The sequence below is a fragment of the Sapajus apella genome, unplaced genomic scaffold, assembly GCF_009761245.1.
Source record: "Sapajus apella isolate SASKATOON/1434 unplaced genomic scaffold, GSC_monkey_1.0 scaffold35, whole genome shotgun sequence".
Taxonomy (NCBI): domain Eukaryota; kingdom Metazoa; phylum Chordata; class Mammalia; order Primates; family Cebidae; genus Sapajus; species Sapajus apella.
The window spans coordinates 17332079-17467389 of record NW_022436975.1 but is presented as its reverse complement, the minus strand read 5'-3'; the positions used below and the strand labels follow the sequence as shown (position 1 = coordinate 17467389).

At 40.5% G+C, this 135311-nt stretch overlaps 3 protein-coding genes across 6 annotated transcripts in view; 2 read left to right on the top strand and 1 right to left on the bottom strand.

The window, feature by feature from the left end:
- The window catches only part of VCPIP1 (valosin containing protein interacting protein 1), a 35238-nt gene extending 29227 nt beyond the window's left edge, over window positions 1-6011 (top strand). The window contains exon 3 of the mRNA XM_032296244.1: window positions 730-6011. Coding sequence (XP_032152135.1) covers window positions 730-1592 — 863 coding nt within the window. The 3' untranslated portion in view covers window positions 1593-6011. The remainder of the gene's footprint in view (window positions 1-729) is intronic.
- A 17684-nt stretch (window positions 6012-23695) lies between these two features.
- On the top strand, window positions 23696-73528 carry MYBL1 (MYB proto-oncogene like 1). Of its 4 annotated transcripts, none has more exons than XM_032296241.1 (16): window positions 23696-24213; window positions 35618-35723; window positions 36361-36432; window positions 38598-38690; window positions 40234-40454; window positions 42023-42197; window positions 45081-45155; window positions 45748-45852; window positions 57994-58224; window positions 59581-59943; window positions 62516-62658; window positions 63418-63532; window positions 68701-68817; window positions 68905-69009; window positions 69506-69685; window positions 70909-73528. In XM_032296241.1, the coding sequence occupies exons 1-16, from the start codon at window positions 24194-24196 to the stop codon at window positions 71035-71037; spliced, it is 2250 nt and encodes a 749-aa protein (XP_032152132.1). In that variant the 5' UTR covers window positions 23696-24193; the 3' UTR covers window positions 71038-73528. The 4 variants fall into 4 exon arrangements, with proteins under 4 accessions (XP_032152132.1, XP_032152130.1, XP_032152134.1 ...); XM_032296239.1 differs by having other exon boundaries at window positions 23697-24213; window positions 57991-58224; window positions 70909-71063; XM_032296243.1 differs by lacking the exon at window positions 69506-69685 and having other exon boundaries at window positions 23816-24213; window positions 70909-71063.
- A 49005-nt stretch (window positions 73529-122533) lies between these two features.
- The window catches only part of VXN (vexin), a 28134-nt gene continuing 15356 nt past the window's right edge, over window positions 122534-135311 (bottom strand). Inside the window, exons 4-6 of the mRNA XM_032296238.1 lie at window positions 131043-131104; window positions 127412-127509; window positions 122534-125180 (exon numbers count right to left, since the gene is read on the bottom strand). Of these exons, the coding sequence (XP_032152129.1) occupies window positions 124997-125180; window positions 127412-127509; window positions 131043-131104 (344 nt within the window). The 3' untranslated portion in view covers window positions 122534-124996. The remainder of the gene's footprint in view (window positions 125181-127411; window positions 127510-131042; window positions 131105-135311) is intronic.

Here is a 135311-nt window from a genome sequence, read left to right as displayed (position 1 = left end):
TAGCTGGGACTACAGGCGCATGCCACCATGCCTGGCTATTTTTTTTTTTTTTTTTGGTATTATTAGTAGAGATGGGGTATGTTGGCCAGGCTGGTCTTGAACTCCTGACCTCAGGTGATCCACCGGTCTCTGCCTCCCAGAGTGCTGGGATTACATGCATGAGCCACTGCACCTGGGCCTCAAGCCCCATTCTTTGTTTTGTTTTTTGTTTTGTTTTTGAGATGGAGTTTCGCTCTTGTTGCCCAGGCTGGAGTGCAATGACACAGTCACGGCTCACTGCAACCTCTGCCTCCCCGGTTCAAGTGATTCTCCTGCCTCAGCCTCCCAAGTAGCTGGGATTACAGGCACCCTCCACCACGCCTAGGTAATGTTTTGTATTTTCAGTTGAGATGGGAATTAACCATGTTAGCCAGTCTAGCTCCTGACACCACAGGCCTCTGCCTCCCAAAATGCTGGGATTACAGGCATGAGCCCTGCCTGAAGCCCCATTCTTAACTTTGCTAATAGCATGATTTTTTTAAAAAAAGATCTCTGGGGAGAACTACTTTAGGGTCTATGGTAATAATTCTTTTTTGTAATACAGTAAATTCTTTTCTAATGATTTTGTTTTGAAGCTGTTATCTGTAAATTGTTATTTAAAATTCACTATTTTAACTGTAATTGTCTTTACTACACTTTTGCTAATACCTTAAGATTTTAATACGTTAAATATCTTTTCCCCCTTTTTAGGTATGGCTGATGGCAAGCATTGTACCTTTCCACATCTGCCTGGCAAAACCTTTGTCTATAATGCTTCTGAAGATAGACTGGAATTGTGTGTGGATGCTGCAGGACATTTCCCCATTGGTCCTGATGTTGAAGATTTAGTTAAAGAGGCTGTAAGTCAGGTTCGAGCAGAGGCTACTACAAGAAGTAGGGAATCAAGTCCTTCACATGGGGTATTAAAACTAGGTAGTGGTGGCGTAGTAAAAAAGAAATCTGAGCAACTTCATAATGTAACTGCCTTTCAGGGAAAAGGGCATTCTTTAGGAACTGCATCTGGTAATCCACACCTTGATCCGAGAGCTAGGGAAACTTCAGTTGTAAGAAAGCATAATACAGGGACAGACTTTAGTAGTAGTTCCTCTAAAACAGAGCCTTCTGTATTTACAGCTTCTTCTAGTAATAGTGAGCTTATTCGAATAGCTCCTGGAGTAGTAACAATGAGAGACGGCAGGCAGCTTGATCCTGATTTGGTTGAGGCCCAGCGAAAAAAATTGCAGGAAATGGTTTCTTCTATTCAGGCTTCAATGGACAGGCACTTGCGGGATCAAAGTACAGAGCAGTCACCATCTGATGTTCCTCAAAGGAAAATAGAAGTAGTGAGTTCTTCTGCAAAGTCTGGGACTGGCTTGCCTGAATCTTTTCCTTTAACCGGTGGTACTGAAAATTTGAATATAGAAACAACTGATGGCTGTGTAGCAGATGCACTGGGAGCAGCATTTGCCACAAGGTCAAAAGCACAAAAGGGAAATTCCATGGAGGAGCTTGAAGAGATGGATAGTCAAGATGCTGAGATGACTAACACAACTGAGCCAATGGATCACTCTTGATTTAATTAGAGGCTAATAAAGGCAGAATGTTTATTGTGAATATGTAATATTTGTTGGCTGGGCCACGTAACTTGATTAGTCATTAAAAATCTTGTACGTATATAATTCAAAAATTATATCTTGTTATTCAGTGCATGATAGCAAGTGTGTGATTGGCAATAGCTTTTAATATACTGCTGCCCAGGCTGGCTCTGAATTTCTATAAATTAGCTATTAGATCTGCTGAGATGACTTTCTTCCATATATGTGGTTCATTGGCAGTTCTTTGTAATTTTAGTTCCATGAAAGTCTTAATATTTCCAACATGAAAATTCTCTTACTAAATATGTTTGATTTCTGAAAAGGCTAGAAATGGAGGGGAAATGAGACTTTGCTAATGTTGATGTCATCAAGGTAACCATCTCACATATTAGTGTCAAAAGGTTTATGTAAACTTGAAGTTTATCTGAACTAAATTGTGTCTTAAAATTCATATAATTATTTGACAGTGGGATGCAGATGTTTCCGTGAACATAAACACATTCATAGAGATATGTATTCTTGGCAAAATATCTTAATAGAATGTAATGATTAACATTTTGCTGATTTGTGCAAGGTTGGGGAAAAATCTCTTCTGGATTGATAAGGTCAGTGTGATTCAGTTGTGTTGCTGCCTGAGTCAACACAGCCAATTGTGTGTGCTCTGTTATTAATATGTTACCATTATTTTTGATTCCTGGCTTGGGCAAGAACCACCTGATTTTTTTTTTTTTTAATCTTGCAGAAAAGTTGATTGCAAAGTGTGGTAGAAAAAGAAATAATGGTAGCAGTAGTTAATCTCTGATTTTCAGCGTTTGTCAGATTCACAGAGAATTATAAATAAGAGTTTATCTTTATGAATGAGTTAATTGTTCTACAATTTTGATCAGTGGTATTTAAGCCTGTATATGCTAAGTATATTTGTGCCCCTCTGAGCCAAAAATGTTTTCTTTTTTTTTCTTAGAGTCCGTAAGAGTTGGCCAGGCGCGGTGGCTCACGTCTGTAATCCAAGCACTTTGGAGGCCAAGTGGGGCGGATCACCTGAGGTCGGGAGCTCAAGACCAGCCTGACCAACATGGTGAAACCCCGTCTTTCTTAAAAAAAAAAAAAAAAAAAAGAATCCGTAACAGTTTATTTGTTGGCTTCACTTGGGTTTAGATGCAAATTTTACTGCATCATACCCTGATCAGCTGGGCATTTGCTTAGTGTATTCATCAAATCCTTAGTGCCAGTTTCCTTGAGAAGCAGCTTTCATGTTTATTTCTTAAAGACATCAAAAGAGTGTTTATCCTGAGATTGGTATTGCACTATTTTATTTTATTCTGCAAATCTGTATTCTGAAATGTACATTTCAACCCCTATTCTTCCTCTGTTCACTGTAATTAAGTTGAATTTGAATGGCTGAAAAACAAAATGTATGTTAATACAATCTCTTACCTAGAGCATTCAAAGCCTGGCTGTCTCTGTTTGCACATGTAACAGATGCAGAACTGTGTGTGTAATTCTAAGAAAATGTACGTAAGAAAGTATTTTATCAGATGTTTAAAAATCTCTGCCTGTTAATTCATAAGGGATATAGATAGTACTTTAACTTGTGTTTCCAGATAAGGCAGATTTTCGTCATCTTTCTGTGAAAGTATCTCTAACTGAATCTACTTGTTAAACGAACTACTCTATTTAAGGAAAGAATGGAGAATCTAGACATTTTACAGGTGTATTGAGCAAAATATATATTTGGGTTAGTTTTAGCACATTATCACGTTTGTCTTTATAATTTTATCTTCATCCTAAATTTACTTTCAAGTATTTTCTCCCTATCAAAACAGCAGGAAATTTTTAAAATTTTATGTTGTGCACTAGTTTTACATAAAGTAAGAGCTGTAGCTACCAAATACTGTTTACTGCTTAGTAAAGGTGGCTTCTGTGTATTAAACTACAAATTACAAATATCACTTCACTAACCACTATAATTATTTTTGGCGTTTTCAGCCACTGGAACTTTTTTGGGGGTGATTTAAATACAGGAAAACTGTTTAATCAAAAAATGCACTGCTTTCATGTAAAATGATATAATCATCTTTTCTTTAACAAATATTTTCTTCATTGATAACTGACAAATATCTCATAGCATTAACATAAAATATCAGAAACTTTATCTCCCTATTCTTACATTTAGTGTAAATTAGAATGCATATGTAAATATTAGAAGATGGGCTTAATCTCTGACAACTTTGTTAATTTCTCTAGCTACAGCAATGTATTTAAAAGTCAGTTAGGTATGAATAGTACAATAACAGTTTGGGTTCTCCCTTGATAAAAGAATAAAAGGCTCAGTTCTGATAGGTTTAGATTAAATTTCTTGAAATTATTTCAAATAAGCTGAAAATTTGGTTGGGGTGATTGATGATTTTTGAGAAGTAAGCCAGGTATCCTCACAAAGAAGTTTTAGAATAAGGTTTAAGTTTTTAAATATCATCCTTTGTCCTTCCATATGGTTTTCATAACAAATATATAACTATAGAATGGTTATTTTTCTAGTACTATAATTTGTGATATAGCCACATCTTGGAGTGCAAGCTAGACATCTTAAGTAAAATATTTTTTTTAGCCTTAGATGTAACATTATAACTAAAATGCAGTCCTACAATTCTGTTTGCAGTTCTTCACTAAACATTTAAAGAAAGTTGTAAATTTTTTCTTCAATGATCCATTATATAGGTAATCATACCAAATTTGAGTTGATGGCCCAAAGTCCAAATAGTGTTGAGGATAGTATATATCTAGAATACCAGTAATGAGAAATTGGTGTAAATCGAAGAAAATAAGACGCTGCCATATATTAAGATAGAATTATAATTAACTCCATGAGAATGGTTACTCAGGAACTAGTTAAAGAGCAAGCCCATTTCTCCCCCTTCACTCTGTTTCAGATATTTTATTGGAAAATGTTAGGGCAGAGGGCTGACAAAGTTAGCAAATGCTATTGACTGATACTGACTCTATGTCTTCCAATGATTTTTAGTTTGGTTTTTTAGTCAAGCCTACTGCTTGCAATTAAGATATCAATCTGAAATGCATCCATAATTTCTAGCCACAGGTCCTTATTGCCATTATTTTTAAGTGTCTTAACTTCATTGGAGATGAACACTGACTTTTGCATATGGTCTCTTACCTCAGGGAAGATCACTTGCTAGCAACTCATACTGCTCATTGACAGGTTTTTGAGAATTGTACTGACATCACATGTTAGCTACTAAATGCAAAATTTACAAAAGTATTGTTTTATGTAGTTACCTACCAATACTGTCTGCTACTGAATAACTCTAAATATGTAGACCTCACTAATAACTAACCTTTAGGTATAAAATGTACTTCTGTCATTAATTACACTTCAACTTGTCAATACAGTGAAACATCATAAAGTGTTTATTTCAGAATATCAATACAGTTTTGTTTTCATTTTTCAACAGTAATTTCAATTGGCCCACACTTAATATACTGCAGCACAGATTTTGAGTTTTATGGTTCTCAAAGAAAGGTTTCCCTCTTAAGATTTTTCTAAAACAAAGCCTTTGCAAAATTGGATTAAATTCCACTTACCTTAATGTGAATTAAAAATGACCATTTATAATAATAGCTCCCTGTTCTGAGTAAATGTGTCCTACCATTCAAGGTTATCATATAACAAAGTTGTACAACCTTAAGGCTCTTCACAATATAAGAAATTAATTTTTCAAACCAGAGCTATTCACATGAAAATATTCCTTAGTAGAATGTATATTTAATAAATAAAGGGGAACTATATCACCAATATAAGTTATAGAGTTAATTGCAAGTTCTACCATTCTTGATAATTCTTTGAGATGCTAAGTGTTTCAGTTCATATTTACTGATACTTAAATCGTGGAATTTTAATGTTTGTTCCAAAATAGCAGAAATTGTAAAAATTGTGAATTATTGGAAAAAATGCCATTACTTGTATATCTGACATTTAAATTTTTTAATTATGGAGACTACATGCTTTTGTAGTATATTAATGATTATTTTCTTGTAAAAGAAAAGGAAAATTAGTAAAGAAAAAAGTCTAGTTGATGTTATCTGCTTGTGAGTATCAATTACTTAGTTTTAAAATTTTTAAGCTATTGCATACTTTTCTTTAGGATGCAGAAATCTCATCCTGAGCCCTTATACCTGTGGTAGAGCAATAAAAGACTGAAAAGGTTATCAGGATTTTCAGGCTTATTTGACTAAGAATTAGTGCCAAGAACTGGAAAGTCTACTTTTTGGAGAGAAACGATATTTAGAATTTGTAAAAATAAGCAGTAATAGTGTAAATATTTAGAAAAATAGCAAGTGCTTTAACTGTTCAATAAAATAGTATAGATGTTATGTCACCCTTAAGGCACTGGCTGTTGCCTATTATTTTCTGATTTCCTGATTGCTGTATATATTACATTTGAGTAATGAATAATTAGTAATGATGTATTATAGTGTTCTACAGCACACCTTACTGTACAGTATTTGAAGTTTTCTTTTATATCAATAATAAAACTATAAGTTAATACAATTTTTCCCTGAAATGCTCCACATTAGCTTATCAGGGTAATTTTATATTCTTTAGTTTCCTGGAATTAACAATGCATGAACATACAGTTGCGTTTATAAAGGAATTCTTAATAGTTTTCTTTTTGAACTTAAGTGGGTTTTCATACAGGAACAGTAATTTCTCCACTTAATGTTGATTTCATTGCTAGATGAAATGGACCCAGTGAAAAAAGAATGCACAATTTTTTTTTTTTTCAAACAGGGTCTCACTCTGCTGCCTGGGCTGGATTGCCTTGGCACGATCAGGGCTCACTGCAGCCTCAACCTCCTGGGCTCAAGAGATCCTCCCACCTCAGCCTCCTGAGTAGCTGGGACTACAGGCATGTGCCACCACACCTGGCTGATTTTTGTATATTTTGTAGAGACAGGATTTTGCCATGTTGCCCAGGCCAGTCTTGAACTCCTGAGCTCAAGTGATCTGCCCTCCTCTGCTTCCCAAAGTGCTGGGATTACAGGCATGAGCCACTACACCCAGCCAGCAAAATTTCCTTAGACATATTATATAATTGGACCACAATGCTTACTGAACATTTAAAGCAAAACAAAGGCAAATTCTAACAAAGAGAGAACTTGATTTTGTGGTGATTTAAAAAAATAACTGGTGATGAGGAAATGAAATACAGATAATAGTACTAATATTTGTGTAGCTTAGCAGTCAACACATATTTACTTTTAAGCTTTACTGTATATGCTTAATATACATTTTATTAGAGTAGATCATTTAACTCAATAATTTGGAGTATAGCCTCAGATACCAGACTTCCTAGGTCTTAGTCCTGGTACGCTGCTTTCTGTGACCTCTCTGTGCTTCATTTTCCTCTCTGAGAGGATGATGATCACATCTACTCTTAGGGTGGTTATATCAAATGAGTTAATATCTGATGATGAGAAGCGTGCCTGACACATAGTAAACACTCAAATATTTGCTATTATTATTGTTATATGTTAATGTAATGTGGTAGAGTTCAGTTGCCATTAAGTGGGATAAATCCTCATAGGGCACACATTATTTAAATAATTTGTTACATTAAAACTTATTTTACTTGTACATAATTGACTAAAAAGTGGATGGTTGTACATTCAAATTATTTATGCAAGTATGACCATGTGCAGCACCGAGATCTCATGAACCGGCAGTGTGCTTTGTGACCCAAGGCAAGTCTTGGAGCCTTTCAAGGCCTCCATTTCTTCTGTAACCTCGTGGTTTCACAGTTGTTACCCTTTTGTTCTGCTGACCATTGTAATCTTAGTCTCACTTGCAGAAAGCATAGTGCTGATGGGATAAGTGACATGGGTATGAGCCCCATGTACACTAAACATAATTACCTTTGCTTTAGGCTTTGGCTACAGTTATCCCAAACTTGGACTTGAGGTCTTGTATATGCATGCCATTGGTCACATACCATCAGAATAGAATTCTCAAACTCTTTAGTAAATAAGATAAACATCCTACTTATAACAAACAGCTCATTATGGATTTTATTTTTATTGTCTGGCTCTTTCAGACCCCAATAACTGCAATTCTGACAATAATCGATTGTTTCTAATCATTAAAAATGTATATAGAAAAACAGAAGTAAGTCTTTAATTGATTTTCTGAACTGTATCTGACACACTGAGGTGAAAAACATATGGGCTCTTCAAATTTGCACACTCATCCTTAGAAGTAAACCTGTCTTTGGCCTATTTGTCATACCACATAAATTATCTGAAAAACAGATAAATTGTATAGGAATTGGGGGGATTATTCCTGTTTGTTCTATTTATAGAAACATGTATGAAGTCTACCTATAAAATGATGACATTTTTATATTTGACTTATGGAATCAGTATTTTTTTTTTTTATTTTTTTGAGACCAAGTCTGGCTTTATTGTCTAGGCTGGAGTGCAGTGGCACTATCTTGGCTCACCACAACCTCCGCCTCCCTGGTTCAAGCAATTCTCCTGCCTCAGCCTCCTAAATAGCTGGGATTACAGGTGCCTACCACCACACCTGGCTAATTTTTGTATTTTTAGTAGAGACGGGATTTTGCCACATTGACCAGGCTGGTCTCAAACACCTGACCTCAGGCGATCTGCCTGCCTCAGCCTCCCAAAGTGTGGGGATTACAGGCATGAGCCACCGTGTCCAGCCTTATTTTATTTTGGAATCAACATATTATCTAGTCATACTTCAGTCACTCATTTATTTTAAACAAGTACTCATCAAATGCCTCTTTTAAAAACCTGAGAAACAGTTCCAAATGAGACAAATTCTTGGTGCCCTTGGAGCTTATATCCTAATGATGGAGACAAGCACAAAACAGTAATAGCTATCATTTAGTGACTCCTTTCCTTACATCTGGGCAATAGGCTAAATACTACATGCAATATTTAGCCATCAAAATAACCCTTTGTGATTTGGTGCTATCATTATTTTTTAGGAAACAAGCTGATCTAGATTAGTTGGCTTACCCAAAGTCCTGGAGTTAGGTGGCAGAGCTGAGATTTAAATCCAGATGTTTAAGACTCCGTAAGAGACAGGGTCTCCCTATGTTGCTCAGGCTAGTCTCAACTCCAAGAAGTGCTGGGATTACAGGCATGAGCAATAGCTTTAATTTCACTTCCTGCTAGTTCCCTTCCTGAACCCTAGTCCTCTACTCCAAGTTCTTCCTCCTTTGGATTTGTTTTCTTGCCTCCTCTAAATTTGGAGGTACTTTAAGGAAGAGTTTCAGAACTTCTTAGTTGACTAACCTGGGTACATCTGAGAATCACTGGTTAAAGTCCAGTTTTTCAAGGACCTCAAATAATTCTTGTTTACTAAGTGGGTCTGCTGCTTTAGAGGGGAGGTTTCCCAAAGGTGATGTTTCTCAAAGAATAGTTAATGGGCTATATGTATCTCACCTAGAAAATTTATTTTTTAGGAATAAATTTATTTTTATGGAATCTATCATGTGCCAGGTACTTTGCTAAACGTAAAGAATAATACTTTATGAGAAAGACACTTCCTGCCGTCATTGCACTTATATTTTTAGTGAGAGAGAAATACATTTAAGCAAGTAACTGTACATATTGGGGAAGCACTGGGTGGTGTGGGATTATGCTGCAAGAGGAACTAACCTGACCTCCTAAATGGTAACGGAATGCTTCCTGAGAGGTGATGTACCATCTGAGATCTAAAGAATTAATAGGATACTTAAAAATCAATTGGGTGGCTGGGTGTGGTGGCTCATGCCTGTAATCCCAGCACTTTGGGAGCCCGAGGTGGGAGGATCACGAGGTCAGGAGTTGGAGACCAGCCTGGCCAACATGGTGAAACCTGTCTCTACTGAAAATACGAAAATTAGCAGGGCATGGTGGCATGCACCTGGAGTCCCAGCTACTTGGGAGGCTGAGACAGTAGAATGGCTTGAACCTGGGAGGCTGAGGTTGTGGGGAGCCAAGATCATGCCACTGCATTCCAGCCTGGGCAACAGAGCAAGACTCCGTCTCAAAAAAAAAGTGAAATTGGCCAGGGATGGTGGCTCATGCCCAGTGCTTGGGGAAGCAGAGATTGGAGGATCACTTGAGGCCAATAATTCAAGACAGCCTGGGCAACATAGCAGGACCCCAATGCTATTGAAAAAAAATTAGCTGGTGTGATGGTGCATGCCTCCTGCCTCAGGAGGCTGGGGCAGTTTATAGTGAGCTATGACTGTGTCGCAGCACTCAGCCTGGGCAACAGAGTGAGTCCCTATCGCTTAAAAAATCAAATTGGCAAGATTCAGTATCTCCAAAAATATTTTACTAACTAGGTCAGTCTATCAAGCAAAATTAAATAGGATGCTTATGTTTCCCATACTTTAGACTCTAGATCCTTCCTAAAAGGGGGCAGTGAGCCAACTGAATAGAGACGAATGAGGAACTTTGAGAAAATTGTTGAAAATAGGGCTGCTAGAGAAAAAGAAAAAACTGCAGCAAGGAATGAGATTCTGCACTGAGTGTATTAAACTAACCAGAAACATAAGCTTCTCCTTTGAAATTAAAAGGTGTCTTTGCTATTGAATATGACCAATGTAAATTAGATATAAAGATGAATAAGCCCTCAGTTATTCTGATTCCTTTCGACATTACCAGAAAGAATAACTCTTTTCTTTTTTTTTTTGTTTTTTGAGACTGAGTCTTGCTCTATCACCCAGGTTGGTGTGCAGTGGTGCAATTTTGGCTCACTGCAACCCCTGGCTCACCACAACCTCTGTCTCCAGGGTTTAAGCGATTCTTATGCCTCAGCCTCCTGAGTAGCTGGGACTACAGGCACGGGCCACCACGCCTGGCTAATTTTTGTATTTTCAGTAGAGACAGGGTTTCACCATGTTGGCCAGGCTGGTCTCGAACTCCTGACCTCAAGTAATCCACCCACCTCAGCCTCCCAAAGTGCTGGGATTACAGGCATGAGCCACTGCACCTAGCCTGCTTTTTTTTTAAAAGACAGAGTCTTGTTCTGTTGCCCAGGCTGGAGTGCAGCAGCATGATATTTGTTCATGGGTTCAAACAATTCCTGTGCCTCAGCCTCTCAAGTAGCTAGTACTACAGTCGTATGCCACCACTCTCAGGTAATTTTTGTATTTTTTGTAGAGATGGCTGGTCTCGATCTCCTGAAATCAAGCGATTCACCCACTTTGGCTCCCAAAGTACTGTGATTACAGGCATAAGCCACTGTGCCTGGCCTATAAAGATTAGTTTTATTTCTTCCTATAGCATCTGACAGCCTATAACAGTATCTGTCACCTGTTTCCACTAAGTAGTGGTACTGCCCAAGTGGCTAGTAATCAAATGCCTATCTTAAATTGTGCTTATAGTATTCCATTTTAACTTATCATTATGTCATCTTTCTTATGGCAGGTGACTTGGCTTTTTCTTTTGTAAACGTTACAATGTTATTAAGTTTATTTTTGGTACATAAGATAATTAGAAAAATTAGTATCTGAAAAAGTTCTCATTGAAATAGGCCTTAATTTTTTCCCACTTAAAACTTATTCTCAAAGCAATACATGTACATGGCTAAAATAATTCAAAACTATAGAAGCCACCCAGTTCTCTCATCCCCATCACTAAATTAACCATTTATGTTTGGTTGTTACCTTCACAACTGAAATAAGATGTCATAGGTATAATCTCTTGATTTATCTACTTTATACAGTATTTTATTCCCCCATTATAAAAAAACATTAGTTCCCTCGCTTTTTTAAGGTTATCTTTATAACTTTAAATTATATAGTTAGGGCTCTATTAATCCATCAATTTCAAAGATTATCTCTTGACTCACCCTATTAAAAATGAGGAAATTAGCATTTTTACACTTTCTGAAATTCCTTATCTTCCCATTCTACTTCCTAATTTTTATCAGCTATCCTACTTATTACCTTTACATTGTTGAGGTTGATGGTATTCAAGTTATGTTCTTCTAGCCATAAATGCCTTTTTAAAAATCTACAGTTTAAGCTAATACACCGCCAAGGTGGTCCAAAATATTAAAATGAAAAGTGTTTCCCTTTCCCTAGAATTATTAAAAATAAAATAAAAAGGACTTTTTTTTTTTTTTTTTTTTCTGGGACACGAGTTAGAAGTTGGAGTTTTTTCAAGGCAGACGTTAGAATTGTTTTTTCACCTATTCTTCACTCAGGGAAATCAAGGCAGACATTGTATTTGGAGAACAAGCCTCTTTTTTTTTGCCCAAGTATAAATTCAATAGCAGTTATTCCACAAGAAGAAGGTAGGAATAGACTGTGGGCTAGATTAACAGACATTTCAACTATCTTGTTTTATATCCCACTATTCTTTTTTTTTTTTTTTGAGACAGAGTCTCACTCTGTCACCTAGGCTGGAGTGCACTGGCATGATCTCAGCTCACTGCAACTTCCACCTCCTGGATTCAAGCAATTCTCCCTGCCTCAGCCTCCAAGTGGCTGGGATTACAGGTGCCCACCACCATGCTTGGATAATTTTTTGTGCTTTTAGTAGACACAGGGTTTTGTCATGTTGGCCAGGCTGGTCTCAAACTCCTGACCTCAAACTCCTGCCTGCCTGGGCCTCCCAAAGTGCTGGGATTATAGGTGTGAGCCACCACACCTGGCCCCACTATTCACTCTTGCTTGCCATACATTCATATCCGAATTTGGAGCCTTCAGATCTCATGGGGAAAATTCAGCTCCCACTTCTGCTGCAGTCTTCTCCTGTGTACAGTTTCTGAGGTGTGATTGTCATCAATATGTTTTATATATTAATATGTTTTTGTTTCTTGTTTTCCAGAAATACATTAAACCTGAGGTCCACAGATGTTCCTCCTGCTACTCTTTTCCTTAGCTGTTTTTGGATTGTTACTTTTTTTTTTTTTTTCTTTTTTGAGACATAGTTTCCCTCTGTTGCCCAGACTGGAGTGCAGTGTCCCATCTAGGATCACTGCAACCTCTGCCTCCCAGGTTAAAGTGATTCTTCTGCCTCCGCCTCCTGAGTAGCTGGGAATATAGACGCATGCCACCACGACCGGCTAATTTTTGTATTTTTAGTAGAGATGGGGTTTCACCATGTTGGCCAGGATGTTCTTGAATTTCTGACCTTGTGAACTGCCTACCTTGGCCTCCCAAAGTGCTGGGATTACAGGCGTGAGCCACGGTGCCTGGCAGTTTGTTACCTTTTGTACTTTACTGTAATAACAACATGAGTTTGAGATGGAGAAACTTAATCATACATCTTTAATTCATCATCTTGACCTAAAAAGGCCAGGTCTTAAATTTGTAAATAAACTGCACAAGACAATTTCAGGTTTTTTTTGTTTTTGTTGTTTTGCTTTGGTCTCCTTTAGGTGACTCCTGCATTTTGTAAGGCAAAGACATTTTTATTTCAAAGGGAGGGTGTTATTGGTTTGTTAAGGAAGCAATGCTAAAAATACAAATAAAACTACTCTTTTATCTTTCACTCATTCTTTTAATATGTAAAAACAAAAGGCAAAAAAAAATTTTTTTTTAAATAGATATTCAAAGAGTATTACAGGGCTATTGTTTTAAGTTTTTATTTTTGAGACAGAGTCCCACCCTGTCACCCAGCCTGGAGTGCAGTGGCGAAATCTCAGCTTACTACAATCTCTGCCTCCCAGGTTCAAATGATTATCGTGCCTCAGCCTCCTGAGTAGCTGGGATTACAGGCGCATGTCACTACACCTAGCTAATTTTTGGCATTTTCTTTGAAAACGTTCTATCTCTACAAATTCAGTTTGTAAATATGATATATTCCTATTTATATTATGTAAACAATACAAAACGACTTAATCATTCATTTTCTACTCTAAATCTTTAAATTGCTTCCTTAGGAATATGCACTGTACATATAACTGTACCTACTGCTTCCCATTCTCCTGTAATGAAAGGGCAGTACTCTCAAGATTTGCTTATGCTGGCTTGAAAAGCCCTGGTTAATATAGTTCCTAGAAGACTATACTTTTTTTTTTTTTTTTTTTGGAAAGAAATGAGGTCTTACTCTGTTACCCAAGGTGGAGTGCAGGGGTGTGATTATAGCTCACTGCAGCCTCGAACTCCTAGGTCCAAGGGATACTTCCGCCTTGGCCTCCCCAGTAGCTAGGACTAGAGGGGTGCCACCATACCCAGCTGATTTTTAAAAAAAATTCTAGAAGGGGCAGGCACAGTGGCTCACACCTGTAATCCTAGCACTTTGGTGGGCCCAAGGTGGCAGACTGCCTGAGCTCAAGAACTACTGGGCAATATGGTGAAACCCCATCTCCACTAAAAATACCTAAACAAAACAAAAAATTAGTCAGGCATGGTGGTGCAGACCTATAACCCCAGCTACTCCGGAGGCTGAGGCAGGAGAATCGCTTGAATCTGGGAGGCAGAGGTTTCAGTGAGCTGAGATCGCATCACTGCACTCAGGCCTGGGTGACAGAGTGAGACTCTGTCTCCAAAAAATCATTAAATCCTAGAAGGAAATAAATCAATAAATCCTATAATGAAATAGCTCCAAAGAGTAAAAGTGCTTTGGCAGAAATGATGAAACCAGGTATTCAATCTGAAAACAAAACTCAGGTTTAGAACTATATCTTGGATAGAGAAATGTTTGCTTCATTCTCTGTCCCCTCACCACCGATATTTTTGCTAATCTTCAGTGTACATTTAGGGTGCTATTTTAAATTTGATGGAAATTATAAATAGAAATCACACTGTCTAACATAAGCAGTTATAGATTCTTAGTTTGGCTTTTAAAGTTAAAAATAAGAGCACTTGTACTGCATGGGAAGAAAACTGTAAAGTGAAAGAAATGTTTTAAAGTGTCCCTATTTAAACCCAATACTCCTTGCTCTACACTTTGTGGTAGAGAGAATAATGATTTCTCAAGTGTCCATGTTCTAATACCCAGAACCTGTGACTATATTACTTTACATGGCAAAAGGGACTTTACAGATGTGATTAAATTAAGGATCCTGATATGGAGGGATTAACCTGGATTATCCAGGTGGGCCCAGTTGTTCACAACAACACTTAAGAATGGAAAAGGGACCAGGTGCAGTGTCTCATGCCTGTAATCCCAGCACTTTGGGAGGCTGAGGCGGGCGGATCATGAGGTCAGGAGATCGAGACCATCCTGACCAACATGGTGAAACCCCGTCTCTACTAAAAATACAAAAATGAGCTGGGCGTGGTTGCGCGTGACTGTAATACCAGCTACTCGGGAGACTGAGGCCGAAGAAGCACTTGAAACAGGGAGTCAGAGGTTGCGTTGAGCCGAAAATGCGCCACTGCACTCCAGCCTGGATGACAGAGTGATACTCCATCTCAAAAAAAAAAAAAAAAAAAAAAAAAAAGAATGGAAGAGGGAGACAAGAGAGTCAGAGAAAGATCTGAAGGTGCTACTTCACTGGCTTTGAAAATAGAGGAGTGGGCTGTGAGCCAAGGAGTGCACACTGCCTTTAGGAGCTGGCAAAAACAAGGAAACAAATTCTCCTCTAGAGCTTCCAGAAAATGAACACAGCCCTCCAGACACCTTGATTTTAGCCCAATAAAATCCTGTTTGCACTTCTGGCCTCCAGAACCTTAGGGTAATGTTTGTATTTTAAGCCACTACATCTGTGGTAATTTGTTACAGCAGCAGTAGGAAACTGATGTACTGTTGCTGAAATTTTCAACATTTTTGGCCTGTAATAATAAAAGCAATGTTTCTCTTCAAAAAGTAATTTTCGATAGTGTTCAAATTCTAGCCCTCATTTACAAAAAAAAAAAAAGCCTACTGAGGGTTCGAAATAAAGGATAGGAACTCCACATTAGGGAAGACGGTATTCAGGGCATTAAAATGACTTGCTTACCAGCAGGCCACAGAATCCTCAAAGCAGGGTTATCACTCATTGGTGGGAAGCATGACATCCACCAAGATATAAATATGTGTGCTTCTCTTAAATTCGGATCTTTCTACCTCCACTCTAAATGTTATCACCTTCTTTCTACTTCAACAGAATTAATAATCTATCTTGTCTTTTTCCAGCCTCCCCTTCTCTACTGGCTCGGCATGTCCAGGCATTACTAATGGGCACAGTGAATTGTGGAATGTTTAAGGGTAATCTGTGCTGCTTGATGGTGGTTATGGCATTTAGTGTGCTGGGACTGGGAACACATTACTCTATCAATGTGTGAGACAGTCCTGCACAAGGAAGAAATATTCTGCACTCCATTTACCTTTCAACCAGTCATGTAAGTGAAAAACTTGATTATAATTATGTAAGCTAAAACCAGACTTCCTTTTACATATAAACAAAAGTGCAGAAGTGTTTTTGCACTATAAAATAATTGAATATCTTCCAGAAATGCAACTACCTCATAAATCAAAGAAAGATTGTATTTTATTTTGTTCAGGCTGAACCAATAGTTGTTTCCCCATTTTAGAAAATCACATTACTGAAGGCACCCCAGCTCCAAGTTTTAAGACACTAATACCGCCCATGAATGGATGTCTGTATTTGTAAATAATGTGTTCATGGTGACTCTACCTATATATCAGCTGGAGTAGTTATGCCCAAGAGAGATTTTACTATAAATTTCTTTTGTTTTCTATATTGTAGGTAGGGCAGTAAAATAATTTTTAAAAAGTTAATGTGTAAGTTACCTATGAGTTTCATTTTAGTATGGTACAGGCAATAGAAAATATTATTATAAAAAGGGGATATTGGCTCCAGTAAGGTTGAAATCATTGCTCTAAATATACCCATCCATCCATCCACCCACCCACCCACGCACCCACACCCCCCTCCTTCCCGTAACCATGTATCACCACTGCCTTCCCTTCCCTTTTCTCTCTAGAATCTTCAAAGAGTGCCTTGACTTCATTACCTAATCAGTCATCAGTCCTCTTGAAATCGGACTTTTACCACCAACATGCCATTGAAATTGTGGCCAAAAAGTCACCAAACCCTGTTAAATCCAATATATACTTGCAGAAAGAAGTCAGTTCTCATTTTACTTTCTATAGCATTTGAGTTCATTTCTCCCCGTTATTTGAAACTTTCATTCTTGATTTCTATTATATCACCTTCATGATGTCTGTCCCTTAAACTCCTTTGCAAGCCTTGCTCTTCTATCTGTTCCTTGTTGGCATTTCCCGTTACTTCACTTTTAGCCCGGTTTCTTGCTCTATACTCTTTTACTAGGTAATCTCATCTACTCCTGTGACTTTAGTCACATCCTGTGATTCACAAATCTTTATTTTCAATCCCAACCTCACTCTTGAACTACATTTCTCTCCATCTGGGAGCACCAAAACCCCAAAATTCAACATGTACCAAAATGGAACTCACTTTCTACCCACCAATCTATAATTACTCCTGTATCCTATTCCTAATTAGTAGCACCACCAGCCAGCCAGTCTTTCAAATAAGAACCTGAGAGTTTGGATTCACCTTTTTCTCTCTCCATTATTCTGTCTTCTCCATCCCCACTGCCAGTACATCAGTTTAAGTTCCTGTCCCTCACCCAGTTACACCCAGTTCTTTTAACTCATCTCCCAGCTTCTAGTCATGTCCAATCCAATATATCCTCTACATGGTCACCTGGGGTATCTTTTGAAATATAAATCTATTTAGCTCTACCCTGTTTAAAAAGCAAACAAAGAGACAGAAAGTAGAGTAGTTGTTGCCTAGGGCTGAGGGCCTTGGGAGAAAATGGGGAATGACTGCTAATGGGTACAGATTTTGGGGGGAGGTGATGAAGAAGATGGGATAAAATTGATTGTGGTGATGGCTGCACAACTCTTTGAAGATACTAAAAATGAAATTGTACACTTTAAATGGATGGATCATATTACTAGAGTATGAGAGAGTAATAGACTATGAGATCACTAATAGATCTGAATTCAAAATAATTGAGTCAGACTGGGTGGCTCACACCTGTAATCCCAACACTTTGGAAGACCAAGGTGGGAGGGTCACTTGAGCCCAGGAGTTTGAGGCTGCAGTGAACTATGTTTGTGTGAGTCACTGCACTCCATGTATTACTACTCCAGCCTGGGCAGCAGAGCAAGACCTTGTCTCTAAAAAAAAAAGATAATTGGGAGAAGACTTGTAGATTTATATAGTAGAGGAAAAGACTATTCATTTTAATACCGAGAATTGATTTATCAAGTTATAGCCAATCTAAAACATACTTTACAGATATTATTAAAATAATATCAGCATATCCTTTATTTGTATGTACATGATTTTAAAGTACATTTTCATATATTGAAAATTTTTTAAGTTGGTTCTCTCAATTTAGAGATTTAAGTTCAAATTTGACTTTACTATTACTTTAAGTTACTTTCTTTTAGCTAGTTCTACCTATAAAAATTAACTAAATTGAAAAAATAAGAGTAATTTAGAAGATAGAATGTTTGACTTTCCTGGTAACAGGTTGAGGTGCTAAACTTGAGACTGCTTTTGAGAGCAAAATGTATCTTCTATAGTACCAATGTGTAGCATGAGTAGGTGTTCAAGAACTGTTAAAAATTGAATAAGATTAATAAGAAATAAATAGGATTAATAAGCATTTCTTCTCTAAGAATAGGGATTCTCAATCTTTATTATAGCACCAGGTGCTATGTGCTCTGTGCAGAAATTTTTTTTTTTTTTTTTGAGATGGAGCCTCACTCTGTTGCCCAGGCTGGAGTGCAGTGGTGTGATCTCAGTTCACAACCTCCGACTACCTGGTTCAAGTGATTCTCCTGCCTCAGCCTTTTTAGTAGCTGGGATAACAAGCCCCTGCCACCATGCAGCTAAGTTTTGTATTTTTAGTAGAGATGGGGTTTCACCACGTTGGTCAGGATGGTCTCAATTTCCTGACCTTGTGATCCACCTGCCTTGATTGGCCTCCAAAGTGCTAGGATTACGGGCGTGAAACACGGGCCGGCCCAGAAATTTTATATTATACCACTACCTCTCTATTACTGTGATTGACATGAATATGTACAAACAAACCAACTTTGTACTAATTTGTTTACTATATTTATCCATAATTCACTAAAGAGGAACAGCAGAGTATCACTAGCTTTTCAGCATTTGAGTCTAGTATTGCATGCTCTTAAGTTTTTCCTAAAACTAAAAATCAGAATGTTCAGATTATCATTTTCAAATATTTTATCCTTTTACCAAATAAGCAAAAGTTAGCCATTCATGTGAAAGGGGTCACCATTATCTATGAATGCTTTCTATGCCTCTGGAGCTCCATATCCAACAAAACTATAGCTATGAGAGAAGGGTGCTGATGGTTTCCCACTCCTCCCCTCCCCTTCCTCTCCTCTCTTCTTTTCTTTCTCTCTTTCCTTTCCTTTCTCCTTTTTCTTGTTATATCTGATGATGATTTTTTTTTTTTTTTTTTGAGATAGAGTCTCGCTCTGTCACCAGGCTGGAGTGCAGGGGTGCGATCTTGGCTCACTGTAACCTACGCCTCCTGGGTTCAAGTGATTCTGCTGCCTCAGCCTTCTGAGTAGCTGGGACTACAGGCGCCAGCTACCTCACCTAATTTTTGTATTTCTAGTAGAGATGGGGTTTCACCATGTTAGCCAGGCTGGTCTTGAGCTCCTGACTTCAGGTCATCCACCCGCCTTGGCCTCCCGAAGTGCTGGGATTACAGGCCTAAACTACTGCGCCTGGCCAATGGTTACTTTCAATCAGAAGACATACACTTTATCCAATAAAAATTGGGCTGAAGAATTTAGGAATTCTAAATAAAATTTTGAATTGGAAAAATAAAAATCTACTTCATGGAAATGTAAATATAATAAGGAGAGTGACAGGGGTTGTGAGTGCCCCTTCATTCACGATACTCTAGCTGTCAGGGCTGGGATTTGATTTTACCCTTCTTAACAAGCTAAGTTAAACTGTTAGTGGCTCATGGATCCTTTTCCCAGAAGACACCAGACTCTTAGGTCAAGGACAAGGTATTGGTATTACTTACAACACAGCAAACACCTTGAGCGTCAATGCATTTGTGCCAGTTACTCTTGTTTTCAGGTCCCATGGGGCAATGCAATGGGCCCAGATGGATGTCATGCATACAGTGGACTTGTGCTACAGTTGAGAAACACTGAACTTGGGAATCCACTGCTTTTATAGTAAGCAGTAAGTAAACCTGGTTTTTGTCTTGGATTGAGATGTTACCTCATCTCTCAAGGCAACTAGCTGCAAGCAACCCTTAGAAATGGCCTGTGTAAAAGAGTACTCAGAGCCTTGCATCTTGGCACACCCACCAAGATGTATATAGGAGTGCAAGAAGACCAAGGAAGACTGTTTCTCTTAGTAACCACACCAGCATCTCTAAAGAATGGCCCTGGTTGGGCACAGATGGCTCATGCCTATAATCTCAGCACTTTAGGAGAGTGAGGTAGGAGGATTGCTAGAGCTCAGGAGTTCAAGGTTACAGTGAGCTATAATCACACCACTGCACTCCAGCCTGGGCAACACAGCTAGACCCCATCTCTAAAAACTTGAAAACTATGCCAGGCTCCAAGAGAATTGCTTGAACCTGGGAGGCAGAGGTTGCAGTGAGCTTAGATCGCTCCAACGCACTACAGCCTGGGCAACAAGAGCAAAACTCTGTCTCAAACAACAACAAAATAATAGGATAGGCTAGGCTAAGTGGCTCATGCCTGTAATCTTAGCACTTTGGGAGGCTGAGGTGGGCAGATCACCTGAGGTTAGGAGTTTGAGACCAGCCTGGCCAACATGGCAAAACTCCATCTCTACTAAGGATACAAAAATTAGGCCAGGTGTGGTGGCTTATGCCTGTAATCCTAGCACTTTGGAATGCCGAGGTGGATGGATCACCTGGGGTTAGGAGTTCCAGACCAGGCTGGTGAACATGGTGAGACCCCCATCTCTACTAAAAATACAAAAAATTAGCCAGGCATGGTGGTGCATGCCTGTAATCCCAGCTACTGAGAGGCTAAGGCAGGAGAAATGCTTGAACCCGTGAGGTGGAGGTTGCAGTGAGCTGAGATCATGCCACTGCACTCCAGCCTGGGCAAGAGTGAGACTCTGTCTCAAAACAAACAAACAAACAAACAAACAAACAAACAAGAAAAACCCCCAAAATTAGCAGGGTATGGTGAAACATACCTGTAATCCCAGCTACTTGGGAGGCTGAGGCACAAGAATTGCTTAAATGTGGGAGGTGGAGTTGCAGTGAGCAGTGATCATGCCACTGCACTCCAGCCTGGGTGACAGAGGGAGACTCTGTCTAAACAAACAAACAAAAACCTACTATTTGTTTTTTTGTTTTGTTTTGTTTTGTTTTGTTTTTTGAGACGGAGTTTCACTCATGTTACCCAGGCTGGAGTGCAATGGCGCGATCTCGGCTCACCGCAACCTCCGCCTCCTGGGTTCAGGCAATTCTCCTGCCTCAGCCTCCTGAGTAGCTGGGATTACAGGCACGCGCCACCATGCCCAGCTAATTTTTTGTATTTTTTTTGGTAGAGACGAGGTTTCACCATGTTGACCAGGATGGTCTCGATCTCTTGACCTCGTGATCCACCCGCCTCGGCCTCCCAAAGTGCTGGGATTACAGGCTTGAGCCACCGCGCCCGGCCCAAGACCTACTATTTGATAGCACAGGTGACTATAGTCAATAGTTTAATTGTACACTTTAAAATAACTGAGAGTGTAATGGGTTTGTAACACAAAAGATAAATACTGGAGGGGATGGATACTCCATCACCATGATGTGATTATTTCACATTGCATGCCTGTATCAAAATATCTCATGTACCCCATAACTATATACACCTACTATGTACCCACAAAAATTAAAAAACAAACAAAACAAAGCCACTATAAACGTTTTCCAAAATGGCTTTCTACATCACTACTAGCAATGTATGCAAATTACACTTGCTCAGCATTTTCATCTTCACCAACATTTGTACAGTCAATCATTTTCCACCCTCATTCTAACAGATGTGTACTAGTATCTCATTGTGGTTTAATTTGCATTTCTCCAGTGACTAGTGAGGTGGAACATCATTTCGTGTGCCTGTCATGTATATATCTTGTTTGGTGAAATGTTTAAATCTTTTGCCCAGTAAAAAAACTTTTTTTCCTCACTGAGTTTTGAGTTCTTTATATACTCTGAATAAAATCTTTAAATGTGCTTAAAAAAAGCCCCTCCTTAGTTTATCATATATCTGAACATGTGTATTCAAATGACTATGAAGCACTTTAATTCCACACTTTGCCCTGAGTTTTATAAGTGATTTACGTAATTTCACAATGTTATCTTTCTGGAAATCGTTTTTTCCCATATGTAAAAATGAGGGAAATTTGTTTTACTGTCAAAATCTAAAACATCTGTCTTCAAGCTCTAAAAAAGGTATTCTGTATAAAACTGAATACAGACTAAAATATGGTAGAAGCTCTTTTGCCTGTTAGGTATAAATAAGTGCAGTAATGTATGACCCAGGGGTAAACAAGAAAACAGTGAAACAGTGATTCCAAATGACATTGGGAACATAATGAAATTTGGGAACTCAAATGTCTAAATTAGTCTCTAAATTAGTTTTTTTTTTTTTTTTTTTTTTTTTAAACTGAACCAGTAACCCATTAAGGAATGATCTGGAAGAAACGCTTTGCCAGGTATAGTCCCAGCTACTTTGGAGGCTGAGCCAAGAGGGTCGCTTCAGCCCAAGAGTTCGAGTCTACTGTAAGCTATGATTGTGCCACTGCACTCCAGCATGGGCGAAAGAGCAAGACCTTGTCCCCCCTCCCCCCCCCAAAAAAAAAAAAAAAAAAAAGAGAAAGAAAACCTGTTTTACCTTCCTTCCGTTACCTTCCCAGAATCTATACCATGAAAAAAGGAACTGTAAAAAAAAGCCAGTGGGTTTAAGTTTTGACAGTAGTGTATGCAAGCTTCTCTCAATTCAGCTCCTCTTAATTCACTCTGCACCTGCATCTGATTTGCAAAAGATGATGCGTAAAATTTCAAAATAGCAAGTGTCAGTTTGTTACAGTGTTTAACATGTGGCTCAGTGCTCTATGCAGTAGACCATGTTGCCTTGCAAATTTAGATCCTTATCCGAGTCTGATTGTTACTGTAGCAAATCTACTTTAATGCTACTTGACATGAACAGTTTGTAGTTATTAGACTCGGAACCTCGAGTAGCTGCAACCGCTAGAAACTCCTCCGGTGGTTCCCCCCTCCCCGGTCTCTCCAGAGGAAGGAAGGTCACCTTATACACAACTACCATGCTCATTCGTCTGGGCAAAATGCCCAGTCCACTGCCGTCTTCACGCGTTATTCTCCAGGACCGGGCTCCTCCGCCGCGCACGTTATTTCCCGTAGAGTGGGACACGAAATTGAGCACCTTGAGGACCAACGGCAGACAAGGATTATCTCCCGTCCCCGTTTCAAGCACGTCTCCCGCTAGGAACTTTTTTCACTTGTCACGCTTCTGCTGCTTTTTGAGGAAAATAGATGATACTTGGTTTCCTGCCAGAGTCTTCGTAACTCTCGTAGCTATGATGTCTGGGTAAAAATAGCTCACGTTTGCTTAAAAAATAACGGCCGCGCAAATTTTTGGTTACATTTGTCTCAGGTCCGAAGACCGCTCCTCCTAACTAGTGAGGTGGGAGACACCTAAGGAGTGACAAATGTAGCCGAGGCGAGGCTGCGGGATCACTCACTCTGCCAGAAACTCTGTCCGCTCACCCCAGAAATTTGGGGCGGCTGGACGGTTCCGGCGCCGCTTCCGGACCCGCCTCTGGCGAGCGCAGGAACTCGCTCTCCCAGGAGGCCCTGCGCGGTGCGCCTCTCGGCGCGTTCCGGGTCGTATGACAGCTCGGCACCACCACCCCCCGCCCCGCCCGTGCCCCACCCGCAGCCCCACCCGCTGGCTCCCGGCTCCTTCCCTGACTCCGGCGAGTTCCAGTCCCGGCTTCCAGCTCCCCAGCCCCGCCCTCAGTCGCGCGCGCTCTCCCTGCCCCGCCCTCGCTCCTTCGCGTGCGGCCCCCATAGCCAATGAGGTTCAGGGCCGCGTGCGCAGATTCAAACGGCGGCTCTTGAGGGAGGCTGGGCGCGAGATTCGGCGGTGCGGACAAAACCCTGCAGGAGACTGCGATCCCTGCAGAACTGCTAGCTGCGGGGAGCGGGCGGGGGTAGGCGCCTGTGGCAGAGTCGCGCTGGGACCGGGGCGGGGAGGCTGAGCAGCGGTGGGAGAGGCCGGCGGAGGGTGGGAGCGCGCCTCCTGACATGTTGGGGGCATCCCTGGCCGGGCCGGGCCGGGGCTAGGAGCAGCGCTGCGGACCGGGGCCGGGGGCGGGTCGCGGTCCGCCCCCGCTGTCCCTCCGTCGCGCCCTGCCGAGGACTTGCGTTCCGCACTCGGCTGCCTTCGGAGGGAGCGAGGGAAGCGGCTAGAGGGTCAGGGAGAAGGAGCATTCGCCGGAGGCTAGAGGAGGCTGATCCGCGTCCCCGTCCAGCCCGCTCCTATGCGGTACTTGAAGGATGGCGAAGAGGTCGCGCAGGTGGGTGGCACCCCTTTCGCCCAGGCCTGTCGGCGCCTTCTCGGCTCAGATTCTCTTTCCTTTCCCGCTGCCCCCTCCCGCCATAAGGCCCTCCCCGGCGAGGGCAGAGGTTTTTCTTCCCGCGGCCGCTTGGCCTCGATGGCCGGAATGCAGCCGCGATGTGTAGAGAGTTGGGGACCAGGGTATTTGAGACGAGGGGCGTAAGAGATGCCCAGGTTGCTCCGTGGTTCTCCCTACAATGCGCGTCCAGACGCCTGTCCTTACGCTGCCACTTCTTGGAGGCAGGTTTCTTGCCAGGTAAGTCGAGCGCTTTTAGGGAGTTCGCTACGCAGAGAAAAGTGGCTGTGTCCTGCCGGGAAGACTTGAAAATGGTGTTCCGGCTACTCTTCTGAATGACCGTACAGTCAAAATAGGAACTCCGCTGTGAACCTGGGCAGCTACCCTTCTGCCAACTTGGCTACCTTGAAACGTTGTGGAAAATCCTCTGTGGAATAGCTGAGAGGACCTTTTTGATGTTTTCTGTAATTCCCATACCCATATTCTCAGCTTTATGTATATATGTATATTTTAATATCTTATACTGGGACCATGGCACATTGTTACTACTAGTAGCTTGATGTTAAAATAAAACAATGTGTTTGATTCGCTTAATATTTTGAGTGTCTGTGTCTGGCTCTGACCGTATCTAAGTGTTGCTCAGAGGTAAGGCATATTTTTTTTTGAGGGGGGGGGCCTGGAAAATGTGCTAGGATGAATTTATGCGTCTAATTTTTGTTTATATGCATTACAGCAGCTACTCGTAAATTATGTGGAGTAATTGCTTAGATAAAAAAAATACAGGGTGTCTTCTGATTTTCAGCATTATCAAATAAACCTGAAAAGATGTTTGGCAGACTTTCCAGATATTATATTTATCTAGATCCACAGCCCTAAAGTCTTAACTATTTCCTAAGTTGAAATTTAGTAATGGAGGTCATTCATTGCAGATTTCTGCTAAAAGTCGGCAGTAACTATACATAATTGTTTTTTGCTTTATTTGTCTGTTAAGCATCTGCTGTGTGCAAGATGTTTCTGCAGAAGTCCCTGTAAGCTTATTAGTTTTGTAATAAGTTATAGGACAAACACTTGAGATGAAATAAATGTATACACAGATCCCCCTAGAACAGTTTTCAACCTTTGCACTGTTGACATCTTGGACCAGATAATTCTGTGTAATGGGGAGATGTTTATAGCATCCCTGGCTTCTACCCAGTAGAGATAGTAACACTCCACTTAACTCAGTCATTACAGTAAAAATGTCTCCAGACATTGCCAAATATCTTTTGGGGGACAGAATCACCCAGGAAAGAACCATCCCTCTAGAACTTCAAGGACCCAGTTAACATCAATCTTCAGAAAAGATAGATATTTGAAGATCTTGTAATTATGATTACTGAAGTACTGATTTAGGCTTTTTGAATTTTTAAATATAAAAAAATTTAAAGATTATTAAGATGACAAATGAATATGTCAACTTAACAAATTTATCAATGTGTGATATTATCTACTTATCAGTATTCATATTAATCTTGTTTGAAACAGTTTCTTGGCTAATTCTGCCATCAGCATTTAGTTAAATTAAAGTTATGGGTAGACATGAATATTTAAATGTCAGAACTTTCTCCTTCCCAGTGGGTTTTCTGTCCATTTCCTAGGTATGAAGTGCATGTTTCATAATAATAGACAAAGAAAGGAAAAATGACTTAATGTCAGTTTCCCTGTATAAGTTGTTTTATTGACAATACTGTGACCTTGAAATTTAAATATTAATTGTATTTTTGACATTTATCCCTTGCCAGTTGTATAAGTTAATTTAAACACGATAGAATGATTTAAAGAGTCATAAATCTGGAGTAATTAAGTGTGGTGGGGTGAAGCTACATTCTGCCTGGGAGGATACAGATAGAGGATGTGGGGAGAAATTATCATCTCTGAATGATATATCTCTTAAGTCTTCATACCTGAATGTGTTGCATAGTCCACATTTCTTGCATATGTAAATATGATTTACGTATCTTAGAAGATAGTAGATGCTCTGCTTTGTGCTTCAACAAAAAACAAGTTAGAGTGTGAATTGTTTTGAAGGAAAAATAGTCATTGGGAAAAATATCTCTTGCCTTTTAGCTAAGTATCTTAATATATTTGAACTCAATTTGTAGTTGAAAGGGAAAAGAAATAATTCAGTTACTTCAGGTTGTAATTTGAGATCTCCAGTATACAACTATGTAAGCATTCAAGTGAAAACTATAGTTCGCTGTATACAAGTTTTGCCTAAGAGTATAGGTGTAAATCCTGTAATATACGTTTGCTATGTGATCTGGAAAAACAAACAAACAAACAAAGAGTAGAAGACTAAGCGTTACCTCAAGTGTGAACAACTGCAGGATGTTGGTTGTTTTGATCTTTAAGATAGCTGTAGTATCTCTCCTCTAGATTTACATACAGGAAAAGACTAATTTGTATTGTGACTTTAAATAATTTTACATCCCACTGGGAGTTGTAATTACAATTTACAGGCAATACTAAAATTAATATGTCTGTTATTAACATATTTGACTTTTAAGCATATTTATATATACATAATTAATTTTAGATTTAAAAGTTTTGCCCTTTAAAATAAACTTTTATAAAATATTTAGAAACGTATTTACTAGTAATAGATTATTTACAGTTGAGATGACCTATGACTACACTAACCTGAAAAGATAAAAGCCAGCTCTTGAAATAGATGTTTTTTCAGTAATATGTATATGTGTGTGTGTAGGAAGCAATTTTACTGTGTTGTTTCCAGCAAACTGGGTGGGAATGAAATTATACTGAAATATGAGAACTGATCTTTTAATCGGTTTTGTCATTAACTGGCAATGTTGTTTTGGGGAAGCAGGTAAACTCTGCCTCAGTTTTTCATCTGGTTAATATACGGAGTTTGGATTTTATGGTTTGTAAGGTAGTTTCTAGCTTTAATATATATATTTGGACATTTTATAATCTTTTCTCATTTAAAGCATATCCATACTAATGAAATATAAATTTTCTCATATTGTTTTTGTTTATGGAATTGCTAGGTAGAACTCTATTTGTCTTACTGTGATAATGCTGGTTTGTACAATCCAGATTTGGAAATAAAATATTCATGTCTGCAGTACATCATATTAGCCACTGGGTGGCCTAATTTTACTTTATTAAATCAACCTGGTAAATTTTCATGCCTTGAATATGATTGGACTTTAAAAAAACTAAATGGCCAGCTCCTGGTCCTCAAAATTGTATAATAAAGATATATTATTCTTTTTGTCTGTGATAAAGAATTCAGACCTGAGTTAGTTTGTGATTAAAGATATCAAGTTGATGCAATTTTACTAGAGCAAATTTTATAGAACTATTTCTTTTTTTTCTTTTTTTTTAATTTTTATTTATTTATTTATTTATTTATTTTTGAGAGGGAGTCTCGCTCTTGTTACCCAGGCTGGAGTGCAATGGTGCAATCTCGGCTCACCGCAACCTCCGTCTCCTGGGTTCAGGCAATTCTCCTGCCTCAGCCTCCTGAGTAGCTGGGATTACAGGCACGTGCCACCATGCCCAGCTAATTTTTTGTATTTTTAGTAGAGACGGGGTTTCACCGTGTTGACCAGGATGGTCTCGATCTCTTGACCTCGTGATCCACCCGCCTCGGCCTCCCAAAGTGCTGGGATTACAGGCTTGAGCCACCGCGCCCGGCCAGAACTATTTCTTTTAAAATACAAATTTTTAAAAAATTTCCGTTTCCTCCTTGGATTACCACATTTACTGGTTTTAGGTGAAATAATTGTTGTCCTCTAAAATTGAACTTCTAAATGTTCTATCTTAATATCACATGTGAATTATTTTATCAAGTGTGTATTATTTCACAGACAGTCATAAGTATCACATCCTGTTAGCTCGCACCCCAATGTAAAGTTACTCTCTTAACTATTGTCTTGGCCTAATGAGTTTTACAATTTTTTTTGTGTGCTTCCTTTCACTGTTTCATAATCACACGAATCACTTTAATTCACAATCTATGGCTGGGCACGGTGGCTCACGCCTGTAATCCCAGCACTTTGGGAGGCTGAGGTGGGCAGATCACTAGGTAAGGAGTTCGAGACCAGCCTGGCCAACATGGTGAAACCCTGTCTCTACTAAAAATACAAAAATTAGCCAGGTGTAGTGCTGGGCGCCTGTAATCCCAACTACTTGGGAGACTGAGGCAGGAGAATCGCTTGAACCTGGGAGACGGAGGTTGCAGTGAGCCAAGATTGCACCGTTACACTGCACTCCAGCCTGGGCAACAGAGCGAGACTTCATCTCACTCACACACACACACACACACACACACACACACACAATCTATGAAACTGTTTACATTTAAATATAGTAGTTTGGTTATATATTAGACATTTGCCAAGTAGATATTTTCTTTGACTTAAGAAAGCTGGCAGAATCATTCTGGAAACCAAGTCCTGGGCTGGAGAGTCAAAAGACTAAATTAATCTATTATTGCTTTGTGACTAGAGAAATAATGTTATTTTCTTTTGCTGTCTTCTAGATAATTACACTAGGCTGGAAATGGTTTATTAAACTACGTAGTAGGAAGCCGATTTTATTAAATTTTACGTATTACCAGCATTGATTGCTTTATACAGAAATATCAAAAGATTATATAAAAGTAGACAAATAGAGGAGATCCATTTTGATGGTGTCTAACCACTTTTCAGTGATGGGACGTTTTTGTTGTTAAATGGTGAAAGTGGAATATTGGTGAGGTGATTTGTGGGGTTTTATCCTTTCCTTGGTTTCTTTACAAATTATGGACATTCTCAGGCATCTTTCTTTGTAGCTAGTGATGTTGATACATTTCTAGGATCTTTTTTTTGGTCACATGTATTTGAAAGTTAACATTGTCTTTTCAATACTCACTTAAATATATGTAGAAATAACTTGATGCCAAAACTAAGAAGTAGGTAGACTCTGGGAAAGCCCCAGTGGTAGAGAGATAATTCTAGGAATTCTGCTTGCTCCTTCACACTTACCCACTCAAAAAGCCCAGCTTACTGAACATTGGATGGGTTATATAACTCAGTGTCTGAAACTGATTACCATGCTGAAATGCAAAACAGAGAATGAAACCTCATGTAGAAATAGAAATTTCTCACAATAAAGTATGTGGATAAAAAGTAAGGGGCAGAATTTTATGGTTAAAATCAACGAGGTTTTAGGAAAATTACTCCTTGGAAACTAGTCTTTTAGACCAAAATAATGTTTTTGGACTTACATCCTTAAAGTATTTTGTAAGAACCTTAAAGTGGATTTCATAAATGGGAGGTATATAGTTTTGTGAATACTCGAGATTTATATGGGCAAATTCCCAAGGTAAAAATTGTTTTGATTTAGAAATAATCTAAATTTTAAAGCAGTCTTAAATATGCTGTTATGAAATTTTGGGGATCTGAAGAGAGGGAGGAGAAGCAAAAGACCCTGTGAAAAGCATGCCTGAGGGCTATTTGGGGTATCAGGAAGTGGTAATGTTGCTGGTGGCATTTCTAAGAAAGGTTAGACAGGACAGTAGATACCTTAAAAGAACCTTTTCTATGCTGAATATTTAAAAATGTTTGTTTCAGCAGGTTCTGCTTCTTAAAATTCTACCATTTGGAGGTGTTTTTTTGATTATGAAAGTCTTTTTTTAACAAATGAGAATGCCTTTTACCTCTTCCTAGAAGTATTTTTATTTGTTAAAAAGTTTTCTTTCTCAGATCCACTTTGAGATCACATGTACTGTATTGAGGAAGGTGGAAGTTTTGGTTAGGTTGGAAAGAAGTGAGATAATTTGGAATACAGAGCACTTGGTTGAGCTGGAAGTTTAGGGAAGATTGTTCATTAGTTTTACAAATATTTGAGTGGCAGGTACTGTGCTTGGTCCTGAGAGATGAACATCATAGACATGGTCTGCACTCATGAGCTTACTTTTTGGATGGGGAGGTTGGCAAATGTGATAAACATTAAAAAGAAGGGGCCAGGCGTGGTGGCTCACGCCTATGATCCCCGAACTCTGGGAGGCCAAGGCAGGTGGATCACAAGGTCAAGAGATCAAGACCATCCTGGCAAATATGGTGAAACCTTGTCTCTACTAAAAATACAAAAATTAGCTGGGTGTGGTGGTGCACACCTGTAGTCCCAGCTACTCGGGAGGCTGAGGCAGGAGAATTGCTTGAACCTGGGAGGCGGAGGTTGCAGTGAGGCTGAGATGGCACCACTGCACTCCAACCTGGCAACAGAGTGAGACTCCCTCTCAAAAAAAAGGAAGAAAGGGTAGGTGCTCTGAGTACATACAAATAGGACAGAAAGCTACAGTGTGGTGTTTTATCTGATTCAGTAGCTTTTTAGAAGTTTATGAAGTCATTGAATCCTGAAGCATGTTGAATTTAGCAATTTAATATTGGCCAATCAGGTGATATTTCTGATAGCTGAAAATGGCTGCACGTGTCAGATATTTTCTTTTTATTTTCTTCACATCTCCTTCTTGAATTAATGTATCAGGTGTGTTCTTTAATCAAGCCTCTGTAAGGTGTGTGTGTGTGTGTTTGTGTGTGTGTGTGTGTGTGTGTGTGTATATATATATAAAAATATATATAACATAGTTTAATAAAACAGCCATACATGGGCTGGACACAGCAGCTCACACCTGTAATTCCAGCACTTTGGCAGGACAAGGTGGGCAAATCACCTGAGGTCAGGAGTTTGAGACCAGCCTGGCCAACATGGTGAAACCCCCTCTCTACTAAAAAAGAAAAATTAGCCGGGCATGATGGCAGTTACCTGTAATTCCTTCTACTCAGGAGGCTAAGGCAGGAGAATTGCTTGAACTGAGGAGGCAGAGTTTGCAGTGAGCCAAGACTGTGCCACTGCACTCCAGCCTGGGCGACAGAGCAAGACTCTCAAAAAACAAAACAAAACAAAAAACAAAACAAAACAAAAAACAGCCATGTAGGAAGGAGGACAGGTGGATTATTGTTACAAATATAAAATGGCTTCAGGGAGAGAGAACATTGGACTATTGAAGTGCATTGAACTATAGAAGCAGATCATAGGGGAATGGGAGGATCTTGGTGTTTTGCCTGGTCAAATATGAAGAATTTTGTTCCAATGGAATTGACAAGTCAATGGAAGTTAGGGGTTCCTGCAAAGACCTGTTGACAGTGTATATTAAATCTGAGCCTTCGTTTTTCAATTTTGTAAGATTGAAATTACATAACTTACATAGATATTAGAAACTACTTGTATGTGCTTAGCTATATTACAGTAAGTTTAAACAAATCTTCAAACTTTTGCTGTTTGAAATCAGAATGAATTTTTGAGAAAGAGTTGAAGGCAAAAATAATTTTGAATACTATTAGGCAATCAACCTATGCACGTAATACTAATATTGAGGCACCTTTCTGTGCCATATGCTGTATGAGGTGTTATATGTGTTTTCTCATTTAATTTATCCTTAAAGCAGCACTATAAGGTAGGTGTTATTACTATCATTTTACAAACAAGTAAACTAAACCCCTGAGAGGCTAATGTGTTCAAGGTTACAGAGTGAGTAATTAAGTTAGAACTAGAACCTTGTTCTGATTCCAAAATGAACTTGAAGTTTGTCTTTGGTATTTTCCAACTTTCTAGCACTTTCCCCCTATTTTTCCACTGTGTTGTAGTATAGTGGTTAAGTAGTGGACTTTAGAGGTCAGCCATGCCATATTTCGTGTGACTGTGTGGCAAGAAGTTACGTTTCTTTTTTTTTTTTTTTGAGATGGAGTTTCACTCATGTTACCCAGGCTGGAGTGCAATGGCGCGATCTCGGCTCACCGCAACCTCTGCCTCCTGGGTTCAGGCAATTCTCCTGCCTCAGCCTCCTGAGTAGCTGGGATTACAGGCACGCACCACCATGCCCAGCTAATGTTTTTTGTATTTTTAGTAGAGACGGGGTTTCACCATGTTGACCAGGATGGTCTCGATCTCTTGACCTCGTGATCCACCCGCCTCAGCCTCCCAAAGTTCTGGGATTACAGGCTTGAGCCACCACGCCCGGCCTACATTTCTAAGTCAAAGTTTTCTACTCTGTGAAATGGGAATAATGGTAACATTCCCCTCTTCCAGTTGTTGTGAGGTTTTAAGAGAAAAATTTCATAGACTACTACAATGTCTGGTACTTAGAAAGTTTTAAATAAATGTTAGACTGTGTTACTTTCAGATGCCATGACTTTATTCAGTCCACTGCCTACTCAGGATCCTCTAATTCAGTTTGTTTGTTTATTATTTATTTATTTATTTATTGAGACAGAGTCTCGCTCTGTTGCACATGCTGGAGTGCAATGGTGTGATATTGGCTCACTGTAACCTCTGCCTCCTGGGTTCAAGTGATTCTCCCACCTCAGCCTCCTAAGTAGCTAGGATTACAGGCACCCACCATCACACCCAGCTAATTTTTGTATTTTTAGTAGAGATGGGGTTTCACCATGTTGGTCAGGCTGGTCTTAAATTCCTGACCTCAGGTGTTCCGCCCACCTTGGCCTCCTAAAGTGCTGGTATTACAGGCATGAGCCACCGTGTCCCGCCTTCTAATTCAGTTTATCATTAAGGCTTGCCCTCTTTTATGGGACTTTATTCTTTAAAATAGCTTTTTCTTTTTTTACCCCATCAAAACTCAGGTTCTGACTTTGGCTCCTTCCTCTCTTTATTAATTTTCCTTGGGTCATCCCGTGGCCTCAGCTGTTCTTTGTATGCTGGTGATTGCCAAAACTGCATCTCTACCCTAGACCTTGTATCTGAGCAAGTCCATGTGCTCATTTGCCTTACTAGATCTGCTCTGCCCAATAGGATAGCCATTAGCCACATGTGGCTATTGAGCCCTTGAACTGTGGATAGTCTGAATTGTAATGTACTCTAACTACAAAATACACACCAGATTTTGAAGACTTTAGTAAGAAAAATTATGTATAAAACATTTTGTTTATACTTTTTGATATTGATTACATGTTGAAATGATTATTTGATATATTGAGTTAAAGAATATTGACTATTAAAGTACATTTCACCTATTTCTCTTTTTTTTAAAAAATGTGGCTACTAGAAAATTACATATGTGGCTTGCATTATATTTCTGTTGGGAAGTACTGTTCCAGACATATTCACCTGTGTATTTTTGAGATACCTTGAAAACAGCTAGTCCTAAACTATACATATTTTCCCCATTTTCTTCTCCTTCCCAAAGTTCGGTTTCTCCATCTATTGTTTTCCATAGTAAATAGCTCTACTTATGTTTTCAAAGCCAGAAACTTTGGAGTCATCCTTAATTCCCCCTTCTTCCATGTCCCTTATCTATCAGTTGTAAAATCCTTTTGTTTCTGCTTTTTAAATATCTCTGTTTCATACATTTCTTTCCATTCCCACTATCGTTACCTTGGTGTATCTATTTTATGACTTCTGGATTTTTGTCATGTTTACCTCTCTTCTACTCAAGGATATAAAAAGTAGACTTCTTTTCTATTTTCTTTAGTTCTATTATGGTTTTACTTTAAAAAATGTAATTAATTGCTTCACTCCAATTTATTTTATTGTAAAGTAGGACTCCATCTTTTTTCTTTTTTAAATTTTGAAACAGAAGCTTACTCTGTTGCCCAGGCTGGAGTGCAGTGGTTCAGTCTTGGCTCACTGCAACCTCTGTCTCCCGGGTGCAAAAGGTTCTCCTGCCTTAGCCTCCCAAGTAGCTGGGATTACAGGTATGTGCCACCATACCCAGCTAATTTCTATTCTGAATGTTCTGTTCCATTTATCTGTGTTTGTTTGTGTGGTAGTACCATTCTGTTTTATTTATTGTTTCTCTACAGTATATTTTGATATGGCTAGTGATAATTCTCAATTATTATTTTTAAACACTTTTCCTGCCATTCTTCTTGATTTTTTTCATATGAATTGTAGATTCAGCTTGTCTAGTTCCCTCCCAAAATCTACTGGTATAGATTAATTTAATTTAAATTTATGAATTAATTTAGGGAGAATGGACATCTCCCTAAATTAGAGAATGGGCATCTCTATAATATTGTTTTCTTATCAAAGAATGTGGTCAGGAGGCTGGGTGTGGTGGTGTATGCCTGTAATCCCAGGTGTGGGATTTGGGAGGCTGAGGCAGGAGGATCACTTGAGTTGAGGAGTTCAAGACCAGCCTTGGGGGTGGACCAACATGGCAAAACCCCATCTCTACAAAAAATAGAAAAAATTAGCTAGGCATGATGGTGGGTGCCTGTAGTTCCACCTACTCAGGCGACTGAGGTGGGAGGATTGCCTGAGCCTGGGAGTTCAAGGCTGCAGTGACCTGTGATTGTGCCACTGCACTCCAGCCTGGGCGAGAACAAGCCGAGACCCTGTCTGAAAAAACAAAGAATTTCAGAATGTTCTTCCATTTGTTCAAGACTTCTGTGTCTCACAATGGTGTCTTGTCACTTACTGTACCTTTATCTTGTATGTTAAAATTATTTTTAGATGTTTTTGTTGATATTGTTAATTGGATCACTTCTATTGTGTCTTTTAACTGGCTGTGGTTTGTATTTTACCATTACCATTTGTTGGGCCCCAATAATTTCTTGCTTGGGTTATTGAGAAGATTACTAATTGGTTTTTCTTTTTCAATTTTGCCACATTCTTGTCATTGATTTTTCTAAAACACAAGATATTTGTCTTTTGCTGCATAATTTAAAGGTCTTTAACTCTTTAGAATAAAGGTCAAAGAATAAAGGTTAAATTCCTTAACATGACCTACAGGGTTATGATTTTTCCCATAGTGGCATATCCAGCCTCATGTGTTTGGTGTCAGTAAGAAGTATAGCTGCACCCCACCCCATTGTATGATTCTTAATTTTTTAGACTTTGAATCATCTCATTGTGAATATGCCATTTAGTCTGTGTGACTTCTTTTCTTTTTTTGTTTGTTTTGTGTTGTTTTGTTTTGTTTTGAGATGGAGTCTCGCTCTGTTGCCCAGGCTGGAGTGCAGTGGTGCGATCTTGGCTCACTGCAACCTCCACCTCCCGGGTTCAAGCAATTCTGCTGCCTCAGTCTCCTGAGCAGCTAGGATTACAGGCATTCACCAACATGCCCAGCGAATTTTTGTATTTTTTAAAAGTAGAGACGGGGTTTCACCATGTTGGACAGGCTGGTCTCAAACTCCTGACCTTGTGATCTGCCCACCTCAGAATCCCAAAATGCTGGGATTACAGGCATGAACCACCACACCCAGCCCATCTGTGTGATAGGTTCAATGATTGAATTTACAAATTTAAATAAAATTCTTGATTTCACAACTTTTTTTTTTAGTGAGGATGAAGATGATGACCTTCAGTATGCTGATCATGATTATGAAGTACCACAACAGAAAGGACTGAAGAAACTCTGGAACAGAGTAAAATGGACAAGGGATGAGGTAATTATCTGACAAAGTTTTCTAGTTTCTTAGATGTTATTTATTAATACTACTGTTGTTATATGGCCGGGTGTGGTGGCTCATGCCTGTAATCCCAGCACTTTGGGAGGCCGAGAGGGGTGAATGACCTGAGGTCAGGAGTTCAAGACCAGTCTAGCCAACATGATGAAACCCGTCTCTACTAAAAATACAAAAGTTAGCCTGGTGTGGTGGCGCATGTCTGTGATCCCGGCTACTTGGGAGGCTGAGGTGGGAGGATTGCTTGAACCCAGGAGGTGGAGGGTTGCAGTGAGCTGAGATCGCGCCACTGCACTCCAGCCTGGGTGACAGAGCGAGACTCTGTCTCAAGAAAAAAAAATACTACTATAGTTATGAAAGATATTTAAAAACAAAATATGAGATAAGGGCTGCATCAATTAACTGTACATTCTTTTTCTTCAACCAGAGACTTGAATAATGGGTGACATTGGGACTTACAGAAACAGTGTAATAAATGGAGGAATTTGTATTATAGTGGGTGGCTTTAGTTCTTCTATGGTTAACAGATATTTGTTAACAGAATTGGAGAGTTATCTATATTTAGGGATAGATGAAAATGATGGTGAAAAGCTTTCTAATTTTCATACTATTTTAATAGGACGATAAATTAAAGAAGTTGGTTGAACAACATGGAACTGATGATTGGACTCTAATTGCTAGTCATCTTCAAGTAAGTGAAATATTAAATTATATTTCTAACATGGCTGGTTAAGGTATTGGGTTAAATTGACTGTTTTTCAAAAATGTGTCTACGTATTTTAATTTTAGGTTTCTTTCCTAAAAGAAAAATCTCTGTTTTTTGGTCTGCCTGTAGTTGGTTGCTAATGGCTCAGAGAGTCTGGTTTTCTAGTAATGTGTTCATCCAGGGACCTAAAAGATTATTAACTTTAAAACAAAAATGATAACAAATTTATATGGGACCTTATAAATATTTGCTAATACATGTTAAAACGTTTGGTGAGAAATATATTGAGATATTTGATAGCTAACCAAAAAAAAAAAAAAAATAAATAAATAAATAAAATCCCTATCAAAAAAAGCTTATCACCTGAGGCTTACATTTTAAAATATTGATGATTTTAAAGACTATTATGCCTATTGTTTACCATACTACTTTTCACGTGCTATTTGTTATATAATTTTATAATTTATGAAGTGTTTTCACATATACTGTTATTTGTTAATACACTGTGAGAAGTAAGGCAAAATATTCATATTCGAATTTCAATGTTGACTTCTTTGGGTTTCAGAAACCATGTTAACTGTGTTTTTTCTATATTGTCATATGTCTTTCAACATAACCCAAAAATTGAGATCAAGTAATGGAAAGAACATAAATTTTGGAGTCAGTTTGAATTGTGTTTAAATGTCAGCTCTATGAGCATAGAAGAATTACTTAGCCTCTTTGATTGTCAGCTTCTTTATCTATAATATCTAGATAATCATACTTGTTTCTGTAATATGGTTGTGTAGAATTAGAAATAACATATAGGATATTTGGCACAATTCCCAATATTTAGCAGGTGTTCAGTAAATGTAAGCTAGATTAGAAAAATTATTTACATTAGCAGTAACAGAGAACTGCTGCAAGAATATACAGGAACAACCTGATTATTTTGAAGAAAGTGACAGCCTTTAAATGGATCAGCATTGATGTACAGAAGCCATAAATGAAGCTGAGTTTGAATAATAATAATTTTAAGTACATTGGGCAAAAGAGCCACTGGTAGACAAAACATTTGTATCTATCCCTTTATACGTTTCTAGGTTTTCTGTTATCCTGTGTATGAACTAACAATTTTGTCAACTGTGAATCACTAATAAAGTATTAGGTTTCATTACCCTTGTAGAGTTACCAGGTTCTGAACTGATTAAAATAAGGCTTCATTTATAGTTTTTGGAGTTTGAGATGTTTCTACCCAGATATTGCATAGGTTTTCTTATTCTGGCGAATTCATTTTCATTTTAAATGTCAACACTTAACCAATTTAATTGAAATGTAGCATGTATCTTCTATATAGACTATGTAATTTTTTTTAATAACTTGGAGTAATCATTTATAACATCCTTTTGACATGCAGTAGTATAGTAATGCCTTTACATTTTTTAAAAACTATATAGTTAGGTACTGCTGTACTGTGTGAATCTAGACTGATAGGCTATTTGAGCTCTTATGTCAGCTTTGTATAGTTTTCTGTCTACTGCTTTTTGTTCCTCAGTTATAAATCCATTTCTTTTTGGCAGTTATCTGTGTTTTATCTTTGCTGCTTGCTGTATTGTAAGGCATAGTGTAAAGAGACATACTTTAATTTTAAATAAATTGTTTTTATTTGTAGTCTAAGACTTCTTGACTACTGTAATTAAGAAAAAAACATACGGTGGCTCACACCGTTAATCCCAGCATTTTGGGAGGCTGAGGTGGGTGAATCACGAGGTCAAGAGATCGAGATCATCCTGGCCAACATGGTGAAACCCCGTCTAAAAATACAAAAATTAGCTGGGTGTGGTTGGCGCGTGCCTGTAGTCCCAGCTACTCAGGAGGCTGAAGCAGGAAAATCGCTTAAACCCAGGAGGCAGAGCTTGCAGTGAGCCGAGATAGCGCCACTGCACTCCAGCCTGGCGACAGCGTGAGACTCCATCCCCCCAAAAAAACCCTCCGAAAAAACCAAACCAAAACATAATTGGGACACAGACATGTAAAGTAAATGTTACATGTTTAAAGAATGCTATCGAATATACTATTCTTGAAGTCTTTGTTCTAAGGATGTAAGACATAAATTTGGACTGACTTGCTTTCTGGAAGACAGAATAACAAAGTCATCTAAATTTTTTCAGAACCGCTCTGATTTTCAGTGCCAGCATCGGTGGCAGAAAGTTTTAAATCCCGAATTGATAAAGGGTCCTTGGACTAAAGAAGAAGATCAGAGGGTAACGTGTTCATATTCTTTATGTTCACTATGTAGGTAGACTAACTTTTTTCTTCCTACTATGTTGTTTTGACATGTGAAGTATATGTTTAAGTCACTTTGATTTTGTTTTCTGGGGGATACTTGCATAAGAATTGTATGTTAAGTGTCTTGAAATGTTGTTGGGTTTTTAAAAAATCTAGTGAAACCAAGTATAACATGTGGCCTTTTCTTCCTGAGAGTTTGGTTTGCAGAAGGAAAAATGCTATAAGGTTAGTTACCTTGTTCAGAGCTCAATTTCACAATTATTAGGGTATAGTTTCTTGTCAAAAATCTAACGTTTTAAAACAGATTTTCATTTTATTTTTACATCTAATAACTTGATATGCACGGAAATCATTCTTAATTTTCTCTCTTAACCTATATTGACCCCAGGATTAGACAGATGTCAGAGCACTGTGTTTCCAAAGGTTTTGTGATTTAAAAACCAAGGTCATTTTTTGTGCTCTAAAGCTGGAGCACAAACAGCTTTAGAATAGAAGTGTTTCTGCACTTCACTAGGAATTGCTCTTTAGTTCATGCCCTTTAAGTCATAAAAATTGCTAATGCAGTTGGGGAATTAGGGCATCCTTACTTCTGCTTTATTTGTTATTCTTATTTAACAAACATTATTTTGTTATTGTTTTAATTTTTTAAATAGAGATGGAATCTCGCTGTGTTGTCCAGGCTGGTCTTGAATTCCTGGGCTCAAGCAATCTACCCATCTTGGCGACTCAAAATGCTGGGATTACAGGCATGAGCCACTGTGCTCAGCCGGAACAAACCTTAAAGTTACTTAACCTAGACTGATCTGATTTACTTGATGGCTACTCATAAGTTTTAAAATGTGTGATCTTATTTAAAAATACATTAATCAAAGCCTGAAATTTTATTTTTAAAATATAGTAAATAGATACATATAGTGAAAATATCAGCATATATTAAACTTAGTCTACCAGTATAAAATTGTTTATGAGGTGATATTTGACATAGGGCAGTGAGGTAAAGTGGGCTGGAATAACTGTTCTTGGAATTTTAGGTAAAATAAAAACAAATGTAAAATGTGGAAAAAAGAATGTGTGATCTATATCCTTTCACTTTGAGAAAGGAAGAAATGACAGGCAGTAACTTGGTAGAGTCTTTCTGCTTCCAAATTATTTTTTTGGTTTTTGTTTTTGTTATTGGCTTTGTGCTGAAGCTTTTTTTTTTTTTTTTTTTTTAAAGATGTAAGAATAGAAAATGCACAAGTTTTAACATTTTTACTGTTATTTCAAATTAATATCGTGCATGTGAAGGCAATTTAATTTCAAGCATCTTTATTTAGCCCCTTGGATTTTTAGATGAGTTTGGAATAAGTTTTTGAAGTTGGCAAATGCTAGAGGGGTATTTATTAGTAAAATTTTTTCAAATACAAATTGTAGTTGTGGCTTGGATTTCATGCATTTATTTAAAATGGTATTCTTAAATTATGATTTAAAATTCTTTCAAGGTAATGCTTTTTTGAACTTTGTTTTTCTGTTTCTTAGGTTATTGAATTAGTTCAGAAATATGGACCAAAAAGATGGTCTTTAATTGCAAAACATTTAAAAGGAAGAATAGGCAAGCAGTGTAGAGAAAGATGGCATAATCATCTGAATCCTGAGGTAAAGAAATCTTCCTGGACAGAAGAGGAGGACAGGGTCATCTATGAAGCACATAAGCGATTGGGAAATCGTTGGGCAGAGATTGCCAAACTCCTTCCAGGAAGGTGCTTATATAAATGTATATCTATTTTTCTGTTCTTAAACATGATCTTTGTTACCATACTATTAAATACATTTTCAAGTACCCCACAACTTTTGTTTTTATTCAAAATTAAAATGTAGACTACATAAGCGACCTTTTGGGACCGTTTGTACTAAAGTCTGTGGTAAGGGGTATGATTATTTTTTTAATGAATTATTTTATGGCAATAATTTGTACAATAAAATGATAGATTTTAGATTATGTAAACATTTAATACACTCCTAAAATCATGTTGACATATCAGTGCCAATCAAGTAGACCCCCTTTGTATAAGCTCTGTTGGAAAAGAATCTAAATCTAAGATTTCTTTCATACTAGGTTCTATGCATAAGACAAGGAATAATATGCTAGCTGCAGTAAACTGCTATGAAAGTGTGTTAGGGAAAATTTAATCTTAATTATGGTATGTCCAAACCATGGAAGTAGTATATATATCCATGTGGCTAAAATACAAAGTTTTCCTCAGAAGCTGTGATGTACTAAGTACACTCTACATTGTACTCATTCATGTGTTTTCTAATAGTGTTTAGTACAGCAGACCAACAACCTTGTGAAAATGCATACCTTACGCAGAAGCTATGCATTTTGTCTTTTATTGCTATAATCTCTATCTATATAGTACTTTATAGCGTAAAGTGCTTTTCTGTGTATTCTTAATCTTTGTAGACTTGGAAAGTATACAGAGCAAACATTGCTATCTTTGTTTTATAGGTAAGATATTAAGGCACAGTGTTTAATTTTTGATCTAAGCTATTAAACCAGGTCTAGATGCTTTTAATCTCTTGTACATCTTTTTACTTTCCATATAACCTAGCTTAGTGCCTTATATTTACTGAAAACCTACTTTATGTGTGTATATTTTATGAAGGATGAAATTTACACTATAAGTAGCTATGGGTTGAAGATTTACATTTTTATAAAGGGAACCTTAGATAGGAAGGGAGCTAATGAATTCTTTCTTACCATAAATATTTTGTTCTAAGAAGTGAAAAAGAATACTGGGATTCTTTAATTTGTGATTTACTTTTCATGATCATGTTTGTTCCTGTCTTAAGGCCTTGGCCCTTGCTATACCCTTTATCTGGAATGTTCTTTTTTCTTTCTGTTCTTGTATGGCTGGTTTGTTCTAACCAAACCAAAATGACCGCGTTACCCACTTTTCTTATCCTACTTTATTTGCGTTGTACTGATATTTTTCTTATTTATTTGTTTTTCTATTTTTCCTTCCTTCCCCACTCCCACGCTTCCAAGGAGAGTGTAAGCTCCATGAAAGCAGCAACCTGCTTTGCCTTATTCACTGCAGTATCTCTGGTGCTTAGAACTATGCCTGACATATGCACATACAGTTTATCTTTTGAATTTTAAAAAAGTTCCTATCTTCCTGAGTAGAAACTCTAAAAGAAAAATTAAGAAAAAAAGTATCTAATTTAACCAGTGTAAAAATTTGTTTTCGTCGGTTTGTACAAGTTACACAGTGTTGAAATCTGTGGAATCTTTTTTTCTTTCTAAATTGTACCTTTCATTTCTTAGGACTGATAATTCTATCAAAAATCATTGGAATTCTACTATGCGAAGAAAAGTAGAACAAGAGGGCTATTTACAAGATGGAATAAAATCAGAACGATCTTCATCTAAACTTCAACACAAACCTTGTGCAGCTATGGACCATTTGCAAACCCAGAATCAGTTTTACATACCCGTTCAGGCACATACTTTTAATACTTTTATTATTTAAAACAATTTCTTAAGTTACTATATGGGAAGGTGTTTGGTTTCTTAATAGGACAAGTGCAATGTATATTAAGGGGTAAATAGACATTTAAATTTCCAAACTGAAAAATAATATATGTAACTTTGATTTATAAGTATTTTGGGAACAAATATATGTAACTTTTACGTTAAGAAACTATGTATATTTCCTAATACTCTAATTCTTTGAATCTTCATTTGTGATTCAAAGCTAATGGTCATCTGTGCTTCAACATGTTATTGTACTCTCCATTATAAAGTTTTGATGTAATTATAGTATTGCTTATCTCTAAGAGGTAGATATATATAAAATGGCTTAAAGCAGAAAGTAGCAAAAAATAAATAATTCATTAATGCCCAGCTAATTTTGGGGGTATGGTAATTAATTGGTCTTTGTTGGCATTCAATTTTGCTTTTCCCCCTAATAACTAATCACTTCGGTAATTTTAGTCTTTGTTTAGATGATTCATTAAAGTAGATATTGCGTAAGCTCAAAATGGGGCAAGCTCTATGTTGTCCCTTACAGTGCATTTTTTACTTGGAAGAAATTAGTGTAGGAGTCTTCATGGGGTTTGTTTTACATTTCCCTGTCTACCTGACTGTTATGCCATTTTTCAAGATGAGCAATTCTTGGTTCTTGTCACATAAATTGTAAAGATTAAGTCAGGACTTAGTAGTTATCTGGCAAAAGATAAAATGGGGCAAAATGTTAAAAATCTGTGCTTACTATGCCTCAGATTTGATTTTTAACATTTGTGGACATTATTAAGTTTTCTTAGGCATCATTTTAAAAGAACCACTTAGAGTAATGGCATTTTCATTAACAATAGGAAAACGTGTGAAGACGGTATCAGTACCTTAAGGTTTTTATTATTATGTTTCTTTACATTTTTCTTTAGAGTCGAGATTTCAGCAGCATAAACTGAAACATTCTGCTTCTGTCTTAGAAAGGCTATCATTTAAATTTTTTTTTTTAACTTGTAGAAAGATAATACTTGAGACCAACAGAGTGTTTAACAGTCTTAATCTAAATATGTTGGAAAGATGAGGATATTTCTTGTACTATAAGATTTGTTTCTTTTTTAATTTAAAAAGATATATGCATTATTTAATTAATTTAAACTAATAAGATTATTTTATTATGTGTGTGACTTGATAAAACATAGATGGATTTGAAATACTGTCACAGATTTTCATGAAAAGTTTGAGAAAATAAGTTTCTAATTCATTGGCGTTACCAAGTTGAGCAATGTGATACTAATTGAGTATTGTAAAAGTTAAGTTCTATATTAGAAGTTATATATAATGCTTCTGTATTATGTAGTGATTTAGGAAGACCATTATGGAAAGCAGACAATTTCATATTTATATTTTTTGATTTTAAGGCTTTTCTTTTTTTTGAGACAGGCTCTCTCTGTTGCTAGGCTGAAGTGCAGTGGTGCACACACAGTTCACTGTAGCCTCACCTCCGGGGCTTACGTGATCCTCCTGCTTCATCCCTCTGGGTAGCATGCTCCACTATAGGCATGCTCCACTTTGCTCAGCTAATTTTTTTATTTTTTTTTAGAGACAGGGTCTTGCCATGTTGCCCAGGCTGGTCTCAGACTTCTGGGCTCAAGTGATCCTCCCACCTCAGCCTCCCAAAGTGCTGGGGTTACAGAGGTGGGCCACTGCACCTGGCCCCGATTTTAAGGTTTTAAAAATACTTTCTCTCATATTCCTTTCCACTACTGCTTAGTAAATTTATATGTATCTTCAAAATTCTTATTACAGATGTTTTAGAAAAGAAGCAGAATGACTTAGCCTATCATCAATGTGTCTATTAAAAGTATGTGACTGATTCTGATCATTTTTCTTTTTTTTTTTTTTTGAGTCGGAGTTTCGCTCTTGTTACCCAGGTTGGAGTGCAATGGCGCGATCTCGGCTCACCGCAACCTCCGCCTCCTGGGTTCAGGCAATTCTCCTGCCTCAGCCTCCTGAGTAGTAAACCCTCCTGGGATTACAGGCACGCGCCATCATGCCCAGCTAATTTTTTGTATTTTTTTTTTAGTAGACGGGGTTTCACCATGTTGACCGGGATGGTCTCGATCTCTTGACCTCGTGATCCACCCGCCTCGGCCTCCCAAAGTGCTGGGATTACAGGCGTGAGCCACCGCGCCCGGCTCTGATCATTTTTCTAAGACAAGTAATAGAAGAATCTTTTGGCATGGGGTGGTGATAAGAGTAGGAGATATGAACATTGAAAAACTTGCTTCATTCTCTGTCCCTGTGAGTGCTTCATTCATATGGACACATAGGAACACAATTACTTTGTTTTCTCTAGGAGCAACCCTTCTAATAGTAGATGTTTAAATGTATTTGGTGAATATCAGATTTAATAAACTGGCTGATAAATCTAGGCTAAGTAATTCTTATATTTCATCTGGGCAAAAGTCTTTTCTAAGTGTTATAACTTTTTTTGAGACAAGAGTTTTGTTCTTGTTGCCCAGGCTGGAGTGCAATGCACATTTTTGACTCACTGTAACCTTTGCCTCTGGGGTTCAAGTGATTCTCCTGCCTCAGCCTCCCAAATAGCTGGGATTACAGGCACCCACCACCACGCCCAGCTAATTTTTTTGTATTTTTAGTAGGGATGGAGTTAGGGTTAGGGTTAGCAATGGAGATGTAGTTATTATTTAATAGATAAGAAAGTATTATAGGTACAAAATTTCAAAATTAATACAGATGCTTTTAAGTTTTTTATGTTGATACTATGTCAGAAGTTTTTGTCATTTGCTTGAGATTTTAAACATTTATATAGCATTATATGTATGATAATAATGCATTAATTACTTTTTAGATCCCTGGGTATCAGTATGTGTCACCTGAAGGCAATTGTATAGAACATGTTCAGACTACTTCTGCCTTTATTCAGGTAACTTTTATTTATAACAAAGACCAAAGGAAATGTGTTCAGTCATATTTTTTAAAGCCTAGTAGTACCTATTTCCTCATCTATTAAACTAGGATAAAAATAATACTATGTGTCCTACTTAGAATACTGTAACATTAAAGGAGAAAGTGTATAAGTGGGTTTGAAGAAATATAAACTGTACAAATACAAGATGATTGACAATACCAGTATGGTAGTCCTTTCATTCTTCCAAGGTAAAGGATTCAAATTGTGAATGGACATATTTTTGCTAAATTGTATAGAATGTATGTATTAATATTTAAAAATCTAAAATATTTCAGACATACATTTCAGCCGATATAGCTGATGCAACATGTTTTTTAATGCATTTAAATTTTCCCAAATCTCTTCTGATAAGTTGAAAATATTTACCAGCACCTCTTTAGATACCAGAGGGATTGTGATAATGAGCATTTAGTATTTAGTAGCATTAAGCTTTATTAGAAAAAAATATATTTCATGTTGCATAGAAGAAAGTAAAAATGAGAACACTAATAATAATAAAACAATTATGTAAGTAGCCTGTTTTTCTTTTTTGTTTAACTTATTTTAGCAACCCTTCATTGATGAAGATCCTGATAAGGAAAAAAAAATAAAGGAACTTGAGTTACTTCTTATGTCAGCTGAGAATGAAGTTAGAAGAAAGCGAATTCCAACAGTAAGAAATAAGCTTAAGTGTTATATATATTGTTAGAATCCTTCATATATGCTTATTGTAATTTTTATTAGCTAGAAAGCATGTTCAGAATGACTGCAGATTTTAATATGGAGTAAAAATAGTTTTTTTAAAATTTGCAACTTTGAGGTTGCCTGATTTTTTTTTTCTTTTTGAGGTAGCATCTTGCTCTGTTGCCTAGGCTGAAGTGCAGTGGTGTAATCACTGCTCACAGAAGCCTTGACCTCCTGGGATCAAATGATGCTCCCACCTCAGCCTCTCAAGTAGCTAGGACTACAAGTGCATGACACCATGCCTGACACATTTTTGTATTTTTGCTTGTTGTTTTATAGAGATGGGATTTTGCCACATTGCTCAGGCTGGTATCGAACTCCTGGGCTCAAGTGATTCTTCTGCTGTGGCTTCCCAAAGTGCTGGGATTATAGGTGTGAGCCACTGTGCCTGGCCCAAGGTTGCCTGATTTTGATATGCATTTCTTTGAGCATAACTTACTAGGTTCTGTATTAGGACACTCCTTGAGTCATAAATACAAAGTGGATGTAAAGTAAAATCTTATATATATATAATATATATATATGTGAAAATTTTGTGTTTAGATTAGGCTTTGGCTTTATTTTAGACATTCAATGTAATGATGCCTTTAATTTTTTTTTAAAGAAAAGCTTAAAAAATAAAGAATTGCATAGATGTAGAGGGATTTATAAGCTCCATAATTACTTTTACTCTCTTGGAATATTTTTTCCTATTTACTAGATTTAGAATATGAGTTCAGTAAATTAGAAAAAGTAATAACACTAAAAATATATGGAAAAAGGAACATTTAGATTTTATGCTCTCTAAACAACTCTTCTAAAAGAAGAAATTTTATATAGATGTTGGGTTTTGGTTACTACATGTAAAAACTATTGTCTAAGATTTGGTTGATGAGAATAATTAGGAGTGTTAAATTAGGATCGAAGGTAATCATTTTAGTAGAATTAAGCAGATTATGCCAAATTGGTTAAAAGAAAGATACAAGTTTATACTTGTGACTTTTCTTAGGTTTTTAAATTAAAATTTTTAAATTGGGAAATAATTGTACATATTCATGGGGTACATAGTGATGTTTCCATATATGTGGTGTATATTGACCAGATCATGGGAATTAGCATATCCATCATCTCAGATACTTATAATTTCTCTGTCTTGGGAACATTCAATATCTCCCTTCTAACTATTTGAAACTATTTAATATTGTTAATTATAATCATTCTCCAGTGATATAGAACACTAGAACTTGTTCCTTCTATCTAGCCATTATTTTGTATCCTTTAAACATATTTCCCTATCCCTCCCTTTACTCTACCCTTCCTTTAAATAACACTTTTAAAAATTTAAAATAATCCCTTGAGCCTTTTTTAAATTTTAAAAATTTAAAATAATGCCTTGAGCCTTTTTACTTTTTACTTTTTTTTTTTTTCATTTTGAGACAGAGTCTTATTCAGCCAAGCTGGAGTGCTGTGGCACAGTCTTGGCTCTACAAGTTTTTTTTTTTTTTTTTTTTTAATTAGCCAAGTGTGGTGGTGCACATGTGTGGTCTGAGCTAACCAGGAGGCTCCTGGGTAATGTTTGGCTAATTTTTAAAAATTTTTTAGTAGAGATGGGGTTTTATCATGTTGATCATGCTAGTCTTGAACACCTAACCTCATGTGATCTGCCCATCTTGGCCTCCCAAAGTACTGGGATTATAGGCATGAGCCACATTCCTGGCCCCTTTTTACATTTAGAAAAGGGTTGGTTATTGGTTTGGGGCTGAATGAGAGGGCAATACGTTGAGAGTGACTGGAAACTCAGGCAAAATTACTAAGAAGATAACCTGAGATCTTGAAATAGTATTATGAGGCAATGGTGATGTGTTTGTACTAAAGAGGATATTAATAAAAATGATATTTACTGATTATAATAGACAAGATATATACCATAAGAAAAGCAATTTCTGTTTTTTGTTTTTTGGGGTTTTTGAGTCAGGGTCTTGGTCTGTTGCCCAGGCTGGAGTGCAGTGGTTTAAGTAGTCCTCCCACTCAGCTTCCTGGATAGCTAGGACCACAGGTGTGCACCACCACACTTGGCTAAATAAAAAAACAACAACAACTTTTTGTAGAGATAGGATTTCCCTGTGTTGCAGTTTCTGTTTTGAAATTGCAAAAACCATGAGCAACGAGGAAGACCTGACATATAATTACCTTAAAGTTAATTTTGGTTTTGTTAAGAAGCTACAAATAGGCTAGGCCTGGTGGCTCATACCTGTAATCTCAGGACTTTGAGAGTCTGTGCTGGGAGGGTCACTTAAGCCCAGAAGTTTGAGGCTGCAGTAATGCAGTGAGCTATGATCATGCCACTGCACTTCAGCCTGAGTGACAGAGCAAGACCCTGTCTCAAAAAAATAAATAAATAAAAGGAGCTACAAATAATTGTTGTTAGAGAATCAACATTTGTAGATGATTATGTTATGTTTAAAACATTTTGGATTTTTTTTAATAGTGATCATACCCTTTTTAATTTAAAAGAATGAATATTTTGCATTAAAAAGGAAGAAAGTTATTTTCTTTTTTGAACTTACTATCTAAAATCCGCCTTCATAAAGATTGGTTGAATAAGGGTATCTGAATTCTAGAGGGAAGTTGCTGCAGCCAGTAGAATAGACTCCATATACATATAAAGCAGTTTTTCTTTTCTTTTCTTTTTTTTTGAGACAGAGTCTCGCTTTGTCACCAGGCTGGAGTGTAGTGGCGTGCAATCTTGGCTCACTGCAACCTCCGACTCCCTGGTTCAAGCGATTCTCCTGCCTTAGCCTCCTGAGTAGGTGGGATTACAGTACGTACGTGCCACCACACCCAGCTAATTTTTATATTATTAGTAGAGATGGAGTTTCACTATGTTGGCCAGTATGGTCTAGATCTCCTGATCTCATGATCCACCTGCCTCAGCCTCCCAAAGTGCTGGGATTACAGGTGTGAGCTATCGCCTCCAGCTTAAAGCATTTTTCTCTAAAGAGTAATGTGATAATATTGACTGCCATTTTACTGAGTATCCATTGTGCTCTATTCTTGTGAATGTTTTATATATATGCTTGGTAATCCTCATAGTAACTCTGTTAAGTGAGTAGAATGTCATTAAGAGATTTCATGTTTAGGGTCTAATGTGGTGACTCACGCCTGTAATCCCAACACTTTGGAAGGCTGAGGTGGGCAGATCACTTGAGGCCGGAAGTTCGAGACCAGCCTGGACAACGTGGTAAAACCCCGTCTCTGGAAAAAATACAAAAATTAACCAGGCATGGTGGTGTGCTCCTGTGTACTCAAGAAGCTGAGGTGGCAGGATCGCTTGAGCCTCGAAGGTGGAGTTTGCAGTGAGCCGAGATTGTGCCAGTGCACTCCAGCCTGGACGACACAGCGAGACCCTGTCTCAAAAAGAAAGAAAAGAGAGATTCACATTTAGGTCTGTCTGATTGTAACCCCATGGTTTTTTTTCACCGGGCCCAGTTATCGCCCTCTTTGTGTGTTGGATTGTTTTCTCACCTGCATCCTAACTGAAAGGTATGTGGTTTGGAGGGAACCACATGTTCCCTCCAGCATGACAAGAGAACCATGTTCACTCCAGCATGACAGAACCATGTTATCTCCTGAAATTCATTGTTAAGACAGAAGGTGGCTATGGTAGTGAAAAAAGAAATAATGAAATAAGATTACTTGAATTTCTTTTATTTTTAAAACAGGTGGAATTTGCTTTGCAACAGGGCTCTATTACCTTATTTAAGTTGAAATGTAACATTTTGTTGTGAATCTCTAGAACATTCTGAAATTTTGTTTTTGTTTTTGAGATGAAGTCTCGCTTTGTCTCCCAGGCTGGAGTGCAATGGCATGATCTTGACTTACTGAAACCTCTGCCTCTTGGGTTCAAGTGATTCTCCTGCCTCAGCCTCCCAAGTAGCTAGGAATACAGGCACCCACCACCACGCCCAGCTATTTTTTTTTGTATTTTTAGTAGAGATGGGGTTTTGTCACATTGGCCAGGCTGGTCTGGAACTCCTGACCTCAGGTGATCCACCCACCTCGGCCTCCCAAAGTGCTGGGATTACAGGCATAAGCCACCGCGCCTGGCCATGAAAATTTATATTTTTAATAGTAATAGTTACCTTTTATTCAGTGTTTCCTATAGACTTCCAGTGTGCTCTCTACAATATGGTAGTTACTAGCCTCATTTAATTTTAAATAAAATTTAAAATTTAGTTCCTTGGTTGCACTAGCCACATATCAGTTGCTTACGTGGCTAGTGGCTTCCTTATTGAGCAGCAGGAAATATAGAACATTTTCATCATCTCAGAAAGTTCTGTTGAATGATTTGTTTCTCATTCATAACTCTTTGAGGTCTCTTTTCTTATTTTTTTTTTAATTATAAAACACTAGAAAGTTAGACTTGCAACATAAGTAAATTGCCTAGTGTACATTTCTAAAGAGATAAAGAAAAAAATGACACAGTCTCTAACTTCAGGTTTTACTTTTCAGTGGGGACCTAGACAAGAAACAGGATAGTGTATGATAAAATAAGTCACAAGAATTGTTTTGCTTTTATTATTTTTAATTGACACATAATTGTATATATTTACGGGGTGTACAGTGTGCTATTTTGATACATGCATACAATGTGTCTTGGTCAAGTCACAGTAATTAGCACATTCATCACCTCAAACATTTATCATTTCTTTGTGTTGGGAACATTTAAATCCTGCTCTTATAGCTATTTGAAACTATACAATAAGTTGCTGTCAATTATAGCTACCCTATAGTGCTACAGAACACTGGAACTTACTCCTCCTCTCTAGTTGTATTTATATGTCCATTAACCAACCTTTGGCTGCTACTCTCCCTTCTCCACTCCCCTTCCTTGGCTCCCCTTCTTTGCCTCTAGTAACCACTATTCTCCATACTTCTATGAGATCCACTTTTTTAGCTTCCACATGTAAATGAGAACCTGTAGTGTTTACCTTTCTCTGCCCATTTCATTTAACATAATGTCCTCCAAGATCATTTGTGTTGCCACAAATGACAGAATTTCATGTTTTTTTATGGCTAAATAGTATTACATGGTTGTGTGTGTGTGTGTGTGTGTGTGTGTGTGTGTGTGTATAAATATACAGACACAGCACATTTTCTTTCTTTATTCATCTGTTGATAGGCAATTAGGTTGATTTCCATATCTGTGAGTAGTGTGGTAATAAACATGGGAGTACATATATGATTTTCTTTCCTTTGGTTATATACCCAGTAGTGGGATTACTGGATTATATCATAGTCTATTTTTAGTTTTTTGAAGAGCCTCCATAGTACTTTTGATAATGGCTGTACTAATTTACATTGCTTCCAACAGTATGTAAAGAGTTCCCCTTTCACTGCATCTTTGCCAGCATCTGTTATTTTTTGTCTTTTTGATAATAATCATTCTAATAAGGATGAGATGATAATCTCATTGTGGTTTTGATTTGCATTTCCCTGATAACTAGTGTTATTGAGCATTTTTTAATATACATGTTGTCCATTTGAATGTTTTCTTTTGAGAGATGTTGGTTTAGCTCATTTGCCCATTTTAAGTCAGATTATTGACTGGGTGTGGTTGCTCATGCCTGTAATCCCAGCACTTTTGAGAGGTTGAGGTGGGTGGATTGCTTGAGCTCATGAGTTTGAGACCAGCCTGGGCAACATGGTGAAACCCCATCTCTACACAAAAATATAAAAATTAGCCAGGCATGGTGATGTGTGCCTGTAGTCCCAGCTACTTGGAATGCTGAGGTGGGAGGATATCTTGAGCCTGGGAGGTGAGGGTTGCAGTGAGCTGGAATGGCACTACTGCAGTGCAGCCTGGGCAACAGAGCCAGACCTTGTCTCAAAAGCAAATAAACAAAAAAACCCTAAACCAGATTATTATTAGTATTTTTTACTGTTGAGTTTTTTGTGTAGTCTAGATATTAATCCCTTGTTTAACAGTTTGCAAATATTTTCTCCCATTCTGCACACTGTCTTTCTCTTCACTCTGTTGATTGCCTCCTTTGCTGTGCAGAAGCTTTTTAGTTTAATCCCTTGTGTCTGTTTTTGCTTTTACTGCCTGTGCTTTTGAGATCTCCCCCATAAAATTTTCCCCCAAACAATGTCCTGAAACATTTCTCCTATGTTTTATTTCTTTTTTTGAGACGGAGCCTTGCTCTTGTCACCCAGGCTGGGATGCAGTGGCAGTGGCATAATCAGGGCTCACTGCAACCTCTGCCTTCCGGGTTCAAGCAGTTCTCCTGCCTCAGCCTCCTGAGTAGCTGGGATTACAGGTGCCTGCTATCATACCCAGCTAATTTTTTTTGTGTGTGTATTTTTAGGACAAATGAGGTTTCACCATGTTGGCCAGGCTGGTCTCAAACTCCTGACCTCGAGTGATCTGCCTGCCTCAGCCTCCCAGAGTGCTGGGATTATAGGCATGAGCTACTGCACCCAGCCTCTATGTTTTCTTTTAGTAGTTTTATAGATCGGGTCTTACATTTAAGTCTTTTATCCATTTTGATATTGAAGAGACCACCTCTTCTCCAATGAGTGTTCTTGGTGTCTTTGTTGAAAATCAGGTGGCTGTAAATGCGTGGATTTATTTCTGGGGTCTGTATTCTGTTCCAGTACCATGCTGTTTTTGGTTACTACAGTTCTGTATAGAATATTTAGAAGCTTTTTAGTGTGATGCCTCCAGCTTTGTTTTTTTTCTGCTTAGGATTACTTTAGCTATTTGTAGTTCTTTATGAATTTTAGCACTGTTTTTGCTACTTTTAGGAAGAATGTCATTGGTATTTTGATAAAGATTGCATTGAACTGTAGATTACTTTTGGTAATATAGTAATTTTCACAATATTCTCCTAATTCATGAACATGGGAGATATTTGTATTTTTTACATGTCCTCTTTAGTTTATTTCATTGGTGTTTTGTAGATTCTTTTGTAGAAATCTTTTACCTTCTTGGTTTAATTTATCCTAGGTATTTTGTAGCTATTGTATATGGCACCACTTTCTTGTTTTCTTTTTGTGCTAGTTTGTTGTTGGTATATAGAAACACTACTGATTTACTTTATTTTACTTTATTTTTAAATTTTAGAGATGAGGGTCTCACTGTGTTGCCCAGGTCTTGAACTCCTGACCTCAAGTGATCCTCCTGCCTCATGCTCCCAAAGTGCTGGTGTTACAGGCGTGAGCCACCATGCCCAGCCAAAACACTACTGATTTTTGTGTGTTGATGTTTTATCCTGCAATAGTACCCAATTTGTTTATCAGTTCTAAGTTTTTTAGTGGAGTCTCGTATAGGGTTATAGGGTTTTCTATATACAAGCTCATGTTGTCTGCTAATGGGGACAGTTTGACTTTCTTTTTTCCAATTTGGATGCCTTTTTTTTGTTGTTATTCTTGCCTAATTGCTTTGGCTAGGACTTCCAGTACTGTGCTTGATAAAAGTGGTAAAAATGGGCATCCTCGTCTCATTTGAGATTTCAGAGGAAAAGCTTTCAACTTTTCCTCGTTCATTATGATGTTGGTTGTGGCCTTTATTGTGTTGAGGTGTGTTTTTTCTTTAGTTAACTTGAGAGTTTTTATCATGAAAGGATGTTGAATTTTATCAAATGATTTTTTATGTCTACTTCGATAATCTTTATTTTATTGATATTTGATTTTATTTATTGATTTATGTATGTTGAATCAGCCTTACATCCATGGATAAATTCCATATAATCTTGGTGAATGTCTTTTTGCATCTATGTTCATCAGAGATATTGGCTTATAGTTTTCTTTATTTGGTTTTGGTATCAGAGTAATGTTGACCTTGTGGAATGGTTTTGGAAGAATTCCTTCCTCTTCAGTTTTCTGAGAGAATTTGAAAAGAATTTATAGTTCTTCTGTATATGTTTGGTAGAATTCTGCAATGAAGCCATTGGGTCCTGGGCTTTACTTTTATGGGAGACGTTTTATTACAGATTCAATCTTGCTACTTGTAATTGGTCTGTTCGGGTTTTCTGTTTCTTCTTGGTTCAATCTTGATAGGTTATATGTGTCCAGAAGTTTATCCATTTCTGCTAAGTTTTCTTTTCTTTTTCTTTTTCTTTTTTGAGACGGAGTCTTGCTCTGTTGCCCAGGCTGGAGTGCTGTGGCATGACCTTGGCTTATGGCAACCTCCACCTCCCAGGTTCAAGCGATTCTCCTGTCTCAGCCTCCCAAGTAGCTGGGACTACAGGCGTGCGTCATGCTGCCCAGCTAAATTTGTATTTTGAGTAGAGACGGGGTTTTACCATATCCGTCAGGTTGGTCTCGAACTCCTGACCTTAGGTGGTCCACCCATCTCAGCCTTCCAAAGTGCTGGAATTACAGGTGTGAGCCACTGTCTGCTAAGTTTTCTAACTTGGTACACAGTTATTCATAATAGCCTCTAATGATCCTTTGTATTTCTGTGTTATCAGTTGTAATGTCTCCTTTTTTGTTTCTGATTTTATTTATTTGGGTCTTTTTTTCCTTGGTTAGCCTGACCAGCAGTTTGTCAATTTTGTTTATTATTTTTAAAAAGTCAACATTTCATTTCATTGATTATTTGTATTTATTTGTCTCAATTTTGTTTATTTCTACTTTGATTTTTATTATTTATTTTCCTCTGACAACTTTGGGTTTGATTTGTTCTTATTTTACTAGCTACATTGTTTATTTCTACTCTTTTGACGTAGGCATTTATTACTATAAACTCTTCTTTTGATACTGCTTTTGCCGTATGCCATAGGTGTTGGTGTTTCTACTTTCATTTATTTCAAGAAATGTTTTGGTTTCCTTCTTAATTTCTTCATTGACCTATTGGTTTCTCAGGAGCATGTTGCTTAATTTCAGTTTACAATTTCAAAAGTTTCTTTTGTTATTGATTTCTAGTTTTATTTCATTGCAGTCAAAAAAGATACTTGATATGACTTTAATTCTTTTAAATTTGTTCAGACTTATTTTGTGGCCTAATATGTGGTCTATCCTGGAGAATGTGCTGATGAAAAGAAAGTATATTCTGCAGATATTGGATGTAATGTTCTGTAGATGTCTGTTAAGTTCATTTTTGTATAAAGTGCAATTTAAAGCCAATGTTTGTTTCTTTGTTGATTTTTCTGTCTAGATGATCTTTCATTGCTGAGAGTGGGGTGTTGATGTCTCCAGCTATTTTGTATTAGAGTCTGTTACTCCTTTTAGATCAAATAATATTTACTTGATGTAGCTGGGCACTCTGATATTAGTGCATATATATTTACAATTACATTCTCTTGCTGAATTGATCCCTGTATCATTGTATATTGACCTTCTTTGTCTTTTTTCATAGTATGTTGTTTTTTGAGGAAGGGTTTTTTAATTTTTATTTATTTATTTATTTTTTAAGATTCCTTTTCTATAATTTCTTTTTTTTTCTTATTTATTGCATTTTAGGTTTTGGGGTACATGTGAAGAACATGCAAGATTGTTGCATAGGTACACGTGGCAGTGTGATTTGCTGCCTTCCTCCCCATCACCTATATCTGGCATCTCTCCCCTTGCTATCTCTCCTCAGCTCCCCACCCCACACTGTCCCTCCCCTATTTCCCCCCAACTGACCCCAGTGTGTAGTGCTCCCCTCCCTGTGTCCATGTATTCTCATTTTTTGAGGCAAGGTTTCACTTTGTCCCCCAGGCTGAAGTACAGTGCTGCGATCTCGGCTCACTGCAACCTCAACTTCCCAGGCTCAGGTAATCCTCCCACCTCAGCCTCCCAACTAGTGGGACTACTGGCATGTGCTGCCACGTCCAGCTAATTTTTTTAATTTTTAGTTTTATTTTTTGTAGAGATGGGGTTTTGCCATGTTGCCCAGGCTGGTCTCAAACTAACCCCTGAGCTCAAGTGATTCTGCCCACCTTGGCCTCCCAAAGTGCTGGTATTGCAGGCATGTGCCACCATTCCCAGCCTCTTTTTATAGTTTTTAACTTAAACTATCCTTTATCTGATATGAATATAGCTATTCCTGCTTGCTTTTAGTTTCTGTTTGCATAGAATATCTTTTTCCATCCTGAATGTAAACATTCAGTCCATATGTGTCTTTACAGATGACATGAGTTTTTGTAGGCAGCATATAGCGAGTTCATGTGTTTTTAATCCATTCAGTTGGTCTATGTCTTTTAAGTATGGAGTTTAATGTTTACATTCAAGGTTATTATTGATACGTGAAGAGTTACTCTTATCATTTTGTTAATTGTTTTCTGGTTTTGTATATCCTTTGTTCCTTTCTTCCTCTCTTAATGTTTATCATTGCAGTTTGGTGATTTTCTGTAGTACTGTGGTTTGATTATTCTCTTTCTCCTTTGTGTACCTACTCTACTAGTTAATTTTACACTTTTGCATATTTTCATAATATGTTATCTTTTTGCTTCCAGATATAGGACTTTTTGAGCACTTCTTGTAAGGCTGATCGCAGTGGTGGTAAATTCCCACCATTTAAAAAAAAGTCTGGGAAAGACTTTGGTTTTCCCTCATTTCTGAAGGATGGGTTTGCTGGGTTGAGTGTTCTTGGCAGGCATTTTTTTTTTTTCCAGCACTTCTCTAATATATCATTTCATTCTCTTCTGGCCTGTAAGGTTTTTTTCAGATAAATCTACTGTTTTCTAATAAGTAGAAAATCTACTGTCTCTAATATTCCCTTATATGTGACTTAATGCTTTTACCTTGCAATTTTTACTTTTAATGTTTTTTTTTTTTGAGACAGGTTCTCACTCTGTCACCCAGGCTGGAGTGTAGTAATGTGATCACAGCTTGCTGCAGCCTTGACTTCCTGGATTCAAGTGATGCTGTCACCTCAGCCTCTCAAGTTCTGGGAGTACAGGTGCGTGCCACCATGACCAGCTAATTTTTGTATTTTTTGTAGAGATGGGGTTTCATTATCTTGGCCAAACTGCTCTCAAACTCCTGGGCTCAAGCAATCTGCCCGCCTTGATCTCCCAAAATGCTAGGTCTGTAGATATGATCCACCATGCCTGGTCTCTGTTGCTATTTTTAGAATTCTCTCTCTCTTTGACTTTTGACAATTTGTAAGTCACAAAGTTTATGGTAACATATAGGAGAGGTGCTTGATTTAGATTCAGTTCATCAGGAAAGAGTTCCTGGAAGAAATCCTAATTGAACTCAGCCTTGAAAGACAATGATTATATATTAGCAACATAGATGAATTAGGATATTATTATAAATGAAGCAGATCAAAGTATATAATCAGGTGAAGTACTTTCCAGTATTCAAACTGTGTCTTAAGAATAGCTTCCTGGCCGGGCGCGGTGACTTACACCTGTAATCCCAGCACTTTGGGAGGCCAAGGTGGGCGGATCATGAGGTCAAGAGTTCGAGACCATCCTGGCCAACATGGTGAAACCCCGTCTCTACTAAAAATACAAAAATTAGCTGGGCATGGTGGCACATGCCTATGGTCCCAGCTACTCGGGAGGCTGAAGCGGAAGAATTGCCTGAACCCAGGAGGCGGAGGTTGCAGCGAGCCGAGATTGCACCACTGCACTCCAGCCTGGCGACAGAGCAAGAATCCGTCTCAAAAGAAAAAAAAAAAAGCTTCCCTGGTCAGTAGGTTTCAGAGCATTTTATTAATAGATAAAGGGAGCAGCATATGTGCAAAGGCACTCCAGGTCAAAAGAGTATAATTCATTGGGGAATTTCAGGTGCTCCAGCTGGGTATTCCCTGGGAGGAGCTCTCATGAATGGAAGTGTTGAGAAATGAAGTTTGGAAGGAAGAGAATAGCCAGATTCTAAGAGTTTGGCTTTATGTTGTATATAAATGCTTGTTTTATCTCATCATGATTGTATAGATTAAAAATTTTAATTAGAAAAAAGAAACATAGTCACAGCATGAAGTTTAATGAAAAAAAAACTATACCAATTTTGAGGAAAGACAAAATATTTGCTACTATATTTTTAGCCGAATTGAAATGTGTTGTTCTAGAGAAAACTGTTTACTTGAAATCTGAATTTGTGCCTACATTGATAATGAGAAATAATATTCAAATTTCTTTTGTATTTTTAGCAGACTGGAAGTTTTTCTGGCTGGTCTGGAAGTTTCCTCATGGATGATAACATGTCTAATACTCTAAATAGCCTTGACGAGCACACTAGTGAGTTTTACAGTATGGATGAAAATCAGCCTGTGTCTGCTCAGCAGAATTCACCCACAAAGTTCCTGGCCGTGGAGGCAAATGCTGTGTTGTCTTCTTTGCAGACGATACCAGAATTTGCAGAGACTCTAGAACTTATTGAATCTGTAAGTTAAAATTTGTAAGATTATCAGAAGTTCAATTTTAGTTACATGATTTAATGCTCAGAAACTCAGTTTTGGACATTGACCAGTTTTATGTTTTGTATGCTATGCTTAATTTTGTTCTGATATTTTGTAGTAGCTTCTAGGGGGGAGAAGTTCAAATTTTTCTCAAGTATGTGCCTTGTGAAGAATTTTTTTTAAATTAAAAACTTAATTCATTTTTTATTATATAAGTTATGTGAGTGCATTAGAGAAAGCTGGAAACTAGAGAAAAGCATAAAAAAGAAAATTATAATCCTTCATAAACCCAGAGTTAATAATTCGATATATTCCTTTCAGTCTGTGTTCTATACATAGAAAACACATTATATTTTTAAACCCAAAAATACTTATGAATTGTATTTGTGGATTTTTTTTGTCTTCCACCATATCATGAACATGTTACTGTTTTCTTAACTTTTTTAAACTTGAGTTTTTTTTTCTTTTTCCTTTTTTTTTTTTTTTTGAGATGGAGTCTCACTGTTTTCTAGGCTGGGGTGCAGTGGTGCATTCTTGGTTCACTACAACCTCTGCCTCCTGAGTTCAAGTGATTCTCCTGCCTTAGCCTCCTGAGTAGCTGGGATTACAGGTGCCTACCACCACACCAGCTAATTTTTGTATTTTTAGTAGAGATGGGGTTTCATCATGTTGGCCAGGCTGATCTTGAACTCCTGACCTCAAGTGATCCTCCCACCTCGGCCTCACAAAGTGCTGGGATTATAGGCCTGAGCCACTGTGCCTGGCCTAAACTTGAATTTTAGAGACTTTGTAGTATTCCATCAGATGACTATAAGAAAATATATATTTACTCAGTGTACTTTTATTATTGGACATTTAGGTAGTGTCTAGTTTTTCAGTATTATAAATAACATATTTATATAAAGCTTTGTGCAAAATCATGATTATGTCTTTAGGTTAAATTGAATTTCTGGATCAAAATGTGTCACCATTTTTAACATGTTCCATACACATTACCAAACGATTATGTAGAATTTGATGTTGTTTTCCTGTTGTGGAGTAACAGTGAAGTTTTATGATGAATTATAGTTTTTGATAATAACTTACAATTTGTTCTTCTTAAAATGCTTTGACAGTAAGCTTCAACTACTGAATTAGATGAACTACTATGAATTTTGGAATTGTAGGAAAACCATAATCTGTTTCTCTCAAATGATCTTGCTTCGAAAAAAAGTTCCCAGGAAAGCATTTCTACTGATAAAATGAGTGGTTAATTAACTCTGTGGAAGTCATCATCCTATGTTCAAGATCAGATTTAACTAGTTTATAGCATTAACTTTTTAACAATTTAATTTATTGCAGGATCCTGTAGCATGGAGTGATGTTGCCAGTTTTGATATTTCTGATGCTGCAGCTTCTCCTATCAAATCCACTCCAGTTAAATTAATGAGAATTCAGCACAATGAAGGAGCCGTGGAATGTCAATTTAACGTCAGTGTTGTACTTGAAGGGAAAAAAAACATTTGTAATAGTGCCAACAGTGAACCTGTTCCTTCCCCACATATGGCCAAGTTTAGCACTCCACCAGCCATCCTCAGAAAGAAGAGAAGAATGCGAGTGGGTCATTCCCCAGGCAGCGAACTTAGGGATGGCATACTGAACGATGGTGGTAATACAGCGCTAAAACATACACCACTGAAAACACTACCATTTTCTCCTTCACAGGTAGTGGTGTTTTGTTTATATTTCCAAATGTCAGTGAGTTAGATTAAATTAGATCTTCAGTATCCTTACTAGCTGTTGGTAGATTTGATAACATATAAAAATAATGTGTTTAAATGTATAAATTTAACATGAGAATGCTGAACTCTGAGAGATTATAAAGTATCTCACAAAGTGTAGTAGCTGTAAATATATATATACATGTATGTATACACACACATACACATACGTACATATATACATACATATATATGTATTTTGGAGACAGGATCTTACTTTGTTGCCCAGGCTGGAGTGCAGTGGTACAAACACGGCTCACTGCAGCCTCAACTACTCAGGCTCAAGTGATCCTCCCGCCTCAGCCCCCCAAGTAGCCTGGATTATAGATATGTGCCATCATACTTAGCTAATTTTTGTATTTTTTGTAGAGATGGGGTTTTGCCATATTAGCCAGGCTGGTCTTGAACTCCTGAGCTCAAGTAATCTACCTGTCTTGACTCCCAAAGTGTTGGGATTACAGGCGTGAGCCGCTGCTACTTGTTCTACATTATATTATCCTAGTTTTTAGAGGGACATTTTTTAAATCTTGTAGTCTCACATCTTTATAGAACTCATCAGAAAACAATCCCGGAAAGGTAAAATTAATTTGCCCAAAGTTATCTAATGCAAGGCTGAGACTAAGATCCACCTTCCTGACTGCCTGTTCAATAGGTATACCTGATAAACTTTAAAGTGACCATACCTATTTAGAGTAATTTAGATTTCAGTTTGTCCACTGGATTTTTCTTCTTAATGTTCTTTGAAAGAAACTTAGATAATTGCTTACTGTAAGAATTTCATGTGTCAGGAGGTTTCTTAAGAATGGCCTGAACTACCTACTTTCTCCTCTTGTAATATCCCTGGACAGTAGATGTTTATGTTAGGACAGTTTCCTACTGAATGCTTGCTATGCTCCAGGCTGTTTGCCAAACACTTTTCCTACAGCATCTCAGTTAATACTCTTTCAGAAGGAGTTAGTGAAGGGAAATTCTGAAGTTGAGCCACTTGTCAAAGGCAACAGTTAGTAAGAGATGGAGCTGATGTTTTCTGAAAGTGTTTGGCAGAGATTACAAAGTTTAAAGGGGAAGAAAGGAGTTTAATGGTCAAATAAACATGGAGAATGCTGGGATATTATCGGAGGTATATTTTGAGGCTAGGGAGGTAAGTAGGATCTGGCAGAACACAGATCTCTGAAAATTATGCGCCCATGCTTCAGGGGATACCATTTGTGTAGACTACAAAGTGAATAGTCTCTTCACCCCAGCCCTGCTCTTGGAATTAAAAAGAACTGGGGAAAGTGAATAGGCTTGGGCACACTAGCAGTTTTCTATTCTGGGGTTTTGCACGCTAGCAGTTTTTGTGGAGTGTGAATTCTAAGGTGGAAGTGGCCGAAAGATGCTTATTTCCCATGGCAAACTGCTTGGATTTTATCCTGTAAAAGAGGATTTGATTGCTAATCTTAGGGTAAAATAAATTCAGGTATTCAGAGCCAGAAGTGATAGAGGTAGACTTCATTCTAGTTATAAGTAGCTTTGAAGCTATTTTTACTGCTTCTAATCTACTGCTGGTTCTACTGCTTCACTGTTTCTAATCTTTTGACTACAAAAATAAATTAGTATTTCACAATTGTGTTGTGAATACAATTAGTATTTCATAATTGTAAATTATGTAGTTTAGAAAATGGACTCTGTGATATCAACGTTGGCTGCTTAGAGGTCCTGTTCTGTGTTCTAGATAGGCAAATTTGCCAGACAGCTGTATTTCTTATCAGCAAAGCATTATTATTACATTCTGAGTTCAAATATTCTCATGGAAAAATCCCCTCAAGCCAGGCACAGTAGCTCACACCTGTAATCCCAGCACTTTGGGAGGCCTAGGCGGGTGGATCACGAGGTTGGGAGATTGAGACCATCCTGGCTAACATGGTGAAACCCCACCTCTACTAAAAATAAAAAAAATTAGCTGGGTGTGGTGGCATGTGCCTGTAGTTCCCAGCTACTCGGGAGGCTGAGGTAGGAGAATCGCTTGAACCCGGGAGGCAGAGATCACTCCACTGCACTCCAGCCTGAACAACAGAGTGAGACTCTGTCTCAAAAGAAAAGAAAAGCAAAAGCCACTTAAGGTCATTTATTAATAAGAGCTAAAAAAAAAAAAACCCTTGTTTTTTGCAGTTACATACTGTTGTACAAAACGGTTACATTTAACACAACAGCTATTTATGGTTTCTATAGATCCTTATTTGATAATATTCTGTTTTTTAAAATTTTTGTATTTTTTTAACTTTTGAATATATGTTAAATGGCTGTATATTGGATTTGTTTATATGCTAAACGCTGTTCCAAGAGCTGGGGAAACAAAACAAACCAGACAAAAATTCCTACCCTTGTGGAGCTTAATTTCCATAGAGTATAAGTGTACTATTATTCATAAGCTATTTTAAAGAGGTGTGAAGTAATTTGAAAATCTTACCAGTTTAATATTTGTGTAGGGATTTTGATGTTTCAGAAATCACCTTTAAACTCTCTTCCCTTTTTAGTTTTTCAACACATGTCCTGGAAATGAACAACTTAATATAGAAAATCCTTCATTTACATCAACCCCTATTTGTGGGCAAAAAGTTCTCATTACAACTCCTCTTCATAAGGAAACAACTCCCAAAGATCAAAAGGAAAATGTAGGGTAAGTAGGTATTAAATAATCATGTTAGAGAAAATGGGGAGCACAATGTCAAGAATAGACTAGCTTTTTGTGCATATAAATGGCATGTATCATAATCTCTATTCTTATAGGACTTAGAATTTTTTTTTTTTTTTTTTTTTTTTTTGAGGTGGAATTTCGCTCTTGTTGCGCAGGCTGGAGTGCAATGGTGTGATCTCAGCTCACTGCAACCTCCACCTCCCTGCAACCTCCATCTCCCGGGTTTGAGCGATTCTCCTGCCTCAGCCTTCCAAGTAGCTGGGATTATAGGCATGCACCACCACGCCTGGCTAATTTTGTATTTGTAGTAGAGATGGGGTTTCACTGTGTTGTCCAGGCTGGTTTCGAACTTTGGACCTCAGGGGATCTGCCCATCTCAGCCTCCCAAAGTGCCAGGATTAAGGCGTGAGCCACTGCACCTGGCCAGAATTTTTTTAAATCATAACCTTATGCTTTCTCCTTAGGATACCAAAAACCAACTTAAATATAGCATCAAACTTTGATTTCAATAAAAACATTTCTAGTACTTCTTTCTACATTAATTCTTTTTTTTCTATTTTAAGATGATTGGTTGAAATCAGAATTACTGTAGGTGGACATACTTTAAAATAGTCTTAGAATATTTAAATGAAGCATATATATATGTAAAAAAATTTAGCATGTGCTTAAATTGCTTTGCTTTCATTAACCTGTATGAAATCAGATTGTGACTATAACATAAATATCTAAATGATTGGATAGGTTTAGAACACCTACTATTAGAAGATCTATATTGGGTACCACACCAAGAACTCCTACTCCTTTTAAGAATGCGCTTGCTGCTCAGGAGAAAAAATATGGACCTCTTAAAATTGTGGTATGTATATTATTTTTATTTTTAATAATTTTCCTAATTTTAATAAAATAAAAACTGTGATTTTTATCACTTAGTTTTGTTTTGTTTTGTTTTGAGACAAAGTTTTGCTCTGGTTGCCCAGGTTGGAGTGCAGTGGCATGATATCAGCTCACTGCAACCTCTGCCTCCTGGGTTCAAGCGATTCTCCTGCCTCAGCCTCCCGAGTAGCTCAGATTACAGGCACCCTCCACCACACCAGGCTAATTTTTGTATATTTAGTAGAGATGGGGTTTCACCATGTTGACCAGGCCGATCTTGAACTCCTGATTTCAGGTGATCCACCTGCCTCAGCCTCCCAAAGTGCTGGGATTACAGGCGTGAGCCACCACATCTGGCCGATCTTTAACATTTAAAAAAAGATGTTTACTGAAACAGATATAAAGTCTTACCTTTTGATTTTCAAGTTGTTTTTTTCTTTTTTTTTTTTTTGTTTTGGAGGCAAGAGTCTCACTTTCTCGCCCAGGCTAGAGTGAAGTGGCGCGATCTCAGTTCACTGCAACCTCTGCCCCCACCATGTTCAAGCAATCCTCATGCTTCAGCCTCCCGAGTAGCTGGTATTACAGGTGCTCACCACCACACCTGGCTTTCTGTATTTTTAGTAGAGATGGGGTTTCACCATATTGGCCAGGCTGGTCTTGAACTGCTGACCTCGGCCTTTCAAAGAGCTAGGATTACAGGTGTGAACCACTGCACCCAGCCTGATTTTCAAGTTTGAATTTGTGTTCACCTTTTTCCTTAACTTGTAAATAAACCCTTGCTTGGCTTGTTTCGAATTCTTTGTATCATCTAGAGAAAGCAGATCAAGTATCAGTGGAACTCTTAATACTGAAATTTACATTTTAATAGTTTCTGTCATGGTTAAATGCATTAGAATAAAATAATTATAATATTTTGATATACTGAAGCATTTTCATGATAATATTTAGGAAATAATCAGGGTACCGCTATGGGAAACTAATTAGGAAAAGGTTCAGTTTCCTTTTCTATGCAAAGAGATCATAAAACACACCTCAAATTGTTACTGTGAAGCTGAAAGAGATGATATTATTAAAGGGGCTTCTCTGAGTTTCAAGTAGTGTGTGCTTGGTTGTTGCTATTCTAATAAGTATTTGTGGTAGTAGTTCACGAATGAATAGGACTGGGAAGTGTTCTAGTTACTGTGCTTTCATATATACTACTGCCTTTGAAGTACCTTCGAAAAGTGATGGGCATTTTAGGCAGATAAAGATTTCTGAAAGTTCTTTAGAAATATGATTTTTAAAATATTGGTCACTTCCAGGGTTTTTTAGTTATGTTTTTCTTTTTTTAGTACTTTCTGGTTAGATTCATTAACAAATACTAGTTTACTTGATTTAATTTTCTATCCAAAAGCATGTTATATCCTCAAATCTTCTAGTCTTTCTTTTTTCTTTTTCAAAATACTGTATTAAAGGGTACACAGTAGGCTTGATCAAATCTTTTTGTCATTTAGCTCCATGTACTGCTGTGAACAATCATATTTCCTTTAGAGCTTCCTAGAGTTTTTATTTATGCATATATATAAAGAAAACAAGAGACCACACTTTGTTATAACACTCTTTTTAAAGTTAACCAAATAAATGTGTATATTTATCGCATAATTTTTAATATTTGCATAATATTCCATCGTATGGAATTACCTGATTGATTTAACCTGTTTCAGTATTTTGCTGTTTATTTTAAAAATTCATTATTAATTCAGCAAATATTGATTGAGTGCCTAATAGGTGCCAGACACTGTACTAGGCTTTATGGAATGAATGTTGAAAAGGTCAAGTATGCTTCCTGCCTTCATAAGGACATGCAGACTAATTGGGGATTAGAAAAGTAAATAATGATTTGAAAGCAGTTAAAAATTCCGCAGTGATTCAAGGTCATTTGGTCAACATTTAAGTGGAATAAAATTTATTATTTGATAGCTGGGTATAGTAGTATGCTCTTGTTGTAGTCCCAGGAGGTTTGAGTCTGGGAAGTAGAGGCTGCAGTGAGTGGTGATCAAGCCACTGCATTCCAGCCTAAGGGACAGAGTGCAGCTCTGTTTGAAAAAAACCAAAAGTATCATTTGTAGTAGGTTTCAAATACCTAAAGCCCTTGTCAGTTTGTTTACTACCCTTCTGACATTTTAAATTTAATACCAGCGGCACTCACAGCTAGTTCTTTGGATACAATTTGACTGTTGCCAGACAGATCACTTCCATTAGCAATTTAAGATAAAAGGAAGACAATGATTTAAAAATTAAAATTCCTAGACTATCTATAGGTTCATGCATTTCTTTGGAGTAAGCTGACTTTTCATTTATCCTGCTCCTCCTCCTTCAGTTATTTACTGAGCACCTACTATACGCTAACCACTTAGCTTTCTTTTGTATCTTACTATGAGTCAAATGCACTTCTTGGAGATTGGCTTTGGAATTTTAATCAGGTATATCTTAAATATCTGTTGCCTTATTAATAAACTTGGATTCTTCTAATATTTACTGTAAATTATCAAAAGGCAAAAAACTCTGTAGAAATATTAAGTTTGGTATTATCAAACCTGAAAAGTATTAAATGCAGGAGTTCTTTGCTTTTGACACATTAGAACAATTAAGAGAATAATTCTTGCTAATGAATGAATTAATCTGTTTTATCCATTACTTTAGGACATTTGTATTCTTAAAGGGGGAAAAAATTCCAGATCTTTTTAAGAATACTAGACTGGAGGAAGAAAATGTGGGCTGGATGCAGTGGCTCACGCCTGTAATTCCAGCACTTTGGGAGGTCAAGACAGGCAGATCATTCGAGCTCAGGAGTTCAAGACCAGCCTGGGCAACATGGCAAAACCCCATCTCTACCAAAAGTACAAAAAATTAGCTGGGCATGGTGGTGTGCGCCTGTGGCCCTAGCTGCTCAGGAGACTGAGGTGGGAGGATTGCTTGAGTGTGGGAGGTGGAGGTTGCAGTGAGCTGATATTGTGCCACTGTACTCTAGCCTGGGTAACAGAGTAAGACCCCATCTCAAAAAAGTTAAGAAAAAAAGAAAAAGAAAATGTGGTACATATACACCATGGAATACTATGCAGCCATAAAAAAGAGTGAGATCATGTCCTTTGCAAGGACATAGGTAGAGCTGGAGGCCATTATCCACAGCAAACCAACACAGGAACAGAAAACCAAGTACTACATGTTCTCACTTAGAAATGGGAGCTAAATGATGGGAACACATGGACATATAGAGAGGAACAAAACACACTAGGGCCTTTCAGAGAGTGGAAGGTGGGAAGAGAGATAGGAAAAATAACTAATGGATACTAGGCTTAATACCTGGGTGATGAAATAATCTATACAACAAACCCCTATGACATGTTTACCTAGGTAAAAAACCTGCACTTGGACCCCTGAACTGAAAATAAAAGTTAATTTTAAAAAAGAGTACTTTATGTTCTTGGTGATGTACCATCATTAAAAAGCTCTTCGAGGCCAGGTATGGTGGCTCACACCTTTAATAATCCCAGCACTTTGGGAGGCCAAGGCGGGTGGATCACCTCTTGAGGTCAGGAGTTCAAGACCAGCCTGGCCAACATAGTGAAACCCCATCTCTAGTAAAAATACAAAAAAATTAGCCAGGCGTCACGGCAAGTACCTGTAATCCCAGCTACTTGGGAGGCTGAGGCAGAAGAATCGCTTGAATGGGGTTGGGTGGCAGAGGCAGAAGTTGCAGTGAGCCAAGATCGAGCCACTATACTCTAGCCTGGGTGACAGAGCAAGACTCTCTCTCGATACGTAAAGTAAATAATAAAGAAATTAAAAGCTCTTTGAGAAATATACAGACACACTAATATTAAATTCCTATATGTCTCAATCTAGATGAGAATACTTTTAACATTTTATTTTCATTTTAAAAGGTTTTGTAAGTGCTGTGAAATCTCACTTATATATGAATGCTATTCTCTCTTAGCTGCTGGCTGGGAATGTAAGCTGCTGATTATTTTTATTTTTTTATTTTTTTTGAGACAGAGTTTCACACTGTCACCCAGGCTGGAGTACAGTGGCATGATCTTGGCTCACTGCAACCTCCAGCCCCCGAGTTCAAGTGATTCTTCTGCCTCAGCTTCCTGAATAACTGGGATTACAGGTGTGCACCACCATGCCTGGCTAATTTTTGTATTTTTGGTAGAGATGGGGTTTCACCATCTTGGCCAGGCTGGTCTCGAACACCTGACCTCGTGATCAACCTGCCTCAGCCTCCCAAAGTGCTGGGATTACAGGCATGAGCCACTGCACCCAGCCAAGCTGCTGGTTATTAAGTGCTGCCATTCCTTTTATTTCGTAGAGGTTTGATTACCATTTCAAGTATATCTTGGTTATGACAGGTATAAGTTAGATATAATTTAAATTTTTTTTCTGAGTTATAAGTTGTACTTACCTATTTGACAGAAAGCTAGATGAATAATATTTTGAGACTATTTCATTACTCAGCTCACACTCAAGTGTCTATCTCTCTGTAACCTACCTTCTCACGCTTTCTCTCTCTCTCTGTCTCTCTCTTGCCTTCTCTCTCTCTTGCGCGCTCTCTCTCTCTCTCTTTCTTTCCCTTGCTCTCTCTCTCTCCCCGCCCTTCTTCCCTCCCTCCCTCCTTCCCTCCCTCCTTCCTGTCCTCCCTGGATACTATGTCAGTATCTCACAATCTTAATGGTAACAGAAACATGTTAACTAGTAATTACATGCTATGTAATAATTACAATAAAAGTAGAGTAAGAGCTAGCATATTCCCAATATATTCTATGTTTCTTATTTTTCCTATTTTTATGTAAAACAATACATGAGAAATAACCTCTTCTTTTCTGTTTAATTCTGAAGATCCTGACCTGAAGCAGGAGCTACAATGGTTTCCCCAAAAGGAAGATTTTTGTTTAGTAGCCTAGAAAGAAGAAATTGCCATTCTTTACTCAGTGGTTGCAAATGTGCAATATTGTTTTGCCATAAAATGGATTAATTAAATTGATATATGTATAAGAGCTAGGAGAAAATTATGACAGTAATGGAAAAGTATAAAAGATTGGTTTCCTATATATGGGGAGAAAAAGGAATTGCTATATATGACTTTTTACAACATTTTAAAAAACAATTTAGTCCCAGCCACTTGCCTTCTTGGAAGAAGATATTCGGGAAGTTTTAAAAGAAGAAACTGGAACAGACATATTCCTCAAAGAGGATGATGAACCTGCTTACAAAAGCTGCAAACAAGAGGTAATCTTCTAGTATTATTGTTAATAAAAGTCTGATTGTATCCAAGAAACTTTGCCTTAAAGCTTCTATATAAATTACTCATTCTAGAATACCGCTTCTGGGAAGAAAGTCAGAAAATCACTAGTCTTAGATAATTGGGAAAAAGAAGAATCAGGCACTCAACTATTGACTGAAGACATTTCAGACATGCAGGTTTGTAAAGGATTATTATTATTTTAAATGGTTGCTTTTCTAGACACAGGTTAAAAAAAAAGACAAGAAAAAGAAAGAAATGGTTACTTTAAATCCTAGTGGTTCTTATTTCTTACTCATTGGGTAGCCAATTCATTAGAGATTCCTGGAAGATTTTTATTTTAGTATCATTTTTCCTAATTCACAGAGAAACTATTCCCTGTAGAGAATATTCTATTTACTTAAAAAAAAAAAAATACTTCTTTTGTTATGAGAGGAGTTAGCTGTCTTATCTATGATGTCAAAAAATTGTAGTTCTCAAGATTTTAAATTTCAGAGTTTATCTTTGGTTCATTTCCAAAATACTTAATATTACTACATTACTAGAAATTTCATTAGAGCCAACTGCTTTCTTGGAGGGAAATAAACAGGGCTTCCATTACCACTTACTCAGTAGTCCCTCCATTTGTCTCCATTTTTGAATTAGTTATTTTCCTCTTTCTGTTTTCTCTCTTAGTCAGAAAATATATTTACTACATCTTTATTAATGATACCATTATTGGAAATACATGACAATAGGTGCAACTTGACTCCTGAAAAACAAGATATAAATTCAACCAACAAAACATACACACTTACTATAAAGAAACCAAACCCTAACACTTCCAAAGTTGTCAAATTGGAAAAGAATCTTCAGGTATGGATTTATAAATTTCTTTAGTGATTTTTGTTTGTTTAATCAATGATCACTTTAGACTTATCACAAATTATACTTTTTCTTTTAAATTCAGAATTGACTGTAACAACAACTAAACATTTACCATTATTTTGTCACTCACATTTGGGTTTGAGAGACTCATTTATCAGGGCACATATAAACTAAACAATTGGAGTTGTAACCAAAGACTCTTCTGGTGATTTCCTAAGCACTATATTTTTTTAAAACTGAAGATATATACATCTACTTTTGGCATCTCTTCTCCTGTAACAAATATGTATAGCCCTAATTGCTATTCTGAAAAAGGGTAAGTGGTTGGAAGCAGTTTCAGCATGATTTTGTTTGTACCATGGTTTCCAGTGAACTTTTTGGCTCAGAAGTTGTAAAATAAAGTCCTTTTTTGTTGCTGTTGGGATGTGGCCAGTGTGTAGCTGCAAAGGAAGGTTGGAAAAATTTTTACTGCATTATCTTAAGAGTTTACCCCAGATAATTTGAGAGTTCATTGAGGAGGAAATTTTTTTCTTTATACCACAGTGACTGTAGCACTAGTATTCCTGATGTTGAAGCATACTTTGAAAGCATCTTTGGCAATCACATATGGCCACCTCACATCTGTTTTCAGCCACTGCTTCCTGAGAGCCATGTAGCACATTCTCTTAATCCACCTAAAATGATTTGAATTCCCAGTGTTTAATTAACATAGAACTTTTGGGGAAAGTTATTATATAGCTGATCATGTCTATAACATAGTAATCTTTATAATAAGGGAAGAAAAAAACATAAACTTGATTTTTTGTTATGAATATGTTTCCTAATTTGTAAATAAAGCATTCTTGGCTCATTTTTTGACATTACCTCCTCTCTTTAAACATTTTGCAGAATTTTGAAGCAATAAAGACTAACGTTATTTCCATGTTAGGACTCATTTGATTTGGGGGGAATTGTTAGGGACAAGACTTTTAAACTGCCTCCATTGGCCTGTAAGCAATGTGGATAGGTAAAATAATTGACTTTTAAAAAACTTGATAAAAAATATTTCAGTATATATTTTAAGATATTATTATTAAAAAATACAATGCCATTGTTAAAACATTTTATAGTAATTATAAAATAATCAGTTAAAATAACTGATTTTAAGAGTCTAATTGTGATGTAATATGGAGATTTTAATAATTTTCACATTACTATTATTTCCTTTCTAGTCAAATTGTGAATGGGAAACAGTGGTTTATGGGAAGACAGAAGACCAACTTATTATGACTGAACAAGCAAGAAGATATCTGAGTACTTACACAGCTACCAGCAGTACTTCAAGAGCTCTCATACTGTAATTGTTATTAAAATTGATGAAATGCCCCACTTCTTACTGCATTCTCTACTAAATTAGGTTGCAGTGAAATTTTTCTCAATTAATTGTTTTTAAAGTTGTAATATAGTCCTTTTAATACAGCATCTTTTTTCTATATAGAGCAGGCAGAAAGCTAGTAAGTCACAATTTAATAGTTTATGTTTTAAGAGATGAGATTTTTAAAAATTGTTTTTAAAGAACAAGATGGGAAAATAATAGAATGTTCATGGATATTCTAAAAGTAAATTCTCATATGTTTTCTTCACAAGGTATATGTTGCTATTCTCTTGATGCTGCAGTTTTGTTATAGATAGGGGTATGAGTACATATGATTTCTGAAATTAGTCTATGTATGGAAAGCACACATGATTTTATGAAGTACTTTTACCCACATGCTGATTTACTTAGGCTTCCATTTGCAAAGAAACACATTGAAAAGGAATTTAAAGGAAGGATAGAAAGTTGCACTACTAATTTTTTGTTTTTTATTTTCAGAAACAATAAAATTAACTACAGTGTTAAATGTATTTATTTGAGCATAGTACTAAAAACAAAAAGCATTCAAAAAGAGTTTTTTCTTTATTAGTAAATGGTATTTTCTTAAGCTCAGAAGAGCTGAGAGTTTTGTTGAATGTATTGTACAGTATGTAGGAGCAGGAGAACTTTGTAAATTGGAAAGAAGTCTGTTTTTATAATTTATTTTATTTTTAAAGCTTAAATGTAGATATTTATACATATACAGGGTGCCTAGAAGCCAGTGTTGTTTCCTGTTATTACAGCTAACACAGTAAAGAATAATTTTGGCTTTTAAGTATGAAACAGTAGTAAGATATAGCTGTAAAGAATACAATATCTATACTGTATGTCACATCTACCTAAATATTGCACTATGCCCTTTAAATCATGTTGGTTATAAAGTAGTTCTAAAAATGTACTAAATAATAATTTAATATTTTCTTTTTAAATTATATCGAGGGTGGTCATATACATTAATCTGGTGATTTGTATATGTGTTTGAAATTTTTGCATTTTGTTTAAAAAATTATATGGTACCTTGGTCCCTAAAAACAATCTGCACTTAGAAGTTTATATTTACTCAGTGTTTCAGAAGTGGAGAACATTATCTTTTATTTATAAAAATATTTTGTCCTTTTAAAAAATGTTTTGTGTTTCTCTACAGGTTACAACAGTTGCTTCAGTTGCCTGTTTTAGGTGTTTGCACTTATTTTATTTCTTCTTGAAAGAATTTTCATTTGCTTTTGTGGTAGAGATTATATGTAATTTTCTTCAGTTACATAATGGTGTGCTGTCAACTTAAACACTGACAGGTAAATAGAATTGTACACTGTAGTTTGAATTATTTATAATTGACACACTCTCTCCCTCTCCACTCCTGAAGTATGCTGCTATAGAAAATAGCAGAATCGGCTTGCTGCTATGAGAGAAGGAAAGAGCGACCACCACTTGCACTGTGTGAAAAGATAAACAAATGATGGCAAGTTCTCGAGTTAACTAAATGGAATCAGCCATTACCAGACAAATTCTTACAAATACCAAAATAACTACTATGCCTTAAAAAACAAAATGAAAGCAGGTTAAGATTTTCTGCTCTGTTTGTATGTTAATAGAAATGGAAATACTAAGTATTTTAATGCCTAGCTCTTGAACAGTAGACCTAAAAGGGTTTTAAGCTATTTAAATCTACTTGCTAGTTTTTGCATATTTTATATATTTATATACATATAGTGAGAAGTGAAGAAAATGTATGGTACTAAGATTATGCCTTGTTGATAACAAATAGATAAACCAATTTGAATCCTCTTAGGATGTTTAAGTATGTTGATTGCTTTCTAATTAATGAACTTCTCACAGAAATTTTACTTAGTGAAACCAATGATTGTAGCAAACTCATACTGGATCATTTCAGTTACCTTGAACTAATAGCACATAATGGTTTGTTGTTGTTTTTAATGTAGCCCTTACGTGGATGTACATAGTCTGCAATCACCAAAATATAATATCTTGGAAGAGCTATACTTTTTAAAGCATATTTTTTCTTGAGCATTAAATTATCCTAAATGGTAATATATTGTGGATAAGTCTGGCCTTATTGGACATAATACATACGTGGGTTGGTATTGGTTGAATCCTTCAGTTAACTGCTTTGTTGCTTTTTGCAAGATTTTTAATCTTAAACATGTCAGGCATCTTAAGTCACCTTTATACTGTTTTGTTCCTCTGAATTTCTTTCAGTATGTTATACAAATGCCAGACATACATGTAGCAGCCATACTTGCATAGAAACTGACTTCACATATATAATACTGCATTTTATTGTAAGGTTTTCACATTAATACAGCAATTGCCCTGACTAAATTGAGTTTTGTGATGTATGGAAAACTCCATTGTAAGAGAATCTTGCATACAATGTTGACATATTAACATCCAAAATAAAGCATCTGTGTACAAGCTGACTTGGCATTGCTCATTTCACTTTGGTTTTGTGTTGTGTGAAGAACTGGTAGAATCCTTAAAGACTTAACATTCTGTTCTTAGGCCTTTTTTCTCACTTAGAACTCTCTTTACAGGTGATTTTATCAATAAATATAACATTGCCCCTTTATTGAGCCTCATTTAAAACCATATTTTCAGCTGCATGACACTCCTGTCGGCACCTTAAACACAGCATGTCCAAAGCAGATTTCCTCTTTTTCCCAACTTTGACCTGCCCTTCCTTTGTTCCATCACTTATGGTATTGCCTTCCCTTCATTTACCCACTGAGTAATCACCCACCCCCACATTGAAGTCAGCTATGAATTATCACCTGTGTATAGCCTCTGTTTCCATTCTATAGAAATGTCAAGAAATTGTGCAGTGGCATCAGGGTGTCATCTGGGAAAGGAACACTGGTCATCCAGGCAGGGCCCTGTGGTATTATATTACCTTGGTAAATCATCACCATCTAGGTTCTGTCTTTAGCCTTGTAGGCTCAAAAGACTAAGGGAATTAACTCATTAAAAATGAGTTTACCTCTCAGTAGAAGGCTTATATCAAATTTATGACTGATATGTGAAATTATAATGCCAGTCTCTTAATAGCGTGAAATGAAACTGCTGAGAGGACAAAGCACATTTTCTCCTTATATGTAAACAGAAATATAAAAAACATGTTCCACAGTTCTCTGTTGCTTAAATAATAATTCTCCTCCTCCCTCACTTCCTAACCTGGACATGACCAACTTATCCACACTTAATTTTCAGTCATGCTGGTGACTTGGATCTCCTGGGAACATATATGCACACTCCTGTCTCCAGGCCCATGTTTGTAATAACCTCTTTGTATGACTTTTTTTTTTTTGAGATGGAATCTCACTCTGTTGCCCAGGCTGGAGTACAGTGGCATGATCTTGACTCACTGCAACCTCCGCCTCCTGGTTGCAAGCAGTTCGCCTACCTCAGCCTCCTGAGTAGCAGGGATTATAGGTGTGTGCCACCATGCCCAGCTAATTTTTGTATTTTTAGTAGAGATGGGGTTTCTCCATGCTGGCCAGGCTGGTCTCCAACTCCTGACCTCAAGTGATCAACCAGCCTCAGCCTCCCGAAGTGCTGGAATTACAGGCGTGAGCCACCGCCCCAGGCCCTCTTTGTATGACTTCTTTCCTTTTTCCCCGGAGCCTGTTAAAATTTTAGCCTTCAAAGCTCGGGTCTGTGAATCATTTCCTGATTATCCTAGTGCTTCCATTAAACTTTCCCATCAGACTACATTTCTGAAAAGTAGGGATTGCTATATATAACAACTTCGTTTCTGTGTCTAGCATGGTGCTTAGAAAAATCTCACCAAGTGAGCCGAGATCGCGCCATTGCACTCCAGCCTGGGTAACAAGAGCGAAACTCCGTCTCAAAAAAAAAAAAAAAAGAAAAATCTCACCAAGTGTTTAAGTAATTTAAAAAGTTAGTCATGACTCAGGGAATATTAACCGTACTTTTTATACTATGAATTATAAATAGCTTTGATTTCTTAGTTATCCACATGAAGCTAATTTTGCTTCATAGCCAAGAAATTGTATTACTTTCTTAAAACGTTCTAGTTGATTTTATAGCCATATAATTTCTTGCTTGACTAATCCAGTTTATAGTGATAGGCTTGCCAGCCAATTCAGACCTTTAATTTGTAATGTAAAAATGATAGTATTTGAAGAGGCGCTTCTTAGTGAGAAGTGAAGATTTATTTCTAATTAAGTAGTAGATGGGAAATTGAACCAAGTAGAATTCTGTTGGAACATTGCGCTTTCCCCTGGCCTTTAAAAACAAATGAGCATGGATATGGTCAATAATATGTCAAATATATCGGTAGAACATCAAGATAAAGTGTACTTGGAAAATGCCTGTGGCTGATGTGCTAGGAAGAGTGTTTTTGAAAACAGTATGTTGGTCTAAGTACGTCAAAAGCTGTTGAGTTTGGAGCAAAGAGTATTAAAAGTGTAGTGTATACTGCCCTTATTTCTGAAGCTTTCAGACCTGGTATGGTTAGCTCAAGTTCCAAGTACAGAATGTGCTAGGTTTGATTGGATTTTCCTGGCCAGCACAAGGAAAGAAGGCGGGAGATTCACTTTACTCTGATTTAACTACTGTAATTTTGCCAAACAAAGCTCAAAAGTTTTGAGCAGATTTGAACAAAATTTGCTAAGCCCTACTACTGTTAGTACTTACCTATTTATTCATTTTAGCTAAGTGTTTATGATGCCCTGTGCATGACCTTTCCCTTAAGAAAGCTGATATTCTAGAAGGGAAGATGAATAAGTATATAACAGAAATGTCTTTTCTCCTTTGGCCAAAAGCGAGATGATCAAGTAGTGAAGTTCCCTGTTGCATGTGTAGATGCTCATTTGTGAATAAAGGAATAGTTGGACTCTGCCCAGATAATATGGATTTTTTTCCCTCTCTGGTATTCAGAATTGATTAGGTGGTTCATTGGAGTCTTGCATTACCCGGAAAGTTCACAGACTAGAAGTTTGAGTACAGTGTAGTAGCTGTAGCCATACTCCACCCAGTGTGCTAAAACCTTTACATACATTATCTCACTTAATCTTCACAATACTCATATGAGGCAAACACATAATCCACTCCTCTGGAGGTGGAAACAGGGTTAAGAGGCTTGTCCAAACTCACAATGAAATGCTGAGCTGGGATTCAGTCATCCAAAGTTTGGTATGATTCTTTAGGCATAGGGCATGAAAGATTACACAGTATATAATTCTCTTTATATAAAAGTACAAAAACAGGCAGAGCTAATGCATGTTGTTAGAACTCGAGATAGCGGTGGTCCTGGGCAGGAGGATTGGAGGGAGCATGAGGGGGTTCTGTGTGCTGCAATGCTCCAGTTCTTGCACTGGGTACTGATTTCATGGATGCCTTTGTTCACAGTTTGTAAAAATCAAGCTCTATTAATGGTATGTGTGCTTTATCTACATTATGCCTTAATTAGTTTTAAAAATTAGGTTATAACAGAAAAATGAAAGTGCTCAGCCAAAACAAAATGTAATGAATCATTTTCTATTCCATTTATATGCTTACTTGTTAAGAGTCTACAAAGCTAGCACTCAGAACTTTCCATTATTCTCCAGCATGTGTTAGACCCATTTCTCCTGGTAAAGTGAGTTTATACTAATTTTTTTTTTTTTTTTTTTTTTGAGACGGAGTCTTACTCTGTCACCAGGCTGGAGTGCAGTGGCGTGATCTTGACTCACTGCAACCTCCGCCTCCTGGGTTCAAGCAATTCTCCTGCCTCAGCCTCCCGAGTAGCTGGGACTACAGGCGTGCATCACCACGCCCAGCTAATTTTTGTATTTTTAGTAGAGATGGGGTTTTACCATGTTGGCCAGGAAGGTCTCGAACTCTTGATCTCCTGATCTGCCTGCCTCAGCCTCCCAAACTGTTGGGATTACAGGTGTGAGCCACCACACCCGGCCAATTTATACTAAATTTTAACATAAAATAATTATGTCATTGAGCTACATATACTAAATTTTTATGTACATGACAAAACTCTTTTTATCTCCTTTTTTTTTTTTTTTCCCTGGAGATGGGATCTTGCTTTGTCTTCCAGGCTGAAGTGCAGTGGTGAGACCTCAATTCACTGCAACCTCTGCTTCATGGGCTCAAGTGATCCTTCTACCTCAGCCTCCTGGGTAGCTGGGACTACAGGCCCGAGTCATCATACCTAGCTAATTTTTGCATTTTTGATAGAGGTGGGGTTTCACTGTGTTGCCCAGGCTGGTCTTGAACTCCTGAGCTCAAGTGATCTGCCCACCTCAGCCTCCCAAAGTGCTGGGATTACAGGCATAAGCCACCATGCCCAGCCTGTAAGTGCCAACTCTACCCCATTGTGATCCTTTACTCAAGCCAAGCTACACACTCTCAGTTCTCCATGAATATTCACAATTACCCATCTCTGAATTTCCACCTCAAAGTTCATACTTTCACTCCTGCCCCCACCAAATATCCATGTTCACCAGATCTTGTCACTAGATAGTCATCTGTCTAATGTGGTCCACTAGTACCTTATCAACTGCACTTCTTTATAATACAACATACTATCTTGTTTATTTAGAGTTGATGTTAGTTAACATTCACGTAATTCACTCATCCAATTAACCGACATTCTTCCTTCCCAGGGTCCCTGTTCACCAAGGGCTAGTGGACCAGTAGTCCTCTCCAGCTTACTGAACACTTTTGCTCAGTTTACTAAGTGTGCAGGTAATGCCAGAAATGAGGGCTACTACTTTAAGTTTAATACATTTTGTTTAATCCAATATATCCAAAATAAAATTTTAACATGTGATTAATATATGTTATTAATGAAGTATTTTACAGACCTTTTTTCATTCTAAGTCTTTGAAGTCTGATATGCATTTTGCACTTACATCACAGCTCCATATAGACTAGCCACATCTCAAGAACTCAATAGCCACATGTGGCAAGTCGCTATTGTACTGGGCACTGCAGTTCCAAATCACTAGGAATTCACAAAGAAAATGCTTTGTAATCCCGAAGAAACACAACCTATTTCAGGCCACAACTCAGTAAGCTGTAGTCATTGTAATCCTTCCCTCCCTCTTTCCCCTGCTGCTTCCCCCTCTTCCTTCCTCCCTACCTTTCTTCCTCCTTTCCTCCATTCTTCCCTCCCTTCCTACCTCTCTCCCTTCCTTTTTTCCTTCCTTCCTCCCTGAGTGTTTTGGAGTTTGAATTTAATCTCACTCTTCTCACTGACCATGGGGACTTTGTCCAAGTAACTAGCTTCCATTTCTTCATTAGTAAAATGGAGATGACTACATTTTTTTAAGTCCTTTCCCATTCTCTCAGTGGACTGTGAGCTCCCCAAAAGTGGGAGCTTTGTCTTGCTCACAGCGACGCATCCAGCGTTTAGTACACCACCTGAAACTATGCAAAACACCAGTGGTGCAATGGAGAGCAGAAACCGGCAGTCCTGCTGGCATACTTAAATTCTAGGAGTGGAGATAGAAATCCAAGGGCTGTGAAAGAAATATGGTTCCATGACAGGTTGTGAGAAAGGAAACTCATCTGTTTTCCTGGGGAGAAAGATATTTGAAGTGAGATCTTACAGATAGGTAGGAATGACACGAACAGGTACAGAGGTTGGAGAACAGCAGGTAATGGCCAAATGGAGGGAGCCAGCATTCCATAGTCAAAGACAAATTCCATATTCAAAGGTGGGGTAGTGCTGAAATAGATTGGTGGAGGAAGGGGATGATGCAGAGGAGGCTCCTGAAGCAGAGGGGCCTGGCTGGCCATGTATTCCCCAGGAGGCAGACTCGCAGATCAGATTAGCAAGCACGAAATGCATGGGGTAGTGCTCTAGTGAGCCACACCTGAGGAAGGGGGGGAAGCAGGACTGGCAGAGGGAGAAGCTGGGCTGCAGTGCAGTCTCCGCAAAGGCCTTGGAAATTCCATGGGGGAGCTCTGAAGCTGATGGCCCTTCAAGTTGTCCCAAGTTGGGGTGAGGAGACCACATCTTTATTGTCCTGGGTCTCACACTGGAAGTGGACTGACTTGGGAAAGGGGGCCTGCTGTTGGGTGAGAACACTCTTGCCAGAAGAGCTAATTCCTTGACTTAAGTGTCTGTGGAATAAGAGGCAGAATCGTCTGCTGAGAGGAAAAGGAGGTACTGTTGGTATGGGAGGCACAATCAGAGATCTCACAAAAACAAAGCATTTCTGAATAATCCCTTGAAAAGGGGTTTGATTAGGGAAATATAGAATTGCCAAGCGGCACCAAGGACTTGTTTTAGGTTGGTAAGCATGAGTTCAGGCCCTTGACTATGTCCATAATGATACTTTTGTGCTAATTTAGTCCCCACTTCCCTCTCAGCTGGGCACACTACCACGGCAGAGGCCCTGCATGAGTGCACAGTGATACTCACCTGTCCTGCCCTCCAACAAGGCACGGTTGATCTGGTGCAGCAGCAGAGAAAACAGGCAGCATATGCATTTGCCAGACAGATGTGACAAAGGCTGGAGAGGCAAGGGAGTGTGGAATATTATCAAGGATGGTGGTCCATGGAATGCCAGGACAACCCTCTAACGATGTCACCTCACCTCTTTTGAATTCCAGTTGTGTTTCAACTGTCCCTCCCTTGTGATTGTCATTAATTCCATTTTTTGGTTGTAGATGTTTATGTGAAGCTTAGCTTCTCTTCTCAATCCAAAGCCCTCTAAAGAGTTCCAACTCCCATTGGGCCCTCAATTAATATTTTCTAAATGTTCTGGAATGCCATCTTCTGGTTTTACTTTGACTCATCTACATTGAATTTACAGCTTAGCCAAGTGTTAGGGGACAAGGAAGGGAGCCTGGATCTTTACCCTAGGTTTCTCATTCATTCATTCCTTCACTCAACAAATATTGATTATATCCTACCATAACCTAGTAGGGATAAATCAGTCTTGGTTTCAATCCCAGTCGCAGGATTTAATGTTTGGTAGGAAGAGACACACTCCAAACCCATAACCATTCTAGTGAATACATAACTACAAAGTGTGATAAACATTCTGAAGAAAGGGAATACAGAGTCTATGGCCATCTATAATGAAGGGACTTAATAGATGGGTCAGGCTGGGAAAGTTTTCCCAAAGAAATGATGCTGGATCAGAATCTCTGACTGGGGAAAGGATTAACAGGGAGAGAGAGATAATATGTAAGAATATGAACAGAATGCATCTAGGATTATTGGTTGGCATTTGCTGCCCCAGATCTGCACTGAACACACAGCTAGTTCATGTTGCCTCTCAACTGGACAGGTCTTCCAGACTTCGACTGCGTCTTCTGGAACAGTGCATTCTAGGATCAGAGGCTACAGCTGCAGGAGGTGCAGGTGCATATATGGACACAAGTTCTACGTCTTTCAAAGTTTCAGAAGGACGCAAAAAAAATATGGCACCTGGTTGGGGAGTGTTGGAAGAAGGAAAGCCAGTTGTTAGGACAGACCCCCTTGACCTTTGATCTTCTGGTTCTCACCAATTATAAATACTTCTGGAAGAAGCTTCCTCTACACACATCTACAATCTGTTTCTATAACTATACTGAATCTAGAAAAATCATACCCAGCATACGGTCAGGGCCATTATTATAATTGTCAACATATTGAGTTCACTTTTATCATTAAGTCCTACAAGACTCTAAAGTTTATTAAAATAGTATTTAAAAAAAACCAAAACTTGAAATAACTTGAAAAGCATATATTGACAGTTATTGGGTAAATTCGTTCTTTAAAAACAATGTAATAAAGTGTCTACATTGGATTGTGTTTATTGATCTTCCTTAGACAGTTTTAACTTTGAATTTGGTTCGTTTCTTGTCACCCAGCTGGCTCTGACTCATTGTTTCATAATTTTTACTCAAGGAATATCAACTCACCTAGTCAAGCCACTGTGTTCAATTATTTGGGATCACATAAATTTGAGAGAGAAAGATCTTAGATTTTTTTTTCGTAAAATGAGAAATTATTACACTATACTCTGCTATGCTTACCTCCTATTGCTGCCTGCTGTATTTATCTCCTAGTGCCACTATAACAAATTACCCCAAATTAAGTGACCTAAAACAACACAAACTTTATCTTACAGCCTGGAAGTCAGACGTTTGAAATAGACTTCAATGGTGGTAAAATCAAGGTGTCGCAGATAATCCAGGATAATCTCCCTATGTTGAGTAATCACACCTACAAAGTGTCTTTTACTATGTAAAGTAACACGTTCACAGGTTCTAGGGATTCAGACATCAACAGCTTTTGCAGGATCATTACTTAGCCTCTCATCTCAGGCTATTACAAAGGAGTAAACTGTTGCATTTTGGTAGATATATGTAGTCCTTGGACAAACTACAAATAATGACGCAAATACAACATATTATATAATACTCAGAAATTGTAGTCAATGAAAAGAGCTATCCAGATAGCTCCTATGTAAGGTGAATTTTTTATTTTAAATGCTTTTTTTTTCTATTAGATTATTTTAGTTTTATTCTTAACTTTTCTTTTCTTTTTTTTTTTTTTTTTTAGCATGGATTTCTGTATCATTTATTCATTGGTCCAGCAAATGTACACGTGTATGTAGGAGGCATTCTCTCCAGGCACTGGGCAGGGCACACTCTTCTTATTAGAAGTCATCATGCAGCTGGACGTGGTAGCTCACGCTTGTAATGTACTTTGGGAGGCCAAGGTGGGTGGATCACGAGGTCAGGAGTTCAAGACCAGTCTGACCAATATGGTGAAATCCTGTCTCTATAAAAAATAAATAAATAAATAAAAATAAAAAATAAAAAAAAAAGAAATCTTCATGCATAAAGCTATACTGATGCTACCAAAAAAATCAATCAGTTTAGCTTAATGTTTGAAGACTATGGAAACCAAAATTCAAGATACAACAAAGAAACCTGGGTTGAATCTTTGGGAAGAACAATTATAGATATTAGTACAAATTTCTCATGCCTTTGGACTGTGGTATAAATAGGTGGGCCAAATTATATTGAAAGGTGCGATCATGAAGTTTGCCATAAAACCAAAAGTTGATAAAGCAAGTGTTTTTTTCTATTTTTATAATTTTTTTTTGAGACAGAGTCTCACTTTTTTCACCCAGATTGGAGTGTAATGGTACTATCTTGACTCATTGCAGCCTCCACCTCCTGGGCTCAAGCAATCCTTTAGGCCCCCACAAGTAGCTAAGACTACAGGTGCTCGCCACCATGCCTGGCTATTTTTTTTTTCTATTTTAATAAATTTAATGGAAAATTTGAGGTCGATTCTATCTCTTACAGAGTGCGTAATTGCTAGACATTTACTCTTAATATTTATGAAAATTTGCTTGTATGTATTTAACTACCTCCAAGTATTTTAAACATATACTCTTTTATACGTGAAAGAGAAAATTAAAATTTAGAGAAATCTTGGGAAGTAATAGCTGCTTCTCACCACCTACTCTTTAAAATTAGCTAATTGGTAACTGGGCGTGGTGGTGCATGCCTGTAGTCCCAGCTACTGGGGAGGCTGAGGCACGAGAATCACTTGAATCACTTCTGGGAGGCAGAAGTTGCAGTGAGTGCCGCTGTACTCCAGTCTGGGTGACAGAGTGATTACCCTATCTCAAAAATAAATAAATAAATAAACAAAAATAAAAATAGATAAAATTAGCTAATTGGTCACTTCCAGTACTCCCAAGTTAATATATGGCCCATTTTCCTGTCCCCTGAGCCCAGATCTGCTTATGAGATTTGCCAAGCCTCCATTTCTGCCTACCTTGCTGTTCTCCCTGCCTTTCCTTCTTCCAGTGTTATATAAAGTGAAGTAGCTCTCAGCTGAGGTGGGAGTAGTTGTGATTGCAGAAGCATTTCTTTTACAGTTGTTTAAGATGGAATGGGACAAGTTGGTATCTCTCATCTGTTGGGGTATTATCACTTTTTCCAAGATTGTGTATTATTTTTCAGAGCTGGGAGAATATCAGGTAAAATGCAGCCACCTGCAAATGGTCCTTTGAGGGAATTATGTTGTAAACTGTGGAATAAATGACTTAGGGACCACTTTCAGTGTTAATTCTTAGGGTTTTCATAGTATTTTGAAAAAGTCACTGCAGGAAAGGCTGCCTTTCCTTGGTGAGGAAGCAGTAGCAGGAAATAGTCAATAGAAACCTTTGTCGGTTACTTATGCAATAAAAGGATTGCGGCAGCTTCCCCGCGGTATGAAGGAAAGCGTTTATGTGTTGCCTAAGCTGGATTTCCCTGTAGTGATTTGTAAAAGCCAAATAATTGAGGGCTGCAAGTCCCTCTGATGACTGCAGGCCACCAGAGAGGCCAGTCCGGAGCAGTGGGGCATGAAACACACACGTCGCCAGGCTTTTGTTCCATAAGCAGACCAGCTTGGGCAGGAGATTTATCGGAGGCTGCTCCAAATGAGAAACTACATAGTTATGAATGGCCCGTCTGCTCACAGGACAGAGCCGTTGGCTCTCTTGAGTCCTCTAACCTCTTTTCTAGTTGCTTCAATGCATTTACCCCCAAATCAGATGTTATTAGGCATTGTTTTCAGAGGAAATAACCCAGGGATAGCACTCAGATAAAGAGTTGCTTTAATTCCCATTTTAGCCATGAATTGCTAGAGAAGGATTTGTAAAAGCGAACAACATTTACTAGTCTAAAAATCCATTAAAAGTGACATAAGAAAGGAAGGCATAGATTGCTGAAAAATGACAATAATATAATGGAAAGGAGCTGGTCTCCATAAGGAGCCAGAGCACTGCAGGGCTGGCATTAGGGGAATGATAAACGGCCTGGGTGGCACTCCGTGCTTTCCAGCACTGCTTTCTGCATGGTTTCAGTTGGTCTTCACAGTAACTTCTGCAGGTAGCTGTTTATATAATGATTCCCATTTTACAGATGAACAAACTGAAGACCAGGGAAGTTATTTGACCTGCCCAAGATCACTCTGCCAGAGGTGGGTTTATTGTAAAGCAAATGAAGTTTAAGCATCAAGCCCCCTCACTTGTGTGGACCCCTGTGAGCGTAGGGAGTCACACAGTGTGGGATGCAGGAGGGGAAACCAGATTGCAATCGGAAAGCATTTCTATATAAACATTTCTAGTAAATTGACTAAAGAACTCTCAGAAGAAAAAACTGAAATCTCCACATCTTCAGAAATGTGTTGTAATTTCCTTTTTTATTCCAAAGAAAGAGCCAATTCTTCTAATTTTGTATTCTTAAAGAAAGGGTCCCCAAATTGTAAAAGCCTTGAGCCCCATAAAACCTGCATGTGCTTTTGCATACAGGTGGTAAGTCACGGAACTGGGTTTTGAATTTCAGTCTTCTGATTCTAAGACCTATTCTATTTTCAGACCATGTTGAAACGCAGAAAAGTATAAATAGGACATCAGAAAAGCCAGGGCACGAGAATTATAATTGTAATAATGTAAAACCTTTATCAGATAAAAGACTGAAAGGAAACACTTTCAGGCTAAGAACTATGTATTAAAATGTGTAGATAAATGATTTATCTTCTTTTAGTCCCTAAATTTTCTGAAATGCTAAGGTACTTCAACAGTGTAAGACAAACTGGACATACAGAAAAATTTACTTGCATTTACAATTTTTACTGGTTTAGCAAATTATAATACTAGTTGTTCAAATTTTAAGTGTTTATAAAGCAAGGCCAAGTTACCAACAATTGAACTTATAAATTCAAATAAATTCTGGCAAATAGTTTATTTTTTCTTAAGGCATTGATACCTCGTTTATATTTTCTTGGTAGAAGAAGTAAGATGGAATTTTATTTCCAAATACCACTAGCTTGGATTTATTTTGCAGTTGATCCTTGACATCCACTGTGCTTATATATTGTTTTTGCTTGTTTCTTTTGAGACACAGTTTAACTCTGTCCCCCAGGCTGCAGTGCAGTGGTACAACCTTGGCTCACTGCAACCTCCGCCTCCTGGGGTTCAAGTGATTCTACTGCCTCAGGCTCTCGAGTAGCTGAGATTAAGCGGGCACCACCATACCCAGCTAATTTTTGTATTTTTAGTAGAGAAGGGGTTTCAACATGACAGGATGGTCTTGAACTCCCGACCTCAAGTGATCTGCCCACCTCGGCCTCCCAGTGTGCTGGGATTACAGGCGTCAACCACCGCGCCTGGCCTGTTTTTATATATAAAGTAGAATTAATGTTGTATATCCCTTCTCTAACATCTAGTTTTATTTGTACATAAAGGAGGTGTTGATATTGCACAAGGGGTCAGAAAGAAGGGCAGGATTATCATCCTAGAGAGAGATCTCTACGGGAATGATGGATCTGACAGTAGCCTAGGTTGGTTCTTTAACCTCTCTGAATTTCAGTCTCCTCTTTTATAGAATGGGAACAGGTACATCTTTGTTACTAACCTCTGAGTTAGGATGAAATGAGCTAGTGAGTGTGTATGTGCCTATCAACTATGGAATTGTTTGCAAAGATGAGGCATTCTTATTGGCCAAATAACCAACTACCGTATTATTGTATCAGGAAAACAAGTCATTGTGAATAGAAACTCTGCCTCAAATTTGCAGAAGACACTGCCCAATTAGCAGAGGTAAGAATGATTAAGAGGGCAGGAAATCATCTCTATCTCATTCAATACTGTAGTTCAAACACACAGTACGGTGCCTGGCATATAGTAGATGCTCAGTAATTATTTGTGGAATAAGTGTATACATGCGTATATGCAAGAATGATTGAATTTTTGCCCTACTCCAATATTGGGCTCCAATATTAGAAGGTAATTTTAATCAATGGAGATGGAGGAATTGCATTTTAGGCAGAGAGAACAAAAACGAGAAAAAGGCTTGAGAATGGGAAATTAAGGACATACTTAAGGATTGCCAAGTGGCTCCACTTTGGTTGAAGAAATCATGTGGCAGAAATGCACACCGGGGCCAGACCCGAAGGGGCCTCTAAAATCCTAAGAGGTTGAACTTTTATAGTGAAGGTGTTTGGGGGCCTATGAGTGTCTGTTACGAACAGGAAAGTTTGTGCTGGCAATAGGCAAGATGGGCCCCCAAGAAGTGGCTCACATAGTGACCATTGGCCCCAAGCTTTAATGCAGCTAGTGATTATAACTTGTTCCCATCCAATCAATCTACAAATATTCACTGAGTGCCTCCTGTGTGCAGGAGCCTGTGTGGACCGTGTGTGGCAATCACAAAAGTACAAGACAAAAGTGAAGATTAACATTGTTCATAGCTTCCCCAGAAAGATGGACATGTGCGTGTGAAAGTTTACCAAAAACACATGGCAGTTCCTGCTGTGGACCAAAGGAAGGGACAGAGACGGGGCGCTTTAGGAGTTTGGGGAAGATCGGATGCTGGGCCAGAGTAAAAATTGCCATAAAGGACATTATTGGGACCATGCTTGGGCTGCCATAATAAAATATTATGGACTGGGTATCTTAAACAACAGACATTTATTTCTCACAGATCTGGAGGTTGGGAGTCCAAGATCAAGGTGCTGGCAAACTTGGTTCCTGGAGAGAGCTCTCTTCTTGCCTTGCAAACAGCCGTCTTCCTGATGCATCTGCACACAGCTTTTCTTCTGTGTATCTGTGCAGAGGCAGGAGAAATCTCTGGTGTCTCTTCCTATAAGGATACCAGGGCCCCACCCTCTGGGCCTCATTTAACCTTAATTACTTCTTTAGAGGGCACATCTCCAAATACAGCCGTGTTGTAGAAAGACACATTCAGCCCATGCAATTAGAAACACTTAAATAAAAATAATATATTAGATAATGGTATTGTATCAGTATTAATGTTCATGATTTTGATCATTGTAGTATGGTTATTTAGATGCATATTTTTGTTTGTAATAAAGGAGCAGCATTTAGGGATAAAGGAGCGACTCTCAGTTCAAGGAAAATGTGTGTGCATGTGGGTATGCTTGTGTGTGTGCATATGCATGTATGCGTGTAAAACATGCAGAGAAGAAAGAGGATAATAAAGCAAACGCAGCTAAAACGTCAACAATTGGTGGACCTGGTCTGAAGAGCGAATCAGAAATGTTTTGTATGGGCCAGGTGTGGTGGCTCACTCCTGTAATCTCAGCATTTTGGGAAGCCAAGGCAGGTGGATCACCTGAGGTCAGGAGTTCGAGACCAGCCTGGCCAACATGATGAAACTCCATCTCTACCAAAAATACAAAATTTTCTGGGTGTGGTGGCGTATGCCTGTAATCCCAGCCACTAGGGAGGCTGAGGCAGGAGAATTGCTTGAACCCAAAAGGCAGAGGTTGCAGCGAACTGAGATCACGCCCCTGCACTCCAGCCTGAATAACAAGAGCGAAACTCCACCTCAAAAAAAAAAAAATTTTTTTTTTTGGTGCTTTTCTTGTTGCATTTAGTGACAAATAATTTCAAAATGAAAAGTTAAACAAGAAATGATTGAAGAAGCAAAAGAAGTCTGGAGTTCTGGAGGACGTGGGAATAAGACTTTTCTCCGTTCTTCCTGGACGGTGTGCCCCAAGCCTGGCCCTTCTCCCCACATCTTAGAAGGCTGCTCTTTGTTTCTGACCTCCCTTCTAGACTAGCTGGTGGATGATAAACCTCTGAGGCATTTAACCAATTTGAAGTCATAAATGTAATGTATACATTTATTATTTGGTTTACTGTTCACTTTCCAAAGGAGAAAGTATATGAAAGGCACGGGGGAGTCATCATGAGTCTGGGGAATAGATATGATGATAATATCAAAATGTGCTGCAATTTCTGAGCACTTTAGATTCAGTGGTAGCTTCTTTGTTTAGTTTGGGTCCTTTATTGCAATTACCTTTTCACCAACCTAATCGTTTTTCTCAGCGTAACTTTTTATGTTATGATTTTTATCTTTTAAGACAGGGTCTAGCTCTGTCACCCAGACTGGACGCAGTGGTGAAATCATGGCTCACTGCAGCCTCAAGCTCCCAGGCTCAAGACATTCTCCCACCTCAGCTTCCTGAGTAGCTAGAAGCACAGATGCACACCTCCACACCTGGCTAATTTTTTTCTTTTCTTTTCTTTTTTTTGTAGTGACAGGGTCTTGCTATGATGTAGTTTTTTTTTTTTTTTTGAGACGGAGTTTCACTCATGTTACCCAGGCTGGAGTGCAATGGCGCGATCTCGGCTCACCGCAACCTCCGCCTCCTGGGTTCAGGCAATTCTCCTGCCTCAGCCCACTGAGTAGCTGGGATTACAGGCACGTGCCACCATGCCCAGCTAATGTTTTTTGTATTTTTAGTAGAGACGGGGTTTCACCATGTTGACCAGGATGGTCTCGATCTCTTGACCTCGTGATCCACCCGCCTCGGCCTCCCAAAGTGCTGGGATTACAGGCTTGAGCCTCCGCGCCCGGCCTATGGTGTAGTTTTAAAGGTAAATGTTTCCCAAGCTTGCTGGTGGAGAAAGAATAGAATAGGAAATTGTTTCCCTAGGCCATAATACAAATTAAGGGTTGCAAGGTGGGCAGGATAGAACATAGAGTGACTAGAATTTGTTAGATCATTGCAATACCGAGTATTACCTGAATTCTAGACTTCAGTTTGAGATTTTAAAAAATCAATCTTTCAATCTGGGTAAATAATTAGAAATAAATGTTTTTATTTGTTAAACAGTAAATTGTATTGTATATATTTGAGGCTTAAAACATGATGTTGGCTGGGCATGGTGCTCACATCTGTAATCCCAGCACTTTGGGAGGCCGAGGCTGGTGGATTGCTTGAGTCCAGGAGTTTAAGACTAGACTGGGCAACATGGCAAAACCCCGTCTCTACTAAAAATACAAAAAAATTAGCTGGGCGCCTATAGTCCCAGCTACTCAGGAGGCTGAGGTGGGAGATCACCTGAGCCCAGCCAGTTGTGACTGCAGTGAGCCAAGATTGCGCCACATCTCTGCTTTCCAGTGGGAGGCTACGGGAGTGAGATCCTGTCTCAAAACAAAACAAAACAAAGCAAAGGCCGGGCGTGGTGGCTCACGCCTGTAATCTAAGAACTTTGGAGGCCAAGGCAGGCGGATCACCTGAGGTCGGGAGTTCAAGACCAGCCTGACCAACATGGTAAAACCCCATCTTAAACAAAACAAAACAAAACAAAGAAACAAACAACAACAACAAAAACAAAACAAAGCAAAACCAAAACAGAAGAAACAACAACAAAAACAAGCAACCCATGTATTAAGGAATATGTATATATAGTAGGATGGATAATATAGTAAAGCAAATTGAACATATCTATCATCTCACATAGTTATTTTTTTGTGTATGATAAGAGCAGCTAAAAATCTTATTTAACAAAAATCCCTAATACAGTACAATTTTATTAACTTTGGTCCTCGTGTTGTACTTTCGATCTCTAGGTTTGCTTCTTCTTTGTATCTGCTACTTTGTATCCTTTGAACTGCATCTCCCCATTTTCTCTCCTTTCCCCTCCTCACTTGTCCCTGTTCTCTATCTTTGCATATTTGGAATTTTCTTTTTTTTTTTTTAGATTCCACATATAAGTAAGATAATGCAGTATTTTTTCTTTCTGTGTCTGGCTTATTTCATGATGTCCTTCATGTCCTTTCCAATCATGTTGTGGCAATGGCAGGATCTCTCTCTCTCTTTTTTAAAGATGGGATTTTGCTGGAGTGCAGTGGTGTGATCATTGCTCACTGCAGCCTCAAACTCCTGGGCTCAAGTGATTCTTGAACTTCAGCCTCCTGAGTAGCTGGGGTCATGTACCACACACAGCTAATTTTTGTATTTTTTTTTTGTAGAGATGGGAATCTTGCTGTTGTCCAGGCTGGTCTCAAACTCCTAGCCTAGAGTGATCTTCCTACCTGGCCTCCCAAAGTGCTGGAATTACAGGTGTGAGTCACTGTGCCCATCCAGGATCTCCTTTTTGTAGCTGAGTACAAACAAGTCTTTAAAAAATTTCATTGTTTATATGAAAGGCAATTATATTTTGGGTGAAGCTATACTTTTATCTGAGAAAAGTTGGTGGGCATAAGTTTTTAAGTATAACAAAATTTAATTAGCTTATAGAATGGTCATTTATTCTGAGAACACATTCTATTTTTGGGGTGTCTGCATAATAATCTGTCTTTTTGAAACAATGAGGATAGTCCTAATTTGGCAACATATGTCAAACCCTAAACCTATCACTTCTCCAAACCCCTAATATTTTTGAATTCTTACAGATACATGAAATCCTAAATTTGGGGAGCCACTCCTGGAGTTCTTGAATAAGAAACCCCCACCCCTAGAAAGATCTCTGTCTTTCACTCTTTTCCAGCATTTCCTTGTGTGATTCATGTTCTTGAATATGATCGGTGGCCAGTGAACTATGACATGAAGCTTAATGAGCAGTGAGAGTTAGCTCTCTTTGCCATTGTTTTCTTGGCATGTTGATATCAGAAACTCTAGTCACAGTAGTTGACTGGAGCAGTTGATTTTATAATATTAAATGGATAAGAGCACGGTTAGTGGTACATTTCAGTTAAACTAGGCATTGCAGCCTTGATGGAGTCTCTTTGGGTTCTGTGATGAAAGACAGTAAATTAGCAGTTACAAGCCTGGAATCCTCATACAGAATGTCCAGCTGTGGTAAAGAACGAAGGGGCCCACGAAAAACAAGCCACTGCATTCTTAGCAGCTGCGTGGATTTTCTTTCCTTACTATAACCCAGAGACAATGGTTTTAAATGACAAGGCAGGATGTCTCTTTAGTAATAACCACAAAAAGAAACTAGCTGAGGAGTTAGAATGCTTGGTTGGGTGATAGTGATGAGAGGAGCCCTGGAGGCAGAATGTCTGCGGGCTATGTAATTAAATCATCATATGTCAGCTATTGACTTTCTCCTACATTGTAAGGAGAGAGCTATCTTCTCACTTATGTTTTTTTCTTCCATTTTCATGAAAACATAAGATGCAGTGTGTTCTGGAAAAAAATGTTAAAGTACTATTACAGTAGATAGCTAATCAGAAATGAGCAGGGCAGGAAAGGCCCAACCCCTGAATCCCATGTCCACCAGAAATGTCGAGCAACCATCAGGTGATGGTCAGGTGGTTATTAAACTGTCTCTCTAAAAAAATAATTGGGGCCAGGGGCAGTGGCTCACTCTTGTAATCCCAGCATTTTGGGAGGCCGAGGTGGGAGGATCACTGAGTCCAGCCTGGGTGATATACTGAGACCACCTCTCTATTAAAAAAAAAAAAAAAAAAAAAAAAAACTGGGTCAGGCATAGTGGCTCATGCCTGTAATCCCAGCACTTTGGAAGGCCGAGGAGGGTGGATCACCTGAAGTCAGGAGTTTGAGACCAGCCTGACCACCATAGAGAAGCCCCATCTCTATTAAAATACAAAGTTAGCTGGACGTGTTGGTACATGCCTGTAATCCCAGCTACTCGGGAGGCTGAGGCAGGAGAATCGCTTGAACTCAGGAGGCAGAGGTTGCTGTGAGCCGAGATTGCACCACTGCACTCCAGCCTGGGAATAACAAAACTCTGTCTGGAAAAAAAAATAAAAAGTCCAGGTACATGGCTCATGCCTGTAATCTCAGCACTTTGGGAAGCCGAGGCAGGTGGATCACTTGAGGTCAGCAGTTCAAGACCAGCCTGGCCAACATGGTGAAACCCCATCTCTACTAAAAATACAAAAAATTAGCTGGGCATGGTGGTGGGCACCTAAAATCCCAGCTACTTGGGAGGTTGAGGCAGGAGAATGGCGTGAGCCAGGGAGGCAGAGGTTGCAGTGAGCCGAGATGGTGCCACTGCACTCCAGCCTGGGCTACTGAGCGAGACTGTCTAAAAATAAAGAAATAAAGAAATAAATAATAATTGCACCAGGGAAAGGCAATCTCCCAATTGGTAGAATCACCTGAAACTGGTGATTAGCAGCTTCCCAATAAGATCTCAGGAGTCGGGTGAGCAGGCTCAAGCATGCCTGCTAAGAGGCAAAATGTCGGAGTGTAAGTGCTGTATGACCTTCCTCCAGGAACACTTGACTGGTAGGACAAAAATGCCTCAAGTGAGCATGTGCAACTCCAGTCAACACTGTGCCTGGGGCTCCTCCCAACTGCTGGCAGGCCACTGAGCATGCAGACAGCCCACCCTAGGGGAAGAATCAAGAGAGAAGACAGCAAAACCATGGAAGCATGCCAATGTATAAGACCCCAAGTCAAAGGTCAAACAGGGCACTTAAATCTCTTAAGTCACCCGCTTGGCCCTCTTCCCAGTGTACTTTACTTTCTTTTCTTCCTGCTCTAAAACTTTCTTAAAAAAACTTTTACTCCTGTTCTAAAACTTGCCTGAGTCTCTAACTCCGCCTTACATCCCTCAGTTGAATTATTCTGAGGAGGCAAGAATTGAGGTTTCTGCAGATCCTGATGGATGTGCAGCTGCTAACAGCACTATTATGCTCAAGAATATGGTCATTATTTTATAATGCCCACTTATTTTCTTAAGGCTTGAGATGAAGTCATTTCCTGAGACAGATATAAGTTATTATAAAATTGTGAGAAAAAGAGGGAGTATACGTTTGGGGGTTTGTGCATTAAATAACTCATATAATAGTTCAAGATATGCATGATTTCTGTGATATAAATAAAACTAATCCAATTACTATGGTGTTGGTTGCACAACTCTGTGAGTTTACAAAAATTTTTTTTTGTGACAGGGTCTCACTCTGTCACCCAGCCTGGAGTGCAGTGGCACAATCACGGCTCACTGCCGCTTCGGCCTCCTGAGCTCAAGTGATGCTCCTGCCTTAGCCTCCTGAGCAGCCGGGACTGTAGGTCTGCACCACCATGCCTGGCTAATTTTTGTATTTTTTTTTTTTTATAGCAACGAGGTTTTGCCATGTTATCCAGGCTGATCTGGAATGTCTGAGCTCAAGCAATTCACTGGCCTCCTAAAATTCTGGGATTGTAGGCATGAGCCACTATGCCCAGCCTACCAAAAATGATTAAGTTGAACACTTGAAATGAGTGAATTTAATAGTATGTAAATTATGCCTCCATAAAGCTGTTAAAAACTATTTTTCTTTGGCATGTATAACCAATAAAATTGCAACAAAAGAAAATAGGAGCAAAACATTTTTAAAAAGATATAACTCAGTTTACATCCATGTGTGTAATGTTGTAGGCTGTAGTAGGATGGTCAAAAGTGAGAATCTGATATTGAATCACATAAGAAATACAAAAACATTTCCACTTTTAGTTTGAATAGTGTTCTGAAAGCTTTGACCCGTGTAACCACCCAGTTCTGTATTCAGTGTTCAGCGGTGAGTCCATCGGGTTCTGAGGTACCAACAGGAACCATGGACTGGAAAGGGTTTATAGGGGAGGGTGACTCAGAGGGTTTTTGTTGACTTAGGAGTAGCTGTGGCCAGGTGTGTTGACTCATGCCTGTAACTTCCGCACTTTAGGAGGCTTAGACAGGAGGATTGCTTGAGCCCAGGAATTTGAGACCAGCCTGGTCAAAAAAGTGAGACCCTGTGTCTATAAAAACATTTAAAAATCAGCTAGGTGTGGTGGTGCACACCTGTAGTCCCAGCTATTTGGGAGGCTGAGGTGGGAGGATTGCTTGAACCCAGGAGGCCAGGCTGCTATGAGCCATGATTGTACCACTGCATTCCAGCCTGGGTGACAGAGTAAGACTCTATCTCAAAAAAAAAAAAAAAAAGAAAGTAGTTGTAAGTGGAATAGTCATATACTTTATTATATAAACTGAGGACAGTTTGGAGCTTGGAATGTGATGCTATTCCAAGCTCCAAACTGTGTCTGATAATATAACAAGTATTTGGCCCCAGAACAGTGGCTCGTGCCTGTAATCTCAGTACTCTGAGAGGTTGCAGCAGGAAGATCACTTGAGTCCAGGAGTTCAAGGCCAGACTGGGCAGCAAGTGAGACTGTTTCTGCAAAAAAAAAAAAAAATAGAATAAATCACCAGGTGTGGTGGTGTGCACCTGCAGTCCCAGCTACTCAGCTGAGGTGGGAGGATCACTTGAGCCCAAGAGGTTGAGGCTGCAGTAAGCTATGATCACACCACTGCACTCCAGCCTAGGCTACAAAGCAAGACTTTGTCTCAAAAAACAAACAAACAAACAAACAAACAAACAAACAAACAAACAAATTCAATGTAACTCTTCATTGGTTTTTGGATTTGGAATTGGAAGAATTATGTAGAAGACTTTCTGGGCTTTGATTTTTTCGATCTAAAATGGAGAATCTTCCCTCCCTCCCTCTCTTCCTTCCTTCTTCCACCCCCACTTCCTCCAATATGTATTTATTGAGCTCCTACTATATATATATATACACACACATATATATATACGCACATATATATGTACATATATATATATATACACACATATATATATACGTACATATATATGTGTGTATATATATATGTGATATATGTGTATATATATGTGTGTATATATATATATATTTTTTTTTTTTTTGAGACTGAGTCTTGGTCTGTCACCAGGCTGGAGTGCAATTGCATGATCTCAGCTCATTGCAACCTCCGCCTCCCAGCTGAAGCGATTCTTCTGCCTCAGCCTCCCCAGTAGCTGGGACTACAGGTGTGCACCACCACGCCTAAATTTTTTTTTTTTTGGGTATTTTAGTAGAGATGGGGTTTCACCATGTTGGCCAGGATGGTCTTGATCTCCTGACCTCATGTTCCACCCGCCTTGGCCTCCCAAAGTGCCTAGTATATATTTTGTAAGTTCTGTAGTAGGGATTTAGGAGACAGAGATAACCATTTCTAGCCCCAGTAACTCCTGGTCTACTTTTAGAAACAGAGTCACTGGCTGGGTGTGGTGCCTCACACTTTGAGAAGCTAGCACTTTGGGAGGCTGAGGCAGGCGGCTCACACGAGGCCAGGAGTTCAAGACCAGCCTGGCCAACATGATGAAGCCCTGTCTCTACTAAAAATACAAAAATCAGCCAGGTGTGGTGGTATGCACTTGTAGTCCCAGTTACTTGGGTGGCTAAGGCAAGAGAATTTCTTGAACCCGGGAGGCAGAAGTTGCAGTGAGCCGAGATGGGGCCACTGCACTCCAGTCCGAGTGACAGAGTGAGATCCTGTCAAAAAAAAAAAAAAAAGAAGAAGAAACAGAATCGCAGACATAATAATAATTCATATGCTCAGTGCAGCCCCTTCTTTAGCTTTTACAGGGTGTTACCCCTAAGTTAAGTCTTAAATTCAGAATAAGACCAGGCATGGTGGCTCACACCTATGATCCCAGCACTTTGGGAGGCCAAGACTGGTGGATCTCTTGAGGCCAGGAGTTCGAAACCAGCCTGGCCAACATGATGTAACCCTATCTCTACTAAAAATACAAAAATCAGCTGGACATATTAGCATATACCTGTAATCCCAGCTACTTAAGAGGCTGAGGCATGAGAATAGCTTGAATCTGGGAGGTGGAGGTTGCAGTCAGCTGAGATCACATCACTGCACTTCAGAGCCTGGGTGACAGAGCAAGACCCTATCTCAAAAAAAAAAAAAAAGTTTGAATAGGCTTAGGCTTTAGGCTGGGGTGGGAGAAGCTATCTCCAGCAAGAGGCTGAAGAACATTACAATCCAGTGTTCCAAGGTGACAAGCTTTCTGCAGGGCAGCCTTGCCCAGTGCCCCTTGTCATCTCTGACATCACACTGGGCAGGTTTCCTCCTCAGGACTCACCCTTTTCTCAGAAGCACATGCAGGTGGCAAGAGGAAAACGCACAATGGTGCCGAATGGCCTCCTATGAAATGCATTTCATGCCCACAGACCTCAAGCAGTCTCTCAGCACGGCTGCATGGTCTTGCCCCATGCCCCTGGGCAGTCAGCTCCTTCCCTCTCTGGGGGCACCTTTCCATCTTTTCCTCTTTCTTCAGACCTGCATTCACTCTCAGTGTCTGGTTTGTATTTTAGACAAAATAGTGACAACCAGCCAGAAATACCTCATCACCCCTGCCTGCCAGCACAGCCCCTCGCTTCCTACTGGGCCTACACCCACCAAGTTCCCCACAGGGGTGCCCACCTGTACTCTCTACTCACTTCCTGAGGGTGTGCCATCCTTTGCTCTGCGGCCCACCAACCCTGTGAGCTGCACCCTGTCTGGCCCACCCCAGCTTGTTGCCCCTGCATGCCTTCCTTCTCTCTCCAGCATCTCACACTAGCGGACGGTTTCCCCTCTTTACCTGATTGTGGTTATCATCCTACAATAGGGTGGAAATATCTCTCACATTGAATAAACAACCATCCTGTGATCCATGCCCATTCTGTATCTCCCACTTGTTACTCTACTGATCTTCACAGCAAAACTCCACTTTTTCACCTTTGTGCTTACTCTGATAAAATCCCCTCTAGCCAAATCAGTGCCCAGTTAGCACTCCTTCTCTTATCTGATCTCTTAGGGGCTCATGGCAGAGCCCACTTGACCCCTTCCTTCATTTGGCCTCTGGGGTCTTTCTGGCTCTTCTCCTCTCCTCTGGCTGCCCTCTCTTGGTTTCCTTGCCTATCTCCTCCTCGTTCTATGCCCAACCTCTAAATACTGGAGTCCCCAGGGCTGGGCTGGGGCCCCCTTCTCTTCTCTGTGTATTTGTCCTTTCAGTGACTTCATCCAGTCCATGGCTTTCGATAACATCTATATGTAAAAAGAGAGCTATCTCCAGCATTCATTTTTTAAACTTCTTTTTTTATTATACAAGTAACACATGCTTAATTATAGAAAATACGTAAAAGTCAGAAAATGCAGATGATCAAAAATAGAAAGATAAAATCAGCCATAAACGCACAACCCAGAAATAATCACTATTATCATCTTGGTGTATATACTTTTTCTTCATTCATTCATACATGTGTGCACATGTAAGTATATATATATTTAGTAACAAAATAGAATCATACTGTATATGTTATTTTGTAACTTGTTTTTTCAATTTAAGAATGTTTTTGTGGATATCCTTTGATAGTAATATACAGCTGTCTTCAGCATCTTTAATCTGTTTTTAAACGTTTATTTTTTATTTTTTAAAATAAAACTCATGTGGGTACATAGTAGGTGTAATATTTGTGGGGTATGTGAGGTGTTTTGATACAGGCGTGCAATGTGTAATAATCACATCATGGAGAATGGTGTGGAGTCTCCATCCCCTCAAGCATTTATCCTTTGTGTTACAAACAATCCAATTACATTCTTAGTTATTTCAAAATGTACAATTAAGTTATTATTGACTGTAGTCACCCTGCTGTGTTATCAAATAGTAGGTCTTATTCTTAGCCTCTTTAAATTGCTATATCATATTTTTATTGTATGGGTGTTTCTACAATTTATGTAACCTAACTCTTTCTTGTCAGAGTTGTTTCTAAATGTTTGCTATTACACAAAAAATAGTGGTACTGGCACTTGGCTTGTCTTTGGACCATTCTGAGTGACACCCCAGTATGCACTTCCAGGAGAGGTGAATTGCTGAGTCCGAAGGCGGAGCGCACTGTCTTGCGCACTGGCTTGCTGGGGTCCCGGGGCTCGCGCACCCCTTTCTCCCACCGAGGGCCAGTCCACTCGCATCAGCCGTCAGCCCTGGTGCCAGCCCGGAGCGGGAGGGGTCCCAGCACCCGGTGCCCTTTGTGTGGCCCGCGTCCCGGAGAGGCTGAGGGCGCGGCGGGCATCGTGGCCCGAGGCTGGCCCTGGCCCGCACCTGCCAGAAGTTTGTCGCGTTGGCCCAGCGCGGGGCAGCCGCTGCGCTGCACAAACGCACAACCGGCCGGAGCGCAACCGGGCGGGAGGCCTTTGTGCATGCCAGACACCAGATGGGACGCGATTAGGGACGTGACAAGCAGGGCCGAGGGCAGGGTCCCCCTGGACCTGCTGCCGCTGCTTCTGCTACAGACATTTTGGCGGGAAGAGAAAATTCTTTAACAACAAAATAAATAAAAGAACGTCCTCCCTGTAACAGGCCCTTTGGACAAACGTCTTTTTGACTTTGTGTGTGCTCGCGGGGCGGGGTTGCTGCTCAGAACCGGCTCTTTCCTCATGGATAAAAGGCTTTTGCTCTGTCAGATCTGAACAAACAAATGAGGGGGAGTTTCCATCTGGCCTTTGTGGGCAGAGACTAGAGCGATGTTTACACTTGGGTGAGCGCGGCTGGCCCCGGGCCATTGTTAGGACTCTGTGAATGCAGGGTGTCAGCCAGGATGGATCTGTGCTACATCCCTCTGTCCAGCACCCGCGCCAGGATCTCCCAGGGTGTGTGCATCTGCAGACACACAGGACACCAGGACCCCCAGAGAGAGTCTCCCAGGGTGCCTCTTGGCCCAGTGTTCCTGGCCAGAGCAAGACCTGGCAACTGTGGGCAGACCCCTGACGAGGTGTGTATGTGTGGTGTGTGTAGGGGAGTGGGTAGGAGACAAGCAGGCAGAACCATGCTCTAGCTGTAGCCACTCGTCCCCTGATCTCTGCTACCCCAGGTGGCTGTTTCTACACATCTGGCAGGAGAACTGATGATAGTAAGCATAATTTATCTAGGCCTGCAGCTTGACTACCATTTACACAGATTGGGAAATGCCCTGTCTGGATCTGAATGGAGTGTTCCGTTCTAGAGCATCACTGCTCTGGGCAAGTAGATGTGAGGGAAGCTGTATGAAGGCTCCTTCTATGTTCTAAGCATCTGCTCCACTGCCTTGTCCTCTTTAGGTCTAGGTGCTCTTTCCAGAAGGCCCTGGTTACATCTGTGGTGGTGACCCTAGTCTATTAGCATACCTCATCCCTTCAGCAGGGACCAGTGCAAGCAGGCAATTACTATTGGCCCAAAAGTACCCTGGGGCATAAGAACTGGGAGAGGTCTGCAGTTAGGATGAGAGAGAGAGGACAGGCAGACCCAGGTGAGAGCCCAGCAGAGGGTTCCTGCTATGGGGGTGGGACAAAGAGAGAAGACTCTACAGGGGAACCCTAAAAGTTACTTCTGACATGTTTGCCCACAGCCAGCCTGCTTGGATCTCACCTTCCCACCCAATCCTGCATTTCTAACACCCCATCCTGGGTAGTACACACAGACGTCCATCTGTGTTTGCATGGTGTGTCGTTGCTCTTCTAAAAAGAGAGTGATGGCCAGGTGCAGTGCTGAGTGCCTGTGGTCCCAGCTACTCAGGAGGCTGAGGCAGGTGTATCGCTTGAGCTCAGGAGTTCCAGGCTGCAGTGAGCTATGGTCACACCACTGCACTCCAGTGGGGTGACAAAGTGAGATTCTGTCTCAAAAAAAGAAAAAAAAAATAAGAAAGGAAAATCTGCCAATAACTTTAGCATATGAATGCCTCTGATGCCTTATTTCACTGGCATTCTCTTTTTTCTATCAAAGCATAAGCCAATTAAGGCCTTAGGAGATATTTTGACATTGTGAGATCTGTGACCATAACTTGGAGAAAGCGATGTCCTTCTTTCCCTCGTGAGCAAAAGAAAGCCCCAAATGCTTCATTAGGAAGGATTTTACTGCCTTCTACAGTGATTCTTCACCAGCATTCTGAAAAAAGAATAACTCCTCATGTTCCTGGGAAGCAACTGAGCATGTCTCACTTAGCTCCATTCTTCCCAAGAGAAAGCCATTTTTTTTTTTTTTTTTTTTTTTTTTGGGGCGGAGTTTTGCTCTTGTTTCCCAGGCTGGAGTGCAATGGCGCGATCTCGGCTCACCGCAACCTCCGCCTCCTGGGTTCAGGCAATTCTCCTGCCTCAGCCTCCTGAGTAGCTGGGATTACAGGCACGCGCCACTATGCCCAGCTAATTTTTTGTATTTTTAGTAGAGACGGGGTTTCACCGTGTTGACCAGGGTGGTCTCGATCTCTTGACCTCGTGATCCACCCGCCTCGGCCTCCCAAAGTGCTGGGATTATAGGCTTGAGCCACCGCGCCCGGCGAGAAAGCCATTTCACACCAATCTCTTCGTACCTTGGTGTAGGCCAAGCAGAAGAATTTGCATTTTCTTAACATAATGTTCTCTTCTGAACAGTTTAAAGTCCTGTTGCATTTTGGTTTTTGTGAGTGAAAACAGGCATCTCAGAACATGGGATGGGAGTCAGGATGGGGTGGGGACATCCAGGCTGGATTCTGTGAGTGGGTGGCCTACTTCTGGTCAGAGGCACTCCTGCCCACTCCCCACCCTGTGTGGAGGCCTTTTCCCCCTAGCCTGCAGCCCAGAATGAGGCTGGAGCTGGCCCTCCCCAGTCTGTAGCAGCCTGGAGGGCATGAGCGACAGAGAAGCCCCCACTTCCAGGAATGAATGGGAAGATGCCAGAGACGTTCCTCCAGCTTCATGTTTGAGATATATATATATATATATATATATATATATATATAGATAGATAGATAGATAGATAGATTTTTTTTTTTTTTGCAAAGGCTGTACCCTAGGCTTGGCCAAATGCAGAGCTGGACAAGTCATTTGGCCTCTCCATTAAATAGGGAAGTTGTGAGCAAAATAGGCACTAGAGTTCCATCTAGTTCCCAAGTCTGTGACTACCGTGAGAAAGAAGAAGCAGCAGGGTCAGAGGAATCAGGTTCCCAGAAAAGGGAACTGAATGTGTCTTCCCAGAACAACACATACTCAGGAACAAGCGCAGGCGCAAGATGACTATCAAATGAGGTTTCTTATCTGATCATCCTCTCCTTTTTGACTACTATGCCCAATGACAACCATCAAAATCCCGGACTTGAGTAAATCAGTAGCTTTTATACTTACCATCCCAGCATCCCCTGTCTCCTGTGACTGTCTTCCTGGGAACGGAACTCGAGTCACTTCCAGACCCTCAGACAAGGTCTCCGCAGGGCCTGGAGTCAACTCCAGCCCCTGGTAACTTGGGATGCTGTGTATTTGCTGATTGCATGGTTGGCAGGCAGGTGGAGGTTATGGCTATGTCTGCAACTGGGAGTGGTAGGGAGGATAGGAGAATTTTTTTTTTTTTTTGAGACGGAGTCTCGCTCTGTCACCCAGGCTGGAGTGCAGAGGCATGATCTCAGCTCACTGCAACCTCCATCTCCGGGTTCAAGTGATTCTCCTGCCTCAGCCTCCCGGGTAGCTTGGACTATAGGCATGCACTACCGCACCCAGCTAACTTTTGTATTTTTAGTAGAGACAGGGTTTCACCATGTTGGTCATTCTGGTCTTGAACTTCTGACCTCTGGTGATCTGCCCACCTTGCCCTCACAGAGTGCTGGGATTACAGGCATAAGCCATTGCGCCTTGCCAGGAGAATTCTTATCCCACCCACTTGCTCCCTCACCTACAAAGAACTCCTGGCATACAGCAGCTCCAAAGTCCAGACATATCATGTCACTCCTCCATTCAAACCCTTCAGTGACCCCCTGCTACTCACATTTGGCACTTAGGGCCACTGCGAGCTAAGCCCAAGCCTTCCTTTCTGGCTTGCCTTCTCACATTCTCCAATCAGACCCTTTCATCTCCTCAGAGACATCCTTTATCTTCCCACCTCCATTCTTTTTCTGGGTTAGATGCCCTTATAAAAATGCCCTAACCTCCGAGCTCCCTTTTCAAATCCTAATCATCATGCAAGGCTCAAGGCTCAACTCATTCTGCTGCCTCCTTCATGAAGTCTTCCAGGATCTGCTGAGCCAGCATTTTCTCTTCCTCATCTCACAGTCTTTGGTTTGTACCGCTCTTTTGACACTACTTGGTTTCTACCTATTCTTATAATTATTTCTACTCATCTTTGATCATGCCTTTATGTACCTTAGAACATTCAGCTCATGTAATGTGTTTAGTAGATAACTGAACAAGTGACCCTTGATTGACATATGAAATGAAGCTGGCACAAACATGCCTGCACTGATGTTGATGAAGCGTGCAGCAGGACAGCTGCACGGCAGGTGAAGTGGAGATCTAGGAGCAAATGACTCCCCAACCACTTCAAAGCACATGGGCTTTATTTTCCAGAACAGAATCTGCTGCTAGCTTGCCAACCCCGTCTGCCGTCCAGAAAGGACCTATTTTCTTTCCCCTTCTCTTTTTTTTTTTTATTTTCTTATTTGAGGCCCACACAGCTGCACACCTCTCAGGTGGACTAATGCAAGAGTTGGAAATACAAGACATATTTAAGGAAAAGAGGTACTAATTTTGAAAGATTATTTTGTGGTTAGGTTAATCTCACAATACAAGGAATTTACTTTTGATCACATTCTGCTTATTGTTTATTTTTTTTCTTAGACTAATTAAAGCAAGCTTTAAGACCTCATGGGCTGCAAACCAGTGCTTCTCAAACTTGAATGTGCATACATACCACCAGATGATCTTATGAAAATGCAGATTCACATTTGATGTCTGTAATTTTGCATTTCTAACGAGCTCCCAGGTGGCACCTTTGCTTTGGTTCCATGGGCCATACCTCAAAAAGCAAGGATCTAGAGATAATTTTCCAATTATGTACAGTAACTAAGGTTCTCACATCACTTTTCTTACTTTGAATTCCCTTAATATCTTGTTTGTGCTGTTCTGAAGGCCCATGTAGCAGATTTCATTTTATTTTATTTTATTTTTTACCTTTTGAGACAGAGTCTTGCTCTGTTGCCAGATAGGAGTGAGTTGAGTGATCTCAACTCACCGCAACCTCCGCCTCCTAGGTTCAAGTGATTCCCCTGTTTCAGCCTCTCAAGTAGCTGGGACTACAGGCATGTGCCACCATGCCTGGCTAATTTTTTATATTTTAGTAGAGACTGAGTTTTACCATGTTGGCCAGGATGGTCTTGATCTCCTGACCTTGTGATCTGCCCACCTTGGCCTCCCAAAGTGCTGGAATTACAGGCGTGAGCCACTGCACCCAGCTGATTTCATTGTATTATAGCCATGCCATACATTAGAAGTACCTCCTTGAAGACAGGACCCATCCCTTTCTTATGCCTCTATATTTCTCCTTATAACTTTCATACTGCTGGCACAGAGCAGGTCTTCACAAATGTTTGTTAAATGAATGAATGAATGGGTGAATTAACAGGCAAAATAAAACTATAAGACTATATTCCAAGCTGGGTGCAGTGACTCATGCCGGTAATCTTAGCACTTCAAGAGGCTGAGGCAGGAGGATTGCTTGAGCCCAGGAATTCGAGACCAGCCTGGGCAACATAGTAAGATCCTATGTCTATAAAAATGTAAGAAATTAGGTTGGACATAGTGGCTCATGTCTGTAATCCCAGCACTTTGGAAGGCCGAGGTGGGCGGATCACCTGAGGTCAGGAGTTCGAGACCAGCCTGGCCAACATAGTGAAACTCTGTCTCTACTAAAAATACAGAAAATTAGCTGGGCGTAGTGACACGTGCCTGTAGTTCCAGCTACTCAGGAGGCTGAGGCAGGAGAATTGCTTGAACCTGGGAGGCCGAGGTTGCAGTGAGCCAAGATGGCGCCACTGCAATCCAGTGGTGACAGAGCGAGCCTCTATTTCCAAAAAAAAAAAAAAAAAAAAAATTATTTAACTGGATATGATGGTGTGCATCTATAATCCTAGCTACTCAGGAGGCTGAGGCAGGAGGATTGGTTGAGTCCAGGAGGTTGAGGCTGCAATGAACTGTGATTATGCCACTGCCCTCCAGCCTGGGTGACAGAGCAAGACCCTATCTCTTAGAAAGAAAGAGAAAGAAAAGAAAGAGGGAGAGAAAAAGAAAGAAAATAGAAAGAAAGAAAGAAAGAAGGGAAGGAAGAAAGAAAGAGAAAGAAAGGAAGGAAGGAAGGAAGAGAGAGAGAAAGAAAGAAAGAAAGAAAGAAAGAAAGAAAGAAAGAAAGAAAGAAAGAAAGAAAGAAAGAAGAAAGAAAGAAAGAAAGAAAGAAACAAACTGTATTCTTCATTTTGGGGCATGATTGTGCCCTTCAGAGAAAGCTAAGTTCAGGAAAAGAAAGCAAGGTGTTCTATAGAAGCCCCCCTCCCTCAGGAGCTGACCTCATTGCCTAGGAAGAGAGTCCAGTCTGAATTGACTGGACTGAATGCTTGTTTGGATGCTGTAGGTTCCTGGTCACCCTTTGGAATGTGCCACTGGGGAGGACACATCAATTAGCAGTCACCATATACGAGGGGCCTCTGGAGGCCTCTCCCTGTAATCCCTATACATAGATTAATGTAATTACTCAAGTGCTAATTACAGAACCTATGGAGCAGCCAGGGTCTTAGCATTTCCTTTGTTTTTCTCCCTCATTTTTTTTTTTTTTTGGTCACTCTCAACATGTTGGCAGTATCCATCATGTCATTCTCAGAGTGCTAGTGAGAGAGCGCTAGTGCTCTCAGAGCACCTCACTCTTCTTGTGTGCCAGCCAGAGTCAAAACCACATGCTTAGCATGGCATTCCAAGCCCTCCCCTTCTCAGCCTTTTCATCAACCCATCCCCACCATGCACTTTTCTCCTGTTGAATGGACCATTTTCCAATCCCTGAACACATTCTCTGGCCTCTGTGGTTTTGTTTCTGTTATTTGCTTTGCCTAAAACACCTTCCCTTTGTCCACCTAGTGACCTCTTACCCCTGGCCCTGACCAAGCCCCCTGGGTCCTTCTGATGTCCCAGGCAGAACTCATCAGTTCTCTTCCCCAGCCCTGCCTCTTTGCTCCTCTTGGGTTTTTGCTTTCATCACTTTCATCAGCACAGGAGCTCAATCCGTCTGTCCACCTGCCTTTTCCTTGGTGTCTTTGACACCCAGTGACCTGCCCTCAACTTATGTTTGTTGAAGAAATGAAGTCAAGAGGAGAGCACTTTAGCTGGCTGCTGTTCATTATGCTGTTTCTTTTCTCCTGATAATCAGGAGTTCCCATTGTTCCAGTACCTACTATGTGCTAATGTCATTACTCCCTATCTTATTGGTGCCTCACAGTTTCTCTATGCAGTAGGTGTTATCTTCATTTTACACAGAGACACTGAGGATCAGGGAAGTTAAAGCACTTGTCCCAAAGGTTTCTGAAATGTTTGACTGCAGACTTGGGGCCCAGAAATCAACCATGCTCTAGAAATTGGCACCATGAAAGCCCAAGTTCCATTAAGCGTGCGCTGGTTGCCTGTGCCTTCTTCATAAGGGCCGGGAGCTGTCAGCGGCCTCTGAGTCACTCATTCCTGAAACAAGACTTCAGATGTTTAATGGAATTTCCCCTTCCTTTCTTGTTGCTGGTACATTCATGACTCAAGTGGAGGGCACAGTAAGTAGGGAGCTCGCTGACTTGTTAGGTACAGCATGGAGGGTGGGGCAATGTTTCTAAACCACAAACAGCCAAATTATTTCCCCTTTCGAGAGAAATTGCCGGCCATGCTCATGTAGTCATCTGGCGCAAACATTTTCAAAAAGTTTTTTGCTTTTTCTGCTAATTTTAATTGCAAGTGATTTCATGCTTTCTTGTTTAGAGTTTCAGATAGGTTGCAGCTGTCGAGTATTGGACCGCTATGGGATCAAAGCAGACACAAACACACGTAGTGTCTGTGTGACCTTGAGCAAGCTATTGAACCTCTCTAAGCCTCCAATTTCTCATTTGGAAAATGAGGTTTCTGGGAGGACGACATGAGAATGTGTATTTGTGAAAATGGGATGAGTCAATAGCAGCAACTCACAAATGTGAGGTCCCCGAGCTTGTTTTCCCTAACATGTGTCTCTCATTGCAATCCTGCTCAAGCATTGGCTGCTTAAACAATTCCAGAAACAGGCAAGACGTAAATTACAAGCAAATATTCAATGATGTATCTTATTACTTAAATAAGGGTGCCCTTTAAGATTCCACTTCTTCTCCAGAAAAACATGGGCCATTGTGAAATGAAGTGAAAGTGAAATGAAGACACGTAAAACTCACTCACTGACAAATTTAGGGCCGCTTGAACTGCTAACATCTGAATTGCCTGTTTTTTTGTTTTTTTTTTTTTGTTTGTTTGTTTGTTTTAAATTCTCTACCCTAACCTATGATAATCTGAGATAGGGACCCAGGAATCTGTATTTATCCAAACTCATGAGGTGATTCTTATGAAGATTAAGCCTTCTGGGTGACTCAACTGCTTTTCCTAATCCTGTAAAACTCACAAAACAAAAGGTGCTGTAGGCTGCGCATGGTGGCTCACACCTGTAATCCCAACACTTTGAGGGGCTGAGGTGAGAGGACTGCTTGAGCCCAGGAGTTTGAGAGCAGCCTAGGCAACGTGGTGAGACCTGGCTTCAATAACAACAACCACACAAAATTAGCCGATTGTCGTGGTTTGTGGCTATACTCCAAGCTACTTGAGAGGCTGAGGTGAAAGTATTCCTTGAGCCCAAGAGTTCAAGGCTGCGGTGAGCTATGATTGCATCACTGCACTCCAGCCTGGGCAACAAAGCAAAACCAAGTATTAAAAAAAAAAAAAAAAAAGACGCTTTTCCAGAGAGCCCATCTCCTTGCTCTGGTTATGTCACAGCCCTTTCTTTAGGAGACCCAGGACCCACATTTGGCACCTGTCATACTGCTTGCAGGCTTTTGCAGACAAACCTTTCAGTCCTGAAGGGAGTTAATGGACATGTGTTTGGCAGGAAGATCATGGAGCTGTGGAACTGAACTCTAATCACTGCGGCTGCTTACAGCACCAGGATTTTAAAGCACAGCATATGAGTAAAAGCAAGAAAAAAGATTGAGTTTGATAATTCTGGTATTGATATCTAGCATTGATTTTGAGAATTCAGAAATTCTGATAGTCTCTAGAGGGAATGCATAATGAATGAATCTGCTCTATGGGGGTGAGCATTTAATCCTGAGAATTGGATGTGTGTAAAATATGACACATATTATGGGATCCACAGCATACCTGGGTTTCTGACTCCCCTCTGCTGCACGCTGGCTTGGTGGTTCTGAATGGTCCTTGCCCCTGTGTGTGCCACTGTTGTTTTCTCTCCTTGGAGTGACAGGTGGACTAGCATCTCATTAAGTCTGTGAGGGCACCTGGCATTTTGACGTTATCATTTTGACATAAGCATATTTGAGTCAGCCTTCTAAAAAAAGCCTAAAAATGTCATTAAAAAAACCCACACAACACTGATTTTTCAGCTGACTTTATTATCAGTAAAGGAAGAGCTTCATCCATCCCAAGCTCTGTTTGGTTCCTGAACCTCCCCTCCATGCCAGTGCCCTAGATGCCTCTGATACAGGGATCAGGGAAGGGGGGACCAGGGCTGTGTCAGGTCCCCAGGGCAGGCAGTCGCTGATGGAAAACCACGAATAACAACACAGTGATTGTGTTTACCACACGTGTGCCCTCAGGAAGGGCATCAGCATGCTTGGTGTGGGTTGCTTCTTTTCTGAGAATCTGCTTGAGTCCTGAGAATTCTACATCTCACGTCCTCTGATTTTGCTTTTTGAGTTATAACACCCATATTATATGACAGATTTGCAAATCTCTCTGTTTTTTCTAATTTTCTTGAATATGTCAGTGGAATTATTTTTCAGACGCTAGAGGGGGCAGGGGATAGAAGGGGAGGATACTGGAGACAATGTGATCCTTTTTCCTTAGCAACAGGCTGTCCAGAGAATGCTCAGTTGCATTTCTAACAGTTTTCTCAACATATTTTGTATTGGCATTAGTTAATAGGTTACATTCCTTTACGATGGCCGTTTGAGGGAGGGGCATCCCCTGAAAAGCTAACCTAGCTTGAATAGACTTTTCAAAAATATTCTTAAGGTTAAAACAATTTTTTAAATAAGATGCACATGGTTAAAACAAAAATCAAAGGCAAAACTATGGAGACAATCAATAAAAAGACCAGTTGTTGCCAGGGGCCCAGTAGAGAGAGAGAGAGAGGAAGGGAGGGATGAACAGGCAGAGCACAGAGGATATTTACAGCAGTGAAACTTGTCTGTCTGATCCTGAAATGGTAGATACATTCATCACACATTTGTCTAAACCTGTAGAGTGTACAACACCAAAGGTGACATAATGCATGGCTCACTACAGCCTTGACCTCTTGGGCTCAAGTGATCCTCCCACCTCAGCCTCCCCGGTAGCTGGGACTACAGGCTTGTGCCACCACACCTGGCTAATTTTTTTTGGTATTTTTTGGTAAATGTACATGTTGCCCAGGCTGCTCTTGAACCCCTCCACCTGCCTTGGCCTTCCAAAGTGTTGAGATTACAGGGATGAGCCACCTGGCCCAGAGGACTTTAGTTATTGATGTATTAATAGTGGCTCATCAATTGTAACACATGTACTACACTAATGCAAGATGTTAATAATAGGGTGTGGAGGGGTGAGGGAGTATATGAGAGTTCTGTATTCTGCCCATTTTTTCTGTAAATCTAAAACTGCTCACAAATAAATTTAAAAACAAGATTAAAAATCAGATGCATTTGATACAAAAAATTTTCAGAATTCAGAAGGGTGTATTGGGAGCAGTGCAGTTCTCCCTATTCCTGTTCCTAAGTCCCTAAGATCCTATGCTAGAGGGAATGATCACAGCCAGTTTAGAAAATATCCAACTAGGCTGGCCTGTAATCCCAGCACTTTGAGAGGCCAAGGTGGGCAGATCGCCTGAGGTCAGGAGTTTGAGACCAGCCTGGCCAACATGGTGAAACCCCATCTCTACTAAAAATACAAAAATTGGACAGGTGTAGTGGCACATGCCTGTAATCCCAGCTACTTGGGAGGCTGAGGCAGGAGAATTGCTTGAACCTGGGAGGTAGAGGTTGCAGTGAGCTGAGATCACGCCATTGCACTCCAGCCTGGGTGACAAGAGTGAAACTCCGTCTCAAAAAAAAAAAAAAGGAAAGAAAATATCCCTCCACACATCAGTGTGAAAGCTTACCTTTTTTCACACTAATATTGCATGTTGTTTATGCATTTCATTAAAGATAAATACATTAGAAGACTAATACAGAACCGAAAGCAATAGAGGGAGCAAAAATCCCCTATAAACAGCGGTGGCCAGAGGCAGAGCAAGCATCAGGGATGCATACAGGGTTCGGTGATACCAGAGAGAAGGGGCTCCATTTCATACAGCAGTTTCCATGAGGCTCTGCCAAAATAGTTGTCCTGTCAAAATAACTGGACATGAACACTGTAAACAGCCTGCTCCATCTCTGATTAGAGAGTCCTATGGGGGTTGTATGAAATCTGTGCTGTCGAATGAGGGCTGTTCTCTTTAAAACCGTGGCAAGCAGTCCATTCATTCCAGTGATGTCATCTCCCAAATGTCTTTGGAACCTCTCCTTTGTAATTGCCCTTCAGAGTCTGCAGAACAGTTTGTTTTCTTGCAGCTTTTTAAATAGCAAAGCCCTTTTAGACCCAGAGAGCGTAAGCTCTGAGACACCTGGTAGAGCTGCTTGTCTACCTGAATTTGCCAGTGTGGTCATTCTGTTATTTGCTTTTCTTGTTACATAAAAAGCAAACAAATCAACCATCCCAGCCTACTCCTACCACCTACATTGTGGTATGAAAAATGTGCATTCAGAGGGTTGCTTTGCATTTGAGAAAATGAATACAAATATGTCAGCCTGACTTATTTGTGACATTTTTTTTCCAAATTAAATTAAATGAAGTCAGGGAATGAAGATATTAGACCTATGCTGTCCAATACTATCGCTGCTAGCCATGTCAGGCCTTTGAATACTTACACTTAGTAACAGGCAATAAACAATGTACTTATTTATTTATTGGTCATTGTCTCCCCTTCCCGTCCTTCAGCCGCCTATGCCACCCACTAAAATACAAGCTCCACTAAGTCAGAGATCTTTGTTTTGGTTACTTACATACTTAAAACAGCATTGGCACATAGTAAATTCTCAATACATATCAGTTGAACAAATGAATGAAAGGACTCACCTCTGCACTGAAGAGCTTTCATTTTGGTTGGGAAGGAGCAAATGTACATCCATGAAATGTGTAGGGAAAAACTTGGAATATAAATAAAATTAGGCTGGGTGCGGTGGCTCTTTCTTATAATCCCAGCACTTTGGGAGGCCAAGGTGGGTGGATCACTTGAGGTCAGCCTGGGCAACAGGGTGAAACCCCGTCTCTACTAAAAATACAAAAATTAGTAAATTAGTTGGGCATGGTGGTGGGCATCTGTAATCCCAGCTACTTGGGAGGCTGAGGCAGGAGAATCGCTTGAACTCAGGAGGTGGAGGTTGCAGTGAGCCGAGATAGTGCCACTGCACTCCAGCCTGGGAGACAAAGTGAGACCCCCCATCTCAAATAGATAAATAAATAAATAAAATAAAATTTCAGATTGTGTTGTGTAGATTATCAATGCTATTAAAATTCACAGGAGGGAAATAGCAGTGAGGTCTGGAGACAGATTTGAGCTGAAACTTGTAGAAAGTGTAAGACTTGAGTCTGGAGTTTGGGTGGGTGTCAAGAAAGAAGATTCAACTTAGATAGATGAAAAGTAATGCTACGAGGGTTAATTCTCCAAGAGGGTAACTGTAATACAGGAGAAACAGAGGTCTGAGGCCTCAGTTTTAGGGGGCACCTATAGTCACAGCCTAGAAGCAGAAGAAAGAACAGCCCAAGGAGCCAGGAAAGAGAAGGTCAAGGAGATGAAGGGGACCCAGGAGTGCTGCACAGCAAGAAGCAAGGGCAAAAGAATTTGAAGAAAGGAGATGTGTGCTCTCAAGGGTCCCATGCAGGAGCAGGCCTGGAGGACAGACATTGACTTGAGGGGCAATTTTGACCTGAAGAAAGTTTCTATTTGTTATCATTTCATAGATTTTGGGTTACCAGGCTGTTTCTTGGTATAACGATTATGATTTGGGTAGTGGCCGGTATAGGTGCTGCCTTGCTTAGGTTCGATTGATTAATGAATAACAAAGATCACAGATCACCCTACAATTCAGACTCATAACATTTTCTTCCAAAAATATCTCTCTTTTATAAAATAGGCTATCTATGGCTGGGTGAGGTGGCTCATGTCTGTAACCCTAGCACTCAGGAGGCTGCGGCAGGCAGATCATTTGAGGTGAAGAGTTCGAAACCAGCCTGGCCAAAATGGCGAAATTCTGTCTTTACTAAAAATACAAAAATTAGCTGGTGTGGTGGTGGGTGCCTGTAATCCCAGCTACTCAGGAGACTGAGGCAGGAGAATCACTTGAATCCGGGAGGCAGAGGTTGCAGTGAGCTGAGATCACGCCACTGCACTCCAGCTTGGGTGACAGAACAAGACTTTGTCATAAAATAAAATAGGATATTTATGATTAAGTTCTGCTTTGAAAGAAAATACTACGTAATTTAAAGTAACTCAACATTAGTTAAATCCCATTGTTGTTAAACTCATTATTTAATATTAGTCACTGCTTAGCTAACTTTTTGTTTTCTTTCTAATTTAAAGTAAATGTTAAAATTTATTTCACTTATTAGGGTAAGACTCTAGGTCCTGGTTTGCTTGAGACAGTCGCTGCTATGCCTCTTATACTAACATCCCATCTGGATTAGCCTTTGTCTCAGATTTTTCTTTTTAAAGTATGTATTCTTATTACTGGCACAGAGATAAGCAGGGATGGGTTTGGTGGCTCCTACTTTCAGCTTCTGGTCTTGGCAAACAGTGTGTGAGACAGCACAGCAGCCACAGCTCTCCCGTCAACACATGGCTACCTCTGAAAGGCAGCTGGGCATACCTGTCCCTTTTCTTTATTTCTTTTTTATTTTCATTTTTACTCAGCAAGCTTGCTCATCTTTCTTTCTTCTTCTTCTTCTTTTTTTTTTTTTAATTTGAGACAGGGTCTTGCTCTGTTGCCAAGACTGGAGTGCAATGGTACGATCATGGCTCACTGCAACCTCCAACTCCAGGGCACAAAACAGTCCTCCTGCCCCAGCCTCCTCAGTAGCTAGGACTAAAAGCAAGCATCACCATGCCTGCCTAATTTTTTTTCTAGTAGAGATGGGGTCTCAAATTGTTACCCAGGCTCATCTTGAACCCCTGGGCTCAAGCAATCCTCCCACCTCAGCCTCTCAAAGTGCTGGGATTATAGTTGTGATCCACCATGCCCAGGCTACATCCCTTTTTTTCTGAAGCTTTCCAGATACAGCATAAGCAGCACCTCCTTTTCAAGGACAGCATGCAGGGTGTTTGCTGATGAAATGAAGTTCTTTTGGACAGGAGCTGCTAGGGACAACTAACTCCCTTTGGTCCCAGGTGGCGATAGTGGATGTTGCGGTACCGGCTGTTGATTGCTATTGGTCTCAGTGTACCAGTCAGTTGTGCTGTGACGTGTATTTTTGCCTGTGTGATGCCATATGCTGAAAGTGCTGGGCTGCTAGTCAATGGGGTCAATGTGAAATCTAGGAAAATACAGGCTATGTATAATTTCAATATGTTTGGGAAATACAGGCCAAGCAGTTCTAGCTCAGAGTGTATAAGGAGTAGTCAGAAATCTGCTACATTGGGTGTGTCACTTATTGTATCATATAAAACTACATCTAGTTTTTATATTGCTTATTGTGGTCAGCTGACTAATGCCCCACCACCTCCAATGCCCAAAGATGTCCATGTCCTAATCCCTGGAACTTGTGAATACCTTATCACTCATGGCAAAAAGAATTTGCAGATGTGACTAAATTAAGGATCCTGAGATGAGTGGATTATTGTGGATTATCCACGTGGGCTTGATGAAATCAAGGGTCTTTATAAGAGGGAGACTGGAGCTCAGAGTCAGTGGTAGATGTTACAATCAAAGCAAACAGTTAGAATGACGTGAGGAAGGAGCCATGAGCCTAGGCAGGAATGTGGACTCCAGAAACTAAAAGTGGCAAGGGAACAGATTCTTCACTCAGAGCCTCCAAAAGGAACCAGCTTGGCTAATATCTTGACTTTAGCCTAGTAAGACTGGTTTGGGGCTTCTGATCACCAGAACTGTAAGATAATAATTTTGCATGTGTGGTTTTTTAGTCATTTATTTGTTTTTTGAGACAGAGCTTCATTCTTCTTGGCTGGAATGCAATGGCACTTTCTGGGCTCACTGAAACGTGCGCCACCTGAGTTCAAGCGATTCTCCTGCCTCGGCCTCCCAAGTAGCCAGGATTACAGGTGCCACCAAGTCCGGCTAATTTGTTTTTGTATTTTTAATAGAGATGGGGTTTCACCATGTTGACCAGGCTGGTCTCAAACTAGAGACCTCAGGTGATCCACCCACCTCAGCTCCCAAAGTGCTGGGATTACAGAGATGAGCCACTGCACCCGGCCTGCATGGTTTTAAGCTACTAAATTTGTGGTAATTTGTTATAGCAGCAACGGGAAATGAATACACTTAATGCTTTTTAAATTTTGCAATAAGCCTTTCTGCCAACGACCAGCTAAAAACATAGAAATTTCTTATTTAATGAAAAATTAAATACCAGCTTTCTGTGTCTCAAGATTGTTGGTAATGAACATGTAACTTGTACTACATTTTGACAGCATTTATTGTCTGTCCACCATGGGGGAGGAGGGTGTAGTGACATCACTGAACAGGAAAAGCAGACGATATCCATCAGCATCTGCTTCAAACATTTGTTGTAATTTTAAGAAGACTGAGCAGAAAGCTGATGCAGCTGCAGGAGTTGCATTTCCATGTGACTTAGTAAAGCATGACTTTTCATTTAGATCAAGTGTTATTTCTTCTAAATTAATCTCACTCATTTTTATTTCTAAGTTTTGTTGTATACATACAAAAAGTAAAGCAATTGGTGTTAATGTGATGGCTTCATTAGAAGCACAGGAGACTTTTTTTTTTTTAAAATCAATTCTCAGGCTGCATTTAGGTTAAAATTAGTTGTAAATGTTCTCGGCCTCAGCCTCCCAAAGTTCTGGGATTATAGTCATGAGCCACCATGCCTGGCCAAGTATTTTTATTTTATTGTATAAAAGATCTCTAGAACGTTTTCATCTTGTAAAACTGAAACTCTATACCCATTGAACAACAACTCTCCATGTCCCTACCTCTCCAGCCCCTGGCTACTACCATTCTATTTTCTGTTTCTGTGAGTTTGACTATTTAAGATACCTCAATCATAAGTATATTCTTACCCCAACTTTACAGAGGGGCAATTATTATCCATATTTTATAGGTAAGTAATCTGAGATGACAGCCTTTATGCAAAGTACAGTCAAAACCATTCTCTCTTTCTACCCTGGCCCACATCCCCTTGAGTACAGGCTGACCTGTATGCCATTTCTCAAGCCCCTTGCCAAAGGGCCCAGGCATTTTGCCCAGGAATGCTCCTTGTTCTCACAGTAAGAGAAATCTTCCCAAACTGGCTTCTTGGAGCCTTTTCTTCTAGCGCTTTCTAAATGACTTATCTTTGGAATACCCGTAGGTCCTTGCCCTTCCTTATCTTGGCAAAACTTGTACTTATCTTTCAATACCCAGCTCAAATGTCCCCTACTCTCCCTGTCAGATACTTACTCTATTTTCCCTTTGCAAGGTAAACATGTTGAACACAGATAATATGGTTTTCTTGTTTGTTTCTGTCAGTATCTTCAATTAGACTGTTCCACTGGCCAGGAGCAGGAGCATTTCATGTTTACATTCCCAGTGTGAGGTAAGGTTTGCTGAATAATGTGTTAATTGTGTCTGAAATCATCTAAGCTGCTTCAAGCTCTTCCCTTTTCTCTTTTTCTTTCTGATTGCCAACTCAAATTCTCACATCTGATACCCAGTTTACTTCTTCTAGTACGTACATAACCTCCTCTTCCTTTTGCTTGCCCTGTAAGTTCAACTTAGGCACTGCTGAATTCTGTGTTTCCTGACGATGACATTTGCTTTTTGTTGTAGGAAACACAGGGTGTGCATTTCGAAACACAATATTAAATTGTGGTGGAAAGTGTGTTTCTAAAATCCTTGTCATAAATCTAAGTTTTATGGTTGGGGAGAGGACCTCTCATTCTGGAGGTCCTCAGTGCTAAAAGAATCACTTGGGCAGGAATTAGGTTCATGGTTTTATTTAGTGCACTTTCAGGCACAGGAAAGAGACTAGAAATGCCCCAGGCTGGAGAAAGGTTCTCACATCAAGAAGCCTACCTGTTTTTTCCTGTGCCCTGCCCCTCCCACTGCACAGGCTTGGGAGGTTTTATGTGGGGGAGGCCAGGGTGCTGACCTATATGGCTCTGCACTGTTTGTGCTGTTGCCCTGGACACTGGGATGACAAGCGAGCTACTGTCTTTGGCAAGCAGCTCACCTGCTGAGTAACTGTCTGGCTGAGGGCCTGCCTGGTCTTCCTGCCTCCCTGAAGCCACAGGCAGGATTTCCTCCTTCTGAACATTAGCTGTGGTTCTGGTCAGGAACATTGAAGTCTACACTTTTCTTTTGGTCCTTAGAATAAAAACTTGTGCAACAGTAACAGAGCATTGAAAATGGAAAGAAAAAAAAAAAATCTGTGCCCTTTGTCCTGAGTCAAGAGAGACCTAAAACAATTCAAGAGCAGGTAGGCACAATCTTCATGATGTGGAATTTGTGCAGGCACCGCACTCTGGCAGCCCGGACATTCTTAGGCTGGGGATGCCACTGTTGGACTTGGTACTTTCTTTCCTCTCTATCCCTGCCACATTTCTCCATCCCTATTAACCAGGGCCAGAAAAGCCCCTGCCTTATGGAGAGAGAACCCAGAGTACAGAGCCAATTCTTTTTTTGGAGTGGTTTTCTATTGCAATCAATAAAATGTGATGAGACCCTGGCAGGCATTCTTCCCCAGGGGATGGTGTGTGGGTACAGGGCAGTGAGTGTCTAGGAGGTAGAGAATCTGCAGTTGGAACTTCAAGGTGCAAGGTTAGCGTAGGAAAGAGACCTCGGGGTGGACCCCACCACTCCCAGGGAGCTCAGAGCATAAAAGGGGATTGGAGTATTTCCAGTCAGCTTGGCTTGGGCACATGTCCCATACGTTTTTACTTCAGTGCCTCTAACAGCAAAGAAGATATACCCTGGCCTGGGGTGGGGGGAGGGGGATCTGCAACCTAGGGGCAACTTTTTTTGAAGACTTTTTTTTCCTGATTTGTTTTCTTAACTTTTTTTTTTTTTTAAACAAAAGCTAATTTTGAAACAATCCTAAGCTTTCAGATACATTGAAAGTATAGTTCAAAGAACTTTTTCCCATCTGAACAATTTGAAAGTCAATCATACACGTGTTTGTATTCTATACAAATAGCACTTGATAGTAGCTATGACCTTTGAGAAAGGCACTGAAATTGAAGGCGTTAACACAAAGCCTTTAGACAAATTAAATTTAACAGAGCTTAATTGAGCAAATACTGGTGTGTGAATCAGACAGTCCCTCACACCAGAATAGGTTTGGAGAGATTTTATTGGTGTTGCCGCGTGGTCAAAAGAGATTTATGAAGAGAAAAAAGGAAAGTGATGTACAGAAAATGGGAGTGAGGACCAGACACAGCTGGATGGGTACAGCCGGGCCTTTGCCTTTCTTGAACATGGTTTGAACATTTGGCTGTCTGTGATTGGCTGAAACAAGAGGAAGTTACAGTCTGTTTACACATCCAGTTTAGGGTACAGCTTACTGTGTAGGGAGAAACCATTAGGAAGATGTAAGAGGCAGCTTTAGGCTAAACTCAATACAGAATGTTAAATTAGTACCAAAACACCGATAACTATATGTAACTATTTAACTACATAACAGTTACATGTAGTTAAATAGTTACATATAGTTATCGGTGTTTTGGTACTAACACCTCCAAAGAGAACTCAATCTTTAACTGAAATAGTCAAGTAAATTTTGACACTTTAGGAAGCTGTCCCTTGGACGCAAGTGGACAGTGCTACTTTGAGAGGAGGCGGTGCCCATGCACACAGCACTCACTATTAGTAGGACACCTTAGGGCAGGGTACAAATTGGACATCTACCTGCAGTGGGCTCTGCAGTTCAACTGCCTGAGTCCATCTCTGGGCTGCCACCCATAGCTGTGTGACCTCAGGCAACCTCATGAACTCTCTAAGCCTCTGTAAACCAATAGGGTAAATGAAAGAGCCATCCCATGATGTTGTTTGGAGGATTGCATGAGCTAAGGCACTTGATGCCCTTAGCACAGTGTCCGGCACATGTAAACCATAAATGTTGGCTTCTGTTAATGCAGCTGTATTTGTCTTAATGTGATAAAGTCCACTGCAGCCCAACTGGAAGGCCCAGGAAGATGTATGGGTTTAGCCTGTAGCTTCAAGTAGCCTCTGGCACATAGGTGTGTACCTGGGGGTGCATTTACCCAGTTTCAGAAACTGAGGGTGGCTTTCTGCCCTCTCTTCTCAGGCTGAAGAAGGAGGGAATAAACAGCCAGGACTTCCAGGTCTCTCTTCTTCCTACTTCCTTCCCCAGTCTCCACATCTCACTACATCCTGGGGAAGAACAAAGCAGCAGATGGAAGAAATGAAACAGGACCAGGCTGAGTGGTTTCGCAACAGCGCCCAGCTCCCAGCTCCCAGCTCCAGCTCTAGCTCTGAGTGGCTGCTGAGGTGGCATGCTATTGCAGAGCCTGGCTGAGGCCCGAAAGAGCCAAGATGACAAATAGCTTCAGCTTTGTTCTGCCTTCTTTCTGTGGTGCCAAGAGGGCAGGACCCTAAGGCGGAAACCCTCTGCACTGCCCGTCCCTTGCTCCTGGGATGGTGGTATCTCCAGGCAGCAGGAGAAAAGCTCCCTCCCGGCTCCCAGCCTGCTTCTCGACTGGCCACCTGCTCCCTTCTACAGGGGAGTGCCTCTTGGGGATTTTTCATGACACATTGAGTCTGGGGTATATGGGGATGTGGGGTTTGTGTGTGAGACAGGGCAGCCTGCTTTCCTGGTGAGGTCACTGTTCCTTGAGTTATTACCTTGCTTTCTTTGGCCTGAGCTAGCAGCAGAAATGCCTTGGAGGAATGTTTGTTTATGAAACATCAAATATCTGCCTAGTTACACCCACACAGGCCAGCTTGCCGCTGGTCCTTGATGGCTTGGTAGTGCTTAGTGGGCACCAGCCCTGTTACCTGCCTCAGAATAGGAGGGCTGGTGCTCAGCTATGTCAGGATGAGCAGGGGATGCTTCCCTCGTGGGGTTAGAGCATTCAGGCAGGGCCTGTGGTCTCTTGGCCCAATGTGCTTTGTAGGTTTCATCCGTGGGCTAATTTTGCTGGTAGGGAATGCAGGCAAGAAGCCAAGGGCTGCATTTGGCACCAGGAAGGCGGCTCCAGGAGAGTCATTTGAATTCAAAAAACTGGTCATCATCCTCCACTTCTCACTTGTGAGAGGAGGTTGCTGGCCTGCATGGACAAGGTAGGCTGGGTGTGTGGCCACCTCGGGCTGCAGCACTGGGGAGCAGGTATCTGGGACCTGGCCAGCCTGGAGCGCCTGCCTGCCAGCCACTGGCAAGGCTGGTCCCGGGAACCTGGCACGGGAGCTCTGAAAGCAGTTCTATTTTCAGTCCCTGCCTAGCTTTTCAGCCCTCACTCCTGTCTTGAGCTGCCTGAGTCACTTTTCCCCACGCCCAGCTCTGCTTCTTTCTGAATGGAGCAGATTAGCATAACACCATATGTTAGAAGTGCGATTCACAATTTACAAAGCCCTTTTATACACCAGCTCTATTCTAATCTTTCATCAGCCTGTGAGGTTGACTGGGCAGGTAATTTAATCCACATTTCACAGATGAGGGGGAAAAGTGGCTCAAAGAAATGTACGCAGCTTGACCAATCTCCTCTCTCTCCCTCCCTCTCTCTCTCTCTCTCTCTCCCCTTGGTAAGTGTGAGACTGAGTCTTGGGGTCAGGCATTCTGCCTTGAATCTGGTGCTCCTTCACCATCCAGGGTTCACTGTCCCACCTGTCTACGCTGTCCTAGGTGTCTGTGGTATTATAAGTAGGATTTTCGATGCTGCAAAAGAAGTAGCACTTGAATATAAATTTCCTCAGCAAGGCAGTTTACTTCTATAGAAGGGTGTGGCTCACAGATGAAACAATGGCAAGCACACACCTGGACAAGGAGGGGAAGGGGTACTGAGGTACTTATGCCTGATGGAGGCTGCCCCTACTGCTGTGTCATTCCCCTATTGGCTAGGGTTAGACTGCATAGTCTAGTCTAATTCTATTTGACTATTTCAAAGGGAGCAGGCGTATGAGCCGGAGTGGCGGGGGTAGTTTGGCAGGAAGGACAGTTACAAGCAGGTCAGAGCAGGTAAGCAGGGGCTAAAGAAGGTGACCAGAACAGGTGACCAGAGCAGGTGACCGGGATGAGTCAGATTGGGGCAGGAGACTGGGGGAACAGATGTGAACTACTGATTACAATTAGTGGAAAAGGTTGTTTACTGAAACTACAAGGAGGTTAAACTTTAAAATGGAGAATTAAAGAGTAAGAGAGCTGAACGTACTGACGTACTGATTGTTTGTGTAGAAACTATATCTAACAGTGGTGTTTGGGGCCGGTGAGTGGCACCCGGAAGCACCACCTATGGGGCCCATTTCTCTTTTTCTTTATGGAGGACCTCTACTTCTGGGGAGTATTGCACCTTGAATCCAAGGAATTTAAAATGCTGGTGGGGAACAAGTAGGGCTTGGGGGAGAAGTAGGGCTTTAGGTAGTGTGGAGAAACAGCCTGAAGTTGCTTCCCGATTTGGGCTCCAAATCCTTTCTTCCCTTGGTATTTCACCCCCTTCCTTTTACCTTACCTGCCAGTCCCTACAAAAACCTCCTCCCCATTCTTTCATTCACTTACTCTATGGTATAAATGACTGGTGACAGTTTAAAGGCTGATCCCTCTACACCTTAGCCTGCCTGATACTTACGTGATCTATAATTCAACTTAAAAGATAGGTGCATCCAAATGCATTGCTTTCAGAGGATAGTCCAAATTTTTAACAGGAAGAGTGTGGGCAAATGATCAGAGGACAAATGGCAGCCACCAAGATGAGCAGGTTCTGAAACCACCCTTACCTTGCTGCTCCCTGCAACCCCCCACCACATTGTGCCCAGTATTGCAATGGCTGAATCCCGGAGAGGTCAGCGAAAGTCTGGGGGAGGGCCTGGGTAATCAGGCCAACAGAGGACAGAGGATGCTTCAGGGAGTTCTGGGATTGGATGGTACCAGCCAGTGTGAAGGCATGCAGACGTTTTTACACATGTGCAGTCGTCCTGGTACATACCAGCTGCATGTCAGCACCGATTATTTCATTTAATCTTTCCTAGGACATTTGGAGCAAGATATGACACTTTCTTTTCAACTACTGAGGGCTGGGTGCGGGGGCTCACACCTGTAATCCCAGCACTTTGGGAGGCTGAGGTGGGTGGATTACTTGAAGCCGGGAATTCAAGACCAGCCTGGACAACACAGTAAAACCCATCTCTGCTAAAAATATAAAAAATAACTGGGCGTGGTGGTGGGCACCTATAATCCCAGCTACTCAGGAGGCTGAAGCAGAAGAATCACTTGAACCCGAGAGGCAGAGGTGGCTGTGAGCTGAGATCCTGCCACTGTACTCCAGCCTGGGTGACAGAGTGAGATAGTCTCGAAAAAAAAAGTCTTTCGTTTCAACTACTAAGGAAACTGGGTCTCCATGAGGTTCGACAGCATCTGAAGCTCTCAGAGCCTATGAGTGTTTCTGGCAATTGGAAGGAAGTTCAGAGCCTGGAGCACCCAGGATAGAGGACTTGAGTTGGATGGAGGAGGTGGGATCCCTGGCAGGCAGAGGACATAGTGAGGGCTCAGGTCCTGCCAGAGGTCAAGGAGCAGAATGTGGGGGAAACCAGGGAAAGGAAAAGAAAGAGAGGGTGTGTATGTGTCTTGATGGGGAAGGTGGGGGACTGTGGGGTACTGGTGAAGACACTGAGAAACTGAGAACAAGCCTGCCCTCAGCCTGGTTTTGTTGTGGCCAAACTGGTTCTGGCAAGACAATGAAGCCATTCCCACTGTCTGCTTTCCCTCTTGCTCTTATCTGAATGTTGTCACCTGGGATGTGTAGTCACACGTGGAACCATCACTAAGGCATTTGTGATTTTAGAAATAGCTGTGTCTTGTCCACTTGTGGCTGCTGATTAACTCCTGATGTCCCCAGACCATGTGCCAATCACTTAATTGCCTGGCTAGGGTGAATCCTGAGTTTGGTGGAGTCTGGCTGAAGATGAAGTGGGGCGTGTCTCTGAAAAATGACTGGGGCTCAGGCAGTCAATAGGAAACTCATTAAGCTTCTCTGTGGATCCAGTCCAAAGTGTTGGTCAGCATTTGCTCAGAGCTCTGGATACTTCTGCCTAATTGGGCCAGGGAGGGTACAGATCCTGGTCCTTTCTGGAAAATTGAGGCCTCTCCTAGCCCATCTTGGGCTCTTATGGGCCACTTGCCCAGGGGAAGGCAGATGAGGCTTCTGGCAACTGTGCTCCAAGGGGCCAGCCCAGGCCTGAGGAGATGATGCTTGGGTCTCTAGAATTGCCCAGGTCCTGAGAAGTCTGAAAGGTGTGGGAAGGGCCCATATTGGGGGCAGTGGGATCCTCTTGGCTTGGCTCCCTGACAAAGACATAGGGACGTGGCTGGTGCAGCTCAGCTACCTGGCTGATGACTTGCCTCATGTCAGGCTCCTTCTGCTGCCATTTCTCAATCTCCCTGCTCTCTCCTGACCAAGGGTATTAAAAGGTATGAATCTTGTCCCAGGTCCAAAGTGACAAAAAATTAAATAAATTTCTGGGCATGTGCCCCTGCCTGCAGAACGAGAGCCTTCTCGCTGTGCACTGTGGTGATGCATTCAACGACACAGCTCTCGGTGGCTTGCAAAACTCAATGCAAATTATAATACTTAGGAGAGTCATCTTTCGCCTGTGTTTTTCCTTGCTTGTCCTTCGGTCTCTGCCAATTTTGAGGAGACAATTTGTCACATGATTCCTTTTAAAGTTGGGCTCTGGCTGGTGCTGCTTTTCCTACCCACTGCCCATCTGCTGGCTCAAAAGGCAACCTGAGTGCCGGGTGGGGTGGGGGAAGCGCCACAGCGAGTGCTCAGTAAGAACAGAAATATTTGACTGGACTGGGTCCTAACAGAGGCAATTTTATTACCCTAAATGTCCTGGAAATCTTGTTGCCTCTGGCTCAAGAAGACTCCAGGTTTGGTCACTCCCAAATGGCTGGCTGCAGTGAGCCCTGGCATCCTTCTGCAAGTGGCTGTGACATGAGTCATGGGGGCAGTCTCCAGCGAGGCTGAACGAGAGGTGGGCACAGAGCGGGAAGGTTGCATCTTCTCCCATCAAGGGTGAGAGGCCAGCAGGCTGGCAATGGCCACTGGGCCCCCTGGGGCTTATGGTGGGGACCAAGGAGTCGGCATCAGCCTGAGGAGTTTGAGCCCAGGGAGGGCAGGTCAGGCCAGCCAGCCCCTGACAGAAGTGACCCTAGTGTTAACTGCTGGGCAGTGCCTATAATATCAAAACCAGACATTGCCTTAGGATGGAAAGAACATACCAGGTTCTTTCTTACCATCCCTGTCATTTAAAGGAGCAGTGAGGTCCAGGTTTCTAATTTTTTTCCCTTTGTAAAAGTCACCTCTTTCATTCAATGAGGGCACCTCAGGCATGCTCTTACGGTGGTGCATTAACATCACAAACGAGGATGACTATTTTTATTTGCATTGGCCAAATAAAATGTTCTATACAAGGCAAACAGTTCAACATGAAATATTTAAATTAAAAATAAATTACTTCCATCCGATATAAATCTCTAGCTGTCACATACAAATGAAAGATATCAGTTATAAATGAAATAAGTTAAAATAATTGGTTGCAAGGAGCCAGATATGGTGGCATGTGCCTGTCATCCCAACTTGCAGGAGACTGAGGCGGGAGGAGGGATCCATTGAGCCCAGGAGTTTGAGACGAGTCTGGGCAACATAGCAAGATCCTGTCTTAAAAACAAACATAGTCGTAGGATCCTCAGTTACAACCAGCAAAGATTACTGGGTTTCTCCCTGGCTTTGTTCTGGACTCGAACATCTCTACTGAACAAGACAATTGAACAGTTATGTGGGATAGCCCCTTCCTGAAAGAACACCTGATACCCAAGTCTCTTGAAAGGGTACTTGAAACCCAAGTCTCTTGAAAGAGCACTTGATACCAAATCACGTTCAGGTATGAGGATCAGGTGTTCAGAGTCTAAAACAATGGTTGACGAGCAGAGACAGCAAGGAGAAAGCCCAGAAGCCCAGGCGTCTGCCTTCTTATGGTTCACCTGGAGTTACAGCAACAGGGAACTCAGAGAAAAAGCAAGACATAGGCACAGAGCAGCAGTCACACGTAGCAGCTGAGTCTGAGACCTTTAATGTGGCCAAACACTTCTTTGTACCAACATATGGCAATTTCCAGCACAGTCTTAGGCTAAACTTACCATAGGATCTCTGGCTTCATTAAGTGGGTTGGATTAATTTAAACCTCTGAATTAGAAAACAAACCTTTGGGGTCAGCGTTTAGGCCACAGATGACAAACATACAAGGCATGCATCACTAATCCCTCCATGGGCAAGCATGACTAATTGACCACCGCATTCTTCTATCTCAGATTCCATCTCTACACAGCACTTCCGGCAACCTCTACCCATCAATCATGTTTAGCATTTGGAATGAAAATCATTTATTAACCTTGGTCCTTCTCTATGTTCTGAACTATTTTGTGTGAAGGAGTACCTATAACACAGGCATTGAAGCCTGTCACTCACATGAGATAGATGCCTTCAGTCTAATCATTTAACCTCTTTGAATTGGCATATATTAAATGGATAGGGCCACCTAAAAGAGTTGTTAGAAAGATTAGGATGATATATATACATTGCCTAGAATCATGCCTAAAACATAGTATAGGCATTTAATAGATGATAGCTATAACTATCATTATCATTATTATTATGTTATTGTTTTAAGGCTACTAATGTTGACAATGGAATTGATGATGACATTTTCCATTGAAAGAAGAAAAGCATAGTATCATATATGAGATTGAACCATATGAAATTGATGCTCAGTTGTTCTTGACCTACAAAAGTGGCAATTTTTTTCTGGTTCAACCTAACATATAAGATGTAATAAAGTATTTCATTCAAATCCCTTACTTGTTCCAACATTATCAGAGACTTCCCTTCAATGGTTGCCCCCAGAGACACACTCTCATCGTTTAAAAATGTCCCCAAATCAATTGCTAGAGAGTAGGCAAAGCAGGGAGTCCACTAGAGAGAAGTTGAGGACCTGGTGTCTGATTCCACTACCTGGTATCTGGTCCCATAACCTGTGAAGTCCTCCATTTCCCCCTCTGCAGATTGGGAATAATTGTGCTTTCTTCCATAGGGGTTTTGTGAAGATAAGCAATAACGGATGAGAAAGCATTTTCAAAAGTTCAAATCCACATACCAAAGCAAGGGATTATTAATTCCACTAGACTATGCCACTTCAGAAAACATTAGCATTCAACATTTAACTTTTAATGTTTTTCTATGGAAAAACTGCACATAAAAGAATAGAGAATTCATGCAATCATGCCGAATGGCCATCAAAATCAATCTTGAGTATACTCTCAAGTGGATATTAGAACTACTAACTTAATATATAGTGCTTTACCTTTAAAAATTGTACCTTGTCAAGGTGAAGTAAATGCAGTAATGGAAACAGTAAGAACCATTGTTTACAAGATGCCTCAAAGTCAGTTTACACTAGAAAGTCACACGCTTTAGGACAACTCGCAAGGAAGACAGAGGAATCACGTTTTTCCTTCCTTGGAGGTCTTTAACATGGGCTGGAAAGTTTAATTTTTTGCTTAAACACAGAGATACAAACTTTATGACCTCCCTAAGTCACTTTCAGACCAATGGCTTTAGCAATTCTAAGAAGGGACAGATATTTCTTTCCTGTGCCCTATGCCAGGGTGATCAATGAGTGAGGGAGGATAATGGGTTTAGACCAGCTACTAGCAGAGGTGCATGTGGCTCAGTTCCAATCCTGAAGTTTTCTCCTCTTGTCCAGGGAACCTTGGCCAAAGCAGGGCACCTGAAGAGGGTCACCTTTAGTCTGCCTCAAAGGCGCTGTTGGTGGCTCCCACATATTCAGACTTCTTCTTGTGCCTTGTCCACATTTTCCGGAGGATTCCGGAGACACCGCAGGAAGCGCTGCCTGTCAGTGGTAGAGAGGCTTCTGCTCCTTGGGGAAGGGTTGGATACTCTTCCGTCATCTTCTTGAGATGTCTGGAGCTAAAGAAAGGCCCGGGGTGGGTGAGGAGGGTAGTCAGCTTATGAGCCAGACTTCATTTTTGTCCTCAAGAAGAGTGACCAGAGCTCTCCCTCCACCTCTACTCCTCCTCTATGACCAGGATCCACATAGTGGGAGGGTCACTGTTGGGACCCTCACAGGAATGGCTTCCCCTGGGATGAACGGAGGAGGTGGTCCTGGGCACACTGGTTCATGGGATCTCAAGTTCTGCTCCTGTCCCCCTGCTCTGTGTCTGGTCTTGCTAAAGGTTATGCGTCTCTACCCCTCTGGCCTCTATGTGAATAACTTTGCTGGAAAGGACAGAGGTCCCCAAGCATCAGCTATCGAAAGAGAATGAGGCCTGGGATTAAATCCTGCTTCCCATTTGCTGTGTGACCTCAGGCAAGTGACTTAACATTTACTAGCCTCAGCTTCTTCATGTGCAAAATGGGGATAATCTCATCTAACTCATGGGGCTTTTGGGCGGAGGAAAATGAGTGAAGCATCTGGCACGTTGCGGGCCTCAACATGTGTTCATTCCCTCCCCCTGCTTCCCTTAGGTGAAAGAACTGGTAGCCTTACTTTGCTTTTCTGTAACCAGGGTCCAGGAACAAACTGAAATGACAATGACTGAGTTTAGAGAGAAGGGAGCCATTTAGAACCCTTTGCAATGCAGCCATGTGGACTGAAAGGCTGGCCTCTGTCACGGCACAGTGAAGTTTTTGCTGGTTTACACCAGCGGCCAGCAACAGCTATTGCCACTTAAAAATTGTACCTTATTAAGGTAAAATAAATATGATCCAATCTTCTTGGATATTTATTGGATATAACAGAATCAAAGAAAAAAATTTGTTTTTCTTTTCTCCAGTTAAGTCCCCATACATTGAGGGACACATGACTTAGTTTTTATAATTCTTTCTAGCCAACTTTTTGTCATTCAGAAGGGCCCCCCACTAGGCTGTTCTTGCTCTGACCTCTCAATACTTTCAAAGTGTGCAGCGCTCGGGCTGACAGTGTAGCCTGGAGCCCCTCCTGCATGCATCCAACATGTTCTCAAGTGCATGCTTCCCAACTACTAGATGAGTTTCTTGAAACATGTTGACAACAACTTCTACTAAGCTCTCTACCCATTATCTCATTCAATTATCAGGCCGGGCCGTGGTGGCTCATGCCTGTAATCCCAGCACTTTGGGAGGCTGAGGCAGGTGGATCACTTGAGATCGGGAGTTTAAGACCAGCCTGGCCAACATGGCGAAACCCCATCTCTACTAAAAATACAAAAATTAGCTAGATGTGGTGGCATGTGCCTGTAGTCCCAGCTACTTGGGAGGCTGAGGCTGGAGAATCGCTTGAACCAGAGAGGTGGTGATTGCAGTGAGGGGAGATTGCACCACTGCACTTCAGCCTGGTTAATGGAGTGAGACTCCATCTCAAAAAAAAAAAAATTAATTCTCATCATAACTCCCCAAATGGGTACCCCCTGTGATTCCTGTTTTACTGTTTTGTTTTTGAATGGATGTGGACAGGAAGGCTGAATAGCTTGCCTGAAGTCATGGTGGGTTGGTGGCAGTTCTGGGCTAGAAAGCAGTCTGAGAAAAGAACCCAACCCTTTGCCATCTGAAATGCTTTTTCTGCTGCCTGTGGTATGGAGCACGTAGTCCAGGGCATACAAGTACGTGCTGAATCGAGTTGAAGACTCACTGTTTTGGTGCAAGGCAGAAGGCAGTGTCACTAAGGGGTGTCAGGGATTATCCGCTCCTGCCTCCCTAGCTGCCGGTTCTGGATGAGAGCGAACAGTCACGCTGCAGTTGCAAGTGTGGTTTGAAACCTTTGTATTTGACACACTTCTTAGCGGGTAGGCAGGGGATCCTGAACTTATTCAAGAGACATTTCTGACTCCCGCGTGCCTATGGGAGGTTCTGAAAATGGCTTGTGATTACATTCATGTAATTAACAAAAAAACCTCCCAAATGACTTCTCCAAGCCTAAAGAGTGGTGTTAATGAAGTGGAAACCATGAAAAACCCTCCTGCTTAATCCTAGGGAAACAGTTGATGAGGCGCTGCAGAGACCCAGGATTATTGGCCTCATTAAAAGGTAATTTGCAGCTGGCATGGGTTTGTGTCAGCCTCTCAAGGGTCTGTCAACCAGACGGCCTGGTGCTCTTCTGGGGAAGGAAGGATCAGGACAGTGCGGGAGGCCGCAGGCGGTGGGGCCAGAGACACAGCACTTACCCTCTCATCAGAACAGCTCCCTTCTCTGTGCCCATGGCTGTCACCTCCAATGAGGCAGAGGCTGGAGTTTTCACTGAGATCCGGGGCACTGGTGGAATCTGTCGTGAGGAAGTGGGAGGGAGTATGAGGATGCATCTGCCCTCCCACTCTGGCCCTGACTGGGACTGTCTGCAAGGGGCATGACTGAATGGGAGCACCACTGCCTGGGCGATAATCCTCACCATTCAGCAGGTGTGGGACTGACTTGGAGGGCTTGATAAACTGTGCTGGGCCCAACCCCAGCTTCTGAGTCCACAGGTCTGCTGTGGGCCTGAGAATCTGCATTGCTAACAAGCTCCCAAGTGCTGCTAGTGCTGCTAGTCCTGGGACTCTACTTTGAGCCACTGACCCAGAAAACTCAGGCGAGAGAAATGAGAAACTGGAGACAGCCCAGCTCAGTCTTACATGGCAACTGCCACCCTCACACCTCCATCATCGCTGGTGTCCAATTTGTTACTAAATCCTGCACATTCTTGCTTTGATTAGTCTGTGTAGGGTGGGGCCAGCCCAGTCTCTCTGTTTCTTTCACTGCAGCCTTCAAGGGACAGTCACCTCGACCTCCTTGCTTCTGACCAGATCCACCACATTCCTCATGTCCCTACTTGGACTCTAGAAACGCAAGACCCCCCGCTCCCACTCCCCAGCTCCCCACCTTGCAGGGCAGACTAAAGCTGACTGCAGCTGCTCCTCCAGGCTCCTCAGCACAGGACACCCTCCTCTACACAGTTCAGCCCACCACTGGTCCCCATGTGTGTCAGTAGCCCGGCTCCCAGCAAGGGTTGCTGCCTTCCCTGATGCTGGCACAGTGGCACCTCCTCACTCACCCTCTGGCTTGAGGCCTCATCTCTGTCTGCCCTTCAAGGCTGCTTCCTCCAGGAAGCCTTCCCTGAGGCTGATGGCCCAAGTTGATCTTTCTCTGTCCTCAGGTCCCCACAGCACTGAGTGTCTATGTGGGTAGCAGGGTCTGGGACTGGACCCCTTGGCAGCCCTCCTCAGCCTTCCCAAAGGAGTGACAAGTACTTAGGAACATGGAGTTAACTTAAAAACTAACCGACGGCCTAACCAGGGCTAAGTCCAGAGGCTGCTCGGACAATAGACACACTCAGTGCTGGGTTCTTCCCTCAAGCCCTATCCAAGGCTTCAAGTCACCACATTCCTAAAATCGCTGGGAAATCCACCGTCAAGGGCACCCTTCCTCACCCCCCCCCCCGCCCTGAGCTGGCCGACCGTGGGCAGGGCTGCTGTGCCACCTTGTGGTCCCTCTGAGCGCTCCCTTCCAGTCACGCCATGGGCGGGTGAGCTCGGCACTCCCTTGTATCTGGGAGAAAGGCCTTGTTCCCACACTTTTTCCCTTTCCTTAGGTCAGTCTCACCCAGCGCACTTCAGTGCCGACTTGGAGTTAGCTATGTGGGCCCTGGATTGCTCTCCCGTGCTAGGGTCACAGATAATCTGATAAGCTGTGGGACCCCAGCCCTGCCGTCTCCAGGTCTAAGGGTCTGTTGTGCTGCCTCCTCTTCCTCTTAATTTTTTTTTTTTGGAAACAGAATTTCACTCTTGTCACTCAGGCTGGAGAGCAGTGGCATGATTTTGGCTCACTGCAGCCTCCACCTCCAAGATTCAATGATTCACCTGCCTCAGCCTCCTAAGTAGCTGGGATTATAGGCATGCATCACAACGCCCATAATTTTTGCATTTTTAGTAGAGATGGGGGTTTTGCCATGTTGGCCAGGCTGGTCTCAAACCTCTGACCTCAGGTGATCACCTGCCTCAGCCCCCCAAACTGCTGGGATTACACGTGTGAGCCACTTCCCAAAGTGCTGGCCTCTTCCTCTTCATTGTTATTCCCTCCCTTTGTGACCACATCCCCATCACCACCCTATACCGTCCCAGCTTCCTCTGGACTCTTGCTGTTACTGCCTTCTCTGACTGAGGCCAGCCTAAGGGCTGGGGCCAGGCAGTCCAAGATCATAAGCTACCTGCCTCCCCTTGACCTTGCTTTTTCTCTGGCTCAGGTGAGGCCACTGTTGGAGCCATCACAGCCTGATAATCTTCCCTTGACATCAACTGCCCAGACTGCCGAGTTTCCCCTGAGTACCAGGTTGGGGAAGGGAAACAGCTTGCCCCATCACTGCCCTGTGTGGGGTTTTCCTAGAATAGTGATGACCTCAATGAGATCACTGGATTAGGTCTCCTGCCCAGACCAGGAGCGAAGCACCCATATCTCTGTCCAATTTGTTTGTGACAGTGAGGGGCTGGCACAATGACTTGGGTCACTTTTGGTTCTCACATTGCACCATCTTTGGATCTTGACAGCGGATACTCAAAGGGCCTTGGATGCCTGAGCTGACTTCACCTCCAGTCACTGCTGACTCTGCTAGCCAAGAGGGAACCCGACATTCATGCTCAGATATGAGAGAGATGTACTGATAGGCCTGGAGATGTGCCACCCCATCACCTTCAAGAAAGGACAGCTGCCCAGCTGTGGGAGGGAGGACAGTGAGGTGGGTAGCTCTTAATTCCTTCAGGTGGGCTTTGCTGTAGAGGGCCACCTTGTTAAGGTCACATCCTTCCCAGGGCAGCCCACATGCCTTGATGGAGTGAGAAGTGAACATAAAAGCTTGCTCCTTTTGGTCCAACTCAGAGAAGTCTGGGTGGGTAATGCTCGTCCTGGAGCCCCCTACAAGGTGTTGAGGCCCTAGTCCCGGATGTGATGGTATTGGGAGCAGGGCCTTTGGGAGGTGATTAGGTTTAGATGAGGTCATGATGGAAGAGACCCTAGATAGGATCACCAGTATGTTTTCCCTAATGCCTCCTTGTCCTCCCTAGGAGGCATGTGTGGGGGAAGCCTAATCAAAGTAAGAATCTGCAGGATTTGGTAACAAATTGGACACCAGTGATGATGGAGGTGTGAGGGTGGCAGTTGCCATGTAAGACAACGTGCCCTTATAAGAAAGGGAAAAGATGTCAGGGATCTCCCCCTCCCCCCGTGCACAGAGGGGAGGCCATGTGAACCCACAGTGAGAAGGTGGCCATCTGCAAGCCAGAAAGAGAGCCCTTGCCAGACACTGAATCTGCTGGCACCTTGATCTTGGACTTCCCAGCCTCCAGACCTGTGAGAAATTGTCATTTTAGCCACCCAGTCTATGGTATTTTCTTACAGCAGCCTGTGCTAAGAAAGACACTGGTGTTTTGTGTTTCATAGTACTTGAGAACATTACATCTCTTTTCCCCTGTGACTGTGCCTGGAAATCAGTCAGGCATTTCTACCTGGCAGGGTCCTGTGATAGAAACCAGTCCACCCCGCACCCCCTCCCCCACCAAGTATAAGATGTCTATTGGATAATAGCTTCTTTTGTTTGCTTAAGAGCTGAATTTCTAGCAAGAAAGAGGGAAGCAGGCAGGGATGTTCCACAAGGCACAAATCAGGGCCAACTGAGAGCTTTAGGAGCAAAGAACTGCCAGTTATGCTTTTCTAATAATCCTCAGGCCTGGAACAAAGAACACTGAGTCTCTCTTCATAGCACAGGAGAATCAGACATGACCAGAAATTTAATGCACAACAGATACAACTAAGCAGGCTTATTTTACTTACCAGAGATTTTCCATATGCTCGATTCCCACACAGACTTGATGCTTTGGGTTCAGAAATCCCCACTGCAACGTTGAACAGAGGAGACATTACTCAGTGGCACTCTGTGTTCTGCCTCCCCCTGGCTCTGCATCAATTGCCTTGTTAGCCAATCAACCACAGCAGAGAATTTCTAAGGGCCTTTGTACCAAGCAGCAAAACCAGGCAGGAGGGTCAGGCCACAAGGCAACTGTCACTCTTCTAGGGGAGCTGGAACTAAGGTCTAAATAAGATCAGTGTGTCTATGTAGGTTCATTGACTGTAACAAACATATCCCTCTGGTGGGGGCCGTTGATGGGGGAGGCAGCACATGTGTGGGAGCAGGAGGTATATGGGCAATTTCTGTACCTTCAGCTAAATTTTGCTGTGTACCTAAAACTGCTCTAAAAATAAAGTCTATTTCAAAATAAGATCACACGTGTGGATCATTTAGCACCATGTCTGCAGGCAATAGGTACTCAGAGAATATGCCCTCAGTTCTTCCTTCCTTCCCAAGGCCTCATATCACAAGAGGTTAAAGAGGTTCTTGGAGTTAAGTCTTTATAACTGGGATCAATTATTTAACACAGTGTTCCTGGACATTCCTCTAAAAATGAGCAGAGAAGTCATGTGCTGGGAAGGAAGTGTGGCCCCACAGCATGGAAGGACTGGAGTGTATTAGATCAGAATCCTCGGACACTGGCTTTATGAGATGTATGGGTGGAGAACCTTTTTTTAATGCCTTTATTCCTGATGCCCCAACCGACTTCTGAGTAGTCTTTACCTTGAGGCTTCTGAGGATCCAGGTGTAGAGCTGAGGTAGCTGACAAAACGTAGGGGAAAGCTGGCTTTCAGCACAGGCTTGGGGGCAGATATGCCAGAGTGTTTGAGAACCTTACATCTCTTTTCCCCTGTGCTGTGCCTGGGAATTAGGCATTTCTACCAGGCAGGGTCCTGTGATGGAAATCAGTCCACCCTGTACCCACCCCACCACCATGTATAAGATGTCTATTGGATAATAGCTTCTTTTGTTTGCCCCATCTGATTGTACTATAGCATCTAGAAATAACTCCTCTTCCCCAGGAAAACATCTCAATGCAAATAAAATCAAATATTACAAGACTACCAAGATTAAACTATAATGAACGGAGCCCTGGCATAGCTAATAAATAATAGCAGCTCACATTTTGGTCTGTACGCCAGGCACAGTACTGAGCGTAAACCATATAAGTATTAGCTCATTTAATCCTCACCACAACCTTTCTTTTCGTTTGAGACAGGGTCTCTGTCACCCAGGCTGGAGTGCAGTGACACACATAATCTCTGGCTCACTGCAGCTTTGACCTCCTGGGCTCAATCAGTCCTCCCACCTCAGCTTCCCGAATAGCTGGGACCACAGGTGTGCACCACCACACCCGGCTAATTTTTGTTTGTAGGGATATGGTTTCACCATGTTGCCCAGGCTGGTCTGGAAGAGTCTGTACTTTCTAGTTAAGGAAATTGAGGCTTTAGAGATACATAACAGTTATGATGAAGCCAGGTAAGGGTGATTTAGGGAGTAGCGAGCTGACTTTGGGTGGTCTTGCAGGGCTAAGGAGGCTTGACTGAGGGACCCTCTACCCCAGCTGGGAGAAGGTAGAGTTTGCCAGCTGGAGAGATACAGTGAAGGCAATCTGCAGAGAGAACAGTGTCAGAGAAAGTCCGGGGAAGCAGGACTTCATGGAGCTGTCACAGAACTACCCTGCAGCTCAGGGCTACTCCACGTGATAGAATGGTGGGGACAGAGGTATCATAGGAGGTGGCCCTGGAGAGGTCAGTGTGGTCTGGAGGGCAGGGGCCAGGAGCAGACACAGTGTTTAAAGCTGAGGGAGCACAGGGCGGGTTTCTGCTCCAGGTGGAGCAACCTCCACCTCCTGAGTTCAAGCCATTCTCCTGCCTCAGTCTCCTGAGTAGCTGGGATTACAGGTACATGCCACCATGCCCGGCTAATTTTTGTATTTTTAGAAGAGACAAGGTTTCCCCATGTTGGTTAGGCTAGTCTCAATCTCCTGACCTCGTGATCTGCCCATGTTGGCCTCCCAAAGTGCTGGGATTACAGGCATGAGACACTGTGTCTCGTTAGAGGGAATGGTTTGAACAAGTTGGTTCTGAGGTGCCTGGGGACATCTCTGTGAAGAAGTCCTGCAGGCAGCCAATTCTCCCAGGCCCAGGAGTGGGGACTGCCCCATTTCCAGGCACCTGAAAATTTCTTAGTCAGGTCTCTGCATTCAGAGTTCCTACAATTCCCGATTGATTCCCTGGAGCATCTTTCTCCCAGGTGAGAAGTCTACTGTGTCTAGGTGCTGTCTATGGCTCAGGAAAAAAGTACTTCCAAAATCTGAGCTCCCTGGAGACAGGCACCTTTCTTGACAGGAGGATGGTCTGGCTTTGACTCAGAAACACTCCCTGCCTCCCACCCACTCTGGAATCTATCTGATTGGGGAAAGTGAAGGAACTGAACCAATCCCCAGCTCATTCTCTTTCTTTTTTTTTAAACCTGACTGGCATATTTCCTCCTTGAGCTGACTGTCACGTGTTGGGCAGATTCTCTCCATATCATAACTTACTGGTCTTGTCTTTTAGAATAAAAGACTGACTCAGGCAGCCCAAGTTTCCACAGACTACTTAGAAAGTAATGAAAGTGACCCCTAAAACTAGACAGTTGGAAAGACATTCCCTGTGGGGAAGAGGCACTAGCTAGGGAATCAAAAGACCTGAGATTTAATCTTGGCTTTGTTGCTAACAAGCAGTGCGACCTTGGGTAGGTCCAACAGTTTCTATGGTTTCGGTTTCTTTTGGAAATTGGCAGAGGGGCAGCTGTAGTAAATCAGAGGCTCTCTGCCTTCAGGGTGCATTAGAATCACCTGGGGGTGGGGTGCACGGTGAGGGGTGGTGGGGAGAGCATTGTGAGAAAACAGATTAATATGACCTAAACCTGGAGTTTCTAATTCCATAAAATTTGCATTTCTAACAATTTTCCAGGGACTGCTGCTACTGCTTCTGGGACTCCACTTTGAGAACCACCACATTAGATCATCTCTAAATCCTTGCTGCTCAATATGTTGTGCCCAGAGCAGCAGCATCTGGAAACTTGTTAGAAACATAAAATCCTGGGGCCTACCCAGTCCTACTAAATTTGAATCTGCATAAAAACAAGATTCCTAGGTGATTCTTTTGCATATTAAAATTTGAGGAGCAAGGCTCTAAACTCACTTTATGATTTTACAGAAAAGATAAATATTCCGTCTCTTCTTCTTTCCACACACACATGTACCCATCCACCCACCCACCTATATATAGACACAGAGAAAAATCTATCTCATCTTAATTTGCAAGGCAGATTGTGGTTTTCCTAATGCTTTCAAACTCTGCATACATATGTGTGTATGTAACCACTTAATAGAGAATGTAGCTTGATGTATGCATTCTTATGCAAAGGATCAGAGGAGCAGGATTAGGTTCTTACTGATCAAAGAAATCTTGGTGGCCTGGTCTAGCATCTACAAAGGGAAAACTCAAAGATGGATGGAGGAAGAGACTATACCCAGTAGAGCCTTATTTCAGTTCTTGTAATATACAAAATTGCCAACGCCCAAAGGCTTTCAGAAGGACATCCTCGACTTTCTATCGTGTATTTTTGGAGCTAATATATGAATAACTTTAGGTTGTGGGCATAACAGAAATAACCTAAACCAGCAATTAAAGGCAAAATACCATCATAGACTTGGGTGGGCTAAAGGCAGATTCCTTGTTAGCTGCTTGGGGTGGAAGCCATTAAAAAAAAAAAATAGCATCCAAGGTAAAACTATAATGTTTCCAATTTTCAAGACAAACTTACTCCTACATTCTTGTTATAGACTGTTGTTTAGGTCATTCAAATTTAGAATGGTAAGATTTTATGATGGCAGGTTATGAAAAGCCTGTGCAATTTTACACACACACACGCACGCAGGCACGCACGCACGCACACGCACATGCACACTCATTGTTAAATAAACTATGTGAGCTTCCTTTGCTTCCTGGGTCTTGGATTTCTCTCCCCCAGAGCATGCTGATTTGCATTTTCTCTAGAATACAGCAGGGCCTCCTGTGGGGCAAGATGGTAGATAAGGACCCATCTCAGCAGCTCATGCCTGTAATCCCAGCACTTTGGGAGGCCTCAGCCAGTGGATTACTTGAGCTCAGGAGATTGAGACCAGCCTGGGCAACATAGCA

What these genes read in the sequence shown, in the direction of transcription:
- MYBL1 (XM_032296239.1), top strand. Translation starts at nt 24,194, where the DNA reads ATGGCGAAGAGGTCGCGCAG. An exon ending in TAAAATGGACAAGGGATGAG is followed by an intron (nt 35,724 to 36,360) that starts GTAATTATCTGA and finishes CTATTTTAATAG; the next exon opens with GACGATAAATTAAAGAAGTT. An exon ending in TAATTGCTAGTCATCTTCAA is followed by an intron (nt 36,433 to 38,597) that starts GTAAGTGAAATA and finishes AAATTTTTTCAG; the next exon opens with AACCGCTCTGATTTTCAGTG.